The following is a 144,179-nucleotide window of genomic DNA, read 5'->3' as shown; positions in this document are numbered from 1 at the left end:
CTAATACAAATTTTCTAGGAAGAACTACCATCCGAACGGTAGGTAATGCTAGTTTTTCTTTGCGATATACGAAGTTAAAGAAGAGATCCCTAACAACAAGGGAAGTATATGTATGTACATATATCCACTCGGGTAGTCAGACAGCTCTGAAATAAATAAAGTAAATAATGAAAATAAAAGACAAACCACTGGCACCCACGGCCTTAGAAATATAGAAGATATAGATATAGATACTGAATCTTAAGAGATAGGATATGAGAAACACGAGAAAATACTGAGCATACATATACTATATGTACAGCCCATTGGCTAATTGGAAGGCATGCAAATAGACTGGGGGTACTACATAATGACTTTGGTCGAAGCTGTCAAGATATTAACGAACAGGAAACCGTGGAACACCTCCTGTGTACATTCATGCTCTATACAGAAACAAGCTTTCCACGCTCGGATTCGTAATGTAAGCATGAGTTGTGAAATCTGTATACAGTACAAAAAACTGTTATGGAAAATTACAGGAATTTGACTTAACTTTGAGGAATTAGCAAGTATCTCATATGCCAAGTGACGCCAACATACTCGTATTTACATTAGAACTAACATCTATTTTTCAGACGACATAATTTATTTAAGTTATAAAAGAGTAGGTATGACATCACGACTTATTTGATTGTGGATAGGTTCGTTTGTTTAAGTTTTGTCTTCAGTAGCAACAAAATGTACTAATAATCTATGTATGTATGTATATGCACATCTAAATTTCAGAGGCCAGCAGCCAACCAAATTGTCTCTTTGAGACAAGCTGCAATAACAATAAAAGCAGATGGAAAATCCCGTAAGTGAGCACGCTGTGAGTGTTGAATTTGAAATGGATTTAGAATATCATATTTGTATGGGATTTGACAAGTGTTTGCGCTTAAACATTCCAGCGGCAGCAAACCCAAAAGTAAGATGCAGTAGAAGCGTTATATAAGTTTGGGGAAAAAGAAATCTATTATTTTTGTGTATAATTTTGGGCGAAGCTACGTCTACTAGCATGACGAGCAACTTTGACTATTTCTGTGATTTTATCGACATTGTCAACATTTTCTTTAACATCAAAAATGCCTGAACGGAATCGACGAAAACAAAATTGCACGTATGTAATTAGCTATTACAGCAACGGCACCATAAACATCATTCAGTGGCCTGGCTTGCGTTTTCGCCTTTATCAAAGAACAGCTGTAAAATGTACCGAATTTCCTCTTTCTCGACTTCTATTGTAAACACCCTGTAACTCACAACTGAATGGAACAAAAAAAAAGTAGCAAAATAATAAGCAAAATGCCACCTTGACAACGAGCAAAAACAACAAAACGAGCAAATTGTTTGATCGATACTTTACGAGATATCGATCACTACATCCACCTACCGAGCAAATAATGGATTCAGTATTCCTTTTTCTTTTTTTTTTTTCTTAATATTAGGCAAACTCCTTCTTAGTGATTACCTTATCAATTAATTCATGAAGACTATTTCACAAGATTTCGCTAATGAAGGTATTTGATTACACAAAAGTCGTTGTGGGCGTACATTTGGTATATACATATAAAAATGGTATATGGGGCAAGTACAAGGGTATATGGTATACGTAACTACATAAGAAGATAACTTATCAGGAACTGCTATGTTTTGAGAAAATATAATATCTTTATGGCCGAGATGAATGATAAAACGTGCAATCTTGGAAATGAATCTTTCCGTACCTTCTTTCTTCTAAGTCATTTACATATACGAGTACATACGATTTTGTACAAATAGCCAACTTAAATGCATTTCATTCAAAAAATTTAAGGCAATCCCATCCTGTCAGTTAAAGCGAATGGTTTAGCATCGAAGAGTAGTGATTCGAATTAATTGTAGAAATTTAAATTCGCAGATGTGCAGATGTTTGTGCAGTTATTCATCGTTTATTAATTATGTGTAGAATTTACGAGCGAATTGGTTTTCATTAAGTTTAATTCGCGCCAATTAAAGTGCTTGAAGTGCGTTTCATGTTTACAACGAATTTCCCATAAGAAAGAAGCTCTTGTTTGCAAAATGGAAACCATTCAAAAAAGTGATGACAGAAAAGGTAGCAACAAATCATAAGATTCTAGTATAAAAATATTAAATATTAAAAATATATATATATAAAATGGATGCATACATAAGGTATACGTATGTATGTGCAAAATCGAAAGTAATGGAAAAATTCTTGAAACATGTGTCCTTATGTGATCGTGAAATCCCTACGCGGTAGTACAAACAGTACAGTGGTACATATTCGTTTAAACGCACTTGATTTATCTCAGACTTTAATAAACTAGAAAAAAAAATCGCTTACATTTGGTGACTTTCAGTGCATAAATTTTATGAATTAGTTAACAGTTCTTATTTACGATAAAATACATATTGTTGTTGTTATTGTTGTAATAGTGAGCGTACAATTCATCACATGTGTCGAGCAAATTAGTTTTTAAAATCCAAAAATTTTTAAACTTTTTTTTGCGTTTAGAGAATAATTTGGTAAATCCTGTCTCTATAAACGTAAAAGATCTTTCAAAAGTGACGCCTACATTTCAGCAGTGAATAAGTCCTAGACACTATAAAAATCGTTAAGCACGGTAGTGATTTCTTTAAATTTTTCCACAAGCTAATAAAAATGCCTAAAGGAAAATACTATAAAGGGTCTTTCAAAAGTAACGCCTAGATTTCAGCAGTGAATAAGTCCTAGACACTATAAAAATTGTTAAGCACGGTAGTTATTTCTTTAAATTTTTCCACAAGCTAATAAAAATGCCTAAAGGAAAATACTATAAAGGGTCTTTCAAAAGTGACGCCTACATTTCAGCAGTGAATAAGTCCTAGACACTATAAAAATCGTTAAGCACGGTAGTTATTTCTTTAAATTTTTCCACAAGCTAATAAAAATGCCTAAAGATAAATACTATAAAGGGTCTTTCAAAAGTGACGCCTAGATTTCAGCAGTGAATAAGTCCTAGACACTGTAAAAATTGTTAAGCACGGTAGATATTTCTTTAAATTTTTCCACAAGCTAATAAAAATGCCTAAAGGTAAATACTATAAAGGGTCTTTCAAAAGTGACGCCTAGAGTCAGTGGTGAATAATTTCTAGACTAGGTACCTTTTTTTATGTCACTTTTGACATTCGTCAATTAGACAGTTATACAATTACGGTAGAACAACGAGTTAAAATTATTAAAACGACTTACGAAACTGAAAATGGTCGATCTTTAATAACATATCGCAAAATTCGTGATTTTTTGGTGGAAATAAACGTCCGAATGAGTCGAAAATTTAAAGGTTGCTGAACAAATTTCAAGAGACTTGGTCTGTCGAGTATAGAAAAAGGATCAATCGAGCAGACAAAAAACTGGACGTTCTGTTAAGAATGCCGCAGCTGTAGCGCAAAGTGTTGCTGAAAAAACTTCAACATCGATATCTCGACGTTCTCAACAATTAGGCAGTCATGAGTCGAATATTTGGTGGACTGTTTTATCCTGGACATTTAGATGATGTCATTTTTCATATATAATCGTTAAGAGCCGTATTTTGAGTTAAAATAGTGAAGTCTGAAAGAATGTAAATTTTTACATGTTTTATTTTAAAACAACTTCTAGCCGCATTTGTTTTAAAATCCTTTGGGGAAAAGTCCAGCACAAGGTTATCTATCTACTATCTATCTTCTTACATTAAATGGAAGAAGCCATTTTACAAGCACTCGTCTGAACTACACCACGGCGACTAGAACAGCACAGCTAGGCAACCGAATGAAACAAAATAGTCTGCGAGCAATTTTAATTTAGACTATCCTAATACAATGAGTTGTCATTAGCATGATCTTCGAAGTTAAGTGGGGAAAGCGTGATGGCTTGAGCAGCGTTCTCTGTAACTGGAGATACTCAAATTAGTTTTGTTCTCTTAAAAATACCGCTTTTAGGGGCTAGGCCACTGTAACAGCTTGAAAAAAACGTATTTTTGACGATTTTTTTTTTAAGCGAAGGGAAGGTCGAATAAAAAATCGGTTTTAGTATGTTATAGTCTATATATTGTAGATGAATCAAAAAAATTTTTATCAAAAAATATTTAAAAATTACGGTGCTGTAGCTGTTCTCTGGTAACATGAACATTTTAGAAGACTCCGCGGCACGTAGGATAACTGGTGCAAATTTTCATCTGGAACAAAATAAAAAATTTTTTCTTAATCTGCATGAGTATAGCTAGTGAAACACGTACGGAATTTTCAAAATATTCATTTTTCGGTATTTGGTGGATGTTGACAAAAAAGATTGAATTTTCGCCTAAAAAAGTGACTCTTAATTTATCTATGAAAATTTTTTCTAAGCGACTTATCGAAAAGTCCGTACGTGTTTCACTGCGTAATGATGTCCTGAATATGTGTAGGTACAAAATTTCAAAGAGAAATATTAAAAACTCGTCGAGTTATGCTGGGTGCCGATGCAAAAAATAGTATTTTGAGATAAACGCATTTAAAGTTTCAAATTGATTTTAAATATTCAAAATATGATAAATTCAACTACATAAAATTTTTTACCGTTAATCTGCGATACCAGCTCCATATAACTGCCCTTCTAACAGAACAAAAGCCATGTTAAAAAAAATCAACAAGTTGAAGGGAAATTCTAAGCAAGATTGCGATTCAACATTACCTATTGCAGATATCGATTCTGATTCATCAGAATCAATGTCTACAGATCAATAACTTAGTTACTCAATTTATATCTCAGATTCTATTACACATTTATACTTATACACATACATATATACTTAAATAAACTCATTCATACAATTTATCATGACACTACTTATCATACAATGGAACATAAACGGATATATTAATAATTATAATGAACTGCTAATTCTTATTAATAATTATAAACCTAAAATTATTTCTATCCAAGAAAGCCACATTCCGACACAATTCCAAAACGTCCCAATTCCAAACAACTTCCTTTTGTATTCATTCAACTCAAACCCATCATACGGTGGTGTAGCTATACTGATACATAAATCTATACAACACGAAATAATTCAAACTGAAAAGGACTTTGACAACATTACTTTAGAAATACACTCAACAAAAAAATTCAGAATCACGTCAGCCTATTGTCGCCCATCTTACAATCTTCATTACCGCAACCTAGAAACTGTATTTAATCAAACTAATCACTCAGGCATTATCACTGGCGACTTTAATTGTTGGCACCAAAGCTGGGGTTCACGCGTCAACAACCGGAAGGGCAACATCTTGTCAAATTTTATTAATCAATCTCACTTCGTTCTACTAAACGACAAATCACCAACACACTTTTCCACACACAATACACTCACGCACATAGACCTGACTCTCTGTACCCCCGATCTTGCCGTTCACGCTGATTGGAGGACTCACAATGATTTAAACGGAAGCGACCACTTCCCAATTTTCATTTCTCTCTTCCCATCTATTAACCAACCGAACGCAGCAAGTAAGACTTCATTCAAAACTGATCTTGCAAACTGGGAACTATTTGAAAAGAAATGTAGACAGTTCGAGTCAACCCGACCTATCAGCCGTAATGTTAATGCAGAAGCATCCAACCTTAGGAAAATTATTCTACAGTCTGCTAATGAATCTATACCAAAAACTTTAAATAATAAAAAACAAAGATCAGTGCCGTGGTGGAATCATAACTTAGGTAAATTAAAAGCTGAGAAAAACAGGCGGTTTCATATATTCAGATCGAACATGACTGAACTAAATTTAATTGAGTATAAAAAAGCAAAATCTGCCTTTAAACGAGAAATTAAAACCTCCAAACAATGTTCGATACAAAAGTTTACAGCAGAAATTAGTCCTAGCACCCCCACAAAGAAAATTTGGACGACTATACGACGCTTTTGTGGATACAAACTCCCCCACGGTATACATTGCCTACAGTCCCTAAACAATCCCAATCAATCTCACACAGATCCAAAAGATATCGCTAATGAGCTAGCTAAATACTGGAGCAATTCAGCTTCGGACCAAAATTTTCCAAGTAGCTTTCAAAACAGGAAAAGAGCGACCTTACAATCTCAAGTGTATGCACAACCCTGTAGAGATGCGAATATATTAGAACAAGATATAAATCATCTGGAAATGATATCTGCACTAACTAAGCTAAAAGGAAAAACTCCAGGCTTAGATAGGATAACATATCCAATGATGCGAAACTCTCCTGAAATTTTTAAAAAGCGCCTTTTAAATTTATTCAACGCGATTCTTCATAACAAAATTATCCCGCAGTCCTTCAAACACAGCATTATTATACCAATACCAAAACCAAAGTCAGATAAAACACAAGCAAAATCATACAGACCGATATCTTTAAACATATGCTTCGCTAAGGTTCTAGAAAGGATAATAGCAAATCGGCTATGGTGGTTTGTAACAAAAAACAAATTATTGAATAGCCGACAAATGGGTTTCAAGAGAGGAAAATCTACAGCAGATAGTCTACTACTGTTAGACTATCTAGCTGCAGCCAAGCTCTCATCAAAAAGCCATTTAACAATTATTTCTCTTGACTTTGAAAAGGCGTATGATAAAATAGGCATACACACGGTAGTTGACCAACTCGTAAAATGGAAGGTTGGCCCCAAAATCACCAATTATATTATCAATTTTATGTCAAATCGTAAGTTTATGGTACGAATAAATAACCATTTCTCTGATTTCTGGTCAACAGACAATGGTATTCCCCAAGGATCCCCATTATCTGTCATTGTGTTCTTGATTGCGTATGAAAAACTATGCTCTGTAATATCATTCCATAAAGAAATTGACTTTTGCGCCTACGCAGATGACTTTAACATTATTATTAAATCAAATAAAGAAAAGTGTCCAATAATTGACCTGAATAACCTTTTTCACGACATCTTAACTTGGTGCGATTACTCAGGAGCAAACTTATCACCAACAAAAAATCGGTACATTCATCTCTGTCGAAAGCACAATTGTCAATGTACTGTGCTTTCACGAAACATAAACCTCTTTCCCTGTGATGAGTTAAAAATTTTAGGAATCATTATCAATAAGAGATACAGATGGAACTCCCACATCGATCACCTAAGCACTTCCCTGGTCACACAATTAAACATTGTGAAATGTCTAGCCTCCCCAAAATTTCAATGCGACACTCAATCTATCTTAACAATTGTAAAAACATTATTTATACCCAAAATCAGTTATGGCATTTTTCTTTACGGATATGCTCCTAACTATCTCATAAACAAAATCAAGTCATTACTTAACGCTGCAATAAGAACCGCGTTGGGAGCCCTGCGCTCTACACCAATCGCAAATTTATTTTTTGAATCAAAAATACTGAATTTCGAAAATCAAAGAGACCTAACAACTGCTAAACTATTTAAAGCTCTCATAACAAAGCAAGACAACCCGCTTCACAATATCGTCAATAACCTAAAGAAGAGGACAACCACCCTTAAAATACAGCCTGCTATAAGCAGAACAACAGTACTTTGCTCAGCAGTAGGTATACCTTTAAAGCCAACTAAATACGATATTCATATCCATCCCCCATGGTCCTTTAACCCAAAAGCAATTGACACTTCATTGCATATCTTCAACAAGAACAACACAAATCCGATTCAATATCATGCAATGTTCAACGAAGTTAAAAATAAATACTCCAACTATACTTTTGTTTATACTGATGGGTCAAAGATAAACCAAAATATATCATATAGCATAACCCTAGAAAATGAAATTATAAAAATATCAATTATTCCATATTATAGTTCTATATATTCAGCCGAAATTATTGCCATATCTGAAGCAATAAACTTAGTAAAGCACAAGAGAAAAAAGGTTGCTATATGCTCAGACTCACTCTCCTCTCTTAATTCCATAGCCAATATAAATAACAGCGACTATTACCCAAACAAAATCAGACACATTATCACACAACACTACCCAAAAATTATTTTAATATGGGTGCCTGGGCACAATAATATTGTTGGGAACAGCCTCGCTGACCAATCCGCGAAACAAGCTCATCGAAGCCCAGTAACTAGCACAGACAATTTCAACTTACTCGATATTAAAAATCATATTAAACAACACTTCTACAACAAACAACTCCTTGAATGGAATCTAACCAATGACTGGTATAAAAACGTTAACTACACAAAGACCAATATAACAGATTTTCTACAAAAAACTAATAAAAAACCTTCACGACTAGACATTATAAAATTCGAACGCCTTAGGTTAGGACACACGAAAATAACACATGGCCATCTTATGAATAACACAAACCCATTATATTGTACTTGCAACACAGATATCTTAGTCACAGTAACTCATCTTCTACTGAGTTGCCCCCTGTATGCTACCTGTAGAGAACAAATATTCACTAGCACAAACCCAATTTCACACCTCTCAGTCCCTTCTCCTGAGTCAATATCCCTAATAACAAAATTCCTCAAAAGAACCAATCTTTACCATAAGATTTAAAATAAAATTGTATCTACTAAGTTTAAGAATGGAAGTATGCATATGTATATAAAATTATCGAGCTTAAGGCCTCGCTGCTATAGCTCCTAACTTAAAATAGCTTATAAGATTTACATATGTTGTAAGCTAATTTTATATAAATAAAAATAAATAAACTGCCCTTCTTAGTTGAAGTTTTTGTCCTCTGCTGCTTTTCTGGTTGATTTTATGTTGGAGTGCGCTTCTTTTGTCGCATCGCTCAGTGAAGCAGTATACACTTATCTTCTGAGCAGGCGTGAATTTAATGCATACCTACAGTAATTTTAGGGACAACTGACGCGCTGCAGGAAAGACGCGAAATTTAAAAGAAAAACAATTTTTTTCGGTTTAATTCTATTTGCATCATATTCTAGAAGCTCAAAGTAACAATTTCAATAAAAAAAAAAACGATTTTTTCGAAATTCTACAGTGGCCTAACCCCTTTATGGATCAAAAAGTAGATGATGACTGCATCTCCCAGCAGAAACCATGTGAGTAGTACATCGTTGGAGTGGTTTCTGCAATGGAGCTCCATGGTTCGCAGGGTTTCTGATCGAAAGCTCCGAAATCACACTTTTGCACGGTTATGGAGCTCAAATTTAAAAACAAGGAAGTTTTGGCTCAAATTGGTCCGCACATACTTCAAAACTTAGTAAATTCGATACTAAAAATAATATTTGAACTAATTTAAAAAAAAATTAAAAGCCAATTAGCTAATAAATATAATATTTGTAATACTTACCATTAAACAAAAAAGAGGTTGTCTGTAAAGTCGGTTTACTGACGATAGTTTAACGTGATAACGTCATAAGAAAATACTGATTGAATGGTTGCATTTTTCAAAAGAAAATTTTAATTTTATTTGTTTGATAGATATTTTGTATGGACATAGAGAAAGAGTTAACATTAACATAACATAATATACTTTAACATAACATAACATAACATAAGATAACATAACATAACATAAGATAACATAACATAACATAACATAACATAACATAACATAACATAACATAACATAACAGAACATAACATAACATAACATAACATAACATAACATAACATGCTGTTCAAGCAAGGTAACGACGCATTTTTTGGTGCGTGCAGCCGGCTACATAGAATTATAAGACGTTATCCCGTCAAAAAATAATAATAACATTAAAACAACAGGTATTATTAACAAACTTGGTTTTATTTTAAATTCTTCAAGTAAATCAAATTAATAATAATCAATAAGAAGGCATATGCAAATACAAATACGTGAATTTATATATGTACATATGCGCATATACATACACATATACGCTCACTTAAGTAGGAGAGAGCAAGATGTCGAACGTTGCCGTTCGTTTGCTTTGTTTGCTTTGTCGTTCGTTCCGCGCTTTCGCTTGCAGTTCATTCAAGGTAACGGCAATGAGCAAGGTAACACTAATGAGCAAGGTAACGACACATTTTTTCGTGCGTGCAGCCTGTTAAATCGAATTATAAGACGTTATCACGTCAAAAATAGAATCGATTTTTAGTAATAGAAAAATCTAACGAAATGGAAATCGCGTAGGAATGGAAGATGAAATGGTTGCAGTACCAGTCTGGCACTAAAGCGCCGTTGTGATACCATTTTGAGACCTTCAACAGGCAGATATCTGCAGCCAACCAGAGCCGTTGATGAATGGAGAAGGTTCATGGGATTTAGGTTAGAGCACTGCCCCAGGCTTACGAAGAAAGGTGCAGCCAGTAGCCTTAATCGTCTAGCTGCCAAAGCCGGACATTTACAAAGAAAGTGGCCAATAGTTTCCTTCTCTGAAAGGAGACCAACAACTTCTGCAATTGTATTTAAATGGTAAATCTCCTGCGTGTGTGCCGATCGTCTAATGACCGGTAAACACAGCTAGGTTAGAGCAGCTAACTCACTTAGACTTTGTAGGTCCGTTGCGGTACCACTGTGTAACACGGGAAATTTACTGTTTACTTTTCATAGAATCTTGAATTTGAATTTGAAGAGGTCGGGCCAAGGAGCACCAGGAGATTTGGTGGCTCCTAAAACACTCAGGCTAAAAAGCCCATTGTATTTAAAGCTCTGGAAAGGGGGTAGATAGTCAAGGAGGGAGGAAGAAAAGTATCAGAGAAAGAGATAGGAAAGAATAGAGACAGAGATAGAGATAGTTAGTCCTGTGAGAATTTTCCAGATTCTTTGGCAAATCTGTAAATATCCTCCAGTTTTAGAGAACGGATATTACTCATTCCCATGACATCGGAACCCAATACTCGTAGTCGCGCTCTAGCAAAGGCAGGACACTCACAGAGAAAGTGCTCAGTGCTATCCGCCTCCTCCAAGCATGACAGGCATACCGGGTCCTCGATGATTCCAATGGTGGTCATATGCTGACCCCATGGGTTGTGTCCTGTAATGATGCCGCCCATCAACCGAATGTTTTTCCTTCTAAGTTTTAGTAGAAAGTTTGACAGTTTTCTGTTCGGACTTGTCACAAAACACTTTGCAGTTCTGCAGCGTTCTAGACCGGACCATCGCTCTTTATGTAGATTGCCTACATAATCGTTGATCCAATTCTTGATTCCTGCGGGACTGATTCCGATTATTGGCTCTGGCCCCTGTGGGGGCACCGCTGATCCACGGTTGGCCAATTCGTTGGCAATTTCGTTTCCTTGAACACCGGAGTGTCCCGGAACCCATATAAGTACAAGCCTGTTTGGTCTTGCGACAGAATTAAGCTTCTTCTTACATAGAATCAGTTAGACTCTTTTATGAAGCGTAGGATAAGCTTTTTCCCAACCGGATAGTTCCTTGAGGGAGTCCAAATGGTATTGTCCTAAGAGCATTGCTATACTCATAGCGACTCCCTCAAGGAGTCAAAATATATATAAATTTGTAATTGGTGCGTACACCCGCTTTGGGTGTTTGGCCGAGCTCCTCCTCCTTTTTGTGGCGCGTGTCTTGATGTTGTTCCACAAGTGGGGGGACCTACAGTTTCAAGCCGACTCCGAACGGCAGATATTTTTTATAAGGAGCTTTTTCATGGCAGAAATACACTCGAAGGTTTACCATTGTCTGCCGAGGGTCGACCGCTATTAGAAAAAACTTTTCCTTCATTTTGGTCTTGCACCGAGATTCGAACCTACGTTCTCTCTAAATTCCGAACGGTAGTCACGAACCAATCCAATCGGCTACGGCGGCCGCCTACTCCTAGCTAAGGCTGGACAATTACAAACGAAGTGTTCTACTGTTTCTTCCTCTTTATCGTCTCTAAAACTTCTATAGTATTCATGCGAAAATATAAACACAGCTACTAGTTTGGAAATTGAATGGCCACGAGTCCCCAGAACTGCGTCGTACGTCGATCATATTTGACAATTGCGAACTGCTGTAAAAAAAAAACAGCTGCAGTATAAAAACATACAAGCAATTATCGTGAAGATCAAAATATTTTTTTTTAATTCTTAGAAAGGTTATGCAAAAACAAAATTGGATGATTCATTTTGCGCCATCTTGTGTATGCCAAATTATAAAATGTTAGGAATACGATTGAGTAAACTTTATTGAAAACACATTTCGTGGAAATGTTGTTTTAATACAGGGTGCGTGCGGTATTTGAGGGCAAATTGCAGTGATTAACAGTGTTAGGGACTCTGAAAAGTTGCAAACCGACTTGCATAATGTCCGGAACTGGTGTTATTTAAACAATTTGTCACTAAATATTAGCAAATGCTTTCACGTAAAATATGCTAAATCAAAAAATACTTTGCATAGTTCGTATAATATTGTTGGCTTACCTTTGCAATCCGTTGAGGAAATTAAAGACTTAGGCGTTATTTTCGACTCTAAGCTGAATTTCACCAGCCATGTTAACCACGTCATAAGACGATCATATGCGATGCTAGCATTCGTTCGCCGAAATTGTTCTGCATTTGCCAACCCGCACACTCTCAAAACATTGTATTGTGCTTTTGTTAGATCAAGATTAGAGTATGCCGCTATTATTTGGAGACCGTACCAAATAGGTCTATCTAATCGGATTGAGAGAGTTCAGAAAGTCTTTCTTCGTTTTGCGCTCCGATCTTTAAACTTTTCTGAACCTGTACCATCGTACCGCTCTCGAAGTTTATTAATTGACTTAAAACCACTTGATAGCAGACGATCTATTCTATCGTGCTCATTTATTATTCGTATCATTTCTGGATCTATTGATTGTCCTTCCCTTTTAAGTAAAATTCAATTTAATATACCCAATATGAGGCTCCGACAGTATGAAACCTTTAAAATTGGCTTCTCGAGAACCAGCTATGGGGTGAATGCTCCGATTCCTAGGGCATGTGCAGATTTAAATATGTTTTTCAATTCTTCTGGTGCTGATTTTACATGGCCTATGGCATCTTAGTCAATCATCTTAAATCGTTCTTTTCTTAGTAACTACTAAACTATTGTACATTAGCTTAATATAGTCTGTAAGAATGTATCCATTCAAAGGCAATAAATAAAATAAATAAATAAATAAAAAAAAAAATTATGTGTTTTATGGGAAAATTTTAATAGAAGTATAGCGGAATGCAAATTAAATGATTTCTTGTGAAATCTTCTACTTTAATTTACAACCGGTTAACGGATTTTCAAGATATGGTAATTAACGAACTCAGTTTTTTTTAAAGAGATAACAATTTATTTACAAATTAGTAGAAAGGTAAGAAGCAAAAATAAAAGAATGCGAATTTTTTAAGAGGTTACGAACCCCGGCTTCTAGCTGCATTGAAATAAAGAGCATACGCTTTGGCCCGCAATGATATCTTAATAGGTCATCATTTAGTCTAAAAGTTAAATTTCTCAGCAAAACAATAGGGCGTGAGTAGTGCATGCATTTATGTATGATACGAGGGGTGCCTTTTATATTTCGGGATTTGGCAACCCTTGTGTTGCAATCTGGCAACTGACAGCTGTATCGCAAAGTTTGACATTTTTTGCGCTATTTGTATTGGTTACAGTAACTTAAAAGATTCATCTCGGTGCAAAAATGGAATTAAATCGTGAACATTTTCGTGCGATTATTTTTTACAACTTTCGACGTGGATTAACTCAGCAACATTGCATGGATGAACTTAATTCATTTTTTGGCGATGAAGCTCCATCAAGGACCAGTGTTTATCGATGGTATGGTGAATTCAATCGTGGTCGTAGTTCACTCCAAGACGAATTTCGTGAAGGTCGTCCAAAATCAGTTGTTGTTCCGAAAACCATTGATGCTGTGCGCGAACTGATATTGCAAGATCGTCATGTGACCTATCGTGAGATTGAGACAATCTTAGGCATTAGTGGGATCAGCATACATTCAATACTGCATAAACATTTGATTGTCAAAAAAATTTGATCGCTCAAAAAAAGGCTCGTGTCGATTGGTCGAAGGAAATGCTCAAAAAATACGATCGCGGGGCTTCGAAACACGTCTATGACATCGTGACAGGTGATGAATCATGGATTTACGCGTATGAGCCCGAAAGTAAACAGCAGTCGACTGTATGGGTGTTTCAACATGAGCCAAACCCAACAAAAGTTGTTCGCGCACGAAGCACTTCCAAGCAAATGGTCACCTGTTTTTTCGGAAAAACTGGACATGTCGCAACCGTACCACTAGAACAACGCAGAACAGTAAATTCTGAGTGGTACACAACCATTTGTTTGCCAGTTGTCTTCCAAGAAATTAGGAAAACCAATCGCCAAAGACGGATCACTCTTCAACAGGACAATGCGAGCTCTCACACATCGGCTCAAACAACTGCATTTTTGAGCACCCGAAACATCGAATTAATGGGTCATCCGCCGTATAGTCCTGACTTGGCACCGAATGACTTCTTTTTATTCCCGTACGTAAAAAACAAACTGAGAGGTCAACGTTTTTCGACACCTGAAGAAGCGGTTGCGGCATTCAGAATGCATGTTTTGGAGGTATCTCATTCAGAGTGGCAGAGGTGCTTCGACAATTGGTTCAAACGCATGCAAAAGTGTATAGATCTTCATGGAGAATATTTTGAAAAACAATAAAGTGATTTTCGATGATTAAAATTTGTTTTTGTTCTCTAATCCCGAAATATAAAAGGCACCCCTCATATTTTACACTCCTTTACAAATATTGCTTTTGTATGCACTTTAATCAAGTATCTTTAATCTGTATCTTTCATATGTAACCGTTAGCAGATGAACCCGCCGACTTCGAGAAGGCTATGGACACAGCAGGTTTCGGGATTTTTAATTTTGTTTTGCTTCTCGTTGGAGTATTTGGGGCGCTGGCTACTGTCTTTGAAACTTCCACAATGTCCTTCATTCTTCCGGTTGCCGAGTGTGATCTTGAGATGACTCTGAGAGATAAAGGCTTGCTGAATGCAGCAACCTATGCTGGAATGACCACGTCAGCAATCATTTGGGGCTATCTGGCAGATACATTGGGGAGGAGAAAAGTTTTGATTTTCGGTTACTTAGCTGATGCTATTTGTGTGTTTAGTAGCTCATTGACACAAAACTTTCAAATGCTCGTTGCCTTCAAGTTTTTAGGTGGCTTTATGTAAGTTTGGTATACGAAAAACTATTTTGTGTAGTCAGTTTCGCAATTGTTGTGATATTTCTCATTACAGTGTTAATGGACCCGGCGCTGTACTTTTTACGTATTTAACCGAGTTGCATCCTGCCAAACAACGACCACGAGTGCTCATGATTTTGGGTATGATAAATTCGTTGGCAACGCTAGCTTTACCATTAATAGCATGGGCCATATTTCCAAGACCTTGGAATTTTCTATTGTTCGATAGTCTACAAGGTATTTTGATATACAAAATATTTTTATAAAACATTTCATAAAATAATTTATCAACTTATTTTCACCACAAAACATTTCAGTGTACTCTTGGCAAATATTCTTGGCCGTGTGCGGGTTACCAAGTTTGATTGGTGGACTTAGCTTCATTTTCTTACCAGAGAGCCCCAAGTTTCTTATGTCTCAAGGGAGAAATGCTGAAGCTCTACATTCATTTCAAAAGATTTATGCCCTTAATCAGAGAGTTCCTATGCATACCTATCCTGTGCGTAAAATCTTAATTCACCTTTCAAGTATCCGTTTACATATTTAGGGTATTTCTCTTTGTTCAGATTAAGCAGCTGGTTGAGGAAGTACCGAATCGTGGTTCCAATGTCAATGAGCATGTATTCACAGTGGAGAATAAACCGGTTAAGCCGAAATTTAAGCGTGAACCAAGAACATTTACGCAAGCTGTCCGTGATGGTATGATTCAGATCAAGCCCATGTTCAAGAAACCTCTATTCGGGCATTCGCTTCACGCGTACGCAATGCAGTTTTTAATTTTGCTTGGGTATGTAGCATGAATTATATTTGTAGTTGTGCTCATCAATGAAAACATTTAATTACAGCTTAAATACCATTCGACTTTGGCTACCGCAATTATTCGCATCAATTGGAGAATACGAAGCTCTGGAGACCTCTAAAACAGAATCAGCGAATCTTTGTACAATTCTAGAGTATAGTGTAAATAAAACAGCTGTGGTAACCGACTTCGAGGAGAAATGCAGTGAAGTAAGTAATTTTTCTTGCTTAGACAAAGAGTAATTTGTCTACCATTTGTACTTTTTTTCTGTGTTCCAAGACCGTTATTTCCAAAACTACAGAAACTGGCACAAAAAAAAAATTATGTGGATTTTCGGATACAGCGACTGCTTGTTAGATCGGTTCTTTTTTTTGAAGTGAAAACTTCTTTAGAATCGTTGGGAGTGATTTGAGAAAAAGTGAAACGAAAAAGCGACACCAAAAAGAAGAGGAAAAAAGATATACGTATATATATGTATGTATAGAAAATGCTTCATTACCAGGCACACAGAAGGATGGCATAAGCAAATTTAAATTTGTGAATTTATATATGTATGTATATATGCGGATATATGTATATATGTTGTGTGTATGTACATATGTGCCTCGCCACAGCAAAACATACGGTAAAATTTCTCAAGAAATCCAGCGCGCATTCATAGGCACAGCATTGCATGTACAGTAGGGCGGGTCAATTTAAAAATCGCTCATTGCTCTGTGAAAATCGTATTCTAGGGATCAAAATAAGAAACTTTGCCGAAGGAACCATACCTCTAAAACGAATTCTGATGTCCCCCAATTTCAAAATATCACCATTTTTGGTCTTTACATGAAAAAATCAGCTAAATGGCTATGTTTTTTCTTTATTTTTATTTATTTATAATATTATCTATTTTTTCTCTTAAGAAATTTATTTAGTCAGAACATATGTAAATGAATGAATGTGAGTTATAGAAAAGAAACTAAAAAGTTCGACCCATATTGGGGGACATCAGAAATCGTTTTAGAGGTATGGTTCCTTAATTCCAAAATTTCTTATTCTGATCCCTAGAATATGATTTTCACAGAGCAATGGGTAATTTTTTTGCCTTCCCACAAATCGACCCGGCCTAATGTACACTAACCTTGAACAGGCAGCTGCGGTTGTCGAGCATTTAGAAACATATATTTACATACATATATGGGTGCAAACATATTTACGGAGCCGCAGGCACTCGACTTGACAAAAATTGAATATTGGCAAATAATTCTACGCGAAATATTCCAATATTGACTATTTTCGAATTGTCGAGAAAATTAGCATATGGGCGGCTCGTTTTATGAATGAAAGTACTTGCTCTTAGAACTATGAGCTCGAATTTATAAATCAATTTTTTGATGATGAGTTTTTGTTGCACTTTACAATAGTTGAAACTGTTCGGCGCCGCCGCGACTGTTCAGCGCTATGGCAACTAGGATGATGGCCGCTACGCCTGCGCCTATTAATGCATTTTGTTCTTGTAGTCGCTAGGCATAGAATTTTAGCTTTGGACGACAGACGCATTTACAGGAATAAAGTGAGTGGCCTGTGTGTGCGGTTGTATGTAGATGCATATGTGTATATTAATAAGCATTGTTTTGCTGGAAGTTCAGAACACAAATATGTATGTACATACATAGGCTAGGCCATAGTATAGCATACATACATATGTATAAAAAATTCAAACCAAGCGTCCTACGAATGTTTGTGTGTATGTTAGTACGTCTGTGTAATATACGCGCTACGACGCTCATAATAGCAACCGCGTGTGCTGTATTGCGTCCGTATTTTTATATTCGTAAATATTTTCATTTTTAAATGTTTACCGCAATTATGCCGAAAAATAATGCAGAAAAGTGTCGTGAATATCGACAGAAAAAAACAACAATTGACACGGTATTTCAAAGATATGTTGACAACATCGAAACCAAAGCATTTGTATCATATTTTAGCTATCATAAGCCACTCATATCATTTGTTGAAATTGAAAACATTGAGGATGAATAAAATATGAACTTTATAGCAATATTATAATGAACCTATAATTATCCCGCTCCTAATGCTGCCTTCGTCTCATTCTCTCTCAGTTTGTTTTACGGAAGGTTTCACTTCTATCGCGTCTAACCGTTAGACTGGTATTTTTTTTTGGCTGTGAATTAGTGTAATTATGTAAGCGAAAATGTAAAAAAGCTAGAATTTCTGGGAGTAACATTCTCACCGAGCCGTGGACGAATGGGCTGGTTCATGACTACCGATAGAAAATTTGTTCCTAATAATATCGCCCGTCGCAAATCATCGAGCTTATTTCTGTCATTAAAAAAGCTCCTCCTAAAAACCCATCTGCCGTTCGGAGGCGGCATTAACCCTTAACTGGTCCGGCGTCGTCTGAGAGACTACGTCATATAAACAAATCCTGTTTATTTGCTACTGGAACCACCTACATACGGGTCGCTCCGCCTATTCCTTCCCCTATTGGTCATTAAAAAATAGTCACATTTCTGTCGATTTCGTTCAGTTATACTCTAAGTTAGGAACGATTATAATTGCGCGGTAGTCTGTCAGACTACGCCGGACCCTTTACGTTACTTTAGTGCGTGTTTCAAATATAGTGAGTTATGGCTGGGCCATCTAAGCGGGTGCGTTTGGGCGATTGTGATTATGAAGAAACTCTCTCTAAGTGGAATAACGAAGACACTGATAGTGGTAGTGATATAGACGATGTATCGGACGACTATAATATTGAGTCAGAGCATGACACTAACTCGGAATTATCTGAATATGAGGAGGACAATGACAGTGATGAAGTGGACTCAACGGAAAGTGAAAAGAAATATATATATGGCAAAAATCGGTATAGGTGGTGTACTTCAGAAGTTCATCCATCATCTAAAGTCCGAAAACATAACATTGTGATGAAAGTTCCCATACTGAAATTAAAGGCAAGGATGCTTGGTGAGTCTGCAGATCCGCTAGCTATTTGGGGCTTACTTTTTAGTGACAATATATTTGAACATATTATGCAGTGCACTAACAAAAAGCTAAATTCGATGAGTGAAAAATATTCTGCTGTTTCAAAACACCACCTATTTGCAACAGATGGAACTGGAAGGGACATATTCAGAGCAGTTCTCAGTAAGAAAAGATTTGTTGTCCTTTTGGCTGCGATAAGATTTGATAATCGAGAAGATAGAGAAGAACGCAAAAAGGATGACCCTACTGCAGCTATATCCTTCGTGTTTAACAGTTTTATAGAGAATTGCCAAAGTTTATATGGATTAGGGCAATCTGCTACTGTAGACGAAATGCTGGTGAGTTTCCGTGGGAGATGCCGCTTTAAGATGTAGATGCCAAACAAGCCAGCAAAATATGGCCTTAAAATTCAGTGCTTAACAGACGCGAGAAACAGCTATCTTTATAATGCTTATATCTATTGCGGAAAGGACTCGGATGGTTTTGGTCTCAGTGACGAAGATAAGAAACTTTTAAAACCTACGCAAGCAGTATTACGCCTAGCAACGCCGCTCTTCAACAGCAATAATAAACCAGAAATAATCACTTTTTATAACGAAAATAAAGGAGGAGTTGATTCCATTGACGAAAAGTGTTCAAAAAGTACATCCAGTCGTCGTAGTCGAAGGTGGCCATTGACAATCTTTTTCCGTGTCTTGGTTATTTCTGCGGTAAATTCTTATATTCTTCATCAGTGTTACAAAAACAATCCAATAATAAAAGAAAAAAATGTTTTTGGAAAACAGCTAGCTATGCAATTGGTGGAAGATCATATGAAACGGCGCATAACAATGATGAATATACCACGTGAAATACGAACCATGATTAGAAGGATACTTAGAGTTCCAGAAGAACAACCAACTAATGATGAAACAAATCTTATTCTCCAAAACGTAAGATTTGCCATATATGTCCTAGCAACAAACGCAGGATGACCAAATACCTATGCGTTTATTGCAAGAATCCAGTCTGCTTCGGGTGCACAAATCCAATCTGCAAAAACTGTATCTCAAACTTGTAAACTTTGGGCCTTGCTGGATACAAAACCACCTTCAACTTTCCATATATTTATGAGTTTTATGGTTATATAATGATTTACAAATCAATTCTTAAAAAAAAAATAGTTAACTAGCTTGTTCTCACTTTTTTATGATTTTCGGAAAGAATAAGCATTTTTTTTGTAGATGTGTGGTACATTATTCCTTCTTGTGTTTATAATTTGTTAGACTTTGCCCCAATTGCATGTATTTTTACTAAATATAGTTCATTTGTGTTCATAATATCGATGTTTATTAAAAAATAATAATAACTTTATGTTGTGTTTTATTATTGAGCTTCAAAACGTACTCGTCTCACAGACTACGCCGGACCAGTTATGTTACTCATGGAGTACCGGACCAGTTAAGGGTTAAACTGTAGGTTCCTTCCATTCATGGATTTTTTTGAAAACTTTGATATTCCAAGCAACATTCAAACAATAGCCAATATCCCCGCCATTGTACTTTTAAAAAAATTTTTGCAACAGTTCTTTGATCTCGCAAAAGACGAAACATCAAAAGAGTGCATTGTAGCTTATTTTATTAGCTGAAAATTGACGACAATAGGGAGGTAAGAACTTCAATCCGATTTCATACCTCCGCTTTGATATTTACTGCAAAAGTTATTTATAACGCTCTTATAAAAGCAGCGAGTTTATTGCCAGAAAAAGGAAATAACTAATCTCTCGGTTTTTAAGTCTTTATCCAGCTGTGAAAAAGAAAACAAAAGGATTGGCTAAACCACATTAACTACCACTACTCTGTAATAAATCGTGAAGGTGATGGCCCACAATATTCACCTGAACTCTGAACTTGAACAGATGAGTAGCGGTAACTGGAGTACACATGAATCATTTCGCTAGTAGTGCTCCGTCCAGTTCCAAGTTTTTTACTACAACTCCAACTACAAAGAGCACTTACAATTTGTTTTTTGACTACTGCTCTGAGCTACTAACAAAATGTTACTTGGAGCGAAGCAAAACAGTTGATCCCGCGTTTTGCGCTACCTGCTCCACTACTCATCTGTTTGAGTTCAGAGCAGTATCGAGAGCTGAGCAATGTTTTCCTTGTTATTACTGCTACGAGGTAGTTAGTGCAAACCTTGGCTGACAGTCTTACTAGTTATAGTTATTATGTAGAATAACATTTTTCTATCATTTTTACTAATTATACATAAAAATTTTATTTACAGCGTCCGGATATTTCTATGGATGTATACATAAATAATATAATAGTTTCAATAACCGGTTTGGTCGGATATTGTTTTGCCGGAATGATTGTGAAAGCATTGGGAGCAAAACGGCTACTAAGTAAGTTTGCTAAAACGATTTGATAATGAAACATTTGTGAGCAGATTCTACTACATTTCAGCGTTTGGACTTCTAATATCTGGTTGCCTTGGCATTGGACTTTATTGGTCTGCAAGTGGTCTTTCTACGCTAATTATATCATCAGCGTTTGTGACGATTTGCAGTGTATCGACATCGTCCCTTATGGGTATTGTAATTGCCCTATTTCCAACTTCTCTGCGGTAAGTGTAGAAAAAACAAGTTACTTTATGTACGTAAGTAATAAATGCAAATACTTATAATATTGTGTATAACGAAAACTTTTTGCATTTGCATTAGGAACTTGCTTCAAGTTAAAAGTTCTAAGTGATTCAATAATTCGCTTAAGACCCAAATACGACTATAAAGGTAGGTAGGTAGGTGAAATCCTTGAAGTGCCAGTCTGGCACTCCTCAAATAGCACTGAAGCGCCGTTTTGATACCATTATGAGACCTTTAACAGGCAAATATCTTTGCCCCAGGCTGTCGAACAAAGGAGCACCCAGTGACCTTAGTCGTCTAGCTGCCAAACTCGGACATTTACAGAGCAAGTGCTCAACAGTCTCCTTCTCTGAAAGGGCCCCACAACCTTTGCAATGGGGGGTTAAATGGTAACCTTAGCTTTTCCGCGTGTGTGCCGATCATCCAGTGGCCGGTAAACACAACTACGAGTTTGAATGGCGAGGAGTCCAAAGGACTTTCTTAGTCCTTTGTATATCGTATTGGTGCCAAAGGATTTTCAAAATAGCACATGAAGTAGTAAGCATAGTGAAAAAGTAAGCACAGTATTTTAAAGTATAAGTCTTCCTCTTTTAAATGCCGTTGAGTTTGCTTAAATATCTTTATTTTTCACTGAGATATCGCATTTTGAAGTTTCCATGTTTGTGAATTTTTCGATATTCGAAAATCCATTGAGATAACATGAGACGTGATACGGTCGATTACATAGTCGCACAAAAAAAATAAAAAAAACTTCAAAATGCGATATCTCAGTGAAAAATAAAGATATTTAAGCAAACTCAACGGCATTTAAAAGAGTAAGACTTATAATTTAAAATACTATGCTTACTTTTTTATGAAGAGCAAAATCTGCGTAGCTACATAACCTCAAAAATGGGCAAAAACAGCGTTTTTTGCACTTTTAGGTTAGGATATCTCAAAATCCTGACGTGATAGAGCAATTTAAACCCCGGATTCGGATTCTACGCAAAAAATTACTTCGGAAATGACCCTACACTTTTATAGGACAAAACATTGTCGACCTGTGTAATTTGTGCAGTTCCCGTTTAAGAACTGTAGGGGGATGCCGATGACCGGGTAGGAGGTCTCTGAGGACAATTCAGTCCCCTTCCTGGCAAACTCATCAGCAATTTCATTTCCCTCTATGTTCCTGGAACCCACATTAGAGAAATGTTACCTGCATGTCTGCAGGATCGCAAAGACTTCTGCTTAAAAAACACTAGCAGTATTCGGCAGTTTAAAAGAGATAGATAAATTGGCTGATTTAGAGAAAACCATCTGGGAACCGTCAGTAAAGACAGAGGTGCAAGCTTCGGTGCAGATTTTCCCCTCAATCCAATCCTGCCTATTTGGAAAGATTGCCCTCAAACTCTAGTTTGCGGATAGAGAAATCTGTTCGAAGTTCGGAGAAATACGGTGTTAACTGCCCGAAAATGCTACCATGTCCCTTGAGAGATTGCCTCCAGAGGCCAATCTCCTTTAACCTGATTGCACTTTGAGCTGCGATGAAAATAACGTAAAAGTCAATGGAAAGTAAGTGCAAAACGATATTCAGCGGCTATAAAAGGCGTGGTGCAAAATTTAAGCAGCTAATTTACTTATTTTTGTCACAGATAATCGTTGCTTTTTATTCGTTTTCTTCATTAGCGCGATAACCGTTTAGACGATTATGGCCAAGCTTGACACAGAGCGATCGATAGCCGTTTCTTCTCCGTGCTAATCAAGAAGTCATGCATTTCTCCATCTGATCTTTCTTCTTTCCTCTTCCTCTGATACGTCAAAAAGTTACGGTATCTGATACTTTCAGAGCTGGAAAAGACAAAACTAACGGATAATATCAATACTATCGTCAAACGCCAGCAATTGTACGCTCTTATAAAATATGTCGATTGAGTGATTGAGCTCTGTGGCAATCTGAACAATTTTTTCCAGCATCTGTTTAAAGCAATAATACAACAGGAAGTCACCCCGTTTAAAACTATGTTTGTTTCAAATGACTCAGCGATGTCCTTTCTGAAGGAGCTGCTGGTAGTGCTCAACGCCATTTTGCCCAGCCGTATTAGTTTTGCGGGGATACCACAAAATTGGTGCATGAAGCTTCTTTTTTCACGGACTTTCCAGGACTTACTGTGTTACGAATATCTGGTCGATGTCTGTCTTTGCAGATCTGAAGTCACACTGATAAGGCCAAATTGATTAGTGGACGGTGAGCTTCAGCCACAATACGCTTGATAAGACCTGTGGAGATCTACTTAGACAGAAACCACCGGAGGGGGCGAATTGTCATTCTTAGTCAGGCGGCACTCAAGGTGTTGCCATCCCTTGAGGTTAAGTTCTCATTGGTCCTGGAGTGCATAGAAAAATTAAACTTGCTAGGAATACACAATCATATCCGGCTTACATGGGTCCCAAGACATAGGGGTATAACTGGGAGTGAAGTAGCCAATGCATTGGCTGGGGAGGCTGCGGCCTCGTTAGTAATAGGACCCGAGCGCTTCCTGGCTATGGGATAACGCAACATCCAGGAGATGCTTAAAAGTGAAAAGCTAAGGCTAAGAAACTTGAGTTGGCACCAAATTATAGGGCTACTCAGACGAAGCCCTTACTGGGGGGATATAATCAAAGTAGGTTCAGGCATAAACAGAGAATACTTATGGGCATTCTCACAGGCCACTGCAGATTATGTAGTCATCGGTATAGGATTGGGAAAATGGCCCTCTGACTCCTGTCAATCCCCGGATACTCCAGCACATTTTCCTCTTCGTGAAGAAGGTTTAGAGATCTCGTCTAGATGCGGCCGGAAGAAGGGACATTCCCTCAGCCCAACCCAGCTATTTCTTATCTTTATTAAGGGAATTTGAACTTGGATTAGGTACTGTGTTGAGTAGAGGGCACATGCTTGGGACTTGAGTCTTTATTCTAACAGATATTTGAGGATTATTATTGACGGGTTATTGAAAGCACAAATTTCAATTTTTTTAGTCATTATATATATATATATATATATATATATATATATATATATATATATATATATATTATATATAATTGGCGCGTACACCCTATTTAGGTGATTGGCCGAGCTCCTCCTCCTATTTGTGGTATGCGTCTTGTTGTTGGTCCACAAATGGAGGGACCTACAGTTTCAAGCCGACTCCGAACGGCAGATATTTTTATGAGGAGCTTTTTCATGGCAGAAATACACTCGGAGGTTTGCCATTGCCTGCCGAGGGGCGACCGCTATTAGAAAAATGTTTTTTTATTAATTTTAGTTTCACCGAGATTCGTCATTATAAGAAACATATATTATTACAACTACGTATTTATCGATAACCATTTCTCATTAATCTCTTTAGATCGCTAGTAGTAGCAACAGCCATGATGTTTGGACGTTTAGGAGCTTTGTCTGGAAATTTGGTCTTCCCTATTTTCATGGAAATGGGTTGCATACAACCGTTCTTGATGGTCGGTCTGGTATTGCTTGGTAAGTAAGACATTCTTAAACACATTCATCAGAGCTCGGGTTATCCGAGTTGCAGTAGGGAGTCAGCTTAGAATATCTGCCACCACAAATAATTCGAATAAAATTCGTCCAATAAATACGACGTACGACATACCACTTTGATCAAAAAGTTCTCGGAATATATTCAAAAAATTAAAAATACAAATTTATTTCTCAAAAGTGCAAAGTTATCCCCACCAGCTGCAATGCACGTATGCCAGCGTTTGAACCAGCTTTCGAAACATTTCTGGCGTTCTATTTTCAGTATAATTATCAAAGCCATCTTCGATTTTTCGGCTGTTAAAATTTTAACCTTCGTTGCCAGCTGGGGTTTTTGACCCGTTCAAACAAAAACAAAAAAAATCACAGGGAGTCATATCAGGTGAATTCGTTGGCTGTTGGATGGTATTCGCGTCGTTGTTGGTCAAAAAGTCACATATAATGATGCGACGGTGCGTTTCATGGTGCAAAATTCAAGAGTTATTTACCCACAAATCCACGCTTTTTTGATGAATTGTTTCACGTAAACGGCTTATACCGCTGAAATATATAATAGTCTTTATTAACTGTCTGACCTTCGGGCGAAAATTCGTGGTGTACAATAGCGTTACAATCCAAAAAAAACGTAAGCATCGTTTCCTTTTTTGACTGAAAACGACGTGGTTTTTTTGGTCTTAGTTCATTCGAAGCTCTCTACTCACTAGCCTGATGTCCGGATTGCGTGTCGTACTCATAAAGCCACGTCTCGTCTCTAGTAGTGATGCGTTTGATGAATGTTGGGCCATATTCAGCCTTGGAAATCATGTCTCTGGTGATATCAATGCGGTCCTTTTTTTGCGAGAAATTCAGGCACCAACTTTGCAGCAAACCTAAATCATTAAATAGAATGTCCTCAACGGATCCATAAGCACTGTTCAAGTTCTCTGCCAGCTCTCTGATGGTTATTAATTGATTTTCGATTATTAAACCACTTTTCGTTCCCTTTTTTGATGTTTCCAGCAGTTTTCGATGCTGCCTGCCACTAGGTTTGTCGTTCTCAATGGACTCAGGATCTCTTCTGAATCGTTCATGGCTGTTTTCTTTAGAGTATCATTACTGAAACAGTTTTCCAACATTTATAAGGTTTTCGCAACATTCAAACCATTTTGAATACAAAATTAAATACAAGCTCGTTGTGACAAATTCTAACCCATTTTTAATACTGGACGTGCAGAGGTAGATTTGCTCAAGGCGGCGCAACTTTAGCAAATGTCAAGCAAAGGCTATACAATTTGAGTAAGAATGTTAATCTCAGATGTGGAAACGTAACCAGAAAAAAAGAACTTAAATCACTTGACTTAGAGCACACCCTGGCGGTTATTCCGGAACTTTTTGATCAACGTGGTGCACATGAAAACGCATAAAACATCACTGCATTGACTAACAAAAACTAAAAACAGCAAAAACAAACAAACTGAGATTTTTTCTAAATAAAAAAACTGAAAATTTCTAAGCATAAAAACATATAAATGAGACATTTGGTTGGAAACAACTAACAGTGGCAATCGTGAAACAGATCGCCGTTCTAACCGTACAGCTACGGAATTTAAAAAAATAGGAATCCTGAGTTCCTATAATATCCACTTCATTCAAGTAGGCAAGACTTTGTCTTGCTTTTCACTTGAATACACCTCTTTTGATTTGAAAACTTATTAAATTGGCTAGAAAAACATTCGCCTCTCTTATAACGGCCCTAACATTTTTATGCATAATGCCATGGACCGAACCAAAAAATAAAAAGAGGGCAGATGTTCTTTAATGAACTACTCGAAAGTTTATTGTAAAGTTCACAAATGTTATCAGTTAGTTTTAGTATCCCTTTTAACTTTTCAATATAATAAAATAATATAAACATTTTATTGATATTCCATATACTTTTTTATCACAGTTGGCAGTGCTTTATCTCTCATTTTGCCAAGCGGGACACAATTTAATCTTACATAAAAAGGAAAGGATTGTGGGAGTTAAAATGTAAACGTTGTTTGTATGTTACTTTTATATACGTACGTACATATGTATGTACAGGTGATAATTTAATAGCCACTTGGGAAATGCAGTCGTTGAATGCAGTTTCTTTTTATCTCGATAGTTTTACTCATATTAATATATACATTTATGTAGGTACGCATGTAAATGTGCTCAAGCAACTGTAAAGAGTGTTTGAATATAATTCTATGTGCATGTGGTTTTAAGTACTTAAGTCCGATATGGTTATTTATTTGGTAAGATTAGCAAAGCTTGTGTAATGATTTATAATTTATATTACAATGTGAATAAACTTGTTTATGTACATATAAATATTATAAAAAAGACTTAATTATTTATTCTAGCTAGGTATTCATTATTTATTTTGCTTGGCTTTGAAAACTTGGGCGCTTTGAACGCTGGCATAATAATCAGCTGATTTGTTAAAACGGAAAAGGAAACAGAGATGCTAGCCATATTCAATACATTTTTGAATCAAGATGTTAACTAGAAGCTGTGAAAACATATTGCGATTTTTTGACGTGATAACGTCTTATAATTCGATTTAACAGGCTGCACGCACGAAAAAATGTGTCGTTACCTTGCTCATTAGTGTTACCTTGCTCATTGCAGTTACCTTGCTCATATGTCGTTACCTTTCTCATTGCCGTTACCTTGAATGAACTGCAAGCGAAAGCGCGGAACGAACGACAAAGCAAACAAAGCAAACGAACGGCAACGTTCGACATCTTGCTCTCTCCTACTTAAGTGAGCGTATATGTGTATGTATATGCGCATATGTACATATATAAATTCACTTATTTGTATTTGCATATGCCTTCTTATTGATTATTATTAATTTGATTTACTTGAAGAATTTAAAATAAAACCAAGTTTGTTAATAATACCTGTTGTTTTAATGTTATTATTATTTTTTGACGTGATAACGTCTTAAAATTCTATGTAGCCAGCTGCACGCACCAAAAAATGCGTCGTTATCTTGCTCATGCGTCGTTACCTTGCTTGAACAGCATGTTATGTTATGTTATGATATGTTATGTTATGTTATGTTATGTTATGATATGTTATGTTGTGTTATGTTATGTTATGTCATGTTATGTTATGTTATGTTATGTTATGTTATGTTATGTTATGTTATGTTATGTTATGTTATGTTATGTTATGTTATGTTATGTTATGTTATTTTATGTTATGTTATGTTATGTTATGTTATGCTATGCTATGTTATGTTATGTTATGTTATGTTATGTTATGTTATGTTATGTTATGTTATGTTATGTTATGTTATGTTATGTTATGTTATGTTATGTTACAATATGTTAAAGTATATTATGTTATGTTAATGTTAACTCATTCTCTATATCCATACAAAATATCTATCAAACAAATAAAATTAAAATTTTCTTTTGAAAAATGCAACCATTCAATTAGTATTTTCTTATGGCGTTATCACGTTAAACTATCGTCAGTAAACCGACTTTACAGACAACCTCTTTTTTTAATAGTAAAAATGTACAAAATACGTCAACGACGAAAGTTTTGGGTGCGCTAATTATATTTATTTAGATCGACAAAAACATGGGCACTTACAGCTTTGCGCAAGCTTGCAAGAACCGAGGAACAATTCCAGATTAGTTAAAACATCTATGCTTTTCAATGGTATTTACTAAATTTTCTTTAAATATTTTTGAAAAGCAAATGCCGCCGTAGACGAATGGGTTGGTGCGTGATTACCATTCGGAATTCACAGAGAGATCGTTGGTTCGAATCTCGGTGAAAGCAAAATTAATAAAAACATTTTTCCAACAGCGGTCGCCACTCGGCAGGCAATGGCAAACCTCCGAGTGTATTTCTGCCATGAAAAAGCTCCTCATAAAAATATCTGCCGTTCGGAGTCGGCTTGAAACTGTAGATCCCTCCATTTGTGGAACAACATCAACACGCACACCACAAATATTATTTTTTTTTTAAATGCACATAAACAATCTTTCTAATCTGCCAAAAATTCCCATATAAAGCTACACCAAATCGAAATATTGGGTATGGGAATAAGTTTCCGCCCTCGTAAAAGAGGTGTCGCTGCTGATACTATTTTTGTGTTCGCTCTAGTAATACTATATACTGGTGATTTGAAGGTATATATGTGAGGTTTCGATTGCAGTAGTTAACATTCATTTGAAGCGCAAAGGTTCTTTTTCATCTGACGTCAAAAATGTCTACGTTCGTCCCGAAAAAACAGCATTTGCGGCAAGTCATACTTCATTACTTTTAAAGGAAAGTGCAGCTGAAACGTGTCGTATTTTGATCAATATTTACGGTAATCATGGTAATTGATGGGTGCCACATCAATTCCGAGGCGTTTGGTGACGTGTGAGAGGCTTCTTGAATGCTTGAACGGCAGAAAAAAAGATTTTCTACATCGCATCGTCACTGGCGATGAAAAATGGATCTATTATGATAACCCTAAGCGTCGAAAATGTTGGGGCCTGCCAGGTGAACCAGCTCCATCGACAGCGAAAAAAATATTTATGCTTCAAAGGTTATGTTGTACATCTGGTGGGATAAGAAGAGTGTCATCTATTGCGCAACTAAGTTCTCGCTGTTTTTTTGATGAAAATACAACTTTGCTCTGAAAAAATGGTTTGAAATGAAAGTGAATCATTGCCCATCGCTGGCTACTACTTTTTCCCTTATTTCTGGTAGATCTCGTATACCAAACTGTTCATCTTTTGAGGCTATCCACGGATCAAGCCATTTTTTGATGGCTTCATATGAATGAAACTGCTGGTCAGCTAGACCATGTGCCATCGATCGGAACAGGTGATAATCGGACGGCCCAATATTTGGAGAATATGGCGGGTGGGTAGGATTTCCCATTTCAGTATTTCCAGGTAGGTTTTATCGGGTTTGGCAATATGGGGCCGAGCGTTGCCATGCTGTAGAATCACTTTTTCAAGCCTCTCCACCTATTGCGACCGCTTCTCACACAGTGCTTGGGTCAATCACATCAATTCAAGTCGATACCGATCTCCAGTGATGGTTTCGCTTGGTTTTAACAGTTTATAATACATAAGTAACACCAACTTGGTCCCACCAAATAAAGGGTGTTTTTTTTAGAGGTTAGGTTTTCAAGTTGGCATTACTTTTTTCGTAGATGGTCTTTTTGACAGCTGTCACTTGATTTATGCTCAGTTTGGTTCATAATGAATAGACTTACACCTGAACAACGTTTGCAAATCGTGCAAATTTATTACGAAAATAATGGTTCGGTTCGCGCGACGCATCGAAGAAAATTTTGTTCAGCGATGAAGCTCACTTTTGGTTGAATGAGTATGTCAATAAGCAAAATTGTCGCATTTGGAGTGAACATAATCCACAAGCCATTGCTGAGACGCCGTTACATCCTCAAAAAGTCACTGTTTGGTGTGCTCTATGGGCAGAGGGAATAATTGGTCCATATTTCTTTAAAAATGAAGCCGGCCATAATGTTACAGTCAATGGAGAGCGCTATAGAGCCATGATTAATGAGTTTTTCGTGCCTGAATTGGACGATGTTGATGTGGACGACCTTTGGTTCCAACAAGACGGCGCTACATGCCATACAGCCAACGCAACAATCGATTTATTGAAGGAAACTTTTGGTGAGCGCATTATCTCGCGCCGTGGACCTGTGGCGTGGCCTCCAAGATCGTGCGATATAACACCGCTGGACTATTTCTTGTGGGGCTATGTGAAGTCGCTTGTCTACGCAGATAAGCCCGAGACGATTGACGTCTTGGAAGAGAATATTCGGCGCGTTATTGCTGACATATGGCCCCAATTGCTGCAAAAAGTGGTCGAAAATTGGGCCTCTCGGCTGGAATTTATTCGAGCCAGCCGCGGCGGCCACTTGCCCGAAATAATTTTTAAAACATAATGGCAAACCCTTATCTTTATAATAAAGCTAAATTCTTGGCCATAACATTAAATTATATACGTTTTATTTCATCTTGAAAACCTAACCTCTAAAAAAACACCCTTTACATAGCATAACCTTCGCACCGTGAACAGTCGGCCGAGGCGACGACGTAGAAGTATGACCGGGCAGTCCCCATAACTTTCTTCTCTTTGGATTGCTGTAATGAATCCATTTTTCCTCACCCGTCACGATGCGATGAAGAAAACCCTTCCTTTTTGCCGCTCAAGCAGTTGTTCACAGGCGAAAAAGCGACGTTCAACATCACTTGGTTTTAACGCATAAGGAACCCAAGTCCCCTGTTTCTGTTTCTGAATCATTCCCAAAGCATGCAATCGCTTGGAAATGGATTGGTGGGTAACTCCTAATACTAAAGCAAGCTCTTCTTGCGTTTGACACGGATCCTCATTGAGCAATGCCTCCAATTCAGCGTCTTCGAAGGTTTTTGGCCTTCCTTCACGCGGACGGTCGTCAACATTAAAATCACCGTCTTTGAAGTGACGGAACCAATCTCTGCACGTTGTTTCAGTTAAAGCAGCATCTCCACAACTTTTTTTTTTTAGGATGGAATTCAAACGTAATAGTGTGATTGCGTTATATTCGGCTGACAACCAGCCAATGTTCGTGAGCTCAGTCACCTCAAAGCCAATAAAATGTTTGTGTATCGCACTATAATACGTTACAATGATACTGGTAGCATTGCAAAACGATATGGAGTTGAACCAAAAAATACCGCAACAACGCCAGAAATGGTTCGGAAAGTGAAGGCTCGACTTGAACGAAATCCACGTCGAAGAACTGGAAAATATCGCAAGACAGCATTCGACGCATATTGAAAAATGAGTTCAAGGTCAAGTTCCAAAACGCACACGATCTTTCACCCCAGCAAAAAAAAGTTCGGTGTGAAAGAGCAAAGGAGATGTTGCGCTTGCACAAACGTGCCGAATTTCCTAACATTGTGTTTTCTGATGAAAAAAATTTCCGAATTGAGCAGTTCATTAACACTCAAAACGATCGTGTTTACTTGACCGAACGCTCATACGAGAATTTGAGCCTACGTATGGCTACTCGAGGCAATTTCCCATCGCAAGTAATGGTTTGAGCCGCAGTGACCGCTGATGGACGCTCTCCAATCGTTTTTATCGAGCCTGGTGTCAAAGTGAATGCAACTTATTATCGGGAAAATGTTTTAGAAGCTGCTTTCGAGCCGTGAACACGCAAACATTTAGGTCGTAGACCATGGACGTCCCAACAGCACTCGGCACCGTCTCATAAAGCTCGTGTGAACCAAGAATGGGTAAAAAATCATGTTCCACACTTCATTTCGTCCACACAATGGCTTTCGAATTCGCCAGACGCAAATCCGATGGACTATTCCATCTGGTCCATTTTGGAGAGCAAGGTGAGGACTAAAAAATATGCCAGTATGGATGCGCTGAAAAAAGGGATTATACGAGAATGGGCCAAAATACCTCAAGATCACACTCGTGCAGCATGCAACTCATTTTTTGGCCATTTTAAGGCTATAGTCAAGGCAAAAGGTGGTCATATCGAGCTAAAGTCTTGCGGTATTTTTATTGAACTTTCAATTGTTCATAAAATTGGTTATAATAATGCGATTTAAGTCAAATATGCGCCGTTTTGTTCGATGACAAGTTCCCAACGAGATGCCAACTTCATAATGCCCCTCTTATAGAAGCTCGCTTCCCTATTGTCAAAAAACTCGGAGAGCCAATTTTCACAGGACTCTCTTGTGGACAACTTAGTGCGAGATCCGAACTATACGGTGGATGCAAAAGAACCTCCCATCCAACAATCCATTTTACTGCCATTTGTTAACTGAGTTTGTCGCAATAATAGAAAGGCATGACTATAAGTTTTTTTCTTTCCAGCGACCCGCTTCATTTAACCTAAATGCACTCATGGTTGCCGTCTTCTTAAGGTACATACTTTCATTAAAATTTAGAGGGAGAACCGTGGGAGAACCTGAAAGTAAAAAATACTATTAATTTTTTTCGTAGCAATAATTTAGGTCAGCAAAAAAGGGTAATTATAATAATGAGTTCACTGTTAATATCTCTCAAAATAGTCATTTAAGGAGAAATAAAAATACAAACACATTCATGTAATGTGAAATTAGCAAAATTTATTTCAATTGAACTAAGTAAATAAATAACTACATTTCTTAAATAATTAAAAGTAAAATATTTTATTATGGGTAATGTTGATTAAAAAACTGTTTTTCGGAACAATTATGTGATTTTTGTAAAGCTACTACATTGCGCGAAAGATAAGCTGTTTCTTTGTCTGGTAGCGCAAAAAGAATCGGTTCAAAATGTTTCAAAATTACTTAAGCAATTACAGGTCTATAAACACATTATTATTATTATTATTATATATATATATATTATTTATATTACAATGTTAATATTAGTACAAAGTAGGGTATTATTTAATATTTAAAATCACCTCAGGCCGATAGACACAACTGCTAATTGCCTCACTGGATATTATATTTCATATAAATAAATAACTAAAATAAAATCACCTATCGATTACACTTAAATAAAACAAATTCACTCAAACCTCAGGGAAAGAACTGTTGATATGAGAATTTCTATTTTAATCGATTTCTTCCCTCTTAGCCCTAGAATATTGACTTTCGTCAGCAGTGCATTATTACTAACCAGAGGATAAATTTACTCGCTCTTTTAAATTCAAGAAACTAAAAAGAAAAAACTAACAATACCATAAAAAATTCATTTAAAACCAGAAAAGAAAAAAAAACCATTTAAATTACAATAAAAAAAATTATGCACCAAAAATAAACGCAAAACTATAACAATAAAAAGCAATGCAACAACCTTAAGGGGTAACACCACTGTACACGCGTAAAATAAACACGATTTTTAAAGAATTTTTTTCTATAGAAGGAAAGGGGAAACAATCACTCTGATTTGGGAAGTTATTACTTATATACTAAAATACAAAACTACAAAGTTTGATAGAAAAATTTTACAAAATGGCGGCATTGGAGACATTTTTGTAATGTGGTTTCTCTTGAAGGAGCTCCGCGGCACGCAGCACAGAGGGTGCAAATTTTAATCTGGAACAAAGAAACATTTTTTTTCTTAATCTAGATAAGAATAGCTAGAGAAACACGTAGGGGATTTAAAAAATAGTGATTTTTGTGGAATTAGCAAGCATTTGAAGGAAAAAACTCTATTTTGGACTAAAAAAATGGCACTTAAATAATTATAACAATCGTTTAAATTAATCTATCGAAAGTCCCCTACGCTCTTCTCTTAAGAAGGTTATTATACAGACGTAGTGAAAAACCTGATTAAAAATATTTAAAATTGTTTGAGTTATGCTGCGTGCCAATTTCAGAAAACGTGTTTTGAGAAAAACGCGTTTAAAGTTTGGAAATTTGGAGAAGTCGTTAGGTAGCAGTCACTAACGCTTAGTTAAAAGCTTAAAATATTTATGAAATAGACTTAGGTAACGTATAAAACTTTTTGTTCTGTATTTTAAAAGGTTCAAAGAATTTTTTAAGCTTATAAAAAAAAAATCAATTTTTTGAAATTTCTACAGTGGTGTTACCCCTTAAATGTAGTGCTCTCTTCATTGAAAGTGCATTCGCACTTGAGCAGAATGTTTTACCGAGTTTATTGGAAAAGAGAGAACTTCCATTCAAACCTATTTTCTAACAATTTTCGCCCCATCCGCATCGATAAAATCCCTTACAAAACAATCGACAAGCTCCAAGGTAGCCATGAAATGTCGGAAATCTCTTAACGAGATGGCTGAGTCATTTCAGCTAAAGGTAACATGGGTCATTGTGTCATTGTGATATTGAGGGTAACTGATCCTTACTGACTTGTGAGCTATTTTTTTTTTTTTAGAAAATTGTAAGAGCAGCAAATGAAAGATGGCATAATGAAAGTACCTGCAGAATCGCCCAATAATTGTGGTCGACTCTCAATGGTAAATGCACAGAATCTCTGCTAAGCCAAAATAACGGGGCACTGCCTAATGACAAGCCCAGAGTATGGGCGTGCAAACACATGACTTCTGCAGAAGCTGTCTAGATGAGGAAGAGGAAGAGGCAGAAACGATCTCGCACCACCTGTGCCATAGTCCTGCTTTGTCCAGATGTAGATTTACCATTTTAGGTAGCCAATTCTTTAATGAATTGGGAAGATCTCTGTACTATGGAAATCAGTGATCGTCTAAAATTTTTTAAAAGTACGCACTGGTTTTAGGAGGGATAATGACAGGCTCCCCACGCGGCATCACAATGAGCTATAAGCCTGAGTGTATCCTACAGTGACAACCGCTTCACCTTAACCTAATCCAACCTACTTCTGTGCTTACCGTTAATTGCCGTTTGCTTAAGGGGTAACACCACTGTACACGCGTAAAATAAACACGATTTTTAAAGAATTTTTTTGTATAGAAGGAAAGGGGAAACAATCACTCTGATTTGGGAAGTTATTACTTATATACTAAAATACAAAACTACAAAGTTTGATCGAAAAATTTTACAAAATGGCGGCGTGGGAGACATTTTTGTAATGTGGTTTCTCTTGAAGGAGCTCCGCGGCACGCAGCACAGAGGGTGCAAATTTTAATCTGGAACAAAGAAACATTTTTTTTCTTAATCTAGATAAGAATAGCTAGAGAAACAAGTAGGGGATTTAAAAAATATTTATTTTTGTGGAATTAGCAAGCATTTGAAGGAAAAAACTCTATTTTGGACTAAAAAAACGGCACTTAAATAATTATAACAATCGTTTAAATTAATCTATCGAAAATCCCCTACGCTCTTCTCTTAAGAAGGTTATTATACAGACGTAGTGAAAAACCTGATTAAAAATATTTATAATTGTTTGAGTTATGCTGCGTGCCAATTTCAGAAAACGTGTTTTGAGAAAATTGGAGAAGTCGTTAGGTAGCACTCACTAACGCTTGGTTAAAAGCTTAAAATATTTACGAAATAAACTTCGGTAACGTATAAAACTTTTTATTCTGTATTTTAAAAGGTTCAAAGAATTTTTTAAGCTTATAAAAAAAATCTATTTTTTGAAATTTCTACAGTGGTGTTACCCCTTAAGGAAACATTTGTTTTTTTTGGTGAAATTTCTAAGTTCCTCACACTTTCGCTGGTCCTAATTTGCTCGATGATATTTTTCGTGATTTTTACATCTCATTGTATATATAGAGCTGGGTCCGCATCTATTTCCTCAATTCTGACTCAATATCCAGTACTTTCTGATGGCATGCGGCAAAAGAGTTATAATTTTCACTACGGCAAAATTTTGCCCCCTCATTCTAATTTTGTGTTTTTTATTTGTTTTTTTTTTTTCGGAAGCATAGGACCTCGACAAGACATTTGTCTTGCGTTGGTTACATTAATCTATTTGATTTCTGACAGGGTAGGTGATTAGCCTGCCGCTACCAGTCCTAAACATAGAAAGAAGGCCTTATTACTGCTTGGAGTGCCATCTGTGTTTTAAATTTTCCTGTCAGAAAGATCGCACAGATGGTTGAGGACTTCGCTAAAGTTGATGATTTTGCATGTACTTATCGCTAACTATGTGTAAGAATCTGCCACAGAAATATGATTAAGTACTATTTTTTTTGAATTCCGATATATACACCTTTACTAGATGTTTATCCGAGCTCCTTTAAATAGAGGGATCTTCAAATTTATGCCTCCTCTAACAGTAGGTGATATCTTTTAGGTCGCAGTGTCGGTCATTGGACCACCTACTAGGATAAATTATTAAAAAACAGTAGGTGATTTTTTATGAGGAGCTTTTTTCATGGCAGAAATATAATCGGAGATTTGCATTGTCTACCAAGGGGCAACCGCTATTAGAAAACACGTTTTCTATAATTTTGTGCTTCACAGTGAGTTTCGACACCTGGCCCTTTAGAATGGTTGTTGGCTACGCTAGCCGATAGTTATGGCAAAATCAAATGCCTTGTCAGACCGTCTAATGTGGATGAACGGTGTGAGCGCGAAGTTCGGCAGTTAAAAACAAAAATTCGTTCCTGGGTTCGGTTTTAATATATCCATCAAGAGTTCATTTGATCAAAAATACATTGATTAGGTATTTGCCCCGAGAGAAAACTGGCTTACTAGCTCGTTTGGCATTAGCGATTTAAGTTTTTAATCACTTAAACTAAATACTTGGATCACCGAATCCCTGATCAGACAAACAAAATTTTATTTGGGTGATAGCCCAATGTACGGCAACCCCAGTTAACTCGTGGCTAGTGGCATCATTTTGGCGGATCGCTAATGATTTCGGCAGATTTTAGATGTGCTGGAAAACCTCCTTCTGCTTCGCATTAGTCAAACAAATGCGAGCAGGTATGTAGGTACTTGCATCCGCTGGGTGATGTACTAGTTGCATTTTCTGTGAACCTCTACGGAGATTTCTCGGTCTTCCAGCAGTACAACTTCTCAAACAGGGCGCACTGCAAAGTAGTTTCTTTTATTGAGTTTTGAGTAGCTAGCGATCGGCTCGGACCTAAACCCAAGTGAAGACTTGCGGAGCATCCTTTCGGAAAAAATTTATGAGAAGGGTCGGCAGGTTGAAAGAGTTAAGCAGCTCAAACAGGCTTTGTGAATTGAGTGGCGTGAAATAAGCCCTTCAACGCTAAAACTGCGCATGGGCTTCATACCAAAAATGCAATTAAATGTTGTTTAAAATAGGAGAACAGATTTATTATTGAAAACCACGTGAAATATTTCATTTAAAAATTATTTGGAATATATCCTTATGCACATTTATTTATTTCCTTAGTTAAATGACCATATTGAAATTCAGTTGCTTTATTTTTTTTTTTTTTTTTTTGACTTCTCATTAGTGCTATTAAAATTATACTGAAACGTTTAAAGTCATCATTACTGATAGTTTTATTTCAAAATAATTTGATACACACACACATATACTTATATCCCTGAGGTATAAGAAATATTCGTATATGAATATTTTGAGAAAGAGACTTGGCACGATCTCGTGAGTATCCTAAGTATAACCATCGGCCACGCTCACCTCGCATATAACTGAAAGTTTGGAAAGGCAAATGATATCCAATTTCAAATAAACGGCGATATTTATAAACAGTTTGATGCCTAAAATATTCGTTGTAATATAGCGAGTAGTTTAAACAAAAAATTAATCAGCTCACTCAAATGTATTCCACACTAAAAGATGAGCTGAGTATAAAAAGTTCAAATCGCTCTGAACGCATATATGTATGTACATACATATGTTGACTTACTATGATGCTTTTTGATTTATATTTTATTGACTTCTATTGTACTTTAAACTACAGCCGTATATGACTAATATTATATAATAAACATAGCCTTGAATTTCAATAATGTAGTGATTTATAGGCTGAAAGTGCTATGTTGGAATACGTACATATACACGTACATATGCATATCTATGGTTCATATATACATACTATACATTCATAAATACCTATTCTTAACATTCAAGTACTTAACATTAGTAAATACTTTAATACGGGCATACTAAACTAAAGTTGTACGTCTCTGACATACTATGCACTGCGTAGTTACAATCACAGAGTTTCTTTCATGTCCTTCTTATGAATATCGCCTCCGGGTTTATTGTCTTCGTCACATGAAATACATTTAATTCTAATGCAGCGGTGTTCTGCACCGTCCTTAATGGAAATGTACATTGGAGAACCGAAATCCTCCTTGGCTTTCTCTTGTATGCAGTCTACTACAACTCTATTCGGTGTTCTCTCACTGATGATTCTCTCGCGCAGCGATGTTTGTGCAACCTGTATTTGTGTCTCCATTGTGCTCCGTTTCCAAATATTTTTCCCCTCCGCTAAATTAAAAGATGTTAAAAGTTAACATTTATACTCGCAATTTTATAATAGTTAAAAGTTTAGCATTTCGGTTTTTGTAAAAGCAAAGGTATGTAGTGAAGCATTTTTAAGATATGTAGAGTTTTTTTTCCTAAAAAAAAACAGAATCTTTAGTTTTACTTCGTCATTACAAAGTTTTAAGAGAAAAACTGTATACTATTTAAAGGGGAGTGCTAAGTTTGGCCCATGATTTTGGAATTTACAGCGTGATTTCCATCGAAATCGCCTTATTTCAACCAGATATTTCTGAAGGATAGATGAAATTTAAAATGTGATTTGTAAGCAAAAAAGCGTTCACAACCGTTGTTGTTGATGTAGCAGCATAAAAAAAATTAATAAATAATTGGCGCGTACACTTCTTTTATGTATTTGACGAAGCTTCTCTTCCTATTTGTGGCGTACGTCTTCATGGTGTTCCACAAAAGGAGGGACCTACAGCTTTAAGCCGACTCCGAACCACAAATGGTTTTTGTTATGAGGAGCTTTTTCATAGCAGAAACACACTCGGCGTTTTACCATTGCCTGCCGAGGGGCGACCGCTTTTAGAAAAAACTTTCCTAATTTGGGTGTTTCACGGAGATTCCAACCTACGGTCTCCGAATTTCGAATGGTAGTCACGCACCAATTCATTCGGCTACGGCGACCGCAGCATAAACATTCCCCACATATATACATACGTATGTATAGGGCATGCTGATGGGGTAACAGTCCTTGTCCGGATACAATTCTGGACCGTTACGGTAGGGTACAATTGACTGCCGTGGTCCAAGCCGCCGATTGATGAGATGATGCATCATCATGCACAAAATTCTTTCCGGGCAAAAAAAAGAAACACCTCAAAAGCATTCCACCGAAAATGGCAAAACACGCGGTAGTCGCGTTTCGCCATTGGTTTTCCATATAATTCATCCACTTAATCCATTTTCCGTACGTTCAGTACCGTATGCCAAATCCATTAAACTGTGCCATATTGAATGATATTTAATCGATTAGTCACAATTATCGCTTAATTATTACCATGATCGATATCGACCGCCATAGTTGAGTGGATTCGTGTGCGACTGCCTTTCAGCTGGTTCCGCGTTCGATGTCTTCGAAATATGACATATTTTTTGTCGTCAGATAAATTATGCGGATCAACCCGTGCACACACTTTTGGATAGTCCAAGATTCAATCGATATACGTTAAGTTGATAGTATTGGCATTTTAAATTCGTATTCTATGAATTCCCCTGAACATTTTGCTGATCATTGATGATTCACAGTTTTGATAGTATCCAACGCATAGAGATTTTTTAACTGCGATAAGTGGCCGTAGGCAAAAGAAAACTACAAAAATTCCGGTTGGTGGCCACGAAATACTGTTACAGGAGTCTATTAGGTATCTCGGAGTAATGATTCGCACAAGCCTAAGCTTTAAACAGACCTTACATCAGTCAATTGTAAAGCAGCGGCTGTGAATGGAGCATTGGTAAGAATTCTTCCGAACGTAGGTGGGTGGCCCAGGCGAAAGAAGGCGATTTTGTCAACAGTTGCTGACGCTATAATCTACTACGCAGCGTCGATTTAAGCCGAAGCTACATACGGGAGGTGTTTCGAACACGCAGACGTTACGCATTGCATGTGCATCTGTGTTATTGCCGAAAAGCTACAGTAGATATCCACGCGATGTACAAAGAGCAATACCGACGACAGCAGAAAAAGCTACGGAAAGAGCACGATCTGTGACCAAGTGGCAAAGAAGATGGGAAGCGTCTATCAAAGGCCGTTGGGCGTACAGAAGTGGGAAGGAAGGAAGACTCGGCGACACTGATTATTACCTCACCCAACTAATCCCCGTTCACAGCTGTTTTCTGGAATATCTACATCGCTTCCAGCTTACAGTCAACTCCAACTGCCCCAGCGGCCCTAATTCAATAGAGAGCGCAGACCATGGCCTTTCATTGCATTCACTTAAGCGACGATCGGGCCTTGCTCGCGAGGGTCTTAGAACACGCGCCAACACAGATCGGACTTGTGCAAGGCATGTGTCCATCCGTTAAGAGCGTTTGCGGTCTCAATCATGACGAAACTGCAACACATTGATGGGGAAAGGAAAGCTCAACGGTGACAACAGTAGCAGCATACCACCGGAGATGAACTGCTTTAAACAAACAAACAATCGAAGAGACGCTTGAGATAAACACTCACTACAGTATCAGACAGATGACAGGATGATAGCTTGTAAATTTCCCACTATCGCAAAATTTCCGATGCACTCTCTGTGTCAGAAAAAGTAAAGTAGATGCGTTACCACACCTTTTGAATGGGGTTGGCGTTTGGGGACTAGGAACGCCAGTCCAATACTGTGACGCCCTTTTCTTGTTTTGTTGTTTCTCAATGTGTTTTTCTAAGAGCAGTGGTTTTGGTGATGTGGGACGGTAGGATATGTTTGTCTCCTTCAATCGACATTCGATGGTGTTGATTCTCACATCTATTCCCTTTTCAGCAGCAACTGATCGTGCTTGGCATAGTCACAAAGAAGGGTTCCGCTTAAAAAGTTGGACGATCACTTTATCCTGCTTTTTTTTAGTCACTCGATTCAAGCCACGCTCGGAAAAGTCATCAGCATTTTTGTACACCTTGTACCGCTGATTCCACATCACAACAAACTTTTTTGATTTTTTAGTTACTTTTACAGCCTCAGCGTAAGATAATTTCGGCCCTTTCGAATGCGTGCATAGAAGTACCGTCTCGAAACGCTTCGTGTACCTGTCACTCATTTTGGTTTGGTTGCGTTTACGGGAAAGTTTCGAACGACAATAATCTGAGTTAGCCTGCGTCGTAGCCCTTGAGTGGGACTTTTATGCAGCAAAAAGCAGAACAAAATATATCTTGAAGTTACAAGAAAAAAACCGGTTATTTTCTTCTGGCACAAACTGTACCATTTACTCCAAAAACACTGAGAAAGAGATGGATATTATCGAAGGCGTAGAGTCTACCTAAGCCCACAAGAGAGGAATATGGACGCAGGTACCTGTTGTGTCAGCAGACGAAAACGTAGCTTCATTCTGATGTAATATCTTTAGGTCTCGGAATTTAGCCATCGTATTAGGGGAGCATGCCTGGCATACCATTGGTGCGCCGGCACCTTTGATGATGTTTCTGACATTTTGATTTAAACCTCCCTCCAAAGAAACCGCGTATTCCACTAATAAAGTGCAACCAAATAACTTTGATCTGTTTGTTCAGATGGCATTAAATTTTGTAAGTACATCTACAAAGAATCACTGATCAATGACCTCATTAGATATCCTTAAGTATTTTTGAAAAGGGCTAAATGCTTTGCAAAAATTATCAGAATTTTCTTAACTATCGATAATAACGAACAGTTCAACTACAGTTATTTTTCCACCTTCTTAGTGTAACTTGTGTAATAGTTTTAATGCTACTTTGTACCTTTTGCAATTTTTTGAAAACTGTTTTTATTAGCAATTATATTCGGGGAGTCCGTTTTATGTTTGCCTGGACTACAGCAATAACAAAAGACGATCCTTTGAAAGTACAACCGAAATCTGAAGGAAAACAATTGGATAAAGCAAAATGATTCCATAGAAGAAGTTACTCAACGTACCGTTTGTTCATCCAATAATATATTATTGGATTTACCATAGCATTCGACATAGCCAGCCAATAGAACCCCAAGTACATGTGTTGCACATACTTGGTAGAAGTGACGTCGTTGTTGTGGTACGCATAGATGAAGAACATGTGATATGGAAACCAGCAGATAGCAAATATTGAAACGATGGCAATAAACATGCGAACTACTTTTCGCTTTGATCTCATCGATTCCATTTGACGATCGGTATTCTCTCCAATAGAACGGCTACCCCTACAATAATAAGGAAATTGTTAGAGACTTAAAACGTGATGTCGAGTTTTTTTTCTTTAATTACCAGAGCACACGACCCATTAATGTGTAGCATATTAGCATAACCACCATTGGAAAACCATAGGTAAGTATGAGGAGGATTATGTTGTAACTGTATTTCAAAAATGTTTGATTCAAGATTTAAGGTCAAAGGTAAAGGATTTGAAAATATCTCTAATACATACGTATAATCTGATATGGATGTTGGATAACGCCCATCTGGCCACAACATGAAGCACACAGTTCGCGATTTGCCATTGTAGTATCTGTAAAAAATAAGAGTGGAAAAATTTCAGTTATTGCACTTTTTCTTCAACAAGAGAGTTTTCGCATAAGGTTTACGTTATTGATTGCAAAATGTGTTGAAATACTTGTAAATGTAATATTGTTCATAGCCTAAACTTTACTTAAACGGTTATACTTGATAAGACCGTAAATCTGTATGCTGCGTAACTTTCAATGAAATAGCGGATAGCGCCGATTCGTTAACTTACGTACACCTAAACCTTAAACGAAATTATAATCTGTGTGATCGACTAATTTCAGTGACTTTTCAATATCGGACACCTCAAGCAAAGAAGAATTAAACAGGCGCTCTTACAAGTTTGTGCGCTATCCGCCTATGATGGAAGCTTCTCATGCAAGTGGAGGGCATTTTCTTGATCTCATATGCAGATAAGCCGCACGCTTTTTCATACTAAATGCAAGGAAACCCTTTTCATCCCTTTACGAAAACGATTCAACTCTAGCATAATATTCACGACGACGACACATCAATTCCAACTGTGAATAATCACAAATGACCGAAAATAACTTTCTACAGTTTCCTCTCATATTCGCCTGCAATTTCTACGGAACCACTACAAAATCTTCAAAAAAATATATATCTACACAGTGAGGCTATTTTTCTCTCAGTTAAGGAACCACACAAGGATGATAGATTACAGGGTTTGGCCATCCGAAGCAAAATAGTGGGAGTAACTTCGGCTGCCGCGGCATAGGGGACTCGGCACCAATTTTGTGACCGCTTATTTCACACGTTTTCTTATCTTCAGTTTTGTTGTAAACAAACCACCATCACATCCCCTGTTACGGCAACAAATCAGGTGATCCCTTCAAATTCGCCGAGAGCCGGTTAACGGTTTGATGTTGGCCACACCTTTGGAAATATTTTCACCATTACGCCACACTTTACAGGAATTTTGGATGGGATGCTACTCTAGACACTAACACAGCACACACGTTTTGGAGGCCGATCTGCCTCTTGGGAGCACCAAGAAACAGAAACTATGGCCCCTATTATGAGTTGCATTCGATCTTCGATATTCGTTGGTTGTCGAAGATCGAAAATCGAATGTCAATTTGGTATTACACAGTGGGACATCAAAAATCAAACCGCACCGGACCTTTTTTTTCTGAAAATATACCTATTCAATAGCAAAACCCTCGCTGTGTTTTTAAAAGTTAGCTCGATTTTTTTTTATTGCGTTTTGAAGTTTTCTATTTTCATGAGATTTTGGAGTTTTACCTGTACGCTAAATTTGACTTATAAATCGACCTTTGTTTGATTTAATCGATTTATTTTGTCATAGCTTGATGCAGAAATTTCGTACATGTACAAATAAACTTATTTTGAGAAGAACCTATATCTCAATACGCAATTTTGAATACCAAAATTTCGAAAAATTGTATGTTTTTACCATTTTTTACTGTAATTATGAAAATAATTAAAATTTCTCACTATTTCTTCTAGCAAAAATGTTGCAAAATGTACTAAAAAAGTCATTTATAAGATAAAAACATAAAACTGAACTTTAAGTTTGTTATTTTCTAAAAAAATAAATTTTTAACATGATTTTTCTTCATAAAAATAGTTTTTTTATACTCTGCTTTAAATTTTTTTTAAATATCTAAAAACTCTGTAGGTAAAAATATTAAATAGATTAAGTAAAAAGAATATAGACTTGAATTCTTATAATTTTTTTTTTTATTAAAATAAAGAATTTTTACGTACTAAAACCTTAGAGACGAGCTCTTTTCGACAATGATTGAATTCTGTGTCATAACAGAAAAAGATTCACTTAAAGCATCAAAATTGGGACATTTTGGCACTAGAATATTTTCATTATGATCAAGCGGTAATTGTACACACTAGACTGAAACGTATTTTTTGTTTTTCGCTTTCTTTTTGTTCAATCCGATCACAGTATTTGCACAACTATAACAATTTTTTGGATCATGTTCTTCTGGATTGTGCCATAGCATTGGCATTCCAAAAGGCATTCTGCTTTGTTTTTTGTGCAACCAATTAACTAAACCAAAATAACAAGCTCTACACACTATGTTTGGCGCCCAAGGTACATTCAAAATAACTTCACGATCAAAATAATGTCTGTATGCCACAGTAAAATCATCACTGATTGATCCATGCTTTTCATCGCTGGTGTGAAACGTCCACAACAATAGCAGAAAACGTCAATATTTGCAGGACAATTGTACATTTTTTATTTTCTTAATTCATAAAAAATTCACGTAAATGAAATTAATAAATTCAAATATGTTAACAAATACCGTATTGTTCACAAAATATTTAGCGTGTCAAATGTGTTTTAGGAGTTGTTATGCACGAACCTGATCTCGCAAGACTGCTGCGATCTTAGAACAGGTAAAATCGTTGGGAACAAATTTTGAAATTTCTAAAACAAACATTTCCTGATAAGACAGACTACAACCTTCTTTATACTTTTTATTTTGGAATGTGTGCTAGCCACTTTTTTATGTACTTAACAGGCTAAAAGTCTTGTGAGACCAATCTTGCTTTTCACTACTCACGATCACATTTTGTTACATCCAATATTCATTGGAAAACCGTATCTGGAAAAAATACTAGCAAAAATAGAAAAATCTGAAAATGTGTATAACGGGTGGTTACGTATAAAATTATTTTCATAATTAAGTTAAAAAATGGTAAAAACATACAATTTTTCGAAATTTTGGTATTCAAAATTGCGTATTGAGATATAGGTTCTTCTCAAAATAAGTTTATTTGTACATGTACGAAATTTCTGCATCAAGCTATGACAAAATAAATCGATTAAATCAAACAAAGGTCGATTTATAAGTCAAATTTAGCGTACAGGTAAAACTCCAAATTCTCATGAAAATAGAAAACTTCAAAACGCTATAAAAAAAAATCGAGCTAACTTTTAAAAACACAGCGAGGGTTTTGCTATTGAATAGGTATATTTTCAGAAAAAAAAGGTCCGGTGTGGTTTGATTTTGATGACCCCAAAATTGTCGCACAGTGTAATATTCTAAGATATTCATTTCTTATGTTTTCTGCTTCTCCGTTATTTGACTCCACTTCAATATCTTCAGCATCATCGTTGAGGGTCTCATCGGATAACTCTTCATTCGGAAGTTGAACATTATAAAACAAGCAAAAGTTGTGCAAAGCTGCACACACATTAATAATTTGTGTTGCTTTTTTTTGGAGAATAGTGAAGAGCTCTTGCCTGCAACAAATATCTAAATCGATTTCTGCAACAAATACCGAAACCATTTCTAGGGGGTTGGATGCCCCCCTCAACTGTTTTCTACTTCTAGCTAGTTCCACTAATCTTTCATCGTCCGATGAACCGTCCAACCACAACTCCGTTGTACTCATTTTCACAAAAAATACTTTTTTTAACTTTTAAAAATGTTGTTAGCAAAGAATTTCAACACAATCGGTTTTTCTTTTATTTTGATTTGCTGTATCAGCTGAGAAAAATTATCTATTGTAAATGCGTCGAGCGATCGAAATTCACAATAGTCCTATTCTTCAACGAATGAGCACCATAATACCAAATGAAAATTCGTTCGATCAACACTTTCGACTACAGTCGAAGATCGAATGTTGCGCATAATAAGGGCCTATATCTGCGGGCACACAACAACTTTTGGACTTATACTGTATTTGGACTGTTTGCTGAGAGAGCTTAAACGTTTCACTAGAATTCATCATCATCTTCACTAACTCTTGTCTCATGAATTCTGGTATTGCAGATCAATTACCACCGGTTATAGATGAAGTGCTGCAGCAGACTGACGTTACGCCAACTTAGTTTCGTTCAGGTTATTATAGCGCCGCTATCTGTTCAGCATTGATCCCAACATACGAGGGTTGTTTGAAAAGTTCGTGCAAACTCAGAGAGATGGCAGTACCTGTTCGTATCGAGATTAAGTTTGGTTAGTAGCATCTCTTGGAAAAACACACACCAACTTTCAGCCAGATCCGTTTATGTTATTGATTAAAAAATGTTTTAAAATAAATTCGATATTACACATATAATATTATCCATTGCCTAAACTTTCTTCGTGGGGTTTTTTCGCGTAGATGCGAGAGCTGTGCTTGAAGAGCCCCTAAATTTCTATGTGGCGTAACTTTCAATGCAGCATGGGATAGTGTCAATTTGTTAATTTTGTGTGGCATTCGTTTGAATCGAGAAGGTCGTTGCACATCCCCGCTATTCTCCAGACTAGGTTCCCCGCGGATCCCTCGAACTATTATTTGTTCTCTAAATTAAAGAAATGGCTGGCGGAAAAAATATTTTATTCAAACGAGGAAGTGATTGCAGAAACGAATGGCTATTTTTCAGATTTGGACAAATCCTATTACTCGGAAGGGATCAATACAAGTTGGACCAAGTGTATAACTAAAAGGCCACCATGTCGAAAAATAAAAGAGTTTTACCTCTAAACAATTCAGTAGTTTTTATTATTGCACGGACTTTTCAAATGATCCTCGTACACGCTGTACTTATTTCGTTCGTTTTCCAGGCCTAGCGTTAATTGACATTGACAATAAACGAGGTGGCAAATAAAACATTTTCACTTTAACGGGGCTTTAAAATAGATTATGTCGTGTGAATTGATACAAGGTTTTTAAAGATTTAAATCAAACGTCTCATTTCTCTAAATCTTAATATTTAAATGTTAGAGAAAAAATAAATCTAAGAAATTATTACCTTTTCGTCATTGTGCTGGAGTACATTAAACAAGGAGCCGCCAATAGACAACTAAGAACCCAAATCAGTAACAAAATGATGTGCACTTTCCGGCGCGACGTGCGTCTCTTTAAAGGATGAACAATCGCAATGTATCTTTAAGAAAAGGAAACTTATTTATTAAATTATGAAATTATTACAGATGTAAAAATATTATACAGATATTATACATGTATTTGCAAGCTCTTAAATATAAAAATAAGAAGTAATAGTGTTTTGAGTGCTGTAGTCAACAAATATATTTACGGCTAGAAATATGGCTAGATTGGGACATTTTCAAATATGTGGCATATACGGGGGAAGTACATAAATTCCGATTCTTACAAATTCAAAAGAGAGTCAACCTTTTTTTAATAATTACAGAAATTTTTTAAATTATTTTTTAAATAATTATTAGACCGCGAGGCAAATGTTCGATACTGTTGGGTGCGCCATGGCTTAGGCAGTCGGTGTTGGATGTAGAAATCAGTTGTTAGTCTCATCAGAAAAGGAGACAAAGTGGTCGCCAGTAGGCAACACACAGATGCCTCAGCATATCGATATAACTTCCCTGACGGAAATACCGCCAATGCCTGCCACAAATCAAACGAAATTCGTTAATGCCAAACAGTGGCAATTTGAGCTCTTTTTTGACAGGCAAAAACCGCACTTTAAAGTTATATTGGTCGATAAGAGATGAGACTGTTCTGGAAGAATTCTGAAGAACTATTCTGTGTGGTGTGGACGGTCAGGTCAAATCACACAAGAAACTTCGAATATACAACTTTAACGTGAATTCAGTGTTATATTGTGGTTCTCAAATCTGGAAATGATCAAAATCTATTAATCATAAGCTCCAAGTCTTTGTTAACAAGTGCTTGTGGCAGATTTTAAAAATATGGTGGCCTACTCCCACATCAAACGAAGAGTTATGGGATCGAGCCAATCAAGAATTTGCAAACAATAAAATCAAGAAACCGAAATGGTAATGGATGGGGCACACACTTTGCAAAGAGAATAACTATATTGCAAAACAAACCACTAAGGTGGAACGCGCGAAGATCCCGTCGGTCTGGTGTCTCTAATAAAACCTGGCAAAGAACTGTCGATAGCGAACTGAATGGCAATGGGTATTCGTGAAGAAGCAAACAACAGATTTAGATTTACGGGGATTGTCGAGGCTGTATGCTCCATTGAGAGAAGAGGAAAGCAGTAAGTAAGTATCCTACGGTTGTGTCCGTGTGAGCGATAGGTACTGAAGAAGATGGACGGATGAACCTTACGAGCAAAAGTACGAAAAACCACATTGAAAACGTTCACGAATGCAGCCCTCGCTTGGGACAAGCGCACTTTAGAAAAACATAAATACATGCTGCAACTTCACAAAGAAGAGAGGTTTTTGGGGTTTTTGAAGTGAAAACTTCTTTAGAATCGTTGGGAGTGATTTGAGAAAAAGTGAAACGAAAAAAGCGACACTCTTGGCTACGAAGCGTTATATTATATGTTGATATAAATGTAGCGACGAACTAAATAACTTTTAGGCCAGCGCCGACAGCATGGCGCGATAGCCGAGCGGCTAGCAATGTGAGCTTCCGATCCAAAATCCTTGGTTCGAATCGCAAGAAAAAAATTTTTTTTATACAGTTATTTTATTTTATTTTATGATATGTTTATGAGGAGCTTTTTTTCATGGCAGAAATACACTCGGTGTTTTGCCATTGCCTGCTGAGGGGTGAGCGCTATTAGAAAAATAGTTTTCCTTAATTTTGGTGTTTTCACCGAGATTCGAACTGACGTTCTCTCTGTGAATTCTGAATAGTAGTCACGCACCAACCCATTCGGCTACGGCGTTTGTTTAATTTTACTGATGCAAAAATGAGGAAAAATATATGAATAAAGTTTGCTTACTGTTTACACATTTTCCAAAGGTGACGGAGAACCAAAAAAAAAGTCGATTTTCAAACAAATACGAGTGTATATGTGTAATTGTGTTAGAGTTTCGGTCACGCCCCAGCAAAACCTGCGTGCATATGTGTTTGTAACATTCAAAAAAATGTAATTGTGTTAGAGTTTCGGTCACGCAGGTTTTGCTGGGGACGCTCATAATAGCAACCGCGTGTGTATTTTTATATTCGTAAATATTTTCATTTTTAAATATTTACCGCAATTATGCCGAAAAATAATGCAGAAAAGTGTCGTGAATATCGACAAAAAAAAAAAATCAATAAATAGCATCACGGAATTCATTCACGAAAATTTAATAAAGTATACACCAGAAGTATCGCGGATACTTAGAAAAGATTACGATAAAGTTCCAATGATTTTAAGTGGCGATTTTAACGTAAATTTTGCATTGGACACAGCGGTTCCTTCAATTGACTTTCTCAATACAACATTCAATTTAAAAATGTGTAACAATCGCACTGAATCGACAACACGATCAAAAACAACAATTGACGCGGATTTCAAAGATATGTTGACAACATCGAAACCAAAGCATTTGTATCATATTTTAGCTATCATAAGCCACTCGTATCATTTGTTGAAATTGAAAACATTGAGGATGAATAATAATAAAATGAAGAAAATAAAATATGAACTTTATAGCAATATTATAATGAACCTATAATTATCCCGCTCCTAATGCTGCTTTCGTCTCATTCTCTCTCAGTTTGTTTTACGGAAGGTTTCACTTCTATCGCGTCTAACCGTTAGACTGGTAATTTTTTTTTTTTGGGTCTCAGCCTAAGCGAGCAGTTTATTTTAGAGCTACATAAAAACATTTATGTTATAAGTAATTACTGTGGGTTTAGATCGTTAAGCGTTAATTCTAGTCAATTGTATAGCAAATAAGAGTAGTTTCAATGTACAAGAAAATGCGCTACATTGCCGCCAGCTTGAAATACGTGTAATATATTTGCTTTATCTTACCTGTCTAATGAGATGGCCACCAATGTGAAAACCGACGTCGAGACGGTAACGTTTGCCATAAAATTATTTATGGTGCAATAAATGGAGCCAAATGGCCAGTCAGAGTTCAGCATAAAGATGAAATTGAAAACGCAGTTCAGCGAAGACATCAACAAATCGGCGATACTCAAATTCAGCAAAAAGTAATTTGTAACGGTCCTCATGCTGCGATGACCTTTGTTGTGTTTCCATTTTGGTTATCACATAGCATTGAAATACAAAAATTAAAGACATAATTAGAATAGAATGATATAGCGAAAAACAAACTTATTTATATTAAGCTCACATGATGACGCTTTAATTCGTGCAGGAGCAATGCCTACATTCATAAATACAACCATTTTAAAAGCGTTTTTATTGCAGTAAAGAGTCGTTCAAAAGACTCGCCTAGATGTTGTTTTAAAGTAAAGCTTGTAAAAATTTAGATTTTTTCAGGTTTCACAATTTTTATTCAAAATACGGCTCTCACCAATTACACTGCGTTACAAAAACGAACTTTTTTTCTGTCCTATGAACCAAATATACTTTTTCGGAAAGGGGGGACAAAATAAAAATACACGTGTATAGGCGATTTTCATGTACACGTCAGAATTTTTTTTTATGGACAAAATATAGAGCTCGTAGTCCGCCTGTGTGAAAAACTTTGGATCAATTTTTACCCCTTTTTCCGTGATCCAGTCGCGCTGAATTTCTGCAGGCAGACTCGTGGAAATGTTTTTATTATGTAAAATTAAAAAAAAAACAATTTTATCAATTTTCAGATTTTCTTTAATTTTTGTTTTCTAAAAAAAGATTTTTTTTCTAAATTTTCGGCATAACTTGAAGGGACTCCAAACTTTTAAACAACTTAATAACCTTTAATTTATTGTTTATTATGTAAAATTAAAAAAACCCCAATTTTATCAATTTTCAGATTTTCTTTAATTTTTGTTTTCTAAAAAAAATTTTTTTTTCTAAATTTTCGGCATAACTTGAAGGGACTCCAAACTTTTAAACAACTTAATAACCTTTAATTTATTGTTTCATACAACACACTCTGTGCCGTTTGTGTGTTTGTTACAGTTCCGGAAGTTCCGATCATTTGACAGTTGCGCTACTAGGAGACGTATACTTTGACAATTGTTTTAAGTTCTGTTGCGCGAAAACGTCTTTCTGTATATTTCATCTTACGAAAAATGCAGTGCCCGACTCGAAATAACTTTTGTTACGTTTGTGGCTTATTCGCACCAAGTAAAAATTTTAAAAATATTACGAAAACAGTGGTTAATTCGTTTCAGAAAATATTCAAGACTGCTTATGTTCCTTACTTGTGGTATACTCCGGAAGTCGTGTGCCACTATTGCTATAGAAATTTATGCAAGTTTTCTGATGGAAGGTCAACAATAAAGTACTCTGTACCAACAATTTGGCTACCACGTACGGAGTTATGAATTTTCATCAAAATTGAATGCTATCGAACAACGTGCATGGAAAGGCACAGTTGCCGTTATTGAGTAGTTTCTCGGCAACAAACGAGCTGACAATTATAAATATATTGTTGCAGAAATGATTTCGGCATATGGCGAAATGGGCATATTAATGTCGCTAAAGATCCATTTCCTTCACAATCATTTAGATTCTTTCCCTGGTGATTTAGGAGCTTATAGCGATGAACATAGCGAAAGGTTCCATCATGACATTGCGGCTATTGAAAAGCGCTTTAAAGGACAAGACATTACGCATATGCTTGGCGAATACTGTTGGTCTATTTGTCGCGATACTGCCACAAGTGCTTACAAACGCAAAAATAAAAGACCTCAGTTTCTTTAAAAGCATTAAAATTTTTAATGTAATAATTTTTAATTTTAATATAATAAAATTAATAAAAAAATTCGGGGTTTTATATCTCTATTATAATGCGGAGTGAAATACCTTTCTTTTGATACCCATATCGGCATATCCCCAGGGCAACCAGGGCAACCCTGTGAAACATTGTCAGTGGCAACACCTAGGTGAAAAGTCTAGAAATGTGATACACTATCTGTGTGCCCAATTTCATTCAAATCCGTTAAGCTAATCCTGAGATCGTGTGGCTATACAGATATGCATACAAGAATTGCTCGTTTAAAGTTATAAAATAAAAAAAAAACAGATTGTGACGTGTACATGAAAATCGCCGATACACGTGTATTTTTATTTTTTATCCCCTTTCCGAAAAAGTATATTTGGTTCATAGGATAGAACGTGTGTAACGCGGTGTTATATGCGAAAAATGACTTATTTTAAATGTCCACCACGAGCACGTCGTCAGATAAAATCCGCCAAACAGTCGATTCATGAATGCCCAATTGTTGAGAACGTCGATATATCGCTGTTGAAGGTTGGTCGGCGACACTTTGCGCTATGAGCAACGACATTCTCAACAGTACGACCAGTTTTTGGTCTGCTCGACTGGTCCTTTCTCTATCATCGACAGAACTAGTCTCTTGAACTTTTTTTATCAACATTTGAATTTTCGACTCATTCGCACGATTATTTCCACCAAACAAATTACGAATTTTGCGATATGTTGTTCTTAAAGATCGACCATTTTCGTAATTAGTTTCAATAATTTTAGCGCGTAGTTCTTTCGTAAAAAATTGTGCATCTGTCTACTTGACAAATGTCAAAGATGACATTCTAGACACTATTCGTGAAAGCATTTAGAAAAGTTAGCTCATTTTTAGAATTTATAATTACAGCCGCTTGAAGCTGAAGAATTTCAGTGCGTTTTTCTATTCTGATGTTACTCATACGCCCTGTATACCCAAAAAAGAAGATGATAGCGCAGAAGTACACCAACATCTTTAAAGCCGAGCTAACTTCGCAAAATTCTTACAGATTTTTTTTACTCTACGCCAGTGCCGTTGACCTGTTTTCCGTTAGAAAAATGTGTTAAATTTTTATCTCTGACGCGTTCGTATGCATCTAGGAGTCACTTTTGAAATACCCTTTATTTCCCTTCAGCCATTTTATTATGGCGGCCGCCGTAGCCGAATTGGTTTGTGCGTGATTACCATTCGGAATTCACAGAGAGAACGTTGGTTCGAATCTCGGCGAAACCAAAATTAATAAAAACATTTTTCTAATAGCGGTTGCCCCTCGGCAGGCAATGGCAAACCTCCGAGTGTATTTCTGCCATGAAAAAGCTCCTCATAAAAATATCTGCCGTTCGGAGTCGGCTTGAAACTGTAGGTCCCTCCATTTGTGGAACAACATCAAGACGCACACCACAAATAGGAGGAGGAGCTTGGCCAAACACCCAAAAAGGGTGTACGCGCCAATAATATATATATATTTTATTACAAAGTGGAACATTTTAAAGAAATCACCGTTTATAACTAAATCGCTTAAGCAGTGTACCAAATATATTTACTCATATATATGTAAATATTTATGTATTCTGTGTAATAATAAAACTATTAAGAGCTTCAAAAAATGCATCAACAGTTTTTCACCTTTGAATGCTCTTATTACTTAGCTGTTCTTGGTTTACATTAAAAATTTCTAAACCAACGAATTTCTACAGTCATAGAAATTTAAGTGATTTTAAGATTTTTTTGTCAACGCAAGCCACGGTAACAATTATTGTCTTTTACTTGCTATAGTTTTTCTGAAAAATTTTGCCGAATTGGTCCCTTACTTACTTAAAAGTCATTTTAACGAAAATTATTTTTTGTTTTTAAATAAGAAGATAAAATTTTTAGTACTTATTAATGTTGCTGGCCTGTAATAAAAAATAGCAAATAAAATGCGCTGTGGCCATCTGGTAACGATAAGTCCTACAGGTACAGGCGTACTGCACATACAGTATCTCCAAGCAAAACTCGGACATCCACCTAGATATTTGGTTTTCCATTAAATAGAAGGGACTAGTATTGGAAAAAAATCTAATTGGTTTTATTTAATTAGTATACTGGGAAGTCATTAAATGGCAAAAGTAAAATTTGAAATGCTCCCTTATTTATTAAAATAAAAACAAATTATTTAACAAGCGGCAATTTTTAACGCAAAAGCCAACTCGTACAGTGTTAATTTATCGGGCAACATTGTTTGCAATCACACTTAAGTTCACGGGGAAGTCCCAAACATTAAACTGTTGCATATGTTGAATATTGTGTCATTTGTTGATAGATTAAAAATTGCAAATAACAAAATTTTCTCTCCGAGTGATGAACAATATATTCTACGGCAAGTCAAAAAGGATCAATTTTTAAGTGCACCGAAATTCGCAATAATCGCCGAAAATGATTCGGGGAAAAAATGTTGCCCATAGACAATTAGAAATATACAGGGTGAACGATATGAAGTGTTACCAACTTCACACTGCTTGTATCTGTAAAACAACTCATGACATCAACGTCAAAATTGTCCTAATGACAGTTCAATATATTGTTTATAAGCAATCAAAAGCATTTGCACCTCAGTTTTCTTGAATTTTTTTTTCTGTGATGGAACTCCAACGTAATAGTGTGATTGCGTTATATTTGGCTGGGAAATCACAACCAGCCATTGTTCGTGAGCTCAGTCACCTCAAAGCAAATAAAATGTTTGTGTATCGCACTATAATACGTTACAATGATACTGGTAGCATTGCAAAACGATATGGAGGTGGACCAAAAAAAAACCGCAACAACGCCAGAAATGGTTCGGAAAGTGAAGGCTCGAACGATATCCACGTCGAAGTGTAAGAAAAATGGCCAAAGAACTGAAAATATCGCAAGACAGCATTCGACGCATGTTGAAAAATGAGCTCAAGGTCAAGGCTTACAAGTTCCAAAAAGCACACGATCTTTCACCCCAGCAAAAACAAGCTCGGTGCGAAAGAGCAAAGGAGTTGTTGCGCTTGCACGAACGTGGCGAATTTCTAACATTGTGTTTTCTGATGAAAAAAATTTCCGAATTAAGCATTTCATAAATACTCAAACGATCGTGTTTACTTGACCGAACGCTTATACGAGAATTTGAGCCTACGTATGGCCACTCGAAGCAATTTCCCAACGCAAGTAATGGTTTGAGCCGCAGTGACCGCTGATGGACACTCTCCAATCGTTTTTACCGAGCCTGGTGTCAAAGTGAATGCAACTTATTATCGGGAAAATGTTTTAGAAGCTGCTTTAGAGCCGTGGACACGCAAACATTTCGGTCGTAGACCATGGACGTCCCAACATCACTCGGCACCGTCTCATAAAGCTCGTGTGAACCAAGAATGGTTAAAAAATCATGTTCCACACTTCATTTCGTCCACACAATGGCTTTCGAATTCGCCAGACGCAAATCCGATGGACTATTCCATCTGGTCCATTTGGAGAGCAAGGTGAGGACTAAAAAATATGCCAGTATGGCTGCGTTGAAAAAAGCGACTATACGAGAATGGGCCAAAATACCTCAAGACCACATTCGTGCAGCATGCAACTCATTTTTTGACCGTTTGAAGGCTATAGTCAAGGCAAAAGGTGGTCATATCGAGCTAAAGAGAATATATGTTAAAATTGTTATCATTTTTGAACAATTTTGTCTTTGAAATCAATAAAAACTGATTTCACACAAAAAAGTTATGGTGTTATGAATAGGTAACATATCGTTCACCCTGTACTCAATAAGGCTGATATCAACGGCAAAAGAGCAAGGCATAAACCCCATATCAACGAAAGTAATCGTAAGGCAAGGCTGCGATTTGCTAAGAAACACCAATCAAAAGATTTCTCATTTTGGTGGAACGTGCGCTATTCTCTGATGAAAGCAAGTTCAACCTTTTTGGTTCAGATGGCAGACGCTATATATGAAGAAGATCAAATGAAGCGTTACTTGCCAAAAATATGAAGCCTACAGTAAAGCACGGTGGTTTGGTCAGTAATGGTGTAGCGTTTATTTTCTGCATCTGGGCCGGGAGAATTGTATTTTATTGAGGCCATTATGGATCAGGCTGTGTATTTTAACATTTTAAAGAAAAAGTTGGTCTAGGGGAAGATTTACATTTTTATCAGAACAATGGCCCGAAGCATAAAGCGTATAATGGGCGATCGTGGTTGTTATATAATAGCGCAAATGTCATAGATACACTAGCCCAGAGTCCAGATTTAAACCCCATTGAGAACTGTGCAACTATATTAGCTCGATGGGAAAGTTCGCCAGTATAGCATAAGTTCAAAGCATGACATGAAGGCGATCCTTCAGGACAAATGGGAAAAAATTTAGCCCAGCTTTTGTGAAAAACTTGTTAAGAGTATGACAAATAGATTAAAAATAGTTATCAGAAACAAAGGTATGCATACGAAATATTAATATTTACATTAACTTTACTTTTATATAGTGTACGAGTTTCCTTTTGGCATTGAATTACATGAATTTTATTTTTTCACCTTCTTTAAAATGTACAGTAGAAGCCCGATAAGTGCAATACCGATAACTGCAATTTCGCGGAAAGTACAATTCGATTTTGTGTCCATAGAAACGTCGAAAAGAGCAATAAAAAATTGCAATTTTCGGGCGCAAAAGAATTCTTGTTCGAAGAAATTTTTTACTTAATACGGCAATGTATTTGCGTTCATCACGCGCGAAGACACAGCTTTATAGCAATGCACAGTTATGGTTCTCGGAATTATTGCGACCAAAAACACTGTTCTCACGCTTTGTGATTTTCGATTTTTACAAATAACTGTAAAATTGTAGCGCTGATATCATAAAATATGGCATCGAATCGTTTGTGACATTCAACACGCGTTAGTTTCAAGCTGGTTCTTGAGAGTAAAACAATCGTTCGGAGTTTGAATCATTTTTTTTTTTTGCTTTCATCAAATAAAATCATGGGAAAAGTGAAAAAGAATCTACATTTTCTTACATTGAAAGAAAGAGATGAGATTCTCCAAAAAATTGAAAAAGGCGTTAAACAACGAGATCTTGCATTCGAATACAAAGTTGATTGCGCAACGATTTGCCGAATAAAAAAACAATCCCGTTCATTAAAAGAAAATGCATACAATTCATTTTCACTTGGAAATAAACGGAAAACTTTGCGGTTTGGCAATCATCCAGAGCTCGAGAAGCGTTTTTACCAGTTTTTCATGAATCAGCGGCGACGAAATACTCTTGTTTCTAGCTTGATATTGAAAAGCAAAGCATTAAAAATATTATATTTGATGAAATAAAAAAGGATTGAGAACAATTCAATGCAAGTGATGGATGGTTTTCGCAATTCAAGAAACGCTTCGGACTTCGCTATTTGACTGTGACTGGTGAATCATTATCTTGGGATCCAGAAGCCATTGAGCCATTTAAGGAAAAATTGACGGCGAAAATCGCTGAAAAAGGATATGTAACATCACAAATATATAATGCTGATGAAACGGGGCTCTTTTGGAAACTTTTGCCAAATAAAACCTACGTTTCGAAAGATGAAAAGAGTGCTCCAGGTAACAAAGTTTCAAAAGATCGGATCAGTGTTCTTTTGTGTGCAAATGGTGATGGCAGCCACAAAATAAAACCATTAACGATCGGCAAATCTATGAATCCGCGTTGTTTTAAAAATTTTTGTCTACCGGTGAATTATGCTAGCAACAAGACTGCTTGGATGAAGCGGGATATTTTCAAAAAGTGGTTCTTTGATAATTTTGTCGAAGAAGTGAAAAAATTCGTCAAAGAAAATGATGTTCCACCCAAAGCATTACTCTTGCTGGACCAAGCCCCATCTCATCCGCCCGAAGAAGAATTAGTTTGTGGTGAGATCGAAGTGATGTATTTTCCGGCCAATTGCACAGCGATTTTACAGCCAACGGATCAAGGTGTTATTAACTTGTCAATTCTATACAAAACATTGCTAATGGAAACCATAATTAGTGAAAAAGATTCTTCATTACATGAACTATTGAAGAAAATTGATTTAAAAATCGTCGTGATCATGTTGAGCCAAGCATGGGGGAAATTGCTCCCTGAAACGATCGCTAAATGCTGGAAAAGCATATTGGGTACAAGCCCAACAGTTGACGCGATTATTGAATCTAATCCAGACGATATGCCATTGGATATCGAAATTGACGACCCCTTCTTGTTGGAGGATTACAACGGTTAAATGAGATGGTCGAAAACTATGTGGGTGAAGCAGACACAGATGAAATCCGCAATTGGGTTTTGGAATTAGGAATAGATGAAGGTGATAGTGAAGCCAATGAACCCGAAGATACTACTCAAGAAGAAACAACCGAAAAAGTCCAGCCTGAATCGATTTTTGGCTGTGTCAATACAATTTTGAAATGGGGTGAACACAACGATGTACTGTCATTCAATCAGATCGCTTGTTTGCATGATATCCGATCAAAAGCACTTGAAAAGTGTTAAGAGAAAACGCAATCGAAAATAACAAAGTTTTTCCAAAAAAAAATAATTGAATTTTGGAGCACACATTCATATGTCCTTCCGCATTGATCTCTTTGTATTAATTTCAATTAATAAAATATGTGTTCATTTTTCTTGAATATCGACCTTTTGAGCTCATTAATTGCATTGAATAGAGTTAAAATATTTTTCCTTAGGTATTCCTCGATCCACAGGAGAAATTCGCAAAAGTGCAATTTTTCGCTAAGTGCAATCATTGCTGAAATTTTCCAATTGTACTTATCGGGCTTCTACTGTAATTAAATTAAGAATTTGAGTTCAACTACTTAGTTTTTGATTGATATAAATAATAGTAATAAAATATGTAAAAACTTTTTTGAGCCGTTTTCTTACTTTTGATTTATAAAAACAGAATTTTTTTTTTCGAACTGTACAAGTTTCGCTTGGGGCTACTGTAGACCTTAAAATTATTTTACTAAAATTTTAAATAGTGTCCTAAAAGGTCTTTGCGGTAAATCTGTAATAGTTAACTTAGAAATAAAATACATATAAATCCATGCATATAATATTCTATTACGTAAACTTAAGGGGGGGGGTAGGGTCACAAAATCGAAATTTTTTTTCTTCACTCATCTTATAGTAAATCATTTCAAGAATGTTGTGTCAAAATTTTAAGTGGATCGGAGCAGAACTCTCAAAGTTATAGCCTTTGTAGGCACTCTACCTCGAATGCGGAGCATCGATAATTTCTCAGAGTCATTTTTTCAAACGCGTTTTTCCCGAAACGACTTCTTAAAAGTCGGTGCCAATCACAACTCCGAAACTATTCAACCGATTCTTTTCAAATTTGGCACACGTTTTCTAAATCAAAAATACCTCCCCCCTACATTGTTTTTTTTTTTATTTTTATTTTTTTAAGGTTGTTTTTCACTTACAAATATGGCGAAATTTTTCGCCAAAAATGCTCGTTTTACGTGTTTTTGCCACCAAAACTACAAAAATGAAAAAAAAAAATTTATTAATGGGGGGGAGGGGGGGGGGGGGGAGCATTACGTCATACTTTAACTGAAAAATTCGACTTTTTTAGTTTCAGATGATTCTACGACGAATGCCGATTGGCACCGCAGAGCACCTCTCGAAAAACATATCTCCAAAAAAACTCTGTCATGGGCTTATTTGTCAATATTTTATTATTAATATTTTTTAAAAACTTATTGAAAAGATGTACAATAACATGCAACTGATTTTATTAAAGTATCTTAAGCCATATTTCTGTAAAAAATTCAAAAAAAAAGTGTTTTTTTTTAGCGCTAAACCACCCCCCCCCCCCCCCTTAACAATATTTCTATTTGCACGCGTCTTGGTACAATAGAGTGCACTCCTGTCATGGGTGAAAATTATTCACACTATCAGGGGCATTTTCCGGTGATTCAGTGTTTCCAGTAGCGCAGTTCTTTTGTTCCAATATCGTTTTATCATTGCAATAGCACTTACTACCGCACCCTCCTCTCTATCAGAAAGCAATATACCGAAATATGTCCCCCAGGTATTGTGAATAGACTCGATATTAAAAAAATTGGTTAAACTGATGACAAAGAGTTTTGATGCCGGATATGCAACATCTGCCGTTAGCTGCACTCTCAGATTCCCAACGTCAGGGAGAAAGAGGCAGATGCGTAAATCACCGCACTGAAGGTGGCTTATCGCACAACTCACTCCAGCAAAGGTAGCGGATATGTAGGCCATGTGGAGAGTCTTCGATGAAATAAATGAAGGCGGTTTATTCATTGCTAGTAGTAACATAGAGACACATATTGCAAAAGCGGAACATACACAAGTGTTGAATAAAACAATTGTCTTTTCACACACGAATGTTTTTTAGAATACGAATAGCAAAAGAGGAAGTTTGCAAGAAGTGTAACATGACATTAATTGCAATAAAAAAATAATGGAATTTATGTATTTAACAAGTTGTATTAATTCGTTGCCTTTAATAGCGATATTTTAAGTGATTTGTTTGCATCGAAATGTGTACAAAATTTAGTGCCGCCAATTTTAAACCGAAAGCGGTTATAGCTTAGTATAACTGCAAACTATCATTGCAATAAGCCTTTCTTGCTCTTCTCTTTGAAAGTTTCATTATTTTTCATTCACTATAGAAATTAACTATCATTATTCGGCAAAGCTGCCCTCGAAAATTCCCGTAATCCGCATTAGTTGCATTTAATTCCTGAAATAATTCCGAATTAAGTCGATAAACCCCATTAACGCCACTGCCTGTCTAGGCTATTACTTTATTTGAATAAATTAAAAATTATGAAACTGCATTTATTGAGTATAGCTTATAAATTTAAGGGGACAGACACCTGTGAATGGCCATATTTTCCCTAATTTTCATTAAAATTATTTAAAAAGAAGACGTCAATATATTTTTTTCAAATTTGGCATACAGTTTATTTATACATTAAAATAATATAAAATATTTTTTTTTATTTATTTTAATAATTTAAAATGGCGTATGGCGCACTCAATTCTTCCAGGAAGATCAATCGGCGGGCATTGTAGCATCGGTGTCAATGACTTGAATAAAAAAAATCAAAATTTTTTTTGTTTATTTATGTCATAATTTCTATATGAATTAAAAAAAATGGGAACAAAAAAACCGTGGAATAAAATGCTTAAAAAAAAAAAAAGTTTTGGGTCAAATTTTCCTACTATTTTTGCTTTCGAAAACTTGTAAATTCACATAGAAAGTAGTATCTTAAAAAAATGTGTGCAAAATTTCAAGGAAATCGGTAAATAACTTTTCGAGTTATCGTGTACTCCAATTCGAAAAATATAGTTTTGAGAAAAACGCGTCTAAAGTTTGAATACATGAAAACTCAATGATTTTTGTAACGTAACTATACCTCTCTCAGCGCTCGAACGCAAAAAATAGAGTCGTCACGGTTGACGATCTATAATATAAGAAATACTTACATTTTCGTTCTAAAATTTTTTTTACGTATTATTAAAGGATTATGTAAGTTAAGCCAATAAACTATGATGGTCACCCACGTCACATATTTTGTCTCTGGTCATTATTCCAGCATTGTAAATAAGTAAAATAGTTAACGGCTTCGCGAACACTTGCAATGCAAGAGTACGTTGAATGCTGGGAGAGCGGTGTCTATTGCTGGCAGCGGAGACTGAACACCCGTTGGCCTGTTGGTAGTCGTTCTAATTGGGAATGAAGTAAAAGACCAGAATCTCATTGGAGTATTGGAATGCAGCGGAGAGTGAGTAGCGGAATGTGAGCAGCAGTGGTTTCAGGGTATTCTAATTAGAATTAAGCTTTCTTTCTGTTTGCGGCAACTGGACTAATAAGATGTACTAGTGATACAAAAGTATTCTTTATTAAACAAATTAATATTATATCAAATATAATTGTTTAATTTGTATATTAACATTTTAAGAAGAAAACATTTTTTTTTCTTCGAAATTTTACAGGTATCTGTCCCCTTAAAGTACTTAGTTGAGTTTTTATTACTATCTTTATTCAACCTTCAACAATTCATTTCACTTCATTTATTGCCCAAAATCATTTTAACATAGGAGTTTACAAAGTTATGATAAAATTAGATTGTTTAGCATCATCGTAAAATACATTTATATTTATCTGGGAGCTTAAAGCTTATTTTTCTTTTGATATATACAATAGGTTATGATTATTATTTTGTATGTCTTTGGCATAATTTTAAAACTTATTTATATTTATATATATATACCGTATAGTAAACTTCTATAATTTATTTGGCTATAAATTGATCTATACTAATATTATAAAGAGGAAAACTTTGTTTGTTTGTTTGTTTGTAACGAATAGGCTCACAAACTACTGGACCGATTTTAAAAATTATTTCACCATTCGAAAACCACATTATCCAAGAGTAACATGGATTACATTTTATTTTGGAAAAAAATAGGGTTCCGTAAGATATTTGGATTTTTCGGACACAAACTGAAAAAAATCTTTTATATAAAATAAAGTCAACTTTTTGTGTGTGTTCGCTAACCGGCCGTGTCTGCACCGAATTAAACCAAACTTACACAGATTGCTAAGAAGGTATTGAAGATGGTTTTCGTATAGTTTGGATACCTATTGGTGGATAGGGCTCGAGATATAGGTCAAAACGTGGACCCGGGTAACCTTCGCATGTGTGTGTACAATATGGGTATCAAATTGAAGCTGTTGGTGAATGCTTTAGTACAGAGTATTTTTCATGCCGCTCCGTGACTGGGGTCTCGAGATATAGGTCAAAACGTGGACCCGGGTAAACTTTGGTTGTGTATGTACAATATGGATATCAAATGAAAGCTGTTGTTAAGTGCTTTAATACGGGGTAATTTTCATACCTATTGATGACCAGGGTCTCGAAATATATGCCAAAACGTGGACCCGCCGTGTCTTTGCACCGAATTAAACCAAACTTATGCACATTGTTAAGTAAGTATTGAAAATGGGTTTCGTAAAGTTTGGTTGTAATTCGGAGCAGTGGCAACGGGTACAGCGTTCTTTTGAGCCAGCCATAATGTCGCTTACTTTTTTAACGCTTGGGGCGGAACTGAACTGTCAAATTGACAGTCTGAGTTACAATGTGTCAATATTTCTTTCTGATTTGGATGCCATAAGGAAAAAACGTAAGTGCAACATGTAAAAATTGTTTGTGAATTTTTTTGGAGTGGATTTTGGAACAGTGAATAATTTCTTACGAAATTTGAGAATTTAATGTGAAATCCGAATGAAATTATGTGTTCGTGGAAAAAACAATTTTTTTCGTTTTTTTTTTTTTGAAAAATATAAATGGATAATGGTTAAAAAAGCTCCAATGCTTAATAAAACATATAAATTGAAACGAAAAATTCATGGATGATCAGGAAAAAAGACTATTGTTTATTCATATGCGTTGATTTGAAATTTAAAAACAATCTTCTTTTTTCCTGATTTTCAATTTATATTTTATATTTACTCAAAAACAAATAGAAAAACAAAAAATATTGTTTATGCCAAAGCGCTTGAATAAAGAATAAAGAAATAAATAATATGAAAACCATATATTTTCTGTTCTAAACCATATCTATTCTATTTTAGTGTGCCCAGCGAAGGGGGCCGGGTTTGCTAGTCAATGTTATAAACTAAATTTTCATCGTTGAAGTTGTAAGTATTATATTGCCTATGATAATATGTATATTGCTTTACTATTTTTATGTAACATATTATTATTTTTTAGTATTTTTAAATATATTGGTGATAAATTTTTTTCTGTTAGAGGTTATGATATTTCCCTTGCCTTTGACAGATATTTGTTTATCAGTTCATTTTCTATGTCTGTCAGTTTATCAACAAATCTTACTGACGATTTCATTAAGAAAAAGTCTATGCGTGATATTTTACATATTTCATATAAACTTTTATTAGAAACTCTTTTCCGAAAAGTACCACTTCTGTAAGGTTGGCGGTTAAGACCGCTACAAATTCTTAAAACATATCGTTCAAATCGTCTTAGTCTCTCCAATTGGTTCGACGAAATGTTGAACCATATCGGATGAGCATAAGATATGATTGATCTAATTATTTGTTTGTAAATATTTATTTTAATGCAGTTCTATAGTCCACTCTGCCTTCTTACTAAATTACAACGAGCCATAACCGCCGAAAAAATATATCCCACAAACTCGAAATTTTACAGGGGAAGGTTTTTCTTTTAATTAAATCAGTTTGAATAAAGCCATTATTTTAAAATTTATAATATAATGTAAATATTTTTTTTTGTAATACATTTAATTTTAATAATTTTAAATAGATATTTGCATCATAAGGGTTGTTTTTGTGGGATACATTTTTTTTGCTTTCCTTCTGGCAACCTATTATTAAAAAAGTGTGTGGGTTACACAAAAATTTATTTTAAGGAAGTGACTTCCCGTTTTTTGTTTTATTTAATTTTTTTACTTAGTCCTTAAAATTAAATTACATTTGATTTAAAAAATAAATAAATGTATACATTTCTTAGTATATTCGATAAAACAAAAATAAAGTAAAGTAATTCATATATTTAAAGTTTTCTGTTAACATAGTAATGTTATTCATATTAAAATCTTGTAAACTTGAATAACGATAGATAAAAATATATAAAGAACGCTAAATACTATCTTCCTGGTCGGTTTCAGGTAGCAAATCTTTAACAGATCCATCCCATTTTAAATTTAAATACTCGTGTTGGAATTTTACGGGTAAAGCTTTTCTATCGCAAAGCGTTTTCAAATCCTTATATTTAGCGGAAGAAATGTTTAATATAATATATCATCATATAATTGAGTAGGTCCCTCACAAACTATTTCGGAGTTTCGTCTGGATCGAGGAATTAAATCTAGATCATAATTTATGGTTTCAGATTCATCAAAGTAGCCATATTTAAGAGTAATATTTGGAATATTTTTTTCCAATGTAACAGAGCGTAATTTTGTAAATTGAATTTTCACTGAATTTGGAAGTAACGCCTGTGAAAATGTCTTCCAGTCTTTAAAATCACTGTTAGTTAATTCAATACAATTATATTTTCTTGGGTTAGTTCTTGCATTTGATATTATGGTGTACCACTCACTTGGAGCCCAAATAGTCCTATTCCGAATAAACGATTCAATTGTACTATGTATCGAATCAACAGGCATCATGGTGTGTCCAGGCAACAAGTATGTGATTTTTATATTAGTCACAAAATTAGAATTTTCAACAAAATAGGTTAATGTCGCAAGTTTAGCTCTGTTTTTGTGCTGCCCTGCACAGCTATCACAATTAAGATGGACTATCGACTGGGTTTTTCTTTCATCGACTAATTTAAGGTATTGGAAAACAGTTGTGCAAATTTCATTACACCCTCGTTTACCATCCTTTTCTCCCCATAAAAAACAAAACCCATCTCTTGTACCACTCTCATAAAAACTTTCATTGTAGAATGAATATTTTCTAGAATAGAACAAAGTAACATTTTTTCCATAGGGAGTATTTAAGACCTCTTCCAAGTCGAAACTTGTACATAAATAAGCTGGATTTTCTTTGCATAGCTTTTGGTCCTCCAAAAATATTTGCTTACATTTCTCTTTGTCCTTTAGATGAATTTGATACTCTTCTGATGAATGCAATTGCTTTTTGGATTCTGTGTCTAAATTATTGTAATTCTCGCATAAGATACATTTATCTTTTTTAGCTAAATGAAAGCCTAAATTGAAACTGTTTCTAAAAATATTACGGAATACTCGTAACGATAACTGACTATTTACTTTATTAATAGTTTTCAAATGTTCTACTTAATGCTGATATACAGTTTTTATGTTTCGAAATTCTTGAGGTAGATATACCATAACTTTGTACTTTTATTCCTGCAATAATGTGAAGGAACCGCTGGTAATTGTTCTATAAAGGATTTTACTAGCGATATGCTTGCTCCTCAGATTTGTTGTGTGCAGTTGTCTTTTTTATATTTTCAAGGCAAGTTTTATACGAACTTCTATTTTTTATTACGGATATTAAAATCGTTTGTGAAATGTTCAACGTTTTCAATAAAAATTGTTGACAAACTTTCAAACTGCTATTATTGATATTAATAAAATAATTAAAGCTGCACTTTTTTCTGTCACTTTCTCCATATCGCCTTTTAACACAAGAAGACAGCCAATCTTTCTGTCTAATATTGTTGCCGATTCCCCAAAAATGTTCTTTTATTCTTACTCTTTCATCTTCAGAAATTTTATCATGACACGAATTTGGACATTTTTTCTTTAAGCACGAGTTGGGCAAAACACTCGTATATTTTTCTTAACTTTTTGCAGCCTTTTAGATATTCTCTTTTGCTTTCTGTAGCCCCTTTTCCCAACGCACGTTTCCTCCTCGACTTCTTTTAAACTTTCCAAACCATTTAAACCAACGAAAGATTCATCTGAATCGCTATACGGTACCAGGGAGAGCTGTAAAAATATCCAATAATTGAAAACAAAAACATATTTTGCAAAAAAAAAACAAATTCATACTTTCGACATATTGTTCTAAAGCTTTATCTTTAATTAAAGTCTCAAAAAAGTGTGTTTTTTTTATTTTTTCCCCTTGTGTTTCATTTATTCTAAAAGAGAATTTAATTGTATCCCACACAAGCGTTCAAAGAAAATGTAAACAAGTCACCATATGCATTTACATTAAAATTGTTTTTGTTATAAAATCATAACGGTTTAATCTACAGCCATGAAATTTTGACAGATGATGCAAATTATGTTGAACTATCGATTTCGATAACAAAACAAAAATCGATTATGGTGTGGCATACATTATTTTGGCGGTAATGGCTCGACAATAGCTAAGGAACATTTTTTTTTGCTTTTGTCAAAATGAAATCTACATGTCTTACAAAGGTGAATTTGCGATCCAAAATTATGCCCAAGTATTTAATTTGTTCTTTGTATTTTATTTTGAGTCCATTTATTCTAATTTGAGGCTCATATTTACGAGCATTTGGATATAAGCTTTTACGTATTCCTTTAACAATAGTTGTTTCACTTTTATTGAAGTTTATTTTTAGCTTCCATTTGTGGAAGTATGCATTTAATTCATTTAGGTATGAGTTAACGGCTTCATTAGTTGTGATTATGCGTTGGTGAGATCCAAATATAATTATGTCATCTGCGTATATGAGCACTTTAATATCGCAATTATTAATTTTGGAACTTAATGGTGGGTCAGGGCAATCAGCTAAGAAGATGTTATAGAGAATTGGCCCCAACAAAGAACCTTGTGGCACACCTGAGCGAACGTCTCTTGTCAAAGAATTAAATATACCTTCATTAACATAAACTGATCGCTCTTTTAAATAACTATACAACATTGAAGTTGAACTTCCTGTACATTTTAAATATGATTCCTTCCACCCAAGCAGTATCGAATGCTTTTTCCAAATCTTGACTGACTAATATCGTCGCCTGTCGTCGATTTAAATTACTACAAATAAAATCAGAGAGTAAAGTTAGTGCGTTGCTTGTTGAATGAGATCCCGGAACCCAAATTGATAGTCTCTTAAGACATGTCGCTCTTCAATATGTTGTTTTATTTTTTCAAGCAAAAAATCTTCCAATAATTTACTAATATTTGAAAGAAGAGATATTGGACGGTAATTAACAAGGGAACTAAGGTCAGTGTTTGGTTTTGGAATGCATTTTATTTTTGCTGTTTTCCATTCCAGTGGGAAATAGCCTATATTAAGTGAGTGATTAAAGATAATTGCTAAGAGTCTCCAAAAAGTGTTTGTTGTTTTCTTTAGCAAAAAGTTTGATATACCGTCTTCCCCACAGCGCTTTTTTTATTTTTCAACAGAGCACAAACAAAGGTAAAAATTTAAAGTAAGCACCAGCCGTAAGCTGGTTTTTGCTTCCAATATGGCGATTATCAAACTGTCGCGATCGTTCGTAAGCAATTATGGCAGCAAAATAATGGAAACAAAATAAAGCAATCGCCACAGCAAACTTTGGCCTTTTCTAAATTGCTGTCGGATATACTACGTTGTTCAGTATTTTGTGCAATGGAAAAATCAATTATCATGCACTGATTAAAATTTTATTTTTGTAAGGTTTAAAAGCAAAGGAAATTTATGAACGAATGTTGAAAGTGTGTAAGGACTTTGTGCCATAAATTAGTACAGTAGAAAGATGGGATGCTGAATTTAAACGTGGTCGTGCAAGCCTTGAACACGATCCATGTCAAGAACGTCCAAAAACAGCAATAACACAAAAAATCGTGGAAAAAATACAGGATATCGTACTGGAAAACCGTCGAGTGACTGCAAGAAATTTTATAGAAAACCTGCATTTCATTAGGCAGTGTAAGCAATATTTTGACTGAAGTATTGCGTTTCAGAGAGCTGTGGGTGCCTCATTCGCTGGGTTAGGTTATGCTGACCTGGCTGCAGAAGCTATCACATAGACCTATTGATCCTTAGTGGTACCAGATGGAGCTTGACCCTTACGTTTCCTTGTAGTAGGCTTCTTGCAATAAGCCTGCGTCTTTTGCGAATCTAAGTAAGCTCTGAAGCTCTCACCTCGAGAGACATTCTAACCTCTCATATTGTAGAGCTCCTAAGCATTTAATTCGGATTCTAGCTAATGCAGGGTAGGAACATAGAAGGTGTTCAAGAGTTTCCCTCTCTTCTAGTTCATTGCAAAATTTGCAGCTATCATTGCTTGCACTTCCCACCTTGTATGCGTGCGCCGCTAACAAATTGTGGCCTGTCAGCATACCTACGATAGTTCTGCTATCTTTTCTGGGCAGAGCTAGTACGAATTGGACGTATTTATTTGCATACTGTGTACACATGATTTTTGCGGTTTTGCAAGTGGCTAGATTATTCCACCTCCTGTCTATCCGTGTTCTTATGTCCGCAGCGGTGTCATTGTATACCGTATTTAAATGTTTCAATATGTCGTTTTCTTGTTCAAATGGTATATAAACAGCGCTCTTGGTACTCTCATCTACAATTTCGTTTCCTGCAATGCCCTTATGTCCGGGTGCCCAATATGGCTTCCCTGGTCCTAAGATGTTTTTAGATGAAATTTCATGTGAGTTTATTGCCAGTTGACTGTCTCAGCAGCATTTCGATTTATCACTATGAATGAAACTTGGGTCTATCACCATGATCCTAAATCAAAATAAGAGGCTAAAGAGTGGTGTGAACCTGATTTTTTGGCTCCGAAACGAATTAATGTCCAAAAATCAGGAAGGTGTTAGCATCACTGTTTTGCGACGCGAAAGGAATTTTGTTTGTGGATCACTTGCAAACTGGTAAAACGATAAATTCTGAATATTATTGTAATCTTACCTATAAACCAGCGGAAGGAAAAAAAATCGTGAAAAAAATACCCAATTTATAAAACAAAATTCTTTTTCATCCGTACACGCCACGGTGTCGCATTGTCAAATGCCTACAATTTATGAAGTAAAGTTCGAATTGGTGGAACATCCACCATACTCAGCAGGTTTGGCCCCCAGCGACATCCATCTGTTTCCACACCTAAAGAAGCTCATGCGTGGTAAGTGTTTTTTATCAAATAATGCAGTCATAACAGCTGTGGAGGCGTATTTTGCAGCCCTTCCAGTTTCTTCAGGGATGGGGGTCATAAATTGAAATCTCGTTGGAAAAAGTGTATTAATGTTCAGGGTAACTATACTGAATAATAAAGTGTATTTAAAACCATAGAATTGTGTTTTTCTTATCGAAACGCAAAACTTATTGAACAACCTAATACTGTCGTGCATTAATAAAATTCGCAGCAAAGAGTAAGCACATCTGCTTTTTGTTATCCCAATGGTCATATAAGTTCATTCACACAATGGTTATATCGCACAATTTTTTTTATTTGGAATTTTTCAAGTGGACTGGTAACGTCTTGAATTGTGCGTTTATTAAAGGCAAGTCAAAATCATCTTTTCTGACGCAGTGCATTTTCATTTCCGTGGTTATGTTCACAAGCAAATCTGCATCTGGTTGTCGGAAAACACGCACTTACTCGGCGAGAAGCCGTTTATTAACGATTTTGGAGCGGTGAAATCATTGGCGCAGTTTTCTTTGAAATTGCAGCTGGGAACGCCACTTCGGTCAACTGTGAGCGCTAGGACTGTGAGGACTTCGAGCATCTTTGATTTCAGCAGGATCGGGCGTCATGCCACATTGCTCATGCCACAATCGATCTTATGCTCGCCTGTCTGGTAATCGTGTTGTCAGCCGACTTGACGAAGTCAACTAATCGCCTTGGAACTGCGATTTTAAACTGTTGGATTTTTTTGTCGGATTTTTTTTTACTTTATTTCATTTTTTTTTGTTGAATTTTTAAAAAGAAACTACAATACGAACCACTCTGTATATACCTATTAGAACAGTCATCGTATTTATATGCGGGATTTAGAAAGGAATTTTGTTTTCGCTCCCCGCTTATTTTTGGATAGGTCCTTTCTTAAAAATAAGATCTGCATCAAAAATAATTCTCCCTAGTAGAAAATAGTTCTATTAGTTCGATTTAAACGCCCACAAAATGAACTGAAAACGACCCAACTAATTATAGTTCCATAACTCTAAAACTATCAATTTTAGATGGTTTGTGAGCGTAGAATTGCCTCTTAGTGTTTTGTTTAAATCATCGGGATCGGCGTTCAATAATTTATAGATTAAAGATAATTTTTTTTATTAATTTTAATTAATAAATTTTTTATTAATTTAATTTAATTAATTTTTCTTAACTTTAGAATCCTCTGCACTCTATGAAGATTAATATTTTTCAGCTTTAACTTCTGAACACTTTTATCGGTCCTTCAGAAATGCATGGAAGTCACTCAAAGGCATTTTGACACACGAATTTTCGAAAAATTATTCTACCTTTATTGTGAAGTATTCTTTTATTTACAGGTATAGTAAATTTGTCTGCCGTCACTTAAGTGCCGTCGTCCATTTGTTCATATTATTACTAGTTTTAATCTTGATCGAACAATAAAGGCGCGACAATGAACTACAAAGATAAAACTTGAGGCGAAATTAGCCTAATTACTCAGATTTCTAATAACTTTTGATTCCAGTTTGTTTAATAAGTATTTCAATAGAGTATTAAACAGAGCATAAATCCTTTAAGGTTAAGGTTTAGTCTTACCAGCAACGATCCATAACACAATGCAATTTCCTGCGATTGCCACAAACAGCATTACTCCGAAAATAATGGCCCAAATTGTTTTTTGCTCCCATGGTAATTCATATGGTCGTGTCGGCGACGGGAATAAACACTCGGTTAAAAAGTCTCTGCGAAAGATAACGAACAAAATGCTTTGTATTTTTTGTTATAAATATTTATTTCATATGTACATCAAAATATATAAAAATATAAATACAAAAATACTTCTAGCCGTCAGGGCGTATTTTACTTAAATGATCTATATTAAAAGATTTTTTTTTATTCTTATATAATATATTGTCAAATTTATTGCGATTTCAAAAAAAAAAAAATTAGAAATAAAAATAATAATAATAATACAAGTAACATATGATTACCATTAAAAAGAGTAAAAGTGAACTTTTAGCAAATGGTAAAACTGTTGCCCAAGAGCAGAGGTTCTTCGTGTATTTGATGTACACCGATAATACATATTTAATGTCAGCCTAGAAATTCAACGTAGAATCTCTCTTGCCAACAAGTGCTACTTTGGACTAAGTAGGCGAAGATTTTTGGACCTTTGCATGTTGGCGACGGCGAGTAACGCAGGCGTCGGAACAATAAGCTGTATGAACTTTACGACTCCATAGACATAATGCAGTGAATAAAGATCCAGCAGCTACGTTGGTCGGAATTGATATAAACGCTCCGGCTCTGAAAGTATTCGATGAGGTGGTAGCAGAGCAAGGTGAAGGCCTCCTCTGCGTTGGAAAGATCAGATGGAGAAGGACATGGCTTCACTTGGAGTGTCCAACTGGCGCCGGTTAGCACGAGAAAGAAACGACTGGCGCGCTTTGTTACACTCGGCCAAAATCGCGTAAGCAAATAGATGTATTTGATTAAAAGGGTGTCCGGTGGCAGAAATAGGTTTTAAATACAAGAGGAGGCATCTTTTGTGTCGGTATGTAAACGCTGAATAACTTTATCATTTACCAACCGATCGACTTCAACATATATGTTTTCGATTCGTCAATTCAGTACAATTTCAACCATGGTTCGCTTTTCACCGAAACTACGCGCTGAAATAGTGACGCTATATCGCAGAAAGTATCGTGGCAAACAGGCATCGTCTGACAATACTATTCATCATTTGGTGTCGAATTTTTTTGAGCACGGGCCGATAGAAGATCGTCAACATGCCGTTCATCAACGACCAATGAATTTGTGGAAGCAGTGAGGGAAAGCGTTGCCCAGGAGCCAACAGTGTCGTATCGTCGTCGCGCTCAGCATTTTGGTGTCAGTGAAACCACCATGCGACGCATTTTAAAGGATGATTTAAATTTGTTTCCGTATAAAGTGCAATTGACACAAAGAATATTGCCGACAGATCATTCACGTCACTTGGAAAACGGCCAAATAGTCACTCGAATGGTTGACACTGAACCCAATTTTTGGAAGAAAGTTTTAATGACTGATGAGGCACATTTTAACCTCTCTGGCGGCGTGAATAAACAAAATTGCCGCATTTGGGCAACTGAGAATCCAAACGAAATCCTCGAAACGCCATTGCATGACCGGAAAGTAAGTGTTTGGACCGGCATTTGCGCCAAAACCATCATTGGGCCATAATTTTACCAAGAAAACGAAACGGGCTATGGAAACCAATATCGATGGATGTTGGCTCATTATGTCTGCCCGCAAATGCGCGAGAAAGGTTCAGACGCTTACTGGTTTCAACAAGGCAGTGCGCCATGCCACACTACGAATGCAACTATTGAATTTCTGCAACGAAAATTTCCGGGACGTCTAGTGTCAAAAAGAGGTGACATCGACTGGCCCCCCAGATCACCTGACTTAACCTTTTGTTCACATTGCAATATTTAACGTTTACGTGCTGCCTCAAGTGAAGATACGAATCGGTCTTGGGTGCAAAAGTATCGGGTAATAAGTTCGGTGGCAAATAGTCCAAGGCTGAGTTCCAACCGGACATTGAGAACCAATGATAATATTGAACTCATGCGTAAGAGAGCGGCTACCCTGGGACTTCCAAAAACTATTGTGCATGAAATATTGAGGAACGATCTTAGACACTTCAAAATTCAAATTATGCAATCTTACGACAATGTTGGAATGATTTTTGGAGGGATGAAGTCCATTTTTCTTTAAATGAAGTTTAAATTACAAAATTGCCGCTAATGGTCACCTAAAGGCAAACATGTTAAATTCCAATTAGAATTAGCAATTGATGCAATTGGTTTATATTCTCTAATTCATCAAACAATTAGAATGAGTTCAACTAATTCCCATTAGATAATTGAAATTTTTATTCCAATGGTAAAACTAATTGCAATTAGTTGCCATTAGCAAAAAAATTGGTTTACCTTTACAATTAGAAATCTAATTGACTTCTGCTAATGCAATTAGATGCTTAATTAGCTCGAATTAGAATTAATTATTTTGATAAAAATAAATTTTTTGCAAAGAATTATTAAAGTGAACGAATAATGATGTAACTTAGGGTGGGTGAAAGCATGCATTTTATTTCGAATATGATGCATCAATATTTGAATGATGATGATAAAACTTCCAATATATGGTCCAAATATCCCACATTAAAGGACATAGCACTATTTTGCAACACGCCGCTTACGTCTTCAGGCCCTGTGGATCGACTATTTTCCTTTGCGGGCATTATTAATAGTCCAAGGCGGAGTCACTTGACTGACTTTTCTTTTGAAAAGTTCTTATTGCTGAAAGCGAATATACTCGGTCATTCTAGTTAATAAACAGTTAGTACATACATTAAATAGATGTTCATGTATGTAATATACGTAGTACATATTATGTACATAAGTAATATAGGGTGATCAATTAAGAGGAGTTTTTTTCATTTGCGTTTTTTTTACAGACAAATGGCCGCAACGTAACTGTGAATGGTGCTCGCTACCGTACCATGATATCGGACTTTTTGCTACCTGAAATTGAATCTAATGATCTCTACGACATTTGGTTTCAACAAGATGGTTTCAAGGTCTATGCTGGTTGGTTTCAAGGTCTATGCTGATAAACCAGCTACGATTGAAGCTCTGGAAGCCAACATTACGCGTGTTATTCACGACATACCAGTCGAAATGCTCGAACGAGTGATTGAAAATTGGACCTTCAGAATGGACCACCTTAAGTGTAGTTGCGGCCAACATTTGAATGAAGTCATATTCAAAAAGTAAATGTCAAAGAATGTCCTTTCAAATGATAAATAAAGGTTTTGAACATAATTTACATTTTTGTTTTTTTTTTTAACTATTGAAAAAAGCACCTCATGATTGATCACCCTATATATATATATATATGTGAAATTCATATTATGAATATTTCAGTTTTTTTTGTTTTTCAAAATATCAAAATAATTGATTCTAATTCGAGCTAATTGAATATCTAATTGCATTAGCAGAAGTCAATTAGATTTCTAATTGTAAAGGTAAACCAATTTTTTTTTGCTAATGGCAACTAATTGCAATTAGTTTTACTATTGGAATAAAAATTTCAATTATCTAATAGGAATTAGTTGAACTAATTCTAATTGTTTGATGAATTAGAGAATTTCACAAAAGAAGGTTATTAGCAATCATTAGCATTATCTAATCATTATTTAACATCTTTGCCTAAAGGACAGGCATCACTTTTTCAACGGGTGGAAGATTACAAGAGCATATCCGACGTAACGCAATATTTAGAGGAAATAATAATAAAAAAACGATAAACACGGCAACTATCTATTTTGTAAAAGTTATTGAAATAAACTTTTATCATTAATAGATATTTTTTAATTTAGTTTTTAGTTCCGTGTACTTGAAGAAAATTATCTTGTTTCCGATAGCCTTAGTTGATAACCTGAGAATATTCCGTATTCCAAATATTATATATTCGAGGTAGAACCAACATATATACAGCAAAATATAACTGAAATGGTTTCTTATCTCGAAAAAATGTTATCCCATAATAAAAAACCACATCACGCAAATATTGTTATGGTTAGATTAAACGGCTGCCCTAGCTTAGGGCACACTTGGACCAATATTGAAAATCCGTCCGCTGTGATGCCATACATAGGAAAGGAGAAGGCAAGGAAGAAGGAGCTTTGGGATTAGAGATATGATGACCATGCATTTTACGACGACGCCGATGGTGGCTGATTTGCGTTCGTAGTTAGCCGCAACAAGCTACTGATGAACTTCACCAAATTTATGATATTTAAACCCGCTATATCCGCAGGCGAAGCAAAAAAATAAGAGACCAGATGTCTAAATCTTTGCCAGACGAGAGCAGGGCAGCTGAGAAGAAGGTGTTGAGATAATTCCACCTCGTGCTTAAGACAGCTTCTGCAAAACGGACTTGAGGCAATACCAAGTCTCACCGCATGAACACCTAACGGACAATGTCCGGTAAGGATACCCACCAATTTCAAGTGCTGAGGCTTTGTTAGCCTTAGGAGTTCCCTCGAGCGTCCCCGATCTACCCGTGGCCAGAAGGATCTCGCGACCTTGCACGTTTGCGCATTAGCCCAGCGCTCGCTGAGTTGACAGGAGCAGACAACAGGTTCTTAAGGGAACCCCAACTCTTTCATTTCGCGACGAAACCGTCACCAAAATTCCCTGTCTAGCAAGCTCATCAGCCCAGCAGTTTCTCTCTATGCTGCTGCGACCGGGAACCCAAATGAGCCTGATGTCAAAGTATTCGCATGCAATCGAGAGAGAAGCCACTCAAAATATTGTTATAGTCAATGCGAAAATCTTGCTTTTTTCGTATGAAAATAGAAGAAAACTTCAACCTTTCCACAAATTATATACTGAATATATAAAAAAATTTTACAATCTTTTTGTAACAATTGTGTTCACAGATACACAAAAATCAGCAGGTAGACCCTCACTTGTCGTAAAGATTAGAATATGTTGAAATACTGCCTGCTTATAGTGCAATAGTTTGAGGAAAGAACATGCAACCCTATGAATATGCTGAGAAAAGAACACGAAAAATTGAGAACACTGGCGCAGAGCAGAATAAGTGCAACATTATCACCAGCAAAAAAAAACATTGTCAGATTTTACTGCTTTTTATAATGGCTTCAATATACATACATATGTGACAGCTTAGATATGGAGCGGTAATTAGAAATATTATATTATTTTGTTTTCAGTTCTGAGAATAGAGTTGATGTTTCCATATTATTGACGTTTCCAAATTTAAAGATAAAATATAAAGTAATAATAATATGGGTTCAGCGATTGCCGAGACACAACATTTTTTAGGAAAGAAAATTTCGATAATATGGACACATCGCTTTGCTGGGAATTCTCGAGGTTCTGAATATCTAAAATGATATCATGAAAATGAAAATTATAACTACTAGTCTAAAACCTAAAAAAACCTTTTTTTAAAATTTAATTATTATTCCAGTATTGGTTTTAAAAAATTCTGCAGTTTCAAGGGACAAATGCGAATACTTGCTAAAGAATGGCATTGTCTTCGATATTGGAAAAAAAAGTTCGCTCCGACTCAATAATATTCGATTTTGGATTAGATTTAATATTATTCTCAACTTTAAAGATAGTTTTGATAAAGAAAATCATTAAGACAATTAAACCCCTCCACAACATTAAAATATTTGATTTTGTGATCAACACAAAATAACACTAAAAGATCTTATAGAACGAATTATGTAAATTGCTTAGTGTTTTTATGCCTTTTGTATACCAAGTCAATTTTCAAGAACAATCATCTAAAAAATTGCGCTCATGAAATATACAAGTGGCTTCCCAGACTCTTTTAGAAATTAATTGGTTCCAAAAGCACAACGGTTACAATCGAAATTAGTATCATTATGGATTGAAATTGGTGCACGTGTGCATGTCTCTCTGTATGTAGTGCCTTAACTAGTTTTAGTTCATAGACTATTAATTAGTTCCCAAACTTTGCCATAAAAAAAGTTCATCAGAGAAAAAGTGATTAGGGAATTGAAGTAGAGTGCATACGAACGCGTCAGAGATAAAAATTTAACACATTTTTCTAACGGAAAACAGGTCAAAAAACTGGCGTAGAAAAAAAAAATACCTATAAGAATTTGGCAAAGTTAGCTCGACTTTAAAGACGTTGATGTATTTCTGCGCATTCATCTTCATTTTTGGGTATACAGGGCGTATGAGTAACATTGGAATAGAAAAACGCACTGCAATACTGCAACTTCAAGCGGCTGTACTTATAGTATAAATTCTAAATTTTCTAAATGCTCCTATGATTAGTCACTAGAATGTCATATTTGACATTTGTCAAGTAGACAGATGCACATTTTTACACGAAAGAACAACTCGTTAAAATTACTGAAACTTATTATGAAAATGGTTGATCTTTAAGAACAACATATCGCAAAATTCGTGATTTTTTTTTGTGGAAATAATCGTCAAATTTGAAGAAACTAGTTCTGGCGAAGATAGTAAGAGGACTGGTAGACTAAGAACTGGACGTTCTGTTAAGAATGCAGCTGCTGTAGCGCAAAATATTGCTGAACAACCTTGAACATGGATATCTCGACGTTCTCAACAATTAGGCATTAAATAATCGACCATTTGGCGGATTTTATCTGAAGACGTCATCGTGAAGGACATTTCAAAGATATAATTTTTTATATATTATATAATATAATTGTTAATAGCCGTATTTTGAATAAATGTAGTGAAACCTGAAAAAATAAAAATTTTTACAGGTTTTATTTTAAAACAACTTCTGGGCGTGTCTTTTAAAAGACCCTTTATATGAAATATAATTATAAAGCAGCTGTGGCTACAGGTTGAGTAAAAATAAATAACAAAATTTAGATGGCAACTAAGTTTCTTCTAAGTGGACTTCCGTACAACCCCCATCCTGAAGAGAAAGAGACTGTTGAGCACTTTCTTTACAACGGATAGACGCTGGAAGTTCCTTGGTGTGCCTTTTGGGGATAGTCTTAGGCAGTTCTTCAGCCGAGATTCCGTTTCTTTCTGTCACTAAGTCAACAGCAGTGGATGACTGTATATGGTTTTTCTTCCTTTACATTTTGAAAAACGGCACTCTAGTGCTACTTGTAGTGTACACGAGGTACGCTTGCCATCTAACCTATCTACCTACTAATTTTCTTACTTGCTACAATAAATAAAATCATATTGAAAAAGGAATAAAATCCAAATAAGCAGGTAGAGGTAGAAATGAAAGTAGTTCCAATGACCACCACAACTCCATGAATAGCATTTTTTCGGATTTATTTTTCGACTCCAAGTCTTAAGGGGGTACACCACCGTGAACGTGTGGAAATTAAGTGATTTTCATGAATTTTTTTTTATATGTAGGGATGATTATTTGAGGATCGGACAAATTATAATTTATTTAACATATATTCAACTATACTGACACAAATTTTTGTTAAAAAATATGAAAAATTACAATTGTTATTAATTTAATGCAATGACGCCATAAAAAACTGATGCACCCTAGTGCCCACGATACAGCGGTGAAAAATCATCTGAAAGAAAAACCCCAAAAAAATCTTAATCTATACATCAATGGCTATCGTCGTACGTGACGGTTTTTTTTTTATGAGAAAATGGTGCAGGTTTGAAAATTTAGTTTGTGTTTTTACCCTTTTTTTGTTTTCGAAAGGCTTGAAAAAATATTAATTTTTCGGAATTTGTAGCCAAGACTTGTACAAAAATTAAAATCGGTTCATAAGTCATCGAGATATCGAGGCCACCGTGTTCAGAAAAGTCGTTTTGAGAAAAGCGCGTTTAAATTTTTCATTGGCCGTTGTAACTCACTTATTGTATTTGGTATAACTTCGTCAATTTTCAAGATTTTAAGTTAAAATTTTTTTTACGTATTTTTGAATATATCTACTTCAAGAAAATGCAGAAAAACTTTTTGAAAAATCACTGTGGTGCTCCCCCTTAACCTCAACTTGTCTCACTAAGTTTTGTGAGGTCTTTTTTCTAAGCTAAAATACAATAGGCAGGATACTTATCAAGAAAAATTAATAAGATGTAGTTAAGACTTTCATTATATAAATAAATATTTCTCAATTGAATGTGAATGATACGCATACAAGGTGGCGCAAAATAAATCATCATCATTAATAATTTTTGAATAGCAAACTTTATTTTTACTGAATAAAAAAAAATCATTTTGAGTGTTCTTTTATTTTTATTTTTTTTTTAACTTTTTTTCTTTATTTTGATCTTTACGCGCTCCATTGCTTGTCTGTTTATATACTGCAGCTGTCTAGTACACAAGAGTCAAATATGACGTACATACGTACATACATACATTGGCGGCCGCCGTCGATAATGGGTTGGTGCGTCACTACCATTCGAAATTCAGAGAGAACGTAGGTTCCAATTCCGGTGAAAGACCAAAATGACAAAAAAGTTTTTTCTAATAACGGTCGCCCCTCGGCAGACAATGGCAAACCTCCGCCACAAATAGGAGGAGGAGCTCGGCCAAACACCCAAAAAAAGTGTACGCGCCAATTATATATATGTATATATATGCACATACGACGCCTTTATGAAAAAATTTTAAATCTTCCGATAGGGCGATTAATTTTGCGCCACCTTGTATACGCGAAAAGCTTACAATTATTTATTGAACTCACTTTGCTTCGTTAATATTGTCCAAATTGTCTTTATTCTCAATAATTCCAGACAGTAGACTGATGACTTCCGTACGATTCAGGTCATTCAGTGTAGACGAATTAACGATAGTGTTCAGCTCAAAACGCCTAGCGGCGAGTATTGTGCAATTCACCAACAACTCAGTATCCACAATTTCCGGCATTTTAAACACATACCCACGTAATTTTGTGACGAGATTTAATTTGATTTAATATTAATTATACTATTCACGAACTAATTTATCCACATATGTGTATGTGCATGTGAATCTGTACACGATTTGCGTCATTGCGCTCCATTCTATATTCGCTGTTCACTTTATTTTTTCTTCACATCTTAGCAAAATCAGTTTTTGGCAGAAACGAGATGAGCAACCTCTGCCTCTTTCCAAATATGTGCTACCACATACACACGTAGTTAATAGCTCGTACTTCGAAATATTAGGTGAAGTAAATAGTTCTGAATGTTTTGCGCTAAATGGCTCATATACCTCCGATTTAGAGGCGATGTTAGGCTTCTAAAAAGTCTCTGATATTTTTGTATTTAGTGAAGCCAGTTACAATAGTATAGCGTTCCCAAATAAAGGTAAAGAAGAGAAAACTCGATACATTCATCAATGCCAATACCGCCAAGAGAAAAAGTCAAAGCAAGCGGCAGAAAAAATTTGTGTTGTTTATGCACCAAAGACATTATCGAATGTAACAATTGATTGAAACGATGCCGTTCTTGTTAATTAATCGTCGTAAATGTTGATGAAATAATAGAAATCGTCGACCCAGGTCGGCATATTAGTTAGAGCTTAGTTTATTGCCCAGGATTTTGACTTGAAGATGAGTTAGAAAACTTTTTTGAACTATTTGCATAAGCATAATTATGAGTGCAACTATGCTAATTTCAGCGTCGAAATAAAGCAAAAACAAGGTAAGAACTTTTTACTTCACCTTATATGTATATGCACATACATACATACATGTGTTTATTTTCACGTATGCCTGGTAGTCTGTAGGTGCGTTGGCGTTTCACTTGATTTTTGCAAACCATTTCAATATAATCTTTATCTTACAAAAAAAACTCCACTACTGAGTTGTCTTATTTATCACTTTCATATATTCTTTACTTTGAAATCGTCTAGCAGAGTACTTCGACGTTGCGGTTGAAACCCACAGCCTATTGCTTATACATACACGTTCATATGTATTTTTTGTGTATGTTACAAACACTTTCATCAACACCGAGCTAATTTGAGCATATGCAAATTGTTATATTGTAACACTTTGTTAAGCATTTAACTTTTAACTTTGTAATAATTTAAGGAAAATTTAGAGCGTATCTGCGCTGTCAAAATTTCGTAGTCTACTGAGTTTCGCGTATTCGGCAAATTATGGTTTTCCTAATTTCTGCTCTTGGCAAAGGCTGTATCGCATTTGTTGCTCCTATTCCCATATCCACCTACACCCTTATACGTCCTGTTGTTGCTTTTTGCTCAGTTGCGTTCCGCACCTTTTGTGAGTTCGACTCTTCATTTCTCCCATAACTTCAATGCCGAACAAGCTCATCCATCCTTCGCAACTTCGCTGTTCTTGCGCGCACACAACCTGTTGAGAGAATAATCGACTATTCCGTTGGTAGTTCTTAAGCGAGTGAACTATTGGTACTTATGAGAGCTTTTTATAGTAAAAGCTTTGCATAAGCACATTTCAGTTTTTTTTTTGTTTTTCTCACTATTCATAAACAATCATTCAACTTAAATTTTTACCCCAGCTTGCGTTTTTCATATACAACACACATGCATATTAGGTAAATGACAGTAAGTAATGCATATGTATGTTTGTGTAAGCGTGAAAGTGAGAGAGTTCATTTAAATGATTAATTACCTGTAGATGATAGCAAATAAACAAGATGCGGCAAAATTAATCATCTAGTTTTGTTTTTGAATAACTTTACTTTCACTTGTCTTGAACTGATAGTCCTGGCAGCTAATGCTCATTAGTCAGTTTTAGCAAGCTAATTGATTTCATTTTGTTAATAAATCACATATGTATAGTAGTAATTCTTTATCTTATATATAAAATAAAGTCAACTTTTTGTGTGTGTTCGCTAACCGGCCGTGTCTTTGCACCGAATTAAACCAAACTTACACACATTGTTAAGTAGGTATTGAAGATGGTTTACGTATAGTTTGGATACCTATTGGTGGATAGAGCTCGAGATATAGGTCAAAACGTGGACCCGGGTAACCTTCGAATGTGTATGTACAATATGGGTATCAAATGGAAGCTGTTGGTGAATGCTTTAGTTCAGAGTATTTTTCATGCCGCTCCGTGACTAGGGTCTCGAGATAGAGACCAAAACGTGGGCCCTAGAATGTGTTTGTACAATATGGATATCAAATTTATGGGTATCAAATTGAAGCTATTAGTGAATGCTTTAGTTCAGAGTATTTATCATGCCGCTCCGTGACTGGGGTCTCGAGATATAAGTCAAAACGTGGACCCGGGTAACCTTTGGTTGTGTATGTACAATATGGGTATCAAATGAAAGCTGTTGATAAGTGCTTTAATACAGGGTAATTTTCATACTTATGGATGACTAGGGTCTCGAAATATATGCCAAAACGTGGATCCACCGTGTCTTTGCCCAGCGAAGGGGGCCGGGTTTGCTAGTTTATTTATAAATATTGCATCCTACAGTTCAATAACTTACACAATAATTCATTTAAATATATAAATACATAAAGAAAGAAATAATATATTAAATTTATGGCAATAACAATGTTGTCTGTCACGGCTCAAAAATTAATCAAAAATTAAACTCTGCAATAAGAAATTCTCTATAGCGTAAGGCTGAGTCTATAAAGCAATTTAGTCTTTTCCAATTTTGGCCATTAAGATGACTAACTAACACATAATTAATAAATTATAATAATGAAAATAAAAAAATAAAAATAAAAAATGATTTTGTGTTATGGGAATTTTTATTTTGACCTTTATGCGTATGTTGACCTTTATGTCTAGTGTCAAATACGATTTTTCAACGTAAATTTTTCCGTTAATTTTTATAAAAATATGGTTCATTGCATAAATCAAAATTCCAAACTTTGTATAATACAAAATTCACAAAAATGAAGTTTTATAGCTCATTCAATTTTAGTATAATAAAGTTTAAGTTTCAAGTCGCTCAAAAATCTCGTTGATTTTTCAAAGCTTCTTTTATTTAGTTACTAGCTGACCCGACGAACTTTGTTCCGCCTTAGAGGCAATAAAAAAGCAGATTTTTGATTTTACTTCTGCTCAAATATTATATGAACGAGACGTTATCAATAAAACGGTCCGCGGATGACATATGGCAAAAATAAATTTTTTGGTTTTTGGTAGGACTTTTATAAGCTTACATGGCAAATTTCAGCGTGATATGTCACATAGTTTGTTTTCTGTGCTACTGTAAACAAGTCAAGCTCGAGTGTGTTCTTCGAATTTAACGATGGAAATTCAAAGAATTTGTTTGGCTTCAGACGCCTTAAAAATGTTACAGACAACCTATGGGGACTCTGCTCTATCGCGTGCACGTATTTTCCAGTGGTACAAATCGTTCAAAGAGGGCCGTACATCGGTTGAAAACTTGCCTCATGAACGTCGTCCAGCAACATCAGTAAACGACGAAAACATCGGAAAAGCAAAGGAAATTGTGCTTGAAAATCGCACAAATCGCAAAATCGGTTAACGCTGACTATTATTTAGACGTTTTAAAGCGTTTGCACGAGAACATTCGTCTTAAAAGGAAGGAATTGTGGGACAACAAGTCATGGTTCTTGCATCACGATAATGCACCAACTCATACATCACGTCTTGTTCGCGATTATTTGAACAAAAATAATGTTAATATCGTTCCGCAAGCACCGTATTCGCCTGATATGGCTCCATGTGACTTTTTCCTGTTTCCCAAGCTCAAGTTGCCGCTCCGTGGAAAACATTTTGAGACAATTGAAGTCATAAAAGAGAATTCGAAGAACACACTCGAGCTTGACTTGTTTACAGTAGCACAGAAAACAAACTATGTGACATATCACGCTGAAATTTGCCATGTAAGCTTATAACAGTCCTACCAAAAAACAAAAAAATTATTTTTGCCATATGTCATCCGCGGACCGTTTTATTGATAACGTCTCGTTCATATTTGAGTAGAAGGTATTAAGCTTATTTTTTTATTAATCAAATATTTCAATGAAGCTTTAATAGATTGTACTCTTCAGTTAAGCACCTTGCGATACACGACATTTTTTGTTTTATTATCAGGTGCAAGAACAAACAACGCAGATGGTTTTCCGACCCGTGAACATGCCACATATAATTGACCATGTGAGAAACATTGATTTTCTAGATTCAGACCACAAACTTTCAAGGATTGGCTTTGTGATTTGTTAATGGTCATGGCGAATGCAAGACGGAACGTAAATTGAAGTCTTTTAAACTCAAACGGAAGATCGGTTGGGATCCTCGGAATGAGAAATTCTTCACCTTCGAATTTTCCTTTGAGTATCGTCGCGTAAATCACATTGTTCATTGCAAAGTTTTGGTGGGCTTAGGTTTCGAAGCATGATTACTACGGAGCCAACTTTTAGACGTAAATTATGTGGTGGTAAGCCAGGCACATCCAAGGAGTTTAAAAATTCAATTGGATAGTTGGTGGCTTCATCTTCATTTGTTACACAGTCAATGGATTTGAATGAATGCATTGTTCCAATGATATCATTTTGAATTATGTAGTTTAGGGCATTTACATCTTTATTCTTAGCCGCTAAAATTGCTCCCTTACTCAACCATTCATTATTTTTGTAGTTATTAATGATGGTTGGGAATACTTTATTGATAAGTTCGTCTTTCAATGAGACAAAGTCACAGAAATTCTGAGGAAATGAAATCAACCTGCTCGATTCGTCGACAGGTACTCGACCATTACCGATAGTGAGTAATTGCTCAGAGAAATCTTCAGTAGATGTATCATTAAGTAATGCAACTCTCATGTTTGTTGTCAGCTGAAGTTTCTTCACATAGCGCCATCGATTCGATGATTTGAGGCAAGCGTTTATTTCGTCAGCAGCCGTTGATCTTGGAATTACTGGCAGTGTTTGGCGGAAGTCGCCAGACAGTAAAATCATTGCGCCTCCAAAATATCTCGAGTCATTGCGTATATCTTGCAATGTTCGGTTAAGTGCTCCTAATGCACCTTTATGCGCCATTGTGCAAGTTTTTTGAAATATTACATGTTGGTTCTTCAATTTTTTGAAGGTTTAACGGCAATTTTAATGCTAAATGAGCCGTATGGCATCCTTCTAACAATGTGGCTGCTATTCCAGAAGAAGCAACTGCAAGCGCAATGTTGGATTTCGCACGAACAGTGGCTAAAATTACTGACATGAGGAATGTCTTACCAGTTCCACCAGGGGCATCAAGGAAATATCAACCACCATTTCCAACAGCAATTGCCTTCATTAATGTATCATAAACTTCTTTTTGTTGGCGATTCAACAATGGTACATTTGTTTGAACTACTAAAACTACTTGTTGATCTCTGTTATTCGCTCGACGATTTCGCGCTGCCAACCGAGCCGTTTCACGGTCTGCCTCGCTGTGCTCTTGTGATTGAGAAGCACGAAGTCGAGCCATACTAACGCGGCGCTCTTCACGGGCAATTCCTTGTGCTTCTTCAGTCGTTTCATTCGCAATGTTTCGTATCCTTCTTCCATTACGGCTTTGTCGGGAAAGATTCGATCGTCTTGGTCGCGGCATTGATAATGATGATTCAAAGAGAATACAAATTACTGTGATTATATATTTCTGACAAAATTTATATTATTAAATTTTCTACTTAACCATAGACAAAATTACGTTTAGCTGTCATTTGCGTTTTGCGATACCACATTTTATAGTGACTTCACGGATACGCGTTCGAATGGGATAAAAAGTATCCTAAGTCCGTCTCCTAGTCTTAAACTACCTCTCCACCGATTTTCAGCCAAATCGGTTCAGCCGTTCCCGAGTTATAAATAGTGTAACTAACATGACTTTCTTTTATATATGTATATAGATTTATTTATTTTTTATTATACACAAGATTTTAGAAAGTTAACGAAAGCAACATCAGACAACAAAAAATCAAGCTCGATAAGATATAAGATCCGGATGAATTCATTATGAGCGTAAGCAATTGGCCCGTTTCGAGGTTAATTTTGTTTTATAACTTCCGTAAAAAGAGTAGAAATTTCGAATTTGTCTTTGAATTTTCTCAATCCTATTGATTGAGAATTGATGAAAAGGCCACCAAATAATATTGGCATCCTCAAGGTGAGAATATATAAAGGAGGTGTAAAGCAATTTTTGTATGGGTTCGATGAAATGATAAAGTTAATGTGATTAATTAAAGGAATCTAAGTTGCAGGAACACTGCAATGACGTCAATAATCATTAAATGCGTATTTAAATAATTTTATAATGTACCTAAATCTTAGTTTTTAATTAAAAATTACAATTTTTGAGGAAAACAGAATTATTTATTTTATTTTATTTTATTTAGCCTTAAAAGTTGAAATATAGACCAGTTTTTGTTTTATTTAAATTTTCAAGAAACTTGAATTTTTAAGAAAATGTTGTAAATAAATTCATTGATAATTGTTTAATTAAGGGGGGGTAAGGGATAAAAATCTTTTTTTTTTGCATGTTATTGTAGTAAAACATTTCAAAAATACCGTGTTAAAATTTTAAGTCAATCCGAGCAAAACTTTTTAAGTTATAGAGCATAAAGCCGAGACGCCTCAAACATCTGCCGAGATAACTTAAAACTTTAAACGCGGTTTTCTCGAACCTTTTTTTTTAAGTGCGTAGTCATTGGCATTTGAAAACTACTCAACCGATCCTTTTGAAATTTTGCACACATATTTTACATATAAAAAACCTCCCGCCAACGTTTTTTTTTCGCCATTTTTTTTATATTAAGGTGGTTTTACACCTACAAAATGGCGGCATTTTTTCGTCAAAAATCACTTTTTACTTCAAACGACTACCAAATGGCTGAAGATGAAAATAAATCGTCAAAATAAACGTTGGGGGGAAGTTTAACTCATACTTTAACTAAATTATTCGATTTTTTTGATTTCAGATGATTCTACGCTGAGATATGCTGACTACTGCAAAATGTATTTTTGAAAATACGTCTACGTAAATGTGCTCTCATTCGCTCATTTTGCAATATTTTTACATGAAAATTTTATCAAATATTCTTGAAATGTTACTTTATAATATGCAACAACTTTTAATAAACTGACTTGAACCGTTTCGCTACAATAAATTCATGAAAAAAGTGTTTTTTTTAGCGTTTATCCCGGCCAAGGACTGTCACTTCAGCAGCATTCCTCGTATATGCACGGGAAAGTTTAGGCTGCTACAACAACAACTGCATTTACCTGTGTAATCTGCCTCGATTGCAAGTGATAAAAATACATTTTTTCCAATTCGTGCACATTTCTTCTATCATTCTGTCACAATACTACAATTATATATATAATACAATTGGGTCTGGCACAAAATTTCTATCGGAATTGTAAAATGTATCACATTTAAAGACTTTCGCCAAAATATTTCGGAACATTTTTAAGATTTGAAAATACCTCCAAAAACGGAGTTTCTCATAAAAAATAATTTCTAAAAATATTATTTTTGAAGAATCAACTCGTGGTAGAAGAGAGGCCGATATCTTACTTATGCTTTCTAATTCATTGGGATATTTACTTATTAAAGTCAAGCATACAACCATGGGATATTTTTATAATGATTGACCTTAAGAACAGCCTACTAGATAAAAGAACTCGCTAGCTATTATAGCTAGTAGTAAATAAGTTGAAGTTGTTGAGCGTATTCAAGAAAGACGAAAAAGGGTCCACATTTGTATATGGCCTAACACTTTGCATGCAATTCCCGTACGACTGTTACAGAAGTGTGTTTATATCTGTTAAAATCATCATGAAGGGAATTTCTTAATACCTTTTGAGTTCGAAAATACTGCATTTAAAACCTCCATTCGGTTAACAATGTAAATTTTAATTTTTAATTATGTAATGTATTATATTAGCGTACATAAAGCGAAAGTCAGAGTTTACATCTAATCCATTCCATCAATAATTTTACACATTATGCGATCCAGCTGATCGCTTCGGTTATTTGTATTAAACTCCTGTGTATCTATTTCCATTTTAACGTTTTCATCGTTATCACGATCATCATTACGTATCTCAGGCAAATCAGCAAATGCGGTATTTACTATATCTCGCACACGTTCCAAATGCTTTTGAAACCGTGTTGCAGTCTCAACACGCTGCCGTTTCTGCATCTCCATCATGACTCGTAGTGTTTCACGGGCTTGATGAGGCCGAAATTCATTCAATAAATGGTGCATGTGTACGAAAAGCAGGCTCAAATCATCTATCTGCAAATGTGAAATGAAATGTTGTACTCTATTCGTCTAGTTGATAGTTACCTTTTCTGTTCTTCGCGGACTATCAGGATATTGAATCAGCAGATCAATTAGGTCCAGAAAATTTACAAATAATGAATGATTTAGTTTCTTCAACTCCTTCCGGCGGTCAAAATGTAGCGGAATAAGGCGTTTAATATTCTGCGACTCCAAGGAGCGTATCATTTCTTCGTTATTATATTGAATACCAAACATACTGTAAGAATCTTGTATAGGAGGAGGTGGTCGAGGAGCGCGATTGCGTCGTATGTTTTCTTCGGAAAAAAGATTTATATATTGAGTTGGCGGTAACGGCAAACTCATAACTTGTGATTCTTGATTTGCCATTTTTCCGTCCTTTGTTTTCGTTTGAAATTGTAGAATAAACAATTACTATAAATAACAGACACAATTGTCACACACAAATTTCTTTCAATTGCACAGTTCTAAATATTTACCACCAAGGCTAATCTATCGACTTATGCATATGAATTCGCCTATAACAACAAAGCGAGTTTATCAGAGGTGACTTCGCTAGAGCAACAACCACATTTACAAGTTATTAGGTTTTTTTTAATTTAGAAGCTTGATTTTCGAAAATTAGATGATAATGTGAACAAACTAATAAGGCAACAACAAAGAAGTAGTGCACTGCGGCATACAAACAAACAAATCGCAAGAAAAACAACTTAGCTGCCACAGCGAAGTCACCCTCTATGGACTCGCCTTGCCAACACCATTTTGTTTTTAAGCAATCTCAAGCAAATCTGTCAAACAAGGGTGCTTTCCATTGACGCCAAGGCGAATTGGGTGCTAAAGGTGGCGTTCACCCCAAACAACTACTGATTTCGAAAAGTCTGACGTCAGTTCCCTTACATATACAAAACAAACCAACAAAACAAGCTACAATGGGAGAAATCACATGTTATACATAAGGAAGTTCTTGTGTGCGTATAATTTCTTGTGTTTGGTTGTTTCCATTGCTTTCGCCTACTCTTCCTCTTCACAAACAAGTAAACCCCTTCCTCTTGTTTGTTTATTCATGGGCTTTTTCGAAGGCGGATTCGGAAGGCGCAACCATGCACTTAATCATCCTTGATACTTTGCCTTCATTGGCAATTTTTTAAGACAGTCAACAAGACAGTTTTAGTAACATTGCCGTTCAGGGAGTTATTAAGACAACTAACTCTTAAACAACCACCGTTAGTGTCATTTCGACGAATTACTTGCTCTGACTACGATTAGCAACGAAACGCGAATAGCAACGGAACGTCGCTGAATTGAAAACAGTGAGAGAATTGTAAATGTATTGCTATTGATCTTACAAAAATGTCTTTTTAAACGACCAATTTACGCCACAACCTAAAAATATAAAGATAGCGACGTCGGGGAACCATCACTTGAAAAGCTTAAATTAATTATCAGTTTTGGATATTATTTTTATTAGTATTTTGTTATTGAGCGTTCTGTACATCGTGTACTGAGGCAGTTTTAAAAAAACAACGGTGAGGAGCAAAACGCTAATTTTTTTACAAGATGCGACTCCATTTTGAAATCAGTGTGAAATACGTCAAATGACGTTTATTTTCTATATGGTAAGTTTATATGTGTATATAGACATATAAACACAAAAATACAGTAAATAAACATGTCGATACTGGTAAAATCAAAAAAATTAATTTTTAAAACCATAAATTGCTACCAAACCGCTCAGAATGTTGCTTGAATTAATCCGAATCAACCAATTTTTCAAAGATTACAGTGTTATTTCGACGTTCAGTTTATTTCCTTTCTTATTTTCATTGACAAAAATTTATTTACAATGCATCGAAGAAGTTAAATGCGTTGCTATGATCATACAGAATTTTTCTTTCCATCATATTTTACTCTCTGATTCCAGTACAATCACCAACAAAACAGCTGACTGACAGTTCGAATAAGATTTTTATTCGACTCGAACTTCTAAATTTCGATAAGAGTGCCTAACACTTTTCTGATACTCCAATGACTACTCCAATCGGGTTACAATTACATGGAACGTAAATACATGAAAATGTTATTGTTGCTCTACTGAACTCACCTTCTATGAATTCGCTTTGATATGCTCGAAAGCTTCTACTTGCTACAGTCCCGTAAAAGGTTTTAATTGCAGGACAACCCCTAAATACCAGAATCAATTGAAGTGAAGAAAAGGGAAAAATTTGTAAAGGAGAATAACAAAATAAGTTAAAGATAAGAACCAAAATAAGTGTGAAATATGAAAATATTCTAATAAATAAATAGCCATTTGCTATCTGTTATCAAAATGATTGAATTGGGTAAGAAATATTGCTGGCTTAACCTCAGCTATTATAAATGGAGGAAGCTTTGCTTTCTACTTTAGTTGTGTTGTTTAAATGTGTGTGACTAGGTTTAATCGCCATAATATCCAATATATTTATATATCTTTAAATACATAAAATGAATGATTTTTTGTTTTAAAGTGCGTGATAAAGCTGCGTTAACTAAAATAATTTTAGGTGCAGAACATACTAAGACGCTCGATAATATTTTCCAAGCAGCCAATAAACATCCGAATTCACGTGTTTCGAAACTAATACACACTGTTGAGGCGGAACGTTCTCAAAAAAATATAGTTCTTCTGCTTATGGAGTTAGCAGAGCACGCAGAGTATGCTACTGATTTTGGCATATCTTTAAAATACGTAAGTTCCTATAGAAAAATTAAAACTCAGGTCTTAATATATAACTTTCTTATATTGTTTTTTGGTATTCCATTAGTATTTAGATTTATTTGAGCAATTGGGTATAGGACGAGAAATTGTATTAAATGAAGCCGGCTTGTTGCTATTGAACTCTTCAAAAATATATTCAAGGCGAGTCGATTTTGTACAGGATTTAGTGGAGCGCCAAATACTGACCTTGAACAATGCGGACAAGGAAATAGAGGAAGACAAGTAAGAGTGAATTCGAGCGAAAATATATCATTTATTAAATCTTAATTGGGCGTCGTGATTTCCAATCGGTTGATGTTGGATTTAATGTCTGTTATGAAGAGCAAATATTAAATGATAGAATTCGATTTTTTCAGTGAAATTTCGATTAAAGTTTTTTGAAGTCCCCAATTTTACGAAATATACCTCTCCACCTGCAGAAACTCGTAATTTCTGAGTAACTTTCTTTTGAACTACACACTCAAAAATCTCCAAAAAATTGATTTAAAAGTTTACAAATCTGGCCAAAAACTGTGTAATTTTTTTAAGTTTGTATGAATTTTGTAGTAGAATGAGCTATATTTTCATCAAAAAATTATTAAAATTAAATAAGGAAAAAAGTATATTATCAAAATTTTTTGCTTGATTACTATTCGGAATGGCCCACTGTGGGTATGAAACACCAAATGATAGAGAAAGTGTTTGCAATGGTAATGACAAACTTCCGAGTGCATTTTTGCCATGAGAAAGCACTTCATAAAAAGTCTATCTGCCGTTCCAAGGCGGCATAAAACTGTAGGCTTCTCCATTTTTGCGGATCAGCATCAATACGCACGACACGTATGGAGGAGAAGCTCGTTTTTTTTTTAGAATAGAGCGTATAATTATTAACAATATAGAGCAACGTTTGGAACATTTTGAAAATAGCATAGTAACTAATCATTTGTTCCTTTTAGTGCTAAAAATCAAACAAAGGACTCAACAGAAAAACCGAAACGCACTCGCAAACGCCTAGTAGCGCCAGTAGAGGACCCTTATGAAGTAGAGTTAATACCAAGGAAATTTCGCAAACTAACCGAAGAAAAGCGATTTATGCGTGGACATCCGCAAGACAAACCTAAAGTAATGTCATCTAAGTTCTATCGAATCGAATCGGAGCAATATATACACCCGGCGGCATGGACGCATGCAAGTATTGTTGATCTCGAAAATGAGGAAGACATTGATTCCAAACGAAACTACAAGCTGTTCACATATCATGTGGAGCATAGGTATAATACCTTGGTGGCAGACATTAATTTTCGGTTACACTTCAAAGTAAAAGACTATATTGATGAGGAAGAAGAACGGCTGGCAGAAATAGAAGAGCGCAATAACAGTTCGGTTAGCGATTTTACAGAATGGCCTCCACTTTCGGAGGAGTATGTTGAAAAATATTTAGATTTAGAGAATAGAGCTTTGGCCATAGGAGAAGCCTTAAAGAATCGGAAAGGAGCAGGACTAGCGGAAAATTACAAAGAGGTTACAAGGTTACCCAGAGAATCTAGCTTTGAAAGCAATCACAATTCGACCAAATGCATAAACGTAACTAATACTGATTCCATGCAACATGAATCGGGTGTTGGTGATAGCATTAGTTTGAATGATACCTCAAGTATTCATATTAGTTCAACGGCAAACAGATCTGAAATACTTGAAAGTAGTGAAAAAGAGGCTACAATAACAACTGATGAGGACATGAGTACAACAAATGTAACAGCACAAAGCTCAATGCTGGATTGTACCCAAACGCTGAACTCGACAGAGAAATCAGTTTTAGAATGCTGCACCGAAACCGAAAATTCAATAAACGCTTCAGCCATTAATTCACAAACGAATTCAATGGAATCGAATGGTTTAGAAAATTCCAACGCATTAAATATAATGGATCAGAGTGGAATTACCAACAATAGCATAGAAAATCGCCCAGAAAACGATACAGGCTTGGGTGAAAGCATAAACAAGCAAAACGAAACAAATGACTGCAATAATACAAAAAATAAGGAAGATGATTTATTAGCTGAAAGTACTGATGTAGTTGATAATTTATCGGCAACAATTAATGAAGTACAGTGTGAACAAAATGAAACGGGAATTGAGTTGACGGCTGAAAAGAAAACTGAAAATGGTTAGTATTTTAAATTTTTAAGTAATGAACAAATCGATATTTTTAACACCCTTCAGATAAAAACGAAGTCAACCTTGATAAAATTCGTGTTTACCTACCACATCTAGACGACGAGGGCGTATACTTCTCGGATTTGGATGATCAGGAACACCGAATGCTGTCCCCAAGAGTGATTACAACCGATGTTTTTCCTTCCATACCAGGAAAGGAGAATATAACCATTATTGTCGATGACGATATCAGAACGCTTTTAAATATTGAAGATGATGAACCACCCCCTACATATACGATCCCTGTGCAAATACGGCCTTCTACTCCCCCTTTAGAGTTGAATATTTTCAAATTTCACAAAAAAATACTTAAACGACGCTTACTCTTTAAGCTTGGTCCCGATATACTTCTTCGATCGGTGAGAACATTTTTTCAAGTTCACGGTTTTTTAGTATTGCATATCGTTTTATAAAATTTCCGTAGAGTTCAACGAAACGATATCAGTGTGGAGATGCGAGTGATCAACGCCAGTATAGGCCAATGAAATTATTCAATGATGCAACCGACGAGTTATGTGCTACCGAAACAGGTATACTTCATCCGTTATTTTTCTAGGAAAAAAACGTTTCATATTATCCCATATTGCAGATTACAATATACTTAGCGATTGTGAAGATGGAGAAGAATTCCTGGGGTTTACAGAAGAAGAGCAAGCCAATAAAATCCTACATCGTTTGAGCAGGGATTCGGGCGTTGACGCAGATGTGCCGCTAGTTCCCAACGTATGCAATCTGGATGTGATAAGCGAGGATTTAAATGAAGCAACGCAGTTGCAGGAACCAATAGCTACTAATGAGAAAATCGTGGATTTTAATGAAGCAACGCAGTTGCAGGAACCAATAGCTACAAATGAGGAAATCGTGGAAGGTGTTGACAAAGGCGAAAACGATTTGGCACCAAAAAATACTGAGGCTTTGCTGCATTCGAAAGAGAATGATTGTACAATTGAAGATGCTACAATTGAAGATTCTGCATTGGAAGAATCTACATACCCGAGTGAAGTGCCTAACGACGTTGACACTGAAATTAATAATACAATTATGGACCCAACACTATTTATTGAAAATGAACTCCGAAACTCAGGTAGCGAGCAGGACGTTCAGAATTGTAAAACAAAGGTGCTTAATGGTAAAATTATTAAAAATAAAATTAAACAAATTTATTTTTATTTTAAGATTCAAAAATGGCATGAGTATTTGCAACCAATCTTAGCAAAAGCACGGGATCGTCACCATTTCGACGTCTTTCAATTGGGTACGGAAATTATGAACGAGTTGCAAAAACCAATTATTTCACGAAACCATATATCAGCTTCATCTATCACCTTCCAAGACGTAATGATCAATAAGGACGACAGTTACGTGTCACGTTACTTTTTATCGACTTTACTACTGGTGAGTGCTTTTATTGAGTGCGTTATGATTTATAAGAGCTTAGTTAATAGTGAAAAAAATTGCTCAGCTAGTCCATGACGAAATGTGGCAACATAATTATATTTCGCCACCATTCATCTGGCAAATGCAGGTGAAACACATATATATATATACATTAGGGCGCACAGTGCGGCCGATTCCCAAAAAGCTGGCCAAAAGTCGAAAAAAAAGTTTCTAGATAGAGTTTTTTTGTCTTTGGGTTGGCTACAGTATTGCCTTGAGTAGTGAAAACCGTTCATAGCAACCTCCTGTACCCTAAGTATCCTCTGTATTTTCAGTCACAACGCGGCCTTCGTTTGAGCATCGTATTACTGTCGATGAATAGTGAAAGTTGTAAACATTTGAAAGATTTTGTAATGGAGTAAATTGAACAAAACCAAATGGAATCATCTTCGGAAGGTTAGTAAAATACGAGAAATCTTTAGTACATATCAATACCTCGACACAAAATTTTTAGCTGCAGCAATACGTAGATACATTTTTTGCAATTTTTTTATAAAATTTGTGTTTTCAAACTGTATAGTAATACAACGCCGTCATATGCTGCTTTGAAACCTATTAAAGGTTACTCAAAAAAAGTAATGGTTACTGAATAAAACAAGATTCAGCTGCTACCACTTGCTACCTTGCGACCCCGAAAACATATAAATTTACATGCATCTTGATTATGTTCTTGAATATACGCTATTTCACGTGAGGGGGTAGCCAATAGGGGTGGAAGGGGGTGGATTTTCAAAATTTTAAGATCAAATTCGTAATCAGCGACCCCGAAAACATATAAATTAACATGCATCTTGATTATGTTCTAGAATATACGCTATTTCACGTGAGGGGGTGGCCAATAGGGGTGGAAGGGAGTGGATTTTCAAAATTTTAAGATCAAATTCAGCGACCCCGACAACCCCCGAGTAAGAAATTTTGAATCAATTACTTAATTTTTTGAGTTTTGGCCAGCTTTTCGGGAATCGGCCGCACTGTGGGGCAGGTCGATTTAAAAATCGCTCATTGCTCTGTGAAAATCGTATTCTAGGGATCAAAATAAGAAACTTTGCCGAAGGAACCATACCTCTAAAACGAATTCTGATGCCCCCAATTTGGGTCGAACGAAAAATCCCACTTTGAGTGCTCCAATCGAGTCCAAATGTATGACCGACCCACACTAACTTTGGACGGCCGATCCACCCATGCCAGTGGCACACCCTCTGGAACTCCCCTGGGGGGTTCCCCATACAATAATTTTAAAATATCACCATTTTTGGCCTTTACATGAGAAAAGAAACTAAATAGTTCGGCCCAAATTGGGGGGCATCAGAATTGGTTTTAGAGGTATGGTTCCTTCGGCAAAGTTTCTTATTTTGATCCCTATTGTTGATCGAATTAGTATTGTCTTCGATGGGATTTTTAAGAAGATCGATCTAGTAGATATACATGGTTATGCTCCCACTGCACGTAATTTATTAGATACGAGTAATTCGAGGATTACCACGTTTCCACAGCGCCTTCGTTATCGACTTGGGCAGCTCTCTCTCTTGCTATTTTTCTCTGTTTTTTATTATTATTATTTGCTGTGAAGATTGGTAAAACAAGCTAAAACTAAGTGTTTATTTTATATTTCATATAAACATTTCAAAGTTCTTACTTTCTACCAGTTTAAAATCTCAGAGGTTTGTGATAACTTCAAAATTCCTAGGAGATGCAGCTGCGTCCATAGCTACAACTGCTTCTCATGGTGATGGAACAGTTCTTCAGAAGACAATTTGGTCTCCTCCACAATTCTTGAAGTATTCAGCAACTTCCACATACAATTTTTGACGTGATAACGTCTTATAATGATGTAGCCGGCTGCACGCACCAACAAATGCGTCGTTATCTTGCTCATTCGTCGTTATCTTGCTCATGCGTCGTTATCTTACTCATGTGGCGTTATCTTGCTCATGCGTCGTTACCTTGCTTGAACTGCAAGCGAGAGCGCGGAACGAACGACAAAGAGGCACAACCGGGCCACGCGTTCGGCAACGTTCAACATCTGGCTCTCTCCTACTTGAGTGAGTATATATATGTATGTATATGCGCATATGTATATAAATTCACATATTTGTATTTGCATATGCCTCCTTTCTCTGTTGAGAAAAGGACGATGAGAGGAAAAGTAGGAAATATGAAAGGGAGTGTTTCGAGTGTAATGTTTCTTGAAAAAGTCAAATCGATGATGGTGCCTCTTAGTGTTGTTGACTTATCAACGTCTGATGCACAATCGAAATTGAACATACATACATATCTTTCATGAATTTGGTATGTAAATGTTTCGTAATTTTTCATGTTTGTGTAAATGTAACGAGCCGATTTGTCAAAAGGGAATGGGAAAGCTGCTTACTGAGCAAACATTTTATTATTTAATCATGATGCAGATGAGAAAAAATTCATTTTAGAATGAAGCAGCGTTTGAAATGCTGCAAAATTTACATTTATGTGTCTTTTGCTTGTGCTACCAGCTCTGTGTGCGCATCTTGATGCTTTTTCTAAGAGACCCAAAGTTCCGTTTAAATATTAAATAAAGTCACTACAGCAATATGCGAACCCGGGAATGGTAGAATACTGAAAGTGACAGTTCTTGGCCGGATATAAATCCGGGTCGTTCCAGTAACTTATCACCGACTGTCGAGGAAACGCACGAACACTCACGAACCCATTCAACTGCGGTGGTTAGTTCCTAATGCGATTTAAAAAATCAATTTTGGCTCCCTTTGGTTTTGTATGTCCCCGTTTGCTTTCGTAACACACTTTCTTTTAAATTAAAAAGTGCTCGTTATCTTTCTAAATGTTCACTTCGACGTTAAAAAAAAGAGATATCGGTATTAAACATGTGGTATTAAGACGTGACTTACGGAAAAAATCATTTTCGTCTATACCCAAGCGCAGGGTATTACAATTTTCTTCACATAAGGATTGTATGTAACAACATAAAGGAATCTACAATATTTCATTGAAACTTGGTACCCATATTACCCTTTGTCCAAGGTAGTTTTGTATTGCAAGTGAACGAAATCGGCCAATAACCGCGCCCAATTCACATACATATAATCGTACTTTTCAAAAATGAAAAAATTATATCTCTGTTGTAAGTAACGAAAAATTAGTCACATCTGGTACAAATGATGAGCCCAAGAAGAAAAAAAAATTTTGAAAACTGGACTTACTTAGTACACGTATTGTTCCTGGTCTCATTTAGATGTGACATTAAAATTGTTGAGACTGGATTAAACCATGCCCAATTTTATATGGTACATCGCGCAAATTTCTGTCCGCGTGTCTGATCTTACAAGCTATAAATCTCATTGTGTGATAGGATTTTTGATTCCAAAATTAACAGTCAGCCAAAATTAAATTTGACTAAAATGTGCGCGGGTATAAGTTGAGGCCCCCAATAAACTGCCAACAACATGCGCACACACCCACAAACAATTTTCTTTAGTTGAATTTTCCGCGGGGAAAAAGTAGATTTTGATAGTGATATGCAACAACAAAACCTAAAAAACTGGTTGGGGAAACAGTACTTAATATATGATACGTCATTAACAAAAAGCTAGAATAAAATGTGAATAAAAAACAAAAAAAAATCAGTTTTTAACCACTTAAAAATCAAGTTGCAAACGCAAAGAGATCATGCCACCTGGTATTGACTTGACATATATAAAGTTCGGTTTGCACCGAATTTAGCCTCCTTACTTGTTTTTTTTAAGTATGCTAAATTCTATATACTAACATTCGGAAGGGTGTAGGTTCGAATCTCCGTGCATGGAATACCAAAATAATATAAATAGTTTTTTCTAATAGCGGTCGCCTCTCGCAAGGCAATGGCAAACCTCCGAGTATATTTCTGCCATGAAAAAGTATCTCATAAAAATATCTGCCGTTCGAAGATGGTATAAAACTTTATGCCTCTCCATTTTTAACAAAATATCAAGATGCACGCCACAAATAGGAGGAGGAGCTCGGCCGAACAGGGTGTAAGCGCCAATTACAATATAAAATAATTAATAAAATAAATTCCTGAAAAATTCTCAAAAAATTAAAGTTTAGTTATATCTTCAAAATTTCTAATTTTTTACAATCTGAAATCATATTCGGATTCAGAGTCAAATTTTGCATAAGAAATGTTAGTTAAATGCCAGGTGTACGCTGGTGTTATTGTTATATTCTTGTAGCTAACTTTTTTTCTCTTTTGCAGGCGAATCAAAATAACCTTAAAATTGATGTTAGCGGTAAATGCACTGAAGAGCCGTCCAGTTGGAGCGACATAAACTTGGAATTGTTAGACACAAAACGGCATACTGTAGCCATAGAAGACAATATCGGCATGGTGCAACCGAAATTGATAAGCAAAAGTAGCACCACAAAGCAGAATTTGAATAAATTATCTGCCACACCTGAGTTGGGGTGTAATTCGAGGCTTAATATTAGCGATGAAGTGGTTAATGTAAATTTAAATGTTTTGCGTCCGTTAAAACAAATTGAGAAACTGCAAAGTACAAATGACGACTATGATTCGGGTATTTTCTCAAATGAAGAGTGCTCGTCATGACAACAGACTGGCACAGCTTCTCCGTTACTGATGACTACTATGTAGTGTATATAAGTTGCCGTTATTTAGCTTAGAATAAGTATTGGGAAATTAATAGTGCATTTTCAGGGCATTCTTCGTTTGCACAAAGTCATCTTTATGCAATATGATTCGAATAAGTAAATATCACACCTGTGTGTGTGAGTGCAATATTTTGGAATTAGCTATATGCAAGTGTATTTGAAGTGAAAAGAAAAAATATGCATTTTTAAATATTATGCACGTGGCAAGCAATAATTATATTTTTCTTTACAATTTCTTATCTTGCAAGCAGATAAACGTAACAAATTTTTTTTTTTTTTGCAAATTATTGGTAAAGAAATTGTTTCATATTACGGCTATTCACAATTAAATGCAAATGACCTAGCAACTGAAATTTATTATGTCAAAAGTATACATTTAGTTGTATATATTTTTTAATATTTCACGTTGCCAGATTAATTGCATTTTATTGTGGTTTGCCGTAATATATTTTCTAATATTTCTCTTTTATTTGCCAATACAACAGCAAATATAACTTTTATAATTTACAATAAATTTGATAAATAACTAAATAACTTTGTACCTGATTCCTTAATGAATGTTGAGGAGGGTAATATGCCTAGGGCAATAACTCTAGAAATAAGGCGTACTTAGTTTTAAAAAAATTATCAAGCAGTACTGCTACATTTATATTTCATGAGGAATCGCACCCAAATTTCAAAGATATATGAAATTATGAATAAAACCAATTCAGATGTACATATGTATAGAGATATATTACCGTAGCCATAAGCATTAAATTTAAGTAATAGTTATGAAATAGAACTATTGAGTTAGTTGTAAAATGTTTTCACAGTAAATAAATAGTATAATATTTCACTAAACAAAACGTTTTCTTCTCTACAGCTGTAAAAGGTTAGGTTAGGTTTGGCTGCTGCATCGCACCGGGAAACAGCGATGCCACTTAGACCACGAAATGGGTCCGTTGTGAGCTGCAGGGGCTGAGATACATTTCCCCTTCCAAATTGAGCCATCCTGAGCTTTAAACAAAGCTTAAAAGATTGTTGATGCCTAAAGTGTATAGATTATCCATATTCATTAGGAAGTAGGTTGTTGTTGTTGAAGCAGTATACTTAACCCTCTCAGTGTTATGTAGATCACCCGTCATCATCGTCTAGTTCATCTAACGGTAGGCCCAGGAAACTTGCTGCTTCCACAGGTTGGGTCCAGAGGGAGAGGGTTGTTAGATGGGTGGGTATATCTTAAATATTGGCTAGAGCGGGGTATTTGCAAATTGTTTCCAACTCCTCCTCATTCCTACAGCTACGACAGAAATCATTTATAATCCCCTTACGTGATATTCTATGAGATAATGTCCGGTGAGGTCCCCTACTAAGGTCCTAATTTGAAGTCTACTTAATTTTATAATATTCTTGGATATACGTAAATTGAGCATTGGTCATGTTTGCCTAGCGATTTCACAGATATTGGCACTAATACATATTTGATTTACAAAATTAGAAATAGTGCGTCCATAACAAGAAGCTTACACAAGTTGCGAGAGGTACCATAAAATTCCTTATGTTTGGCAAACAGGTACCTTTTCTGGCAAGTTGGTCAGCCGCACAGCTCACTGGGATATATGTCTGCCATCTCATTAAGAGATTGGCGGCAATGTAAGACATCCTTGATGGAATGCATCCAGAGCACGTAGGGCAGCTCGGCTGTCTGATAAAATGTAGATATCTTTTGATGATATTCCGTTTGTCTTTAACCATCTGAAGGCTTAATGAATAACGTTTATTTCCACTTGAAAAACACTACAGTGATCCGGTAGTTTAAAGGTTTCATGGATAAAAAACCTTTCGCATTATAGCCCTGATCCTACACCGGTATCCATTTTAGATTCGTCCGTGTAGATCTTAACGGGATCTTAATGGGTGATGGATCTTCTTGAAAACATTCCAGTCTAGAAGGGATTTTCACTGAGATATTCCTTTCGAAGCGAATGCGAGGGTGATAATCACAATCACTGGATATGTCCATATAGGCGTCTATAATGTCCATGTGTGACAGTTTTCCATTGTGAGCTCGCTCTGAGCCTTAAAGCGAAAAAAGCCCGCTGAGTATTTGCAGAAGAGATCAAGGGGTGACGGATGTAACATGGTGTCCAAAGCCATGGATGGCGTGGTTTTCATGACGCCACATAATTCTGCTGATCTCTGTACCTTACTCAATAAATTAGAATAAGTCAGACAACATTTCCATATAGGACAATTGACAACTGCAGTATAAAACCAATGAGCAACCTTAGGTTTAATTCCCGAGCTCTTTCCTAAAGCTCTCTTGCAGGCATAAAACGCTAGGATAGCTTTCTTAACTCTTTCTATGATATTTGACTTCCAAGTCAATTTCCTATCTATGGCTAGTCCCAAGTTTCTTCCGAAATCATAAGAGCTTCCCTCCTTAAGCATTATTGAACGTAACTGAGGGAAACTATCTTTCTTATCCCTATCCTGTACGATATGAGTTGTGTTTTGCGTGGGTTTCCTCCTACACCAAATTTTTCTATCCACTTAGAATTTAGAGTAACTAACGAATCGAAAACAAAATCTTTGTGCACTGGAAAACTTCCAAATTAATGTAAATCTGTCATATTGATCGACAGTTACACTTTTGAGCGGGCGGCATCGTTTAAATATTTTGGATCCTAACAAGAAGTGAGTGCGTGGCTCTAGGTTCTTCGTTTCTTTCTAAGCGAACAAAGCTGAAACTCTATAAAACTATTGTATAATTAGGCCTTGCGTTACTCACGCTTTTTGAAATCTGGGAGATGCACACGGCGGATGAAGAAAAGCTTAACATTTTTGAGCGAAAAATTCTACGCTGCATTTTAGGGCCGGTACGGATACATCACGTCAACTATCGCCTACCTTACAACGATGAATGTTTAGCTGAGCTATCATAAATGGCTTACAAATCGCCGACTTCATCAAGTTTCAGCGCATTAACTTAGTTGGACATGTTCTGAGGATGAGCCCCCATACGAAATCGCAAAAAAGATTTACAATAGCAACCTGTATGTGCCTTGGAAAAGGGGTCGCTCACGGGAAACTTGGATTGATACAATTAATGACGACGCCAAAATCTTTGAACTGAAAAATTAGAGAATGTCTACAAGATGCCGAGATTCTTGGTCGAAGTTATCAACCCGGACCGTCACGCCAACAATGATAATGATGAAATATTACTTCGTACGTTGGCAACAACGCCTCCTTGCCGTAACGAAACGTAGGATGGAGCAGAGCAAAACACATGCTCCCGAGTTTTGCGCTACGTGCTCCATTAAACACTGTCCTATTGCATGGCATTACGAAGACAATATCCGTGAGGCGTCGCTTGAAGTGTTTGAAAGAAAGATTCTGTCGAAAGAAATTTTTCATGTTTAAAGTCAGCTTAAAAATTCATTCGCCACTTAACCTAAATGTTCCAGTTGGATGTCGGGAACTGAGGTAAATTGCAGAACGCTTGTTTCCAGGCAAACGGTAGCCTCTTCTTTTGTAAATTAAAACTGTCAATCGTGAAGTGTTTACGACGGTCTAAATCTTTTGCCTTTTAAAGTTCGTTCAATTTTTACTGAACTCGTAACCTTCTTTTATAAAAAATGTAGATCAATAAGTAAGAAATTAATTTGCCTTAAAGCCTTACAATATAAATGATTGTAAATTTTTATTTATAAAAATAAACATGCTTCGCATTATTTCAGGTTTACACTCATTCCGAATCGCTATCTGTGCCCGTTTTTTCGTCACCTTTCTTTTCTTCAGTCTTATAATGTCGGTATTCTTTCTTCAATTCCCACATATTTTTATGAGGATTCTTCATATTGTAGTCGCATACTTCTTTGAGTATTTCTTTAAGATAGCCAATAGGCTGTTTAGTTATTTTTACTAAATCTTTAATATTGTAGTACTGATGTTTTTCGAACGCATTAAATAGCATATCCATAACTGAATTTTTATCATCACGCGCCTTCTTTCCTTCCGCCTTCTTTCGTTCTCGATACTCGATCTGCAATTAATAAAACATAAGACAAGTGAAAACAAATTATTTATCCAAATATGTAAAATATACGAACATTGTGAGCGTGGTCTTTAACTGGCTTGAAGTTCTGTACAATTTTGTCTATTGGCTGGACTTTCCGTTGGGGTACTGATGCTTTTCGTATAGATTCAAGTTTTAATTGCATGTAGCAGTTGTCAGCAATCGGCCGACATTCTAGCTTTTGCACAATGCGACCTTCCATATACAACTTTTCCGCCTCGCTAAGAGGCTGTGGTTCCTTATCTTTGGCATTACTTATATTATTTGACTCCAGTGGCATAACATGCGAGAATACACCAAGCGTTTGCTTAGTCACCACAGAAACGTCCAAAATATGCTCAGTGGGAATTTTTTCCTCGGGATCCAAGTTAACCACAGCCTGTGTAAGCGATAAGGACACTTGGGCCTTCTGTCCCGGTGTTTTACTAATGCGTAACTTCCCCACATCCATATTTGAAGGCGCTTTAGACCATTTCTGAGCAATATATTTCGGGACTTTAACCAACCAAACTCCTCGTCCCGCATTGGACAAATCTAACTCTCTATCATCTTTTGACATATTACAGCTTCCTTTGTTTGGAAGTTAGATTTTTACTAATTATAAAACTCTTCTAAATACCACTTTTAAGAATTTCCCTCTCACTGATTAAAGTTTTCAATTGCAAATAAATAACTTCATTAGTGACGGACGAGTACGAAATGTTTTATTCGATTTTGTCGATCACTCAAAAAAACTTTCGATTACTATCGATATTTTCTCTCATACACGAACTGCAGGTCTCAGTTAGTCAGGCTTACGCTACGTTCCCACTGCACAGAATTCGTTCTCCGATTCTTAATTCGCTCTTCTATTGGTTATTCACTTCAAAAATACCTTTCGAATTGCGCAATTCCCCACACAAATTTTGGGAACGAATTGGTTTGTAAGTAATTCAGTCACTATTACTACTTTTCAAATTACGAAAAAATCGTTGTGTTACCTTATTTTGATTTGAAAGAGTAATCCCAAAACAAAATTAGCAAACGAATTTTAGTATTAAATGGTGGTAATAGCATTCATTTGCGCGGAAGGGGAAATCCTTTTTGTTATGGCATCTCATCGCAACATGGCACTAATGTTTTACATGTTGCCCATATCGAGGCAATTTGATTGGCTGCTGATGTCTAAAATTTAGAAATACGTACACAAGAATGACGCAAATGAAATAAAGAGGGGGAAAAAACGTGAACAAACGAAACCTCTCAAACCAGCAAACTAAACAGTGGAAACCAGCAAAATACCTATAGTTGAAAACGGTGAATGCAGCCTATGTAAAGACATTAAATTTTGATGATTTTTGCCAAGCAAATTTCGTTCCCTCTTTCGTAATTCAATACCCTTCGAGTTACGTAATTCTCCATACAACATTTTGTAAATAATTAAGTCTCAATTAGTTCACAAAATACGAACAAATCCTTATCATTTTCATTTTTTGTCAGAAATTACACAAAACGAAAGAATAAACCAGAACAGAAGTAGCAAACGTTGAATAATTACCAGAAAAACTTAAATTTAAATAAGGGGGGCAAAAATATATTGTAAAAAAATTATTATGTCGAGGTGGTTGCTAAATATTTTAAAACTTGTTGAGGAGACACAATTTTCTTTTGAATAACTGTTTCGCCTTCATAAGCAGCAGTTGCAATTATTGAAGGATACTAGGTTTGAAGTGATCATTAAACTCTGAAAGTTTAACCGGGAAAAAAGTAAATACTTTGAAGTATTAATATCAATTATAAAATGAAGTAAAATGTTAGTTTAAACTTACTTTGTTCTTCATCACCGATATTCACCTTAAACAATATTAGTAAAAATTGGAGAAATCAAACAAAAAGGAAAGCTACACAAGTGGGTTACGAATGCGCCGTGAAAAAGCGAAAATTCTCTAATTACCTAACGAATTACGCGTCGTAGGAACATAGCCTTAGGGTACTTTATTTTTTGCCCGAAAATCCGATAATTGATTTCTAGAACTCGACCCCAAAAAATATCGTTCTATGCAATTTCGAAAATATCGATACCGAATAGGAAGGGTTTTGACACGGTGTCTTATCACAACGAAATTCGAGCCCATATCAGATTAACCTGTTTTCGTTTTCTGTTTATCATGGCCCCTCCGGCCGCACGGCAGCGGTATAATGCTAATAAATTAGACAATGGCATCGGCCTAACAAAAAAACCACCTAGGAAAATTGATAGCAACCAAAGAAAGGATTTCAAGAAGAGGTGAAATTGTCTTTTCGAAAAATATGGTGTTATATATTTTCGGTATTTTCGGTTTCATTCACAGTTCAAGTGGGACGAAAACAAATGCTTCTGTTGTGGCCACAAATACTAGAACGACAATTGTACCAAGTGTAGAGACTGCATTTAAGACTTTTATTAGTGCGCGTTTGTGTAGCGCTATTTGGGCATACATATCTGATTGCGACGAAACTTTCAACTACTGGGAGCCACTTCATTATGTTATTAATGGCCACGGTATGCAAACGTGGGAGTATAGCCCACAATTTGCTCTACGCTCCTATACATATCTGTTATTGCAAGGTGTGCCCGGCTGGATATACCAAAAACTCTTCAATCCAAGTCCAATTCTTATATTCTACATGATACGATGTATTTTAGGATTTGGTTGCGCTGTTATGGAGCGTTTTATGTATAAGTACGCAAACATTTATTCTTTGTCGTTGAATGTTGTAAAACTACTTGATTAATGCATTCTAGATCGATCTGCCAAGAGTTCGGAATACACATAGGACGGCTATGGTTGATTTTTCAGCTTTTCAGTGTTGGCATGTTTGTGTCAAGTGCTGCTTTATTGCCATCATCTTTCTCAATGTACTTTGGATGTGCCGCTATTGCTGCGTGGTGGCAACTGAAGTATAGTCTGGCGATATTTTTTGTCGCTATTTCAGCTTTACTTGGCTGGCCTTTCTCAGTCGTATTAGGTGTGCCAATCGCTTTAGATATGCTGCTACGTAAACGGTTGTGGAGGACGTTTTTAACATGGACTTTAATTTCTGCAATTACCATCGGAATTCCAATGGTTGTTATCGATAGCACCTACTTCGGTAAATTAGTTATCGCGCCATTGAACCTAGTAATGTACAACGTTTTCACCAGCCATGGACCGAATATATTTGGCACCGAACCATTCAAGTATTACATAATCAATGGATTCTTAAACTTTAACATCATTTGGGTGAGTGGATACACACTGTACACAATACAGTTATAATATTAACAGAAGTAATTTTATTTCAGATGTTTGCTCTAATTACACCGGTTATGCTACTGATTGATCATTTTGTGGTACCAGCAAAATCCAAGTCAACGTTAAATTTTCCACGATATCTATCATTAGCGCCTCTATATCTCTGGCTGCTAGTTTTCTTTCCACAACCACATAAGGAGGAACGCTTTCTTTTCCCCATTTATCCGCTAATATCACTGTGTGGCGCCATCACTGTTGATGTTTTTCAACGCATTTTCTATCGGCTAAAGTCATTATTAGCGGTTAAGAATAAAACTGCGGTGGGATCTCACTATCTGGAGCACACAATGTTCATTGCTATTTTCGTTATGCTTGTAAGCACTTTGTTAGGTTTGTCAAGAGTATTTTCTCTGTATCGAAACTATCACGCACCAATGGATATCGTTATGGAGCTGAACAAATTTAAGACGTCCGAGCAATATCAAGATGACAGAGTATATAATGTGTGCATTGGAAAAGATTGGTATCGTTATCCAGGTAGCTTCTTTTTGCCGGCCAAAAATTTCCGCTTACGCTTTTTGAAATCGGAGTTTCGGGGCATGTTACCAGTTTACTATACGGACGGAAAAAATGCTACACAAGTGGTGCATCCATATTTCAATGATATGAATCAAGAAGACGAAAGAACGTATTTTAATTACAATAACTGCGATTTTTTAATATATTTCGATGAAGGGAAATATACAGAGCTGGAACCCAACTACTCCAATTATACCAAAGATTGGATAAACACAAAAACATTACCATTTCTTATTCAAGAGAAATCACATAGGCTCTTCAGAGCTTTTTATATACCATTTTTTACGGACGACTATATTTCTTACGGGCATTTCAATTTACTTAAGCGTAAAATAAAATCAAGTTAAGGAATAACGATAGCTAAATGTGTTTTGGTATTAATTATTGGAAATTTTACTTTAATAATTGGCAAAAATAAATACTTATGACCCAACCAAGGTGTATGACTGGCTGCTGAGTAGGTTGTGTGTATTTGTATGAAGAACAACACATTAGCAAAGGCTTTATTGCCGGACAGGTCGCTGTAAACTGAAGGTATATACTTTTAATTGCTACGGTATTGTGGTGACAACGATAAAAAAATTGTTCGTTCACACGACTGTCGGCTCTACGTAACCGGAACGACCCGAATTTATACCCAGCCAAGGACTTTAGTAGCATTCCCCGTATATGTATGGGCAATGTTTATGCTAATACAACAACAACAGAATATATAAATTGTTTGGAAGAAAGGGCCTAGCACGGTCAACAAAAAAAAAATAAAAAAAGGAATGGCTAAAAATAAACTGTATTTCGTTGTTACTAGAAACTTACACTTTGTTATACTAAAAATCAAATCCAGTTTAAAGTTTTGATGAAATTTTGAGAAATCTTGTGCAAAGTTAAACACTTTGCGTGGTATGGTTTTTGTTGTAGTATGAACTATAAAAAAATTTTAAAAAGCGTCAACAAAATTGTTTCATAACCTACTTAGGATCAGAATTTTTAAGTGATTTATTATTTTTAATAAGTTTTTTATTGTTTAATAAAAAATATTTAATTTTATTATTTAATATATTCTATTAATTTTTATGTTTTTCTATGTATCGAAGCATTGAAATAAAAAGTGTAATTGATTGAAAAATTGTAGGGCAAAACTTTCCTTTACTACCACGATATATTTGAATGGGGGGCGGAGAGGGAGGGGGCGTGGCACCACCCACCACGCCCATTAGAAAGAGCAAGGTCACACCATTATAACTGTGAAAGTCCCAACTTCCTAGTGTCCCTATGGAACCCCCAGGAGAAGTTTAAAAATTAGGTTTTTTCCGACCGCATTTGCAGTTTGTACTGAAATACAGTTGAAGAGAAGAGTATACAGCAGTCGTCAACCCAGCAAGCATTTAATTAGGTTTTATATTTCATAGCACTTATTAAAACGTGGTTTTATCGTAAAAGTTACGAGTGCCGATGGCGAAAATTTAGGTCAAAAATTGTCCGATTTTGCATTATTTCACTATTTATAAAAATTTTTTTTTTGTAAAAATATTTGTTTTTGTAATATACCTACATGTATATTTGAAATCAAAAAAGCGCCGCAGCCGAAAATTTGGACTAAAAATCGCGCGATTTTTATTCCAAATTTTCAGTATTTGTAAAAATAATTGTTTTTGTAATATATATATATATATTTGATATCAAAAAAGCGCCCCTATAAATAATAGAAATAACAATAAAAGAAGTGTTCCCTTTTGGTTGACTGGGTTTTTCTTATTTCGCTTTGTTCTTCTCTCTCTCATCGTTCGTTTGACAGTTCGCTCCTCAAATTTATTCTGCACGGTATTACAAACGGTTAGAAGAACATTTGTAATAATAGAATTTTAATAGAATTTGGACTATTATTTAGTAAAAATAGCTTTAAATCGAATCTTAATGTAATAAAGAATGTTTATAAGTGATTTTGTTACTTTTCTGTGTTTGTATTTAAGTGAAATAAGCGTCTGTAATAGGGCATTTTTTCAAGCTTATGCAAAAAATACGTATTTTTAACGTTAAATATTGCTATTAATTCTTAATTTTAATTTATAAAAAGTAATATAAATCAAAAGGCTGATATAGTGACTACATTTGCGTGTTATAATTTTTAAATTCGGTCCACGCACTTAGACATTATAAGCAAATATATCGTGGTAGAAAAGGAAAGCACAGCCAATTTTAGTTCAAGAATATGCGTCTTTAGTCGCTGTTGTTATGCACCCTATTGTACGTGAATACAAGTCGCAGAAGTTTAACATATTTCCGCAATAAGAATTTAATTCCATCTACCATCAGATGGTTTTAGAAGTTTCGAGTCATGAAGGCATATATTTTTGGACTTTGACACATTTCAGTACGACTTCACTGATTTCTCCCTCAATATATCTAATATTGCACTTTGGTCTTCATTCAAGTTTGAATATATGCACACTAACGGGAGAAAATGTCGGACTCGTGTTTCAAAGTAAATTTCTACGCCACTGTCCAATCAGTCGTTATTTAGACAGTAATGAAGTATATTACACCAACACTATTTTAGTTCTGTCGTAAACAAACCGCCATCACATCCGCTGTTACGTCAAAAATCGTTCATTCCTTCAAATTCGCTGAGAGTCGGTTAACGGTCTGTTGTTGGCTATACTTCTGCATTCTTTTCACGCTGATTGAAATAACCACCATTCGCTGCGACTGTGAAGCGTTTGGCAGACATAGCACAAATTCATGAAATTGAAATATTTGCCAATAATCCTAATCGATAATAAATATTGCAGTGTTGACTATTTTCGAGCAAGGTGAAACTGTGCAAAGTATTGCCAGTGGCGTAGCTGATTTATGCTTTTCTTTCGCATTACCCATCAACAATTTAGCATAAAATGAATTGACGAAAATCCGTTATATTTTACTACTATATTTTCTGTTGTCGTGAAATTCTTATGTAGTAGTTGATCAAGTGCCACCCCCTTGTATGGATTCGTCTTGTTTTCGAGTGATCGTCAATGATTCTCCAATTTTCGATTTTGATTTTTTGTCTTCGTTGAAAAAAGTTGGCATATCGACATCTCAGCCGCGTTAATGCAGCACTTTGCTTTGCGAGCTTGCACTTATAAATGAATTTGTTTTTGTTGTTAATTAACTCCGAGCAAAACTATGCAATATTTTGGACTGCTCAGCGTTCGTTAATGTATCTTGTTTTTGTAGTCGCAAGACTTGGAACTATTTCTTTGGACTCATTAATTCAATTATTAAATGTTAGATAACTAGCAGCTTTCTCGCTCCCTCTTGACAAGTCGGCTCCCTTAGCCAGACCCATGTTACTTTTTTGCAAATATATCTTCGTGAAAATATTCTTCTTCAAAAATGGGGAACTGGAATCAGTGATTCGTTTTCACCGTTTGTTTTATTTTATTCCTTGACATTATTTTTTTTAATTGCGTGAATCGAGTAAGTATTTACAAGAATATTCAACTATTTCGCAAAAAAAATGTATACATTTATTTCATTCAATAGGTCATAAATATCTCGTTAGCTGCAATATTCCGCTCAGTGATAATAATTTGTACGCTGTTTTACCGCTCCAGAATAAAGTTGCAATCCGATTATTTCTCAGTAAAATTGTTGACGAATCCTCCTCGTTATAAGATCTCTGCCGAGGAGCAACATCACCCGTTTGTCAGAATTATGCTTATGAGAAAAAGGTGAATATATTAAAACTTTAATTTGAACGTTTTGCTCGGAGTTAATTAACGTCTATTGCCCGAGTGCAGCGTACCCATTTGTGATCGTTTCCTGCTTGAGCGCAACATCCGTATACGCTCACATACAAGCGCGTTATCACCCATTTGTTAGTGTTGTTTTGTTACTTTGACAACGCATGCGAACTCCAGAGAATTTTTAGCGAATCATGACATTTTTCCAGTGGCTAGTTCTCGCAGCCGCATATGCACGTAAGTTCACACATACTTAAACATATGTACACTTGTGTTCACAATAATAGCACATACAATACAATAAACATAACTCCAAGTTTCAAACTTTGTAAAAATTTTAAAAATCAAAATTTCAATCTTTTTAATTAGACTTTCTAGAAAATGCTCGAATGTGTATTTTTGCTGCCCATTCAATTTTGGTATAATATGTAAATTGCACGTTTGTTGGTGGTCTTGTGCATTTTCTTCAAAGTTTAATTATTTAGAAGAAAATGCATAACACCATCAAAGAAAAAAGAAAAAAATTAATGATTTATTTTTATATTTGAGCAATTTTTAATGTTGAGGAAAGTACATTGTCTATTTTCGAATTATTTTGATACTACCCTTGCTATAAATACAAATACAGTTAATTAGATAAAGGGCGATCAATTTAGAGGTATAGGATTTTGAATTGAAGTAAAACAACGAAAATTAAAATTGATTGGACTATCTTTATTATTTTTGTATAGAACCATTCATGACATTAATTTTTTAAAGATAATTCCTTTCAAATGTTGGCCGGCCATCCGTAAACACTAATTTTGAATGACGCGCGACTCGCTGGAGGACTACGGTCGGTATCTCGTGAATAATTTTAGTAATGTTGGCTCCCAATGCCTCAATATAACCTGGTTTATCCACAAAGCATTAACACTTTATATACCCCCGCAAATAAAAGTCCAAAGATGCGATATCAAATGATCCGTGACGAGAGATAAATTGCTCAGTGAAACGATGACGCAGGAAATCCAATGTTTCACGGGTTATATGGCATAAAAAAAAAATCTGCCGTTCGGAGTCGGCTTGAAACTGTAGGTCCCTCCGTTTGTGGAACAACATCAAGACGCATACCACAAATAGGAAGAGGAGCTCGGCCAAACACCCCAAAAAGGGTGTACGCGCTTAGGTGTATAAGCTTAAATCCGCTGATTGCTCGTAGATGGCGTTAGTGAGCATATCAAGCTACCATAGAAATGCCATATTTTTTTTTGCATGGGTTCGACACCTGTTTACATCAATCACTGCACATCATCAGTGATTTCATACAGCAACACACTTTTTTCCTTGCGTAATCATGCCTAATTTTGTGCCAAAAAAGAGCATATGCGGGAAGCTCTACTTTTTTGCTTTAATTTGAAGAAATCGGCTGCCGAATCGCATCGAATGCTTGTGGAGGCCTATGGTGACAGTGCATTATCGGAAACAACTTGCAGAGACTGGTTTCGTCGGTTCAAAGACGGCCATTTTGACTTGAGTGACAAGAAGCGTGAAAATCGGCCCAGAAAAGTTGAGGACCATGAATGGCAGGCTCTTTTGGATGAGGACGATACCCAATCGCAAAAAATGCTTGCCGAGCAGTTAGGTGTCACTCAACCAGCCATTTCCATGCGTTTACGTGCCATGGGAAAGGTCCAAAAAGTCGGAAAATGGGTACCCCATGAATTTAACGATAGACAGATGGAGCGACGCCAAAACACATGCGAAATCTTGCTGGCTAGGCATAAAAGAAAGTCGTTCCTGCATCTTGTGGTGACTAGCGATGAAAAGTGGATATACTTTGAGAATCCTAAACGAAAAAAATCATGGGTCGATCCCGGCCAACCATCAACTTCTTCATCAAGACCTAATCGCTTTGGACGCAAGACGATGCTGTGCGTTTGGTGGGATCAGCAGGGTGTCGTTTACTATGAGTTGTTGAAACCTGGTGAAACAGTTAATTCTCATCGCTACCACCAACAACTCATCAAATTGCGCCGTGCTTTGCGTGAAAAAAGGTCTCGTTATGAACAAAGACATGAGAAGCTGATTTTCCTCCACGACAATGCCCCATCGCACACGTCAAGAATGGTCCAAAACTACTTGGAGACAATCAATTGGGAGGTGCTACCTCATCCCGCTTATTCACCAGACCTGGCCCCTTCGGACTATCATCTGTTTTCATCGATGGGTCACGCGCTCGCCGAACAGCACTTCGATTCGTACGAAGACGTCCGGAAATGGCTTGACGAGTGGTTCGCCTCGAAAGATGAAGAATTCTTTTGGCGTGGTATACACAAATTGCCCGAGAGATGGGGAAAATGTATAGCTAGCGAGGGCAAATACTTTGAATAAATTATTTTTTTGCTTTCTATAAAAAAATGAGGTTTTTTTTTACTAAAAAACAGCGGATTTAAGCTTATATTAATAAAAATTATTGAAAATTATTACTCTAATAAGATATTCTCATAACGACGATATATAAACTGAAAAACAAATTTAAGTTAGGTACATCGTGGATTATCAATTACAGGACAGGTTCCTCTGAATAGACTAAAATACCGCCAAATTTTTTAAGTTTCAAGAACATAACTATTACTACCTTAGTATTTATTAATTACATTTTAAATAATAGGGTATCTAATCCTAGTTTATTTATAAAATTTACAAGCTTCAATTAAAATTTAATAAAAATAAATAATTTTAAAATTTCACCTAATAAAATTATACATATTTTATTTATATAAAATTTAACTTTTCCCAAAAATATTTTATTTGTATTATTTGTGTAACCGCGGCTGCTGGCACAAATTTAGCCAATACTATATAAAATTACTAATTCCAAATTTCTTTGATTTATAAAATTAATTACTGAGAATAAAAAAAAATTTAGTTATTATTAAAATAAATAAAATTTCACACAAAAATTTACATATAAAATAAATCAATAATAAAAATATATGCCAAAATAAAACTTTAATAACTAATATAAATAAATCAAAAAATAAATTAAAAATTTAGTTAAATCTATTTATATTATTTAGTAACATTAATTAGTTAATTAATTAATATATAAATATTAAATAAATTTAAACTAAACAAATGTTTAGTAAATTCTTAATTATTAATAAAAATAAGTTAAAAAAAAATTTAGTTAAATCTATTATAAAATAATAATTAGTATCTCCTCCTTAATAGTAAAAAGACCCCTAATCAAATTTACTATTTTTCATTAAAAAAATTCAATGAAAACAGCCTATTTCATTTCAAATATTTTCATTGAATTCAACTGTTTATATAAAATCAACACAATAAATATAAATTATTAATTAATTAACTTAATAATAATTAAAATTAATTAAAAATTTAGTTAAATCTATTTATTTAGTAAATCAAAAATAACAACTATTTGTATAAAATAATTATAATTAAATTTTAAATTTAATATATATATATATATATATATATATATATATATATATATATATGGCAAGTAGCGTCGTCTTGTTGGAACCAAACGATAGAGCGGAGATCACGGGCATCAATTTCCAGCATCAAAAAGTCGTTTATCATGGCGCGATAGCGTTCGCCATTCACTGTTACATTGGCGCCAGCCTCGTCTTTGAAGAAATATGTAATAGCAATACCAGCGATTTTTCGTGAGTTCGAGTACCTTCAGGTAAATAAAGTTTTTGTTTATTGCACCATTATTCGATACAATGATACTGGTAGCATCGCGAAACATCATGGAGGTGGTCATCAAAAGACGGCAAAGTCACGTGAAATGGTTCAAAAAGTGAAGAAGCGACTTGACCGAAATCCCCGACGAAGTGCCAATCAAATGGCGAAAAAACTGAAAATATCTGATCGTAGCATACTACATAGTACATAGCCGCATAGTGAAAAATAGTCTCAAAGATCCAAAAGGCGCGTGATCTCACACCAAAGCAGCAACAAGTCAGACATGAGAGAGCGAAGGAGTTGCATCGTTTGGGTGAAAGCGGCGAGTTTCCGAACATTGACGAACGATAGAGTTTGTTTGAGCGACCGTTCATATGAGAATTTGAGTCATCGATTGGCCACCAGGAGGCAGCACTCGTCACAGGCAATGACTTGGGCCGCTGTAACCGCAGATGGGCGCTCTCCAATTGTTTTCATCGAGCCTGGCGTCAAGGTAAAAGCGAAATATTGTTGTTTTGAAGGTTGCTTTGAAGCCATGGACAAACATTTCGGTGGTAGACCGTGGACGTTTCAACAGGACTCGGCACCGTCTCACAAGACTCGAATGAACCAAGAATGGCTAAAACTTTATAACGTCCACACAATGGGCCTCAAATTCACCAGACACGAATCCTATGGATTATTCTCTTTGGGCCATTTTGGAGAGGAAGGTCCGAACTAAAAGGTTCACCAGTCTCGAGGCGCTGCAAAAAGCCATTGTTAGCGAGCGGATCGTCTTAAGGCCATAGTTAAGGCAAAAGTAAATTGATTCTTAAAAAATTTCGTACGATTTGTAAACGTTGTTGAGCCATAAGTCTTTCCATGATGAAATATCAATGAATACTGAAAAAAATTATGTATGTATTTAGTTTGACAGTAGTCACGTAGTAGATCTGTCAAAAAATTCTATTGGAGAAAGTACCCCCAATCTGATCACCCTTTACTTGTGCAGCCTCCTCGCTTGGATCTGATTTATCCAATGTCTATTTTAAACGATAAATAAAGAAAATATTTTTTTAATCTGGAACCTTCCAGCAGTGATTTCACAAAGTATCATAGTTCCAAGCTCACTAATAAAATCTTTGCTCTTGTTATATCATACTTCTGGCCAAGCAAGTCGTATACTCCTATTTACACAAGTTGCCTTACTTGTTATATTAAATATTTAGAGATGTGCATTTGTGAACTTTTTTTTTATTAAATATTTAAACTATTATTTTTAATATGGATACAAATATGTTTATTCTTAACGAGTACAGTACGGAGTTTGACTAATATGCAGTTATTAGCGAACATTTACTAACCTACTATATCGAAAGTAATTTTTTCCATAAAATTTTTATTATAAACTAAATGCTCATAAATACCTACGGACGCGTATCAATAAATTAATAATTAACAGAATAAAGAAAGTACATATTTACAATCATATTAGTATTATTATATTCTTACTTCTCACTTTCTTGAAGAAATATTGAAAACTGGTTTATTTCTCGAAAGAGCCGTAGCTCCAGCATTTCTCCACACCACAGGATATTAAAGGCTTACGCATGGAAGGAACTGTTGTACAAATGGATAATATGAATAGGTAAAAGTAACGCTTCATAGAAACACACACACACATATCGGGTGTTTTTTTTTTAGCTGCATGAGGACTAGCGATATCGAAACTATGGATTGGCAGCTGAGAATGGCGAACTGTCTTGACATTTCTCTTCAGTAAGGTTTGACAAGTCATGAATCGTTTAACGCCCAAACAACGCTTCCAAATAGTGGAAATTTACTTTGAAAAAAAAAAAAATAATAAATAAATAAAAATCTGTTCGCGAAGTTCATAGAACGATGTGTTGAAGAAGATGCCGAAATCTCAATTCGTCGTCGTTCTCAACTTGTTGGCCTTTGCCCTTCGACTAAGTGAAAAATTTTATTGAAATTTTTACTACGTGAAATTTTTTACTTTCTTGGCTTACGTGCCTTTAAAATACAGCTCGTGCAAGAATTGAAGTAAAATGGCCTTCGTTTGCGTCGCCTTTTTGCTGATTGGGCTCATTTTTATTTATTATTCAGATTTATTGGCGGAAATATTGAAAAATTGGACTGATCCAATGGTCCACGTAACTCCTAGCCGCTGCGGACATTTGTCGGATCATCCTCATTCAGAGCACTACAGCTCGTTGCAAGCCTTAGCTGCCTCCACAATTCTTCTCCATGCATCTCGGTTCTTAGCCAGACTACGATAGTAGCTCACTCCTATTATTTTTAGATCGTCTTCAACGTCGTCTAATCATCGCTTCCGCGGCTATGCTGCAGCCAGTTTATGCTACCGGTGTAATGCCCGTATAAAGGAGGCGGGCTTGAGGCAAAGGGGGAACCTCATCCTCAGTAAAATCAAACCTAGTGTTTAGGGGTATAACCACGCCACACTTCTCTCATAGGGACATAAAAACTGGGAGCTTTTCCTCCAATTTGGGGGTTGTGCTTAGGGCTGATAACCTTCGCTATCAAAAAAAAAAAACACATATCACGGAATCTACACAAAGCCTCGAAGAATATATGCCGGATATCATATTCAAAAAATAAATGGCTTGAAATTATCTACGCGATTATAATAAAAAAACATTCATTTCAACAAAATTTCTGTTTTGTATTATCATTTTAAGTTCTCAAGCTCTTAAAAAACACCCTTTTTGTATGTGTAAAGACTATGAAACCGGAGATCGAAAAAAAGCGACTGAAAGTGGAAGAAGTTTTATATCAGAATGCTTAAAAATATACAGTTAAATTATTTTCCGACGAGCCCATTGTCTCAGTTGCTGCAAGAAGGTTGGAACCACTAACAGCATTATAGTCTAAATTTGATGTAACCCATCGTTGTGAACCACTCGACGGCGCCCATGCATTTTTTTTATTATTGTTGTCTGGTCCCATGTTGCCCTGGTTGGAAAGAGAGTCGTTTTCGATTTCGTCCTCTTCGCATAATTGCCCATTGGCAGAGGCACGCGAAACAATGCCTGGAAGAATGACTAATGACGTTTTTTGGCAACAATTATAGATTATTATTGGATTTGCACTTACTTCGCACTGTGGCCGCATAACTTTCGCGTTGCCTTTCATGATCACGTTCCTGTTCTCGTTTAGCTTCGCGTTCCAAATTCGCCGCTAGAGTGGTGGAGATTGGCATGCCGACTTCAGAATGAGTAAAGCCTCTGCCAATAGGGTTCGACATAGTGACATTACTGTCGTGCTTCATATGCAGCACGGATACTCCACTGTTGCCGCTAATGACTACAGCCCCATTTTCATTGCCAGAAATTTTCTCGTGAGTCACTAAGTTGGCCGAGGATACTGTGCTGTTTACGTGGTTATGTACACGATTTCGTCCCAACGGCGGTGGACTCTTTTGCCTTCTGCTCTTCGAACGCACTATGTAGCAAGTGAGTATGAATATAACAAGGATAAACACACTGATAAAGGTGCTCATCATTCCTATTGAACTGGAACTCCAAGACATTTGTGCAAGTTGAACCTCTTCCAATGTTACAGTGACAGGTACCGAGGTACTTCGTGGTGGTACACCGGAATCCGTTGCTATGGCTATTAAGTGCACCGTTGATTCGTTAAGCTTCTGAAGTTGCTCAGGACGCATGTAAATGCTTCCGTTAGAGTCTATTTCAAAAGGACCAGCATGTTGTCCTCGCAGCGAAAATTCTAGTTTATCATTGCGATCGCCATCTGCAGCCTCCACTTTTCCAATTAGAATACCGTCAAATGATTCAGTTTGTGAATCGGGAGGCTGTCGAAAAAAAAGAAAAGGTAAAAAAAGAATAAGTAGCTTAAGACTAGGATGGTGTTACAATAAAAAGAGGATAGAGATAATTTAGTCTTGTTGGTGTTTAAAAACATGGTTTTATTTACTAGAAAGCTTAGACTAGACTAGACTATGTTTTTCTATGTTATCTATGTTACTTTATCTGCTTGTTGTATTGAAAAAACACTGTCGAAGAATGCCAAATAGCGCAACCGCGCTTTTTCTAACCCAGTACGAAGACATACAAGCAGCTGTATAGTGCTTGTTTTATTTTTATAAACAATTTTATTTTGTAATGCATTATTGCATTACACTGTGCGACAGTGAAATTATACTTTTATAGAGACCTAGAACAACTTGTAGGTATAGTAAAACTAAGAAACATGGTATAGGAGAAATTTCCAATACACCCCCAAAATCTCATTTTATGGCCATAAACCGTTTTTCAGTAGGTTGATGTGAACAATCCCTCCTAACTTCGCCAATTTCCATCCGAATTTGTTTTTTTAGTTCGAAAGAACAAAAACAAGCCTTTTTGACAGAGTGTTGACAATTTTTCCGAAATGACAACTGACGAGACTGTAGACGGAAGTATTCGGAATTTTTTTATTTTTTCTCTATTTTTTCAACTTTGACATCATTTTTGCGATATTATCCGATATTGAGGATGTTTTTTAGTAGACTACTGTTATAGTGAATTTAATTCTGCGTCGAATGAGCTATATTTGACTGTAATTGAATTAAAATTCATAGAGTTGTGCGAGTTGTGCGAGTTTTAAGATTTTATTTTTTTACTAATTTTATAGCAAGTGTCAGTATAAACACATCATCAGTACGAAACAGTACAGGTTTAAAATTTTAAAAGATGTCGGGAAAAACTAATCTTCATTTCAAAAATGTTTGCTAGACCTGCTCCGTTTATAAGAGTGATCACAATTTTAGGGATCCTTGTCGGGCCTCAGATTCGAAAACTCATGCGAGATGAGAAATTTACGAGTAAGTTCAGTAAAAAAATTCCGAATACTTCCGTCTACAGTCTCGTCAGTTGTCATTTCAGAAAAAATGTCAACACACTGTCAAAAAGGCTTGTTTTTGTTCTTTCGAACTAAAAAAACAAATTCGGATGGAAATTGGCGAAGTTAGGAGGGATTGTTCACATCAACCTACTGAAAAACGGTTTTATGGCCATAAAATGAGATTTTGGGGGTGTATTGGAAATTTCTCCTATACCATTTTTTTTTAGTTTTTCTATAGCCACAAATCGTGCTAGGTCTCCATAAAAGTATATTTAATTTTTTTTTTTTGTCGCACCGTGTTATTATTGAAATTGAAGTACTAAGTTTTTTCGTATCAGTTTTCCCGTGCCTTATATTGATGACCTCTCTATGTAAGATGAGATTGCACCTAACTCATATCGACTATTGCACAGGCTGCAAGAATGAGGAGGAGAAAGAATCCGTTAGACACCTTCTCTGTTACTGTCCCGAGTGGCATGCCGCCAGGTTTAGATACTTTAGCTCATCGTTCTGAAATGATTCTGATGACCTTAGGGATATAAGTGTCAGCCAGATCAGTGGTTTTGCACTTAAAACAAAATGGTTTAACGGGGAGTAGCAGATAAGTAAACTGCTACTGTGGTATCACAACGGTCTAAGTGAGTTGATTTAGAGACCGACAGCCACTTCTAACTATCTACCTATATTGATAATTGTGCAAGTATGTAAAAATTCACTCCATTTTGGATCGTTAGATTTCGAAAATGGTATTCATCAAGCCAATGCAGCAGCAAATTGCATTCAGTCTTTGTGGGGTCATCGAGTTAAGTCGAATATAAGAAGATGCCTTTTGGTTTGCAAACAGACCGAACATTTTTAGCAGATCTATTTCGGGGGGTACTTTTTCCCCCGGGCCCGGAGTTTTCAGAGGGGCCCGGACTCGAGGGTAATTCCAAGAAATTTCCTGCTTGAAAAAATATAGGAAATAATACTTCTACCAGAGTTCTGTCACAGATTTTTTTTGGTGTCACCATATCGAATGTTATGATCACGATTACGAAGAATAAATATAATATGGTGATACAAAAGTGTATATTATTGAGCTCTTATTAAAATGGAACATTTTATGCTACTGATTTATAAGGTATTAATAATTATAGTGATGATTAGATTAAGTTTAGATAGTTGTATTTTAAATGAAGACCAATTTTGAAACGTAGTTATTCTTTAAAGCAATTTGTCCTTACGTTGATAAAGAATTAAATGTAGAGATAGCAATAATACTTTTTATAGACTAGAAATTTCTGATTTTTCACTGGGTATGTTATTATATAAATAATTTTTTTAATTCGTTTCCCCAGTCAATTTCACACTTTTATTTTATTTTTTTATGTTTCGGCAACTAATGCGTGGCCCCTTTCAAGAAAAGTTTGCTGTGTGAAATAACGTTACATTCTGGTAATCTTGTCAATTATTTTGAGTTTAAAACATATACGTTCTGAACAAGTGAACACTTTTCGCATTTTAGATACTTCATAAAACAAGTTATTTTGAATATTTATGGCAATCCAGTGTTCAGCGCTTTATCAAGGATCAAAGACTACCATCGTTCTTGTTCAACTCACAGTCGAGTAACAGGATTGGCAACTTTGTATTTGGAATCTGAGTTAGCAAGGAAACTCGACTTCGATGATATTATAAGAGCTTTTGCCTCAGCTAAAGCAAGAAAAGCAAAATTCTAAGCATCGTGGCAGTCATTTTCAAATATTTGTGAGCCTCACAAAATGAATAAAAAATTTTAACTTTTTTCAGCTGCGTTTTTTATTTCAGATCTGCTGAAGAGTTTTCTAAAATTCATTTTAATCAATATTTCATAATTAATTCTATCAAAAATTTTATCAATGAGTTTTTCAATGTTTAAATGTTATATCACTATAACATAATACGCATTTTGATAAATACAAAAAATTTGAAGGGGCCCGCATCTCAAGTTTCCCCCGGGGCCCGAATACTCTCTCCACGGCCCTGACTGGGGGTTTACGATAGATAGTCATAGAACTCGTCCGATTGAAATACAAAAGAAAGAGATTCCTCTTGATACATTTCACGTTGGCCATTTTGGGCCACTTTCGATAGTTAGTTGTTCACGAAGTATGCCAATTGCATGCCTGTAATACTACAAATACGAAGAAAAATATTATGAATTTTATTACTATCTTAGGGGATTGATTGGCCATTGTGGAGCTACTTTTATATTGGAGGAATCGGGATACTTTTTACCGGAAAACAACATCGAATGTGTAAAAAAAGTCACAGGATCACCACAGGCTAACGGTCAAGGCGAGCGCGACAAAAGAATAACAAAACCCTCTTTAGCGAAAACTTCCGAATCTGTTCAGTATTTAGATTGGCATCAACTGTTCCGGAGAATCGAATATTTAAAACAACGACCGCCATAGGCGAACGGTTGGTGCCTGGCCACCATTCGGAAGTGCGTAGGCTCGAATCTCCGTGCATGAAAACCCATTGAAAAAGAAAGTTTTTTTCTAGTGTAATTCTGCCATGAAAAAAATCTTTACATATAAAAAATCTTCTGAAGAATAGAAGCAAGGAGCAGCTCGATCAGAAACGCAAAAAAGGGGGTAGGTAGGTAGGTAGGTAGGGTGGTTGTCGCAAGACACACTTAGACCTTCGGCAGGTCCATTGTGATACCACTGGAGCTTATCCTTACTCTACGCTTATCCTTACTCCTTTTCAAACCATCCGGTTGCTTTAATAAACGAGCAGAGCTTCGTTAGTTTTAGATGATCTATGTCCGCTACATCGGTTAGAAATGCTGTATCGAGAGTGCGCAGTCTTCTCATAGCTAGGCTTTCACACTCACATAAAAGGTGTCTGACTGTTTCCTACAGAAATCGAAGTAAGGGAGTCCTAACCTTCTAGCGTGGCTGCCTATTAAGCAATGACCAGTTAAAACACCTATCATTTTTCTTATAGATTCTCTGTTGAATCGCAGCAAGATCTTCGATCGACCGCTGTTCCAGTTCGGCCATGTCTGTCTGCTTAGTTCGCATGTTGTGAGGTTTTGCCAGATTGTATTTACCTTTTTGATGGTTTCCCTGTCTATAAGTAATTTACAAGTGGCTATGGGCATGGGTATCAGCGCCTTATCCGGTTCGAGACCGAGCGTTGTACCGGTTCTTGCAAGTTCATCCGCCTTACAATTTCCTGCAATGTTTCTGTGGCCTGGTACCCAGATAAGGTGCACCTTGTAGCACTTAGATACGTCATCTAGTAGCTTAAAACATTCTAGAACTGTTTTTGACGAGTGTGTTTTTGATTCCAGCGCTTTTATTGCTGCTTGACTGTCCGAGTAAATGAAGACTTCATTTGCAGATAATACTCTCGTTTTTATCTCTTTAAGTCCCTCTTTTATGGCAGTGACTTCCGCCTGGAGTACACTGCAATGATCAGGCAAGCGAAATGATTGGCATACTCCGAGTTTGTCGGAGTAGACCCCTCCGCCTACTTGGTTGTCTAGTTTTGAGCCATCTGTGTAGATGTTTAAGTCATTTATCTTGACAATGAGCCCGTTATCCCATTCCTCTTTGGAAGGAAATACTGTGACAAAGGATTTATCGAAATTGATGTCCTTGGTCCTACAGAAATCCGTTGTGCTGGGAATGCAGGGGAATTGTTCTAAAATTGAGGAGTGCCCTCTTTGGTACGTTCTGAGTAGGCCGATTTCTCTTAGTCTGAGAGTTGCTTTGGCAGCTGTTTGCTTACCGTACTGCTCTATTGGTAGAATGTTAAGAATAATATTTAGTGCATCTGTGGGTGTGGTTCTGAGGGCCCCGCAGATGCAAAGACTGGCCATTCTTTGTACGTGTGCCATGGTTCTTTTGACGTACAATTTATCTAAAGCTGGCCACCATACTAATATGCCGTATGTTAGGATTGGTCTGACAATTGCCGTGTAAAGCCAGTATACGATAGATGGGGAGAGACCCCAACTTAGTCCTATTAGCTGTTTACAAGAGTATAGTGCTATTGTCGCCCTTTTTACTCTATCTTCGACATTTGCCTTCCATGTTAGCTTTCGATCTAGTATTAGACCTAGGTAGCGGGCCTCATCACTGAATGACAGTGCCGTTCCACCTAGAGTCGGAGGAGTTATATTTGGAATTTTGTGTTTCCTGGTAAATAGGATGAGTTCAGTTTTATTGGGGTTGACGCTTAGCCCATTTGCTTTTGACCAGTTTTCAACCATGTTTAGTAAATCCTGCATGACTTCTATGAGTGTATTGGCGAATTTCCCCCTTACTACCAATGCAACATCGTCCGCATAGGCTACACCGTGTTGTCCTCTCTCCTCTAGGCTCTTTAGCAATGAGGGGGTAAGTGCCATTTAGAAATATATACAATTTTCTCTATCTAGTAAATACTAAACAAACACCATCAAATCTTTTATTTGGTAGTGATCAACGAGAACTAGAATTTAATGGGTCGACAGAGCATTTGGAAGATAAAGTTTTTGTTAATATGATAATTGTGTTCGATAACAAAATTAGCCATCACCAGTCATAAAAGAAATCAAATATTTGCTGAAGTCAAGATTTTCATATGGGAGCTTAAAGTTTTGAAGCACTGCAACATTTTAAGTATTTAGGAGTTCTGCTCGCATGTAGTGGTGATTCAACTTCTGCAGTCAGGGATCGCAACAATGCCGCCAACAAAACTTATTATGCCCACCTTAACTTGTTAAAGTCCCAGCTCTTGTCTAAATCTACAAAGCTAACTATGTACAAGACCCTTATCTGACCAATGTTCACGTATGGATGTGAGGTATGGATTCTTAAAGTTACTGACTGCACGCTGATTGCTAGCATGGGAAGAAAAATTTTAAGAGAGATTCTTGGCCTAGTAAGAATGGATGATGGCACTTATAGAATCCGGTACAACTCCGAACTAAACGATTTTACTCAGAACGAGACAGCTGTACGTTTTGTTAAAGCGCAGCGCATGAGATGGCTAGGTCATGTTACTCGTATGCCTGCTGACTGGGCCGTGACAGGAAAGTTAATGAGCGTAAAAGCCAAAGACAGACCGAGGAACTGATTGATAGACGCAGTGGAAAACGATCTCACGAACTTGGGAATACGTAACCACGATCGCTTTGGGGAGCTTTGTGAAAGAAGCTTTGACACACCCCACGTTGTAATGCTGTGAAAGAAGAAGAAGTCATCTATCTAAATCAAGGATGTAAGCGAAAATCCTCTCCCAAAGAAAAGAAAAAGCAAAGAAGTTAATGAACGGAATATTAACGGAATAACACTTGCAAAACGCTCAAGAAGAAGACATATCGGCTGAGTTTGTTCACAAATTTGTATGTTGTCCAAAAAAAATCCCAATATGTGCTTGAGTGTTTAACATTTTTGGTTAATAAATTTTTCATTTTATCGGCGCAAGTGGAAAAGCGCTCGATATACCAGATTCCTCTTATTTACATTATCTAAGAACAGCCGGAAGATAAATATCACTTACGCTTTTGGGCACTAAAAATTCATAATGCGTCTCACGAAATCTGGGCTCCCAGTCATTTACGTCGATCACGTTCATCGTTATATCAGCTGTAATATTTGTCAAACCATCCGTGGCCATTACTTGAAATTCATGTTTTGTCATTTTTTCATAGTCTAGAGGTTTAACCAAGATCACTTCGCCTAATGACCCAACACTGAAGAACTTTGAATTTACTGGATCGAGTATTGAATACTTCAAGTGCTTTCCAGGTTTGTTCGAAGGCAACGCGAGAATGCGATTTCCTACTGCCGTGTCTTCGCGTATACGCATGAGAAACTTTTGCTGCACAAAGGCTAAACTCGTCATATCACCATGGGTGCCTGCCCGCGTCAACATGACCGTTGTTAGAGCATAACGGTCTGCATTGTCTATTTGTGTTGCTTTCACCACCAGTGTAGCACCGTTGATTAGGTCCGCATAGCCGATCGGCGTTAGCAAGCTAATTATGCCCGTATGAGGATTGATTCGAAAGTATTTGGTGTCTTGCGATTGAACTATTGTGTACTGAATAGGCGCACATATGCCCTCATCTTGATCGACCGCTGCGATTTGTTCAGGTCGCAATCTTAATTCGCCAGGTCGCCCATCGCTTGGAAGCTCCCCCGTGTAGGATTCATATTGAAATTTTGGATTTTGATCGTCTGCATCGGTAATCACTACTCTCAGTGTAGTGTCGGTATACTTTGGCGGACTGCCTTGATCTTGAGCTCTGAGTTTCACAGTAAAGTTTTGCATAGTTTCATAGTCTAACGATTTTTTCAGTACTAGCGTGCCTTCGAGAGGGCTTAGAAACTGGACATATCCAAAATATGGTCCCGGCAATATCTGGTATTCCACAGTGGAAAATGGACCCGGCTGATCGGCGTCTTCAGCATGTGCCCCTTGCAGTATTCTCGTACCAGGTACAGTGACTTCAGAGAGTGTCAGCGTGTATGGTGCACCAACCCAGAGTGGAGCGTTGTCGTTGACATCGATTACACGCACATTCACGGGAATCACGAAACTCTGTGGAGAAAGATGAAAGTATTAGGAATAAATCTAAGGGATTATAATAATAAGCGCATTAAGAACTGTAAATTTATGTGAGTTTAAAAAACAAATATTACACAATTACTGCAAATGACTTTATCTGAAAACTTTACCGATTATGAAAGATTAAAAAAAGTCTAATTTTTACGATTTATAAAACAATAGCTATGACAAGGTGAGACTAGCGATAAGCGGCCAAGAACAGCAAAATCTGGCAGTCGAAAGACTACCGGCTGAGCTATTAAAACATGGCGGCAAGGAGTTGGTAAGGTGCATACATCAGCTTCTATGCAAAATATGGTCGGTTTAAAGTATGCCTGTAGATTGGAATTTAAGTGGGCTCTGCCTAAATGGATGATCCCGCAATCCGTGCCGATTTATACGGAATTAGTCTTCTTAATAACGCGTATAAGGTTCTATCGAGAATATTGTGTGAAAAACGGAAGCTCACCATCAACAAGCTGAATGGAACGCCAAGTCTTGGAGTCTTGGAAGAGGTCCATGAAAGGAGAACCGTCACACACCACATTTTTGTCGACTTTAAAGCCGCAATTGGCAGCCGAAAAATTATTTGCCTATTCACCGCGATGTCTGAATTTGGTATACCCGCAAAACTAATACGGCTGTGCAAGATGATATTGATCAATACCAGCAGCCCCGTCAGAATTGGGAGGGACCCCTCTCTCACCTTTTGATACAGAACGAGGTTTCAGACAAAGTGACCGGCTATCTTTGGATTTTTTTAAACTGATGCTGGATAAGATCGTGCGAGCCGTTGAGCTTCATCGCTCAAGCAAAATTTATTAAAAGAGCTGGCGTACGCCGATGATATTGACATCCCCCTTGCCAACAAGTGCTGCTTTGGACTTAGTAGGCAATTGAGTAGTAAAGTCCTCTCTCGACGGACGAAAATAACACTTCTCTCTCATTATGTCCGTCCAATTGTATGGCGAACAAGCTTGGGCGCTAATTAAATCTGAATGGATACAAATGCTCCGGCTCTGAAAGGATTCGATGCGGTACCAGCTGCCTCTGTCTAATTGGCGCTGGTTAACACGAGAAAGAAATGACGCGTTTCGTTAAACTCGGGCAAAATCGCTTAAGCGGTTATTGCGCCAATCAAGAAGAAGCATGTAGAGATAGGCTTAGACAAATTCAAATGCTGCTACTGGAAATACGGAAGAATAGTTACGCACGCCAATGCAATTGCAAACAAAGGCGTATTAATTTTTTTTTTTCACAAATAGAGGGGCCTGGTTCGTTGGTTGGTTAGAGTGGTGATTCATGCAGAATCCAACTTGCGCTTCGGCACCATTTTGTTGCCACATCCTCGTTACCAACTTGTTTACAAATTATTTACGACATGACTATATCGAGTCTGTGCGGTTTATTAGGTTGTTGCCGTCTAAGCCAGATAGTTGTTCGGCGGTTGGCCCAGGGTTAACATTCTGTCTCTCCATAGAGAACGGCATTCACAGAGGAAATGGAAGATTGTTTCCTTTTTCTCCGGTTGTATAGAACTGTGGCAGTATGTGTTGTGAGGGATACCCATTTTGGCTGATTGTTCTCCGATAGACCAAAAGCCAGTTATGACTGCCGTTAGTCTCCAGGCGTCCCGTGGTTTCATGCTTATCAATGTCGACGATTGCTTGAAGTTGTAGGTGGGCCATAACGTTCTGCTAATTTTGCATTTCGTCTGGACTTTCCTTCTACAATCCGCGATTCGGAGGTTTTTTAGGGAAATTATATTCTTGACTTGATAAAATAATTTTTCTAATAGCGGTCGCCCCTCGGCAGGCAATGGCAAACCTCCGAGTGTATTTCTGCCATGAAAAAGCTCCTAATAAAAATATCTGCCGTTCGGAGTCGGCTTGAAACTGTAGGTCCCTCCATTTGTGGAACAACATCAAGACGCACACCACAAATAGGAGGAGGAGCTCGGCCAAACACCTAACAGAAGTGTACGCGCCAATTATTTATTTTTATTTTTTTATATTCTTGACTGCACCTAATGGTGTGAATACCGATTCTGCAAGAACGTTATTCATGGCAGATCCCCCTCTTGCCAGTTCATCTGCTTTCAATGTTCCGATGTCCCGAGATTCAGATTAAGGTAATATAACTTTATGGTTTTCACTCAAGGTGTTGAGGCTATTCCTACTGTGTTTCACCACTTTAGAGGTTGTTGTAGCCGAACCCAGTGCCTGGATTGCAGCTTGGCTATCCGAAAGAATAGCGATATTGCCCTTAAAAAGGAATCTGCGATTAGTAGCCTACAGGCTACCCAAATTGGCAGTACTTCCGCCTGGAAGACACTACTGGTATTAGAGAGACGCAGATTTCTCATTTTTAAGTCTGTGCGAATATACCAACTCCATTTTACTGCCATCTTCTATATACATACATAGACTGTCGTGTCGCAGTTTTAAGTCGACTCTGAAAAGCAGATATCTCTTTATGAGGAGCTTTTTCATGGCAGAAATACACTCGGAGGCTTGCCATTGCTTGCCAAAGGGCGATCTCTATTTGAACATACTTTTTCTATCATTTTGGTGTTTTATGCCCTGAGATTCGAACCTACGCACTTCCGAATCTACGCACCAACCCATTCGATTAAGGCGGCACAATAAAGCAGCAATTTTATCACTTAAGCTACTTTGGCTATTCAATCACTAGATATGAGTTTCTGATTCTGAAATCAAAGCGTTCTGTAAAACCTATACTTCTTGTTTGGAAGGAAGAATGTATTTACTGACTTAGGTATTTCAACTTTGTATAAACACGTTCTTTATCAAATTTGAAAAGACTTTTCATGGTGCAAGTATTTATCGGTGCTTATTGATATGTTTGTCTTTTATGTTAAAAATGCAATTGGATATTTCATACCGGCCTTGCTATTAGAAACAATTTTTCCATCAATGATATTGCATGTATGAGCAAACAAATATGGATTTATACATTTGTTAGTGTATTCTATACTTACAGGATCTGTAGATCGACGCCGCGTACAAATTACATTGACATATACTGAAGAGGGACCCCGCACTCCTTCTTTGTCCAATTCCACAGCCAATGACAAATCTTTAGTTCCAGTTACTATTTGTATTGGTGTATCTTTCTCGCGAAGCGACAAGTCAATATCTCCTTCGTCTATGTCGGGGTTTCCATTTATACGCAATTTTCCAATATTTGCTCCCACTTGAAGATCTTCATTTGCAAAGAAACTTTCTGCTGAACCGCCGCCTTCGAGATAACAACGCGAATCCGTTATAGCGCCTGTTATGGCTAAAATACAATTTTTTAGATAGATTTTAAATATAAATATGCAACAAAAATTCTAAAAATTATTAATAGTTTTATTAATATTCGAAACTATTATTGTAGACTTATGTACAGTCAGGGTCAAAATAAAGTGTACACCACATATTGATAAATTTTGACTATTTATTTATTTGAATTGCAATTTCAATTATTTCTTGTTTAAATATTGTTCATAATATAACAACTGCCATATAAAGCATAGTTTCAAATTTTGTATAAAATTTGTGAAAATTCGGCAAATCTTCGTCAAAATTCCCAATTTTTTACTCATCATTTTTAGAAAAATTTGGGTTATGCAGTTTATAGACCATTAAATTGCTATAATAAAGTGCAAGTTTCAAGCAGATCAAAAATCACACTGATTTTTGAGAATTTTTTTTCGGAAACGGTCTTCTGCATTTTCTCCATTTAACGACTACTCAAAATTTTTTTATATGGAAGAAAACACGCAACATCGTCGGCAGGGTTGGGCATAAAATATCAAAGTAATAGAACATTTTCATACTTTGCTAATGACAAATTTCCACGCTCCTTCATATTAATTAATATTTCTTTGCTCCTGTATACATACATATAGTAATTTTTATTTAATAACAGAATTAAAAGGAAAATATCGAAAATATATACAAGGATATCCATTTGGTGGTTTCTTTTTAAAACATAGCCGTTGAGATGAAAATACTTTTTGTCAGAAAATATGATTTTTTGAGCAAAATTGTTGCCCAATATTTATGCAACATTTTCCAACTTTGTTCAAGTGTAAAGTGTTTCCTTTAGTTTTGCGGAAATATGAAACGAACTTTCTGTCAAGATTATCAGCAGGAAAGCGATATCACAAGTTCATGAAGCAAATAATTTGTAACATCAAATTTTGGTAGACTTGCAAAGTAGGGGAAAGTGAGAGCGCAAAATGACATTTCATTTTGAGGAGAAGTTGCAAGTTGTTACTGGATGAATTTGCGAAAAACAGCTGATCGCGAAGTAAAAATAAACACGAATTAAAATTTGCGAATTGAGTCAAAACTCTAAATTTAAATTAGAATGGAGAATGTAGGTGAATATATTTTAGATAACATTTTTAAAATTTATTTGATTTTAATTATTATTATTATGATTTTACAATAATATATTAAATAGAAATCGGACAATGATATAGAGGTATGTCCTTCTGAACCACAGAGGTATGTCCTTCTGACCCACAGTCTCCAGTCAGCGTTGCTGTAGTTTCCGAAATACAAATCGAAAGTATTGAAGGTATCTTTTGAGTTTTATGCTTTACTTCTTGGTCATTAACTAATTTGGCAATAGGAAGCAAGGGAAATATGAAGACAGCTGTGATTGCCACAACAATAAAATTACTAATGGAATTCGAATTTTCTTCACCTGACAGCGATAATGAAATGGAATAAATTGACAATTGTGGACAAAATAAAATCATGGGATGCTTAGCTTGTTTTTTTGCATTTTATATGCTCCTGCATAAAATGTATGTATAATCAGCTCTTTGTAAAAATTGCAGATTGTTTTTTGATATTTTTTGAGAGTAAATTCGCGGAAATCAAGTTACTGGCAAGTTACTGAATAATTTTTACATGAACAGACCTACTATAAAAACAAAACAAAAATAGGATTAAAAAACCACCATATGGACCACCCTTCTTCTTCTTCTTCTTAGCGTCACAGTCCTTGGTGAACCATTGCTTCCTTCACAGGTTCTTGCCATCGATCTCGATTTACAGCCACTTCCCTCTAACATTGCATGCGCATTTTCCTAAGATCAGCTTCCACACCTTCTAGCCACCTTTTCCTCTCGTTGATCGCTCCCTTAGCATTCTAGCCCCATGTTCCAGCCATCTACGTCGTTGAGACTTAATAAATCTTATTATATGGTAGTTTCTTTCTTAACTATGTCTTCCAGTTCGGTATTGTGCCTAATGCGATAAGTGCCATCTGCCAGTCTAAGCGGACCATAGACCTTTCGGAGCACTGTTCTTTCAAAGGACATTAGCTGTTTTGTCTCGTTAGCTTTCAGTGTCCATAGTTCACTGCCATATGTAAGCACAGGTCGTATCAGTGCTTTATACGTTCTTTATTTTTGCTCGCGCGATAATATTTTAGATCCGAGCAATTTTAGATTAGTATTATATGCTTTGTTTGGGGCGGCCGCCGTAGCCGAATGGGTTGCTGCGTGACTACCATTCAGAATTCAGAGAGAGAATGTCGGTTCGAATCTCGGTGAAAGATCAAAATTAAGAGAAGTTTTTTCTAATAGCGGTCGCCCCTCTGCAAGCAAAGGAAAATCTCCGAGTGTATTTCAGCCATGAAAAAGCTCCTCATAAAAATATCTGCCGTTCGGAGTCGGCTTGAAACTGTAGGTCCCTCCATTTGTGGAACAACATCAAGACGCACGCCACAAATAGGAGGAGGAGCTCGACCAAACACTAAAAAAGGGTGTACGCGCCAATTATATATATATATGCTTTTTTGGACCACCCTATATGCCTGTATACACCTACATATATACATTTAATTGATGTGCTAATCCTTCGTTGGGTTATGGCTGATTCTTACTCTAATTTGTGATGTGCGACTTGATGTTGTCCTACAAATGGTAGGACCCCCATACACTTCCCCACAGAAATACGCTGAGAGATTTGTCAGTACCCTAGGGGGGAGGGGCGACCGCTATACAAAAAAAACTTTTCTTTTATTATTTACAGTGGATTTCGAACCAAAGACAACCGACTACAGCCGTCGTCAAATTATCAAATTATCTTCAGCAGGAAATTGCAGTCACTCCTGAAATTGACTTTATACTATCTTAATTTCTCCTTCCTTGCAAATTTTCAGAGATATGTGAAAACCAAAATCTGATTATTACCGTCAATATGAAAAATACAAAAAACCAGTGGTGATCGGTAGCAAGCTGATTGGACGATACGATTCAACTGAATCTGGGGTTTTGCCAGATTTGAGGACCATTTTAATTTGAGCCACTTTCCATTGGGCAGAAAAATTTCCAGTTAATATTTTTATTTAACATTTTTTTGGGGAAAATATCTAGAATTCCTTCATCTTATACGATTCTTTAAATTAGTAGAACATATCCCCGAATTTACCATATACCGCATGTATTTTTTTACACAGTTTTTGCTTTTGCTCGCTTCTCTAAAGAACGTACATATCTGCCATATAAAAAAAAAGTTGGGTATACCCAGCATGCGCTGCTCTGCTGTTAATGCAAAGTAATTTATTCTCACGCCTTAGGGCACACTATATTTTTTGTTTTTCTGTCATCAATACAAAAAAACTGCATAACAATCGGGAGGGAGTATATAACGGATAGACAAACAAATACTCATTTTTAAATATAATATTAAACGAGGAGACGTCGTTAAATTTAATAAAAATACAAAGATAACAACATCTGTAAATAGTACATACATACACATACATATGCCTCCGTTAATTTTAGCTACACAGAACGTTTGCTTTCTTGTTTTTATATTTGTACACGTACTTGTATATGTGCTCAAGCCGAGCAGCGTCGTGTACTCTGCTAGTTTTATAAAAACAAAAAAATTGTGTTAATTATATAAAACTCACCATCGGCGTTAAAAAACACCAAAGACATGCCAAAGAAATTAATTGTCCATTGATAAGTAATCTTCATTTTCTAATCGAACTGCGTTCAAGAAGATATTCCGTCAGCAATGAGAGTAATCATGAAACCATTAACACTATGGTAAACTGCTTGCGCTGTCGCTGCTTATGATGAGTCCGATTAAGATAAACGATCGTTGGTTGTATTGTGTATGAATTAAACATTCTAATTTTTATGCGATAGCTTTTTTTATGAAATCGATTTATCTACGTTTGTAGGTTAAACGTAAATTTAATTTTCAGCGAAGTCACTTTGTTATTAGAACCATTTATGCATTTTGCATTTTTATATATTATTAAATATCGTTAATGTTTGCTGCTTAAGACCTTTATTAATCAGTACACTTCACTTCTTCAAATGGTACAATTTTTTTTTTTTTAAGTTTTATATTTCATAATGTTTTGCGAAAATGGAAAAACAGAGTATGCAGATATTTTATTTATTTTGTTTTATTTTATTTCTCAACATAAAACACAAAAAAAATTCACTCATTTCATTGTAATGCAAATAATAAAAAAAAACATACAGAGAATTCACGTCGCAGCTTAAAGTGAGTGACTGTATGTACATATACCATATACACACTATGTACTTACAAATATATAATCTATATATATACATACATACATATATATGTAAATATGCAGACACACATCATTGTGATACAAATCGCTTTTACACTGCATGCGTTTGTTTAATTAAACTAAAAAAAAACAATTCAGTTGTATATAAATGTTTTTTTTTTTTTTTTTATTGCACAGATTACAACATTTCTTAAATTTATTTCCATACATTTTCTTTTTTATATACATAGAAATACGTATGTATGTATGCAAGTATAAACTAAACTATAGCTGAGAGTTTTATAAAACTCTTTAATTTACGAAACAATAAAGTACACATTTTTTTTTGTTAGAAAAGACTTTAGCTTTTGGGCTTTTGTCAAAATTTCGTTAGCTCCAACACAGCTTAGCATTTGGCTATACACGCACAATAATTCCTCAAAAAATATTTGATTTTATTTATTTCACTTAAGCAATTCTCCTTAAATTTGTAGTTCCTTCGTCTTCGTTAACTATACATACGAGTATACATATGTATGTATGCATGTTTATGTATGTGTTTATGCATGCCCGTACGTATAATTGAAACTATGTTTACACGTAAACGTTGTCGTGACGAAAGCCAAAGGGTGGCTTGACCGGAAGTCGGTAGCATTCAAAAGAGTCATTCACCTGGAACATTTTTAACATTTAGTGAAGGCTCGAAAATACTGACCAAACAGCTACCAAGAATAATACCGCTTTATGATTTTTGAATTACGTGTCGTTGTCCGCGCTGCTTTTGGTAATAAAAACAACTGCGATTTGCACATAACAATTAATGGTTTAAAAACTGTGTTTACACTTTTCTTAGTCACAATAACACAATGAGCACTGCGTACATATGTGCATATATATTTACATATTTACATATTGTACATGTATGTATTATATATACAAAAATTATTTTAATCAAAATATAAAAATTCGATTGCAATATAGTTTGATAAATTACTGGAAGAAACAAAAGTCCGCAAGACCGTCAAGACCGTACTTTCTAAACCGTTGCTACATCGTTGCTACACCGTTGCTCAGAAAAGACATACTGAACTTTAATATTGCAACTAAACAAGGGATACCCTCTTGCTGCGAAATAACTTGCCGGTTACGCCTCAACGCGTCAATTTGTATGCCAGTAGAGAATGTTTAGCTTAAAAAGTACACTATGAATATTTGTTGAGCTTTGTTACAAACTCATGCTCGCTGCAAATTAGATGCAGAGTGAAGCTATTAGGGGATGTATTTAAAAACAAACAAAGATTGGAATACAATTCTAGGAAATTAGGCGAGTTATACGTACATATAAGTATTTAATGTAATGCTTACATATTTACACACAAATATTCATTACAATATTTTCTTCATTTTCTCAATATAATTTAATTGGCAGTCACATTACGACGCTACAAAGTGGTAGAAACTCTTAACTGGTAGAATCGTATAGTGTACAGGTCCACATAATAAATTGGAGAAGAAGCTCCGTTGCTAACAGGTTGCTTCGGAAGTGTATTAATTATTAATTAAAAGTATTTGTGGGATTTCATTATGAAGCTCTAATATTAATTTTATCGGTAATACACCTTCTATATACCTTGCTGAATGCATCTTTTTAATTTTTTTGTTTGTGGTTTGATTTTGATGGCTGAGCGCAGCTTTGCCCTCGCGGCGATGTCCTAGAGTAAGACAGGAAATGATGCTTAAATGCATGGTGAAAAGATTTTTGAAGGTGTGCTCTTACCCCACATGACTGCTATTCGGCTCTGAGCGAATCTGACAGAATTAGTTGATGGGCTGACGTTACTTGGGATGGAAGATTGTATTGGTGATATACGAAAAAAATCAAACAATGACACTTCGTTCACGTCTAAACAACGGCTGATTGGACGAGTGTGTGAATACATGTGAAAGGATCGTGCAGAATTCGGCTGCCGAATCTCTCAAGTGACGTGGTAGCCGCAGTTACCTTCACAAATTTCTTTTTCACCATAGTTAAAGAACAAACCTGGTAAATCTATCATCCTTGGTTTAAATAATAGGCATTGTCCTCGCTCAAATATTTGTAATCTCCTTTCCCGTTACCCTCTCTCTCTCTCGCTCTCTACCCTTCTCGCTCTACAATCCCATTCTCTCTAGAATGAGTGGGTTTATGCATATCCAAGGTTGACAGAATACAAAGTTTGGCCATCCGAAGCAAATTTTTGAGAGTAACTTTGGCTACTATCATACATCATAGGGAACTTGACAGCACAATTGCGGCCGCTCATTTCACACGTATTCTTATGTTCTTCTAGTCAGTCGTTGTTCAGACGGCAACGAAATAACGTGAGCGATGGTTCGATTGATTTTTTCGTGTATCATCAACAAAATCTCAATTTTTGCTCACCTCAGGCGTTAACAAACCGCTGGTATATCCCTTATTACATCAGTAAATGAGTTTATTCCTTAAAATTTGCATTCTATAAGTATATATCTTGATGCTTATCAATATGCATTCTGTCGTATGCGTTGAAATATACATCCGCTGGCGTTTGTGCTAAAATACATTTTTTTTTTCATTCAAAAAGTCAACTTAGCTTTCTGCTCAATATTTTAAAATAGTAATAAACATAAATAGTATAATATATTAAAATGTTTTAGTTTGAAATATTGATTTTATTTAAAAGTATTTTATAGTTATAATTAATAATTATTCATTTTAATTTAATAAAGAAGGTTTTATATTTGCTTAACTATACGAACCGCGCAACAGTTAGACTCTGACGACTATGAGCGCACAAGAGAGAATCCCGTTGCCCCTTTTGGCTGCGAGTTACAAGCCTACCTGGCGTGAGTGGTGAGTAGCGTGGTGAGTACCCATCTATAAGCCAAGTATGCTCATCAAGTTCATGTATGATAGTAGCATTAAGCTAAGTACTACATTGATCAGGTACATTTCTCATCTCCTCCCTTTATAATGCAAATGTCAAAATAAAGATTTTCAGCACTCAAAATAATTTCTTTTATTTAGTAAAAATGTTTTTCAAAAACAAAATTGGATGAAAAATTTTCCTTTTCAAATTTAATGCAATTTTTTATATCTTATATCTTATATTTTAATACTTTCTGTTTTTAAATCCTGGCTAAGGGGCTCAATGACTGCTTGCACTTTTCTTTATACCTACATATGTCCATTTGTATATCTAAGAATCCTTCTTTCTGAAGCCATTCTGCAAATTTTAAAAAATTATCGACTAAACTTAAATTTAATTAAAAAAATTTGTGTTTCAATCGTCACCCGATATGACCGCGTTTATGTCTTTGTAGCCCTTAAACGAATTCATGCCTTTTACTTAGTCATAATTTATTTCACTCACAATTTCAAGTAATAGTAATCTAGTAATTTTTTAGCTTCTGAATAAAATTTATTTTAATTTCTTCAGCTTCGATATTTTCCACTTTTTCTTCATATTCTAATTTTTTTTCTGTACCCAGCACTTCGAAATTTTTCGCAAATGACATGACCAATACGCTGATTTTGAGCTGAATTTGCCTAGTAGTGGACCTCCACAAAACAAAGCGCTCAAATGGCATTATACTTTGCTTAAGGATACACGCAAGGTTGCAGCTTTACATTTGTACGTATGCACATCCCAAAATTCATACAAGATCAAATTTCCTAGTGGGTAAGTATATTTCTACCTACTTACTTATGTACTTAACTTCACGTAGTATATGTATGAATGTGTATACGCATACTTAGTTATAAATTTGTTCGTCACCGAAGGGGAACATTTTTCCAAGTGGGCCTTATTCTTATGTGTGTGAGCTATGCTTTTTGGGAAAGACTATCTAAGCAAACTAAAGACTCGCCACCAGCAAAGTTTTCCTCCGAGTTGCATTAGCTGTTGCCGTAGTCTGCATGTACATGTATGTGTGCATGTATTTATGTATGTTTGTATGTACATACGTGATTTAGAAATGTTTCCACATCACTCCTCAAGCGTTTCAAATGTTTCTGTATATTTCTTTCGTGTATGTAGTTGTTGTTGGCAAATAAGTAAAAATGTACGTTAGTTGATAAGTGTGTTGAAACGGCGCACGCGCGAATGTTTACCTCAATGAATTTATGATGATTTGCATTGCTTTACTTGCATATATACGTATGTGTGTGTGTGTGTGTGCGTGCATGTACATACATATGTATATGCCATAAGTGAAAACCCCGAACTAGTAAAAAATTTCTAGTTCACAGCATTCTACATACAGTTGCTCAAATTATGCACGATTTTGATAGTGCGCAGACACACACACGTACATACATATGTACATATTGGTGTGTGGAATCAAAAATAATAATCAAATTCTAGCTCAAATGCAATCATTAAAATTTTTAGAAGTTCATTTTTAATTTGCAAACCTACAAAAGAGCTCGATTTTAAATAGAAAATCGCCAAGGGTTTTTATGTTATTTTAATATTTTTATGAAAAATTGTCTTAAAATGGGAAATATTTTTAAATAGATGGTGAAAGAGGAGTTAAAGAAACACATATACATATACATATGTATGTATATATGTATATAGTTTTGGTAAAATATACTATAATCATTCATGCATGTACATACATACATATGTATGTATTATAATGACTCTTAAGGCAGCGAAAGCTCTACAGGAGGTGGAACAAATTCTCAAAGAGTGCTGGAATATTAAAAATCTGCCTCAAACATGTGCGCTTATATAGGCGAAGCGCGGGGGAATTGTGCTTTATTAAGAGCAAGAAACATTTGACATTACTCGTAGAAATCACAACATTTGACCAAAACATGGCACAGATTTGAGAATGATAGACAAAAATATTGCGCCATCCTAGGTCGGCCCGTCAGCACAGAAAATAAACAAATGAAAAGAAGAGTAAGAATAAGGTAAAGAAGAGTATGAATTAGCGAAAGCCAAACCCATACATACATACATACCCCTATAGGGGTTTTCAGTAAGAGCGCTTCAACTTTTGAACTTTTTTGAATAAAACACAAACGGTTTGACTTTTTTAACAAAATTTTTTTTTATTATCGATTTTGAACATATACATTTAAGTATGAAATTCGATTTCTTTTGCATGACCACCGCGAGCACGTTTCACGAAGTCCAATCGTTGAACTCAATTTTCGACCACTCTTTTACATAAATTGGCCGAAATTCCAGCAATTTCGCATTCAATATTGGCTCTGAGCTCACAAATCGTCGCCGGCTTGTTACTGTAGACCAATGACTTCACATAACCCCAAAACGGGACGGCTTGTTAAATGGACCGTAAAATGGCCGTAATGCTCTTAAAGTAGCAGCAACAGAACGATTATTTTCATAAAAAATTTGCACGATTTGCAATCGTTGCTCAAGTGTGTAGCGTTCCATGATGAAATGTATACTAATGAAGTTTACAAATGACAAGCGAAAAATTAAAAATATTGCGTCGTTCGCCCTCCCTATCGGAAAAAAGTTGAAGCGCACCTATTGAACAACCCTTTACATACATATACTGACAGAATCAACAAGTTACAGCACAAATACATATATGTATTTACAAGCTGGCGCAAAATTAACCACTTTATCGGTATATTTTTAATAACGCAAATGCCGTCGTACGTCAATCATATTTCACAATAGTGAACTGGACAGCTGCAGTATGCAAGCAGGCAAGCAATGGAGCGCGTAAAGGTCAGAGTAAAGATTTTCATCACTCAAAATCAGTTTTTTATTTAGTAAACATTTTATTCAAAAACAAAATGGAATGATTATTTTTGCGCCACTGGTATAAAAAATAAATTAAGAAAAACTGAGTATGTCGGATGTCTAAAATGACACGAGTGAATTATCGCGTGAATGTATTGCTCACATATATGTACTTATACATATTCACAGACACTAATACATGTAAAACCTACACATGCGCAAAAGCTGGGGCTAGCTTAGGTTTATGTGGCTGGCTGTTTAGAACAGTCAACTCACTTAGGGGGGTAGGGGTAGTCAGTAATTTTTTTTTTGGTAGTCAATTGCTTTATTTTACAATAATAAAAACAGCATTAATACATCATATGAGCCGTTTTCTTTGAAAGTGGTGTAAGTCCATTTTATATTATATGGAGATATTTAAGGGTTTGCATTTGAATGGTTTGAAAAATATTGGAATATGTTAAAGCACTGATTTTATGTTTTTTAAATATAAAATTGATTTAAATTAATAATGTAATCATTTTTTAAGTGTAATGAACAAAAATGTATACTTTTAACGACTTCAGAAGGACTTACACCTCTTTCAAAGTCAGCAAAAAGTAAAAAGTGAGCTGTTTTCTTTGAAAGTGGTGTAAGTCCATTTTGACAAAAAATTAGTTAATGATAAAACAATGAAAATTTTAACAGATTTTTTTGGAAAAAGTTTATAAATAAAAAGTTGATAGTAAATTGTATTAATTTTTATCAAAATTTTTTGTCAAAATGGACTTACACCACTTCCAAAGAAAAGGCTCATATTTCGACTTGACTTTAGCAAAATTTCAAACAAAAAAAATTAATAATTGTAAAAGTTATCGCAGTTTGTGTGGAGCCCGTTTCTCCAGAAGCCCCTTGCGGTGATCATCAGATCATCCGATGAGATTCATCTAGAATCAATCGGACAACAGAAATTAGTTTTATTAATAGATAATCTTAAGCCTGATCGGAGCTTGTTTTTCAAAATTATCAATATGGCGGCCTCAGGAAATATTTTTCAGATTTTCGAGAAAAAAACCGACAGTTAAATAATTGTTTAAAAAAAATCGAAATTTAAAAAAAAGTCCTTCGTTTCGCACGAGTTTTTTATGTTTTTCAAAAGTAGTATACATTTTATTGAAATCTAACAAACGGTTTTTAAGTTGCATTGATTACCAGTTCAAAAAACATTGTTTTGAAAAAAAAAAAACGCATTTAAAGTTATGCTATCGATTTATGCAGAGTTATACGAATTATTAAACTTACTTACACTGTGTTTTCTATTCCTGGGCCATATAATAGTTCTTCAGCCGTCATAGCAGCTTCCAAAATATGGATTTGCTGTTCCCTACGTAGCATTCTACCTTCTCGAGTGTTATCGTTAGCGCACTTATCTGCTACTTTCATACGTGCAGCATCTGCAGCTGCTGCTGGGCATTTGCTCTCGAATGCTCCGGAGCGCCCTTTGTTAATTGTTGAATAACTCGAAAAGTACTTGGCGGATTCATTTCAAATTTTCGCACAATATTCTTAAGATATTATACTTTAAGAAAATGCAAAAAAGGAATTCTGACTACCCCTAATCCCTTACTCCATGAAGGTCCATTGTGGTGCCACTGTGCAACCACGGTATCCTTACTGTTTATTTAACCATTTAGACTCTCTTATGAAGCGTAGAATAGGCTTTATCTTATGACCGGATAGTTCTGTAAGAGAGTCAAGATGGTATTTTCCTAACAAGTTGGCTCTACTCTTGGCTAAAGCTGGACAATTACAGACAAAGTGTTCTACTGTTCCTTTCTCCCCTCTACAACTTCTGCAGTATTCATGAGAAAATACTCATAGCATAGAAGAGTGCCTACTTAACAGTCAATGACCGGTGACACATACCACGACTTCGAGATGTTCTCTCTTGAGAGGTTGAGCAATTCTTCTGACCGTTTGTTGTTGTTGTTGTAGCAGTATACTTAACGCTGTCAGTGTTGTGTAGATCATTGGTCATCTTCGTCTATCTCATCTAACGGTAGGTGCAAGAAACTTGCTTCGACTGGTAGGGTTCAGAGGGAGAGAGGTGTTAGATAAGTGGGTTTGATGGGGCATGTGAAAAGGTGGTTCGTGTCATGTAGGGTGCCTTCATATGTTGGATATATGTACATATATATGTTTAGTATGTCGGGGTCAATTCTGGATAAGTAGGAGCTACAGGAGCTGCTACAGTATCCAGAACGTAATTGCGCCAATGCTTCTGAGCTTTTCTTATTTTTTTGTGGCCAAATTAGTCTGGTTGTAACACACGTATTTTCTTCTGAAGAATATTATTTTTTAATCCTTAATTTGCAAGTTGCCATAGGAATTCCAATATTGCCTCTGTTTTCAAGCATTGACAGATTAGTAATCTTTCTGGCTGGCTCATCGACCTTGCAATTTCCTTCAGTGTCTCTATATCCCGCAATCCATGTAAGGCTGACCTTGACGACGGTGCTAATATCATTTAGAGCTGTCAAGCATTCCTGAGCAACTTTCGATGCATTAATCACTCTCATAATGAAGCAATATGAACCGTTACATATACGATTTTAGCGTTGAGTAATGCAATTGAAGTGCACGGTGGTAGTTTTCTTCACTAGAAGTCGTAAAACCATTATTCTGCGGTAGATGTCGCACAATGTGGATACGTGCAAAAATTCACATTTGTTCCAATTTTCTACACCAGATGTCGCACTGTGATGTGGTAACAAAGGCCACAATTTGGTGCGAGACTTGGCTGAGATTGTTTCACAAAGGTAAATAAGATTCATCATTTACGATATTACTGGCACGGAGTTCATTTTTAGTGATTTTTTAGACCAGTTTTACGCTGCGGAAACGTAACCGAATGGGTGGTGCGAAAAATGTTTCAGTCTTAATAATCTCAAAATTATATACATCTGTATGTATGTACATATGCATATACGTATTCCCTTAGAATATGATTTTCACAGAGCAATGGGCGATTTTTTTGTCTCCCCACAAATCGACCCGGCCTAAAACGTATACATCAACATCATCATCATTAGCTTCACAGTCTTTGGCTGACCATAGCTTCCGCAGCTATATTCCTCCATTTAACTCGATCATTAGTCAGTTCCTTCCAATTGGCAGCGCTCATTGTCATTTACGACAGAATCCACCAACCTTTTTTGCGGTCTTCCTCTGCTGCTTTTTCCCACCGGTGTACTGTGATATGCTTGCTAGTAGCTTTATTTCTTGGCATTCTGCTCCTATGACCCAACCCTCTTATTCGTTGACCCATTTTCTCTTTTCATAAGTATGTACATCGAGCTCTTCGCTATATCTACTCGATACGCGCCACCTGTGATGCAGTGTGGACCAGAGAACTGCACCGGCTCAGTGTAAAACATTCATACGCTTCACTTGAACAAAAAAACAGGCCTTTGCGTTCAACGATCGAACTTGTTCAAATAAGTTATTGTCATTGTTTATTTCAGCTCAATCAAATCATGTGCTGCGTTTTAGCTCTCCGATGTTATCACCAATCGTCTTCATAGCAGCCGTTTCGGGTATTTGCTCGTTCGGCTATACATTCATTTTTTTGAGCAAGAATAAAAGGGCTATAGAGCCAAATGAGCCGGTTTGAACACGTATGATCCCGCATGAGTTTTTGCTTGTAACTAACGATAGCAAAGTAAAAGCAAAATTTTAAAGCAAAAACACTATATTTTCATATTTGTTTTTTTTCTTAAAACTTATAATAAAACACGAAAGAAAATAATGTAAGTAAGGAAACATTGCTGAAACCAACTAATCCTTTCAAATACGAAACGCAATTTACAGCGTCATTGTACTTCAACGCTCGTTTGCTCGAACATGTGCTATTTACAATAATGACAATTACTTCTTTGAACAGTTTGATCGTTTGAGCGCA

At 35.9% G+C, this 144,179-nt stretch overlaps 7 protein-coding genes across 9 annotated transcripts; 3 read left to right on the top strand and 4 right to left on the bottom strand.

Moving 5' to 3' along the window:
* The first annotated feature begins 14,783 nt into the window (after nt 1-14,783).
* On the top strand, nt 14,784-27,408 carry LOC129253476 (synaptic vesicle glycoprotein 2B-like). Its single transcript, XM_054891869.1, has 9 exons — nt 14,784-15,146; nt 15,217-15,398; nt 15,479-15,660; nt 15,728-15,948; nt 16,007-16,169; nt 21,217-21,334; nt 21,396-21,555; nt 24,949-25,076; nt 27,022-27,408. The coding sequence occupies exons 1-9, from the start codon at nt 14,809-14,811 to the stop codon at nt 27,075-27,077; spliced, it is 1,548 nt and encodes a 515-aa protein (XP_054747844.1). The 5' UTR covers nt 14,784-14,808; the 3' UTR covers nt 27,078-27,408.
* An 11,045-nt stretch (nt 27,409-38,453) lies between these two features.
* LOC129248955 (tachykinin-like peptides receptor 86C) lies at nt 38,454-81,049 on the bottom strand. Its single transcript, XM_054888565.1, has 9 exons — nt 80,642-81,049; nt 71,971-72,116; nt 50,872-51,085; nt 47,923-48,057; nt 43,099-43,179; nt 42,939-43,025; nt 42,614-42,874; nt 42,439-42,554; nt 38,454-38,960 (listed from the first exon to the last, which is right to left on the bottom strand). Exons 1-9 carry the CDS (start codon nt 80,821-80,823, stop codon nt 38,683-38,685), a joined length of 1,500 nt encoding a protein of 499 aa, XP_054744540.1. The 5' UTR covers nt 80,824-81,049; the 3' UTR covers nt 38,454-38,682.
* Nucleotides 81,050-88,734: 7,685 nt separating this feature from the next.
* On the bottom strand, nt 88,735-89,878 carry LOC129248564 (mediator of RNA polymerase II transcription subunit 7). Of its 2 annotated transcripts, XM_054888172.1 has the most exons (3): nt 89,621-89,878; nt 89,187-89,555; nt 88,735-89,135 (listed from the first exon to the last, which is right to left on the bottom strand). In XM_054888172.1, the coding sequence occupies exons 2-3, from the start codon at nt 89,508-89,510 to the stop codon at nt 88,812-88,814; spliced, it is 648 nt and encodes a 215-aa protein (XP_054744147.1). In that variant the 5' UTR covers nt 89,511-89,555; nt 89,621-89,878; the 3' UTR covers nt 88,735-88,811. The 2 variants fall into 2 exon arrangements, with proteins under 2 accessions (XP_054744147.1, XP_054744137.1); XM_054888162.1 differs by lacking the exon at nt 89,621-89,878 and having other exon boundaries at nt 89,187-89,614.
* Nucleotides 89,879-91,319: 1,441 nt separating this feature from the next.
* Nucleotides 91,320-100,983, top strand: LOC129253037 (uncharacterized). 2 transcript variants are annotated; one of them, XM_054891265.1, is made up of 9 exons: nt 91,320-91,480; nt 91,682-91,866; nt 91,943-92,118; nt 92,832-94,042; nt 94,099-94,451; nt 94,517-94,622; nt 94,682-95,211; nt 95,269-95,487; nt 99,755-100,983. In XM_054891265.1, exons 1-9 carry the CDS (start codon nt 91,468-91,470, stop codon nt 100,106-100,108), a joined length of 3,147 nt encoding a protein of 1,048 aa, XP_054747240.1. In that variant the 5' UTR covers nt 91,320-91,467; the 3' UTR covers nt 100,109-100,983. The 2 variants fall into 2 exon arrangements, with proteins under 2 accessions (XP_054747240.1, XP_054747239.1); XM_054891264.1 differs by having other exon boundaries at nt 91,646-91,866.
* A 2,836-nt stretch (nt 100,984-103,819) lies between these two features.
* LOC129248141 (general transcription factor IIF subunit 2) lies at nt 103,820-104,933 on the bottom strand. Its single transcript, XM_054887589.1, has 2 exons — nt 104,268-104,933; nt 103,820-104,200 (listed from the first exon to the last, which is right to left on the bottom strand). The coding sequence occupies exons 1-2, from the start codon at nt 104,790-104,792 to the stop codon at nt 103,904-103,906; spliced, it is 822 nt and encodes a 273-aa protein (XP_054743564.1). The 5' UTR covers nt 104,793-104,933; the 3' UTR covers nt 103,820-103,903.
* Nucleotides 104,934-106,311: 1,378 nt separating this feature from the next.
* LOC129253260 (alpha-1,2-mannosyltransferase ALG9) lies at nt 106,312-108,425 on the top strand. The gene is made up of 4 exons (XM_054891559.1): nt 106,312-106,499; nt 106,564-106,935; nt 106,998-107,475; nt 107,538-108,425. The coding sequence occupies exons 1-4, from the start codon at nt 106,381-106,383 to the stop codon at nt 108,411-108,413; spliced, it is 1,845 nt and encodes a 614-aa protein (XP_054747534.1). The 5' UTR covers nt 106,312-106,380; the 3' UTR covers nt 108,414-108,425.
* Nucleotides 108,426-118,289: 9,864 nt separating this feature from the next.
* LOC129251783 (protocadherin Fat 1) lies at nt 118,290-133,935 on the bottom strand. The gene is made up of 5 exons (XM_054890859.1): nt 133,869-133,935; nt 129,925-130,226; nt 125,874-126,917; nt 118,602-119,319; nt 118,290-118,537 (listed from the first exon to the last, which is right to left on the bottom strand). Exons 1-5 carry the CDS (start codon nt 133,933-133,935, stop codon nt 118,290-118,292), a joined length of 2,379 nt encoding a protein of 792 aa, XP_054746834.1.
* Between the last annotated feature and the right edge of the window lie 10,244 nt (nt 133,936-144,179).

Source organism: Anastrepha obliqua, chromosome 1, assembly GCF_027943255.1.
Source record: "Anastrepha obliqua isolate idAnaObli1 chromosome 1, idAnaObli1_1.0, whole genome shotgun sequence".
In the NCBI taxonomy this organism is placed as follows: domain Eukaryota; kingdom Metazoa; phylum Arthropoda; class Insecta; order Diptera; family Tephritidae; genus Anastrepha; species Anastrepha obliqua.
This window is presented reverse-complemented; position numbering and strand designations above follow the sequence as displayed.

Coding starts and splice junctions, on each gene's coding strand:
- LOC129253476 (XM_054891869.1), top strand. CDS start 14,809: ATGGACACAGCAGGTTTCGGGATTTTTAATTTTGTTTTGCTTCTCGTT. Junction 15,661..15,727: donor TTCCTATGCATACCTATCCT/GTGCGTAAAATC, acceptor CTCTTTGTTCAG/ATTAAGCAGCTGGTTGAGGA. Junction 21,556..24,948: donor CTATTTCCAACTTCTCTGCG/GTAAGTGTAGAA, acceptor TAATCTCTTTAG/ATCGCTAGTAGTAGCAACAG.
- LOC129253037 (XM_054891264.1), top strand. Junction 94,623..94,681: donor GTTATGTGCTACCGAAACAG/GTATACTTCATC, acceptor CCCATATTGCAG/ATTACAATATACTTAGCGAT. Junction 95,212..95,268: donor TTCAGAATTGTAAAACAAAG/GTGCTTAATGGT, acceptor TTTTATTTTAAG/ATTCAAAAATGGCATGAGTA.
- LOC129248141 (XM_054887589.1), bottom strand. CDS start 104,792: ATGTCAAAAGATGATAGAGAGTTAGATTTGTCCAATGCGGGACGAGGA. Junction 104,201..104,267: donor TTAAAGACCACGCTCACAAT/GTTCGTATATTT, acceptor TATTAATTGCAG/ATCGAGTATCGAGAACGAAA.
- LOC129251783 (XM_054890859.1), bottom strand. CDS start 133,935: ATGAAGATTACTTATCAATGGACAATTAATTTCTTTGGCATGTCTTTG. Junction 126,918..129,924: donor GGCGTCGATCTACAGATCCT/GTAAGTATAGAA, acceptor CTTTCTCCACAG/AGTTTCGTGATTCCCGTGAA. Junction 118,538..118,601: donor TTATGCGGCCACAGTGCGAA/GTAAGTGCAAAT, acceptor TCATTCTTCCAG/GCATTGTTTCGCGTGCCTCT.
- LOC129248564 (XM_054888172.1), bottom strand. CDS start 89,510: ATGGCAAATCAAGAATCACAAGTTATGAGTTTGCCGTTACCGCCAACT. Junction 89,136..89,186: donor GTCCGCGAAGAACAGAAAAG/GTAACTATCAAC, acceptor TCACATTTGCAG/ATAGATGATTTGAGCCTGCT.
- LOC129248955 (XM_054888565.1), bottom strand. CDS start 80,823: ATGCCGGAAATTGTGGATACTGAGTTGTTGGTGAATTGCACAATACTC. Junction 72,117..80,641: donor GACAATATTAACGAAGCAAA/GTGAGTTCAATA, acceptor TATCTTTCGCAG/AGACTTTTTAACCGAGTGTT. Junction 51,086..71,970: donor TGTGTTATGGATCGTTGCTG/GTAAGACTAAAC, acceptor AACACAACAAAG/GTCATCGCAGCATGAGGACC.
- LOC129253260 (XM_054891559.1), top strand. CDS start 106,381: ATGGCCCCTCCGGCCGCACGGCAGCGGTATAATGCTAATAAATTAGAC. Junction 106,500..106,563: donor AGAAAGGATTTCAAGAAGAG/GTGAAATTGTCT, acceptor TTTCATTCACAG/TTCAAGTGGGACGAAAACAA. Junction 107,476..107,537: donor TAAACTTTAACATCATTTGG/GTGAGTGGATAC, acceptor ATTTTATTTCAG/ATGTTTGCTCTAATTACACC.